This window comes from Oryza sativa, chromosome 12 (assembly GCF_034140825.1).
Source record: "Oryza sativa Japonica Group chromosome 12, ASM3414082v1".
Classification (NCBI taxonomy): domain Eukaryota; kingdom Viridiplantae; phylum Streptophyta; class Magnoliopsida; order Poales; family Poaceae; genus Oryza; species Oryza sativa.
Genome location: NC_089046.1, coordinates 18,209,823 through 18,354,001, shown reverse-complemented (window position 1 = coordinate 18,354,001; position 144,179 = coordinate 18,209,823). Strand labels below are relative to the sequence as shown.

Sequence of the window (144,179 nt, the reverse complement as noted above, 5' to 3'; positions counted from 1 at the left end):
GATGGGAATACTGAAGATAGATGTTTGGGCTGTGCCTTTCATGTGCTGATTGTGCTGCAGCTCTCATTGAGCTCGTGAATGGCTCGCGAGCTAGCTCGAGCTGGCTCGTTATATCTAATGAGCTAAAACCTTGGCTCACCTTGTTTATAATTTTCAACGAGCCGAGTCGAGTCGAGCCGAGCGAGCTAACAAGTGACGAGCTCTTCATCCAGCCCGAGTTAACGAGTGATAAGCTTTTCGTCCATTCGTCCAGCCCTAGTTGGAGTCTTGGAGCAGAAGTGCAGATTCGTTTTCTTTTTACTGAAAATACAGCTTTATTAATGGTTGGTATAACAAGTGGGCCGTTAATGGGCTATTGATGGTTTTGTTGAGACAACCTGTTGGCCCATTCGCATCACCTCTAAGGGAATAAACCGCTCAATGTTTGTTGGTCCTTTTGTTTTTCTTTTTTATTACCGAGTGTGCGCGTTATGGACGTTTGTACTGTATTTTTTTATTTAAAAAAAGAGACAAACGTATAAATACATCTTGCCGATACACTCGCCACCATGCATGCACATCTCATTTACACCTGTGCAAATACGCCTTCTAACACATATAAAAAGACAAATACCTCTTTAGAGCATCTCCGGTAATAGCCCTCATTTTAGAGTCTCTATAAGTGAAATGGGGGCTACCCCCATTTCTTCATGACACAAAAAAAAATGCATCCAACTCTAGCATTAGCCCTCATTTTCTAGCCCCTATTCCTTTCTCTCTTATATTTCATTATACACTCTATGTTTACATCTAATTTAACACCACAATAATTCAAAAATAAATATTTTTGATACATAGAATTTAACCATATTTAAATTTTTATCACAATTTTGTTTTCATACTTTAGATGGCCTGCAAATAATCAATGATATTGTCCTTAAAGTTGTAAAAGTAATTCAAATTTCTAAGTTCAGATAATGCAAACTAAGCAGACTATACTTTGTTAATCAAAATCGATAAATGAACTTTACTTCATTTGATAATTACTAGTGATAATTTCGATGAGAAGATGGGCATCAGAATGGAGAGGGAGGAGCCCGGCAAGGAGGGGCACCGGATAGGGGCACTGGGGAAGAGGGGAGCCCAGAGGAGAGGGAGGGGCACCGTGGAGGATCGTCGTGGAGGAGAAGGGCACCGAGCAGACAAAGATGCAGCCAGATAACGACATACACGAAAAGAAGAAGGGGGAGCGTGCTTGGGATTTCTCGCCCACGCTTCTCCCACCGGGGATGGGGGCCAGCACTAGAGCCCCCAGGACTGGGGGCTTAGGGACACTGGTGGAGAAACCGTTTGTAGTCCCGGTTCGTAATCTCTTTTAGTCTCGGTTTTTAAACCGGGACTACCAATCCAGGACTAATGATCGAGCTGATCTTTTTTTTTTAATTTGCATGGCCCTGTTGCTGCATGGTTTATATATATATATATAACCATGCATGTATATATATATATATATATATGTTTCAATACATATATATATATATGCATAATATATATAGACACGCACACGGTAGCGCTACACGAAACGACTCATAGATCATGGCGTGCTATGCAATATCGTGGCGCTGACTCACAGCGCAGACTTTCTCCGGTTTTTCCCTTTTTTTCTCCCATAGATCGTGTTTTCGTTTTTCCCCGCACCCTCAGCCAGAGCGCTCCCCCTGCTGATCTCCACGTGGCCACCCAAGCCCCATTTTCTTGGTTATTCAGTTCACACTACCAGTAAAACATTTACTCAACGGAAGCAGGTTTTCAGGATCAGTAAAAAATTTCCTGAGTGAAATTAGGCCCTCGTTCTACAGGTAGTAATTTTTTTACTCCCCGCAAGTCATGGGCTCTATAATTAAATAGGGAAAATATGTAGTGCAAACCTTATATGTAGTACAAGCGTGGAAACTACCGTTGGATCGAAAAATGGACGCCCGAGATTTGTCCACGTCTGCATGAGTTAAAATTTTACTCCTAGTGAAATTTTAACTCATGAGTGAATTTGCGAGTTAAATTTTAACTCATGTTACGTGGACGAATATCGGGCGTCCATTTTTCGATCCAATGGTAGTTTCTACGTTTGCATTACATATAGGGTTTGCTACATATTTTTCCCTATAACACTTATTAGGGTTAGTAATGTTTTTACTTCCATATATTTTAAACATCACTCTCAGTATGTTCATAGTAATATATTTACTCAATCTGTCCGTAAAAAGAGTGAGTGAAAATTTTTAAGCCATCAAAATACTAGTATCGTTATCCTTTTATGGGGCATATTTTGACACATACAGTTAAGATTAGATTATGGAGTATTACATTCAATCATATGCATATCAATCGTACAAAAATCGCCCGTGCATAACAAACCAACAAAGAGAAAAAAGGAAACGAAACCCCCGTCCACGGGAGGATAGAAACAGCAGAGATGCGGATGACCCGAGAAGCACGCCGTACATGGTGGTGCTGCATGCGCTGGCCTGGAAGCTAGTCGCCGGGCCTGAAGACCGTCGCCGCCGCACAAGGTGGAAAGCAACCTTCCCCTCCTTTCCGGCTTGAACGTTGTTTCAGGGCCACCACTGCCGCTGGCCGCCTACTCGTGTGCTCCCTGAACCGACCAGGAGGCACGCCATGGACGACGTAGCCAGCCGCTGCCACTCTCACGGGCTCCGAAGAAGAACGACCACCGGCGCCGGCCATCAGATCGGGCACCTTCAAGAGGGAGGCAGCTGGACGCCAACCGCCCTCTCCTACCTGGATGCATGACGACGCCACCCCTCACCGATGGATCTCCTCGTAACCACTCGGAGCTCAGCCTCCACGCCATCGCCCCGACGAGCAGACCGATCACCCGTCGCCGTTCTATCCCCAATTTCTCAGATCCGAAAAAAATGGAAGAGGACGGGAGTATGAATGGGGGTTTGGATACGGTAAGATGATTATGGATGGTATAAATAGAATTATTGGCGTGAGTAAAAAAATTACTATTGTTTGGGCAGGAGTGTTGACAGGGTGGGGTGAGGGTAGCTCTTGGTGGTGCGCGAGTTAAAAATTTACTCGGACTATGAGAGTGGGCGTAGAGGTGCAGGGGTGGGATCGAGATTGGTCGTCGATGAGTTAAATTTTAACTATATATAGAACTACTAAGAAGTTAGATAACATCGAGTAAAAAATTTACTCGGACTATGGGAGTGAGGGGAGGGGGCGCAAGGGTGGGATCGAGATTGGTCCTCGGTGAGTTAAATTTTAACTGCGTACTATGGACCTAGTGGGGAGCAGGGTGGGAGCGTGGAGGGGTGGGGTTGGAGGCTGTATCAGGTGCTGTTTAATACGTAGCACGGTGCTGTATAGTAGTTATATATATATATATATATATATATATATATATATATATATATATATATATATATATATATATATATATATATATATATATATATGTTTCAATACATATACATGCATAATATATATGTATTTATACATATATATGTTATGCAAATGCATATGTGTGTGTGTCTATTTATATATATATATATGAAAGCACTTAACATTTTATGTGCATATATATATGACCAAAATATATATTTACACTAAAGTAAATGTGTACATGCATATAGAAAAATAGACATGTATTAATTACAATTCATTATGATGTCCTAGCTAGCTACGACTTCAACGTAGTAGTAGTCGTTATCTCAGAAGCTAACGACCTATGAATTGTATTTCCGTCGTAGTAGAATTCACCCTTGGGATCAAGGATTTGTTGGTTGATGAATCCCATGAGTTGTTCTTGAACCGCCGCGATAAATTCCTTGTGTGTGAGGTTATTCCTCATGCGAATAACCTATATGAATGTATGAAATTAATTAGTAAACAACAAATCGATACGTACGCAATGAAATTTTGAATTTATTTGTACATACATTGAGCTCTCTTGTGGTGATGATTTGGTCTGCAAGGCAGTGGCAATACTCGCACACGTAGTAGTAGCTGCACAAGTTAGTTCCCTGGGCTTGCTTTGCGCACTATATATACATGACAAACGGTGAGAGATCTAATTAATATACACTTATATGTATTTGAATTGGAGATTCAATATAAATGTAGAGCATGTGTACTCACAGGAAATTTAAACTTCCGCCTAAGTCTTTCTCTCCAATTGCCGCGGACCAAATGATGGAACCGATACCAAGCCCTACATGGAGTTTAAAGCTATGATTCATAGTAGCAATTAATTATAACAAGATTCGTAATTAACATTGGAACTTATGACAGTACCTGTCTATAAGTTCAAAAACCTTGTCAAACGTAGACTCTTTTTTATCCATTGAGTCATATACGTTGACTACGCAGGCCTCCAAGTCGAAGAGTAAAAGGACCCAGTGGAATCTGCAATGTGCGTCGGATGCATTACATATGAAACACATAGCATGTTCGTACGAGAATGAAATTTAGTAGGAAGACAGTAAAAACTAACTCTGTATTGTACGGCAATAGTATGAAGGTCTTGTAATGCTGCGCCTTCAGGAGATGGACGAGATTGACCTCTGTGGCTTGCGGATACTGGTCGAGTATTGCGACGTTTACTTTCCGAGGGTCGATGAATCCAGTATCGAAAATCCCCCGCCGTCGGGCCCTTTGAATCTCCATTCTACAATGATAAAAGGAAGTATATATTATATATGGTGTACTTATATACAAGGACCTAATTAATTAAAGGAAATGTAATAAGAAATCTAACTGAACGATATTTACAAATGAAAGTGTCAATTAGGCCTAGAGGGGGGGTGAATAGGCTAATTCAAAAATTCAATTAAAAGCGGACGCAGTAATTTTCGGATATATCCGAAAATTTTCGGAGTCAGCACAAACAGCAAAGTAAGTCCTAGATCTAGTTGCCTACAACAAGAATATGCTAGCACAAACAGCAACTAGACCTGTAGCGGCTCAAACAAGCAAAGCTAGTGGAGAGGGAGGAAGTAAAGTCACAAAAGATGAAGCTCACGAGGTTGTTCCCAAAGTTCGAATCCTTGATGGGATTCTACTCTCCGTTGAGTAGCTCACTAAAAGCCGGGTCTTAGCTAACCCTTTCCTCAAGAGGTTGCACTAAGCACTCCTCCTTCCATTAAGGGTATCTCTTCCCTTTCGGAGGTGAGATCCGACCTTCACAAACTTCTCCCGGCAACCACAAGTAGATCGGTGGCTCGGGAGTGACACCTAGCCGCCTAGGAGTCCTCAACCTCCAAGAGTAAAAAATGAAGCAAAGAACTCCCGGAGATGATGCAAGTGCTCACAAATCTTCACGAAGTCAACAACAAGCACTCACACAAACTCGAATCCACAACTCTCACACACACACCAAATCCGAATCGAACACGGGTGAGAGGGGAAACAAGAAAGTAAGGCTCAAAAGTGCTAGAGAGAGAGAGCAAGCCAAGGGCACAAATGATTGGAATCGAACCAGCAACCCTCACAAATGAGGGGAGGGGGCTATTTATAGCTATAGCCCAGATTCTGCCCGTTATGCACAATAATTGAGATTTTCGGATATTCCGAAAAATTTTCGGACATGTCCGAAAATTCCAGCCCAGCACCAGCAGCAAAGTCAACGAAGGATTTTTCGGACATTCCGAAAACTTTTCGGACAAGTCCGAAAATTTCCAGTACCAACAACATCGTTCTAGATGTTCTCGGAAAAGTCCGAAAATAACTTTCGGACAAGTCCGAAAATATACAGAAGCGAAATTGACTCTACTGATGATTTTCGGAAAGATCCGAAAATCAGTTTCGAACAAGTCCGAAAATATACAGAACCACTTTTGCCTTCGCAGTCCTTTTCGGAAAGTCCGAAAATCACTTTCGGACATATCCAAAAATTTCCAGAAGCGAAAATCTGGTTCTGTGTGTTTTCGGAAAGTCCGAAAATGAGTTTCAGAAAACTCCGAAAAAATCCAAAACACACCAAACTGAGGAGAAACACTTTTTAAAAATAGATTTTGAGCACTTTGATCACTCCTCGTATGTCAATGCATCATCCCTCTTAATAGTGCGGCTTTCCTATTAACTCAAGGAAACGAAAACGTACAAAATACCATTTGCTCATTTGCCGCATCATATCACATCAACGTATTCGGCGGGATATGCATTACGCTAACTCATTGAGGACATAACAACCTTCACATTTGCTTAAATAAAAAAGTTAGTCCTCTCTAATCGCATTGTAATTAATCACCAAAATCATTAGGGGCCTAGATGCACTTTCAACAAAGTCCAACAACTCATAATAGAGATGTCGAGGGTGTCCAGCTGGTATAGTTCGTAGATACCCTTGAAATTGATCCAGAGAATATCTTCTCCTTACAAGAAGTCCGTGTTCCTGATCCTCGCTCCGATCATCTCTCTACCGATGGCGCTCATCTCCATGTACAGTTGATGGAATTTGTACATTTGTGCGGGTAGGGACTGCAGCTGCTCAGGCTTGACAAACGGTTTACCGAGTTCGTACATGTATTTCACTTCCGCCTTTTCGATTGGTGCGCCTCGTAGCAATTGATCCGTAGTTAGCCCGGTGTCATTAATAAAATCTTGTATTCCAAATTCTTCACCGGTCACCAACGGCTTGATCTCCTGGTTTGGTTGCTCCAAGCTGAGGGACTGGTTTGGACTTTCCAGAAGATGCTTTCTTAAGTGTTCGCTCATAGTCCGATAGCTTTATGGCCTCCTTGGCAGGTGCAGACATACCCCTGAAGAAGTTCCTGACACTCGGGTCTATAGGAATCTTCTTTTCTGGACTTCGAGGCTTCAATTGTTTCCTGACTTCTGATGAAACATAAGATTCAAGCTCCTCTTGCGTGCAATCATACCCCGAGTCCTTGTTTTTGGCGGTGTCAACTTCCGCCTTCTTCATTGCCCTTGTGGGGGTAGGCAGTGGAGCTTGGGGGGCCCTTGACTTGGAAGGTGCCGGACGAGGAGCTTGTGGAGGAGTCGGTGTAGGAGCCTGAGGAGGAGTCGGAGCAGGAGCCTGAGGTGGAGACAGTGCTGGAGCATGAGGAGGAGACAGTGCAGGAGCCTGAGGAGGAGATGGCGGAGCCGGAGGAGATGGTGCACGAGACGCCGGTTGTCGCCCCAGGGAGGATGATGTACCGCTTGCGCCATAGTATAATGGTGTGGCTTGTGTCTCGTAGATGCGTCTCACCGTCTCCTCCAGGGTAGTCCAACTCAAGATCCTCGTACGCGCCTTCCACCAACTCAACTTTGACCTTGGAGTATCCTGCTAGAATCGGCTTGCAGTGGTAAGTCCCTGAAGGGTCCGTTGGGATGGCCATGCCCGACGCCACCTTCACGTGGTGAGAGGTTATTTATTAGTAATCAACATATATAAGCAGCAACTTGTGGAATGGACAAGTCTAAAATCTATAAACTACGAGCTTACCTTTATTGATAAGTTCTTGAAGGGAATATGCAGCTCACATGGTGTCCGCTGAGTGATGTCATCAACGGGACAGGTGGTTTCATCCTGGGTTTGCATGGCGTCCATGTTCTGTGATCCTACCTGCCCCGTTGAGGCGCAGCTGCTATGATTGCCTGAAGGGCTGACCATTGCAGGAGGAATGTACGGCTGGGGATCATGGGACCGATGTGCGGCCATGCGTTCATCAACCTTCCTTGCCACCTCCTCTTGCATGCTGAGCTCGTAGCTCGATACTCTGTACTCAAGATCTGCAATCTTCGCCTCGGTATCTCTCTTGCTCCTCGTCCTTCTCTCTGTCGGGTCGGAACGTGCCCTGAGAAGAGGCTTCCACTGCGTCCGTTAATCGACTCGCAGCCTCGCGTATCTGATCGCTGAAGACAAGGGAGCCATCAACTGGGTTGAGCGTTCCACCGTGAGCATAGGACTAGAATTTCGATCGATCCGGCCATTTAGCGGTGGCCGGTTCGATACCCCTCTCAAGCAAGCTTGCCTCCATCTCCTCCCACTTCGACATCGCGACTCTATAGCCGCCTGACCCCAAGTGGTGATGGTACTTCTTCTTGGCGGCATTTTCTTTGTTTCTTTCCATCATCGCCTGCCCTTGTTGACCTGTCTTATAAGCAACGAACTCGTCCCAGTGATCCCTTAGCTTCGGGAATGTGTCGAAGTTCGGTGTCTGCCCCTTCAGGATGTATTTCTGGTATAGATCTCCCTTGAAGCTCTGAAACTGTTCTACCATTTTCTTTAGAGTCCACCTTTTCACTATGTTCTCTGTACCCGCGGGAAGGGTGGATGTCTCGAGTATTGTGGTCCACAGCATCTCTTTCTCCGAATCTGGGACAAAGCTCTCATGATCTCCGCGTGCCCTTGTTTTGCGCCTGTACACCGTACTAACAGGCACGTTATCCCGCACAACCCAACCGCTGTGTCGTACGTAGTTCTTGGCTGCTTCTGCCGGGGCACTAGGTCGGCCCTCTTCGTCCACTTCCGTTATGATGTGCCAACCCTCTAGCTTCTTCACGGCACCTCGTTGTCCGCGTGCCCTCTTTTGTCCAGCGGAGGGTTGACTTCCACTAGCCTCCTCCTCCTCGTTCCCCTCCGCATCCCTTTCCACGTTCAAGTACTGGTTTGGATCCTCGTTTCCCTCTTCTTCGTTCCAGTACTGGCTGCTTCCCTCTGTGATTGTATCGTACGATATCTGTTCCTCATCGCGATCAGCCATCTGTTCATACAAGAAATATTTGCTAAGTCTATAGGTTATATTTGCTTTAACAATCATATATGTTAAAAATCATATATGCTAAGTTTAAGTGTCGTATATTAGAACCCTATATAATCATTAAAACTGTACTAATCTTGTATTAAAACTCTAACAATCTTATATGCTAAGCCTAAGTGTCGTATATTAGAACCCTAAATAATCATATATGCTAAGTCTAATTACAAATCTAATAATCTTATATTAAAACTCAAATAATCTTGTATTAAAACTCTAATAATCTTATATTAAAAATCTAATAGTCATATATGCTAAGTCTAAGTGTTGTATATTAGAATACTAGATAATCATATATGCTAAGTCTAATTACAAATCTAATAATCTTATATTAAAACTCAAACAATCTTGTATTAAAACTCTAATAATCTTATATTGAAAATCTAATAGTCATATATGCTAAGTCTAAGTGTCGTATATTAGAACCCTAGATAATCATATATGCTAAGTCTAATTACAAATCTAATAATCTTATATTAAAACTCAAATAATCTTGTATTAAAACTCTAATAATCTTATATTAAAAATCTAATAGTCATAGGTGCTAAGTCTAAGTGTCGTATATTAGAACCCTAGATAATCATATATGCTAAGTCAAAGTGTCGTACATTAGAACCCTAGATAATCATATATGCTATGTCTAAGTGTCGTATCTTGAATCTAATAGTCGTATATTATTAGTCCTATATTACAAATCTAAAAATCTTATATTAAAACTCTAACAATCATATATGCTAAGTCTAAGTGTCATATATTAGAACTCAAATAATCATATATGTTAAGTCTAAGTGTCGTACATTAGAACCCTAGAAAATCATATATGCTATGTCTAAGCGTCATATATTAAATCTAATAGTCTTAATTACATTAAAAATCTAACAATCATATCTTTACATCACTTGCCTGTGCGAATTCCTTCGAGGGCTAGCTACAACTCCGGCTTGAGGGACGACGACGACGACGTCTTTTCTGCAACATACAAAAAAATGTATTAGTCTAAACGTAAAGTAACATATATAGTATTTCACGTAGTGTCTTTCGTCCACTTCCGTTCACGTTTCATTCACGTCCGTTCGCGTTTCATTCACGTTCGTTCACGTTCGCGTTCTCGTTACGTTCACGTTTCGTTCACGATCGTTCACGTTTGCGTTCTCGTTAAGTTCACGTTTCGTTCACCAACGTTCGTTCGTTCACGTTAATGTACGTTAAGTTCATCGAGAGAGAGAGGGAGGCGGCGGCGGCTCTCACCCCAGAGATGTGGCGGCGGCGGAGGCGGCGACGACGACGCCCACGAGACGACGGCGAGATACGACGGCGGCGTCGGCGCGGGGATGCCCTAGGCAGTGGTGGCGAAGGAGAAGCCGAGAGAGATCGATCGGGGAAAAAACTTCTAAGTGTTGGTGGAGAAGACGAGGGCGCGCATCGGGAATATATATACCCCTAGATCTTTGGTCCCGGTTCGTAAGAACAACCGGGACTAAAGATATCTTTAGTCCCGGTTGTTCTCATAAACCGGGACTAAAGATATTTTCCCGCTATTTCCAAATTCTTTTTAAACCCGGTTAGGGTTAAGAACCGGGACTACAGATAATTGCACTGAATATTGAATTTCATTACATATGTGTTTCTCTTATATTAAATAATGCATTAAAATTATTTAAAGTTGAAGAATTAATGACAATTACTTTGAAATATTATTGTTTTCTATAGTAAATTAAGTGGATAAAACGTAATAAGCAAATATATGATTTAAACTAGTTAAAAATTGTAATAATCATATATAATTAGCATATGCATGATATTAAATTGTTAAAAATTCTAATTAACATATGTACATACCACATGCATGATTTAGAATTAATAAAAATTCTAATAATCATATATAATTAGCATATGCATGATATTAAATTGTTAAAAATTCTAAATAACATATATACATACCACATGCATGATTTAAAATTAATAAAAATTCTAATAATCATATATAATTAGCGTATGCATGATTTAAAAATGTTAAAATTTCTAATTAACATATGTAAATGCCACATGCATGATTTAAAAATTTTAATTATCGCATATAACTAGCATATGCATGATTTAAAATTGTTAAAAATTCTAATAATCATACATAATTAACATATGCCATACAACAATTGATTTATATGGATATTCAATACATCCAAAATAGTTTACATCGTGTACACAACAATTACGGCAATACATCGGCGGTGATGGTTGACCGCACGTACTTTCTCCTCACTATTATTCCTTCCTTGTGATCGCTACGTGAGTAAGGGGTGTCTTCATTTGATAGGAGGATGCTAGGGTCAATCGTCACCGTGAAAGGGGGTTGCCCATCCAACTGATTGTAATCCTTGTCAGTCTTGTCCTCTACTCCGATGATTTTTCTTTTGCCTGGGAGAATTACGTGGCGCTTCGGCTCGTCAGGCCCTTTGCCCTTCTTTCCTTTGCTAGACATGTCCTTCACGTAAAAGACTTGCGTTACATCATTGGCAAGGACAAAAGGTTCGTCCGAGTATCCAACCTTGTTAAGGTCAACCGTTGTCATCCCATTGTCATCAATCGTTACGCCTCCACCAGTCAACCTAACCCATTAGCACCAGAACAGAGGGACCTTGAGAGGACCATAGTCAAGTTCCCATATGTCCTTGATGGCTCCGTAATACGTGCCAGTTGTTCCTTCGTATCCCATGGCATCGATACGAACAACGCTGTTTTGGTTCGTGCTCTTCATGTCTTGGGCTCTCGTGTAGAATGTGTACCCATTGATCTCATATCCCTGGAATGTCGCGATCGAGCCAGATGGTCCCTTCACCAGGAAGGCCAGTTGTTGGTTGATCGTCTCGTTACCCATGAGATATTGTCGTAGCCACGCGGGGAAAGTATCAATGTGATGCCGTGTAATCCATGCATCGGACTTACCGATGTTTCTGTCGTGAACTAGAGCTAAGTGCTCCTCGATGTAAGGTGCTACCAATGAAGATTGTTGCAGAACCGTGAAATGGGCTTTACGGAATAAATTGTTGTCTACTGTCATTATTGCTTTCCGTCCGAGAGTTCCCTTTTCCCTTAGTCTCCCTTCATGGCGTGATTCAGGTACCCCGATTGGGCGAAGGTCTTCAAAAAATTCTACATAAAATTCGATCACCTCCTTTGTTCCATACCCCTTGGCGATGCTTGCCTCTGGACGAGCACGGTTACGAGCATACTTCTTCAGAACGCCCATGTACCTCTCGAAAGGAAACATGTTGTGTAGGTACACAGGCCCGAGAATACCGATCTCTTTGACAAGGTGACAAGCTGATGCGTCATTATATTGAAAAATGACGGTGGAAATATCAACTCAAAACTAACAAGACATTGCACCACATCATTCTGAAGGGCTTCTAATCTATCCGGATCGATGACCTTCTGTGAAATTGCGTTCATGAAAGCACATAGCTTTGTTATTGTTGCCCGGACATTGTCTGGAAGGATACCCCTTATTACAACTGGTAGCAGTTGTGTCATCAACACGTGACAGTCATGAGACTTTAGGTTTGTGAACTTCTTCTCCTTCGTGCTTATTATTCGCTTTATATTCGTGGAGTATCTAGACGGTACCTTTATGCTCTTCAAGCATTCAAACATACTTTCCTTCTGTGCCTTGCTAAGAGTGTAGCTGGCTGGACTCAAGTAATGGCTTCCTTTCTCCTTTGGTTCCAGGTGAAGGTCGTCGCGTTGTTCCATATGCTTCAGATCACTATGTGCTTCCAGTGTATCTGTCACGTCCTGATAAATTCATCCCGAAATAAAAATCATTCTCTAAAAGGAATAATAGAATTAATTAAAATTCGAAAAGAAATTGGCAAACACTAAAATACGTACAAGAAAAATTCGAATGTGGCCCGGAGAATTTTTGTTAAATTCTCCTTGGTCTAAAATGAGCCCTCAAATTTTACTTGAACTTTCAGAGCACCGGAAATAATTATTAAGCAACAAAAACAATTATCAGAGTTTATTAAAAAGAAAAACTAAAAATAAACCCTCCTTCCTCCTTTGGGCCGAGCCCAGCCCAAAGTCCTCCTTTCCTCCATCTCTTTCTCTCCCCCTCCTTCTCTCCCTCTCTCTCTCGGGCCGTCCCTCCCTCCTCTCCTCCCCGGCCCACGCCCTCCTCTCCTCCTCCCGCCTGGGCCTGCCCTGGCCCAAGCCGAGCTGCAGCCCTCCTGCGCACGCGCGTTGCACGCGTGCTGACCGCGCGACCGCGTGGGCCCTACCCACCCGGTCGTCTTCCTCCTCCCGCATGCCTCCTCTCTCTCTCCCGTGAAAACCCTAGTTCGTTCCTCCCTCAAATCTGTGTGATTCAAACCTTGGATTCCAAAATTGATTGGGGGAATTAATCCCCTTTCCTTTCTCTTCAATTCCCCCTAATTCCCCCCTTGAATTGCGCCCTCAGTCGCCTGGAACGGCCCTGCCATTCCCGGCCACCTTCCTTGGCCGCCGGCCGCCATTCTCGCCTCAGTTCCACCCTCTCCCGTGGCCGGCTCCCTCCCCGCGCCTATAAAATGGAACCCCCTCCTTCCGTTCTCTCGTTTTAGCCTCGTCCCGCATCTCCCCGTGGTCGTACCACCCCTCCCTGCTGTCGTCCGCTCTCCCGTGCCGCCGGCCGCCTCCAGCCGCCTCTCCCTCCTCGCCCGTGCGCCGATAGGCCGTGCCGTCGCCATCCTCGGCATCGCAGCCACCTCCTCTCCTCCGGCCTGCCCTCCGTTTCGCGCGGTGACCATCGGAGGCGTGTTCCCGCCGTCGTCCAGTGGTGTCGCCACCACTCCACCGCTTCCAGCGCCTGTGCCGCCTCGCCGGTGCGGCAGCTATCGTCGTCGCCTCCTTCCTCGGCACCGCGGGGCCATCCTCTTCCCCGGCCAGGCCACGGCGTCGCCCGAATTTCGCCGGAACGCCGTCGCCCGCGCCGCCTCTCCCTCGGTCTCGTCGGCACCCACTACGGCAGCCCCTTCCGCCGTGCCAGTGCGCCGGCCGACGTCGCCATCTCCACCTCCGGCATCGCAGTGACAAGGTCGCCCTCGGACTTGCCTCCCCTCCACCCGAACCCCTCCGCAGTTCATCGTCATCGTCGTCCTCTCGCCGGCCCGGTCATCGTCGTGGCGTTCGTCCCTCCGTCAAGCCGTTCTCGTTTGTCAAGTGAGCCGCTGCAGCCCCATCGTTGTCTTCGTCCTCGGCTCCACGTCGTCAAGCCTCGTGCCGGCCGCGTCTCGCCTTCGTCCAAGGATCGCCGCCGAAGTCGTTCACCTCCGTCGTCCCCGAGACGTCACCGCCGCGCCCGTTCGTCGTCGTCGTGCCGCGCCTTTTCGCGTGGTGGTAAGGGTGCCTCCTCTCGCTGCCCCGTCCTCGTCCTTTCGGTGTCGCCCCGTGCCCGTTGTGCGGTTGTCGACCCCGGTACCCATGTACCGGTGTCGGTAGTCGTTCGTGGGTGCATGTGGTGACCGTGTTTGTGTGCCCGCTCGGTAGCCGCATAGTGTCCACGTGCGCGGTCCGCGTGGTGTCTAGTGGAGTCCGTTTGACAACCACTCGCCTCGGTTGACACACGGGGTCCGCTTCCGTCGACCCGTGGACCGTCTCTGTGTACTCGGTCTACCGTGGTCCCTTAGGTTGACATGTGGGGTCCGCATGTCAACAGCGTAGCCTTCCTGTCTTTTCCAGGCTAGCGCTTACACATGTTTTATAGTTGCAAAGCTTAATTATAATAATCCGCAAATCTCCATATAACAGCATTAAACTTTGGATGACCATATCTTGGTCATACGAACTCCGAATCGACTCGTTCAAGTCTTTTAATGTTTGTTATAACCTAAAGAACCCTGTGCTATCTTTTTATGTATTGTTATTGCTTCTTTATAGGGTTGTAGCTTTGCTTGTGTGCTTCGCGTAGCTTCTGTCGTTCCGGAGGTTCCCGAAGCGTGGTTCACGGTCGTCGCCGAAGGTTTAGAAGGCCGTTCTCTCTGAGCAAGGCAAGTCACATCATCTTTGAGCATATTGAATCCCAGTTTATAAAACTATTTTGGTTTAAATTATTGCATTATCGCTTTATTTAAATTCCCGCGTTATCACTGTTTTATTTAGCCATGCCTATTTACCTTTGTTATGACCTTATTATTATTGCTATTGTTATTATTACCTTGTTCACCCTAGGATAAACAAAACCCCAACTAGTGGGTACTCTATTCATGGTTCCACTAGTATGAATTTAGCTTGATGGTTCGTTGATTAATTAGGCAACATTAGGTGGTTTTATAACTTTAGACTTTGGGAATGCTCATATCATTTGGACAGTATGGAATGGTTGGCTTATGTTGGAATTGGACACACACCTCCCCCTCTATTCAAAACCCCCAAAATGGTTTTAGGCTGGGCTTGAGGTGCATGGTTTTGATAGTAGCACCTCGGCCACTATAAGGACCGGTCTTCGGGCCTCTGTTGCAAAGCACTACCATACTTCCACATGTCTAGTGGGTAAGGCTTAGTCTGTGGCTCAGTCTGGTCATGGGCAAAAGTACACGGATAGGGATGGACGAAGTCGGGGCCTGATGGACATCTCTAGGACAAATGAAGGTTACACGAGCTGCGGCCCGGTAGTTGAGATGTCATGGCACAGGGCCGGTGTCCTGCTGCTATGGGCTCAACCTTGGTTACCTGTCTCGGGAATCCCGGCCGTAGCCAGGGTTGGGTCGGTACTCTTGTCTATGGCTAGGATGGGTTGGGAACTGTGGTTACACATGAGGAAGACGTGTCTTGTGGGTAAAGATGTACACCTCTGATCAGAGTATAATCTATTCGAATAGCCGCGCCCTCGGTTATGGGCAAGCCTAGCAATGTACCCAAGTTAGAGGTTTACTTCTTAAAACTTGCTTAACAACTAAAATGTGGAATGGTTGGCCTGGGTTGGCTTGGGACGAGCTGGGACCCAGGTCGGGTTGCCAGTTCGGTCTGAATCATCGTAGGCCTTGGGTTAAGGCAGGTTCGTGTGGGTCCACGTCCTTGACTAATAATATTGTGTAGCTCTAGAATCGTGTTTACAAAATAGCTTTTGGCAACTAAGTGACTTTTAAATGTTGTTTTCTGCAAAGCTTAACCCCTATACTATTACCCCTTGTACCCCCTTGCATTAATCATGCATCTGCCGATGTGGCTTGCTGAGTACTGTGGTTGTACTCATTCTTGCTCTATCTTCCCCCCTTCAGTAAGAGAAGCTTTGGAGAAGAAGTCCTAGGTGGATTCCTGGCTTATACCCCAGTTGAGCGCCTGTGAAGACGGAGCCGTAGGCCCGCTAGTCCACTGCTGTTTATTTTTGATTGTCAGGCCTGAAGCGCCTTTGTAATAATGTAAATATTATCGATATAATAAAGATGTGTCTTTTGTATTATGTTTGTGTGGTGTACCCCGGCTTTTCCTGGGACGGGGATTAATACACTAGCGTTCTGGAAAAGCTATTTTTCCGGGCGCGACAAGCTGGTATCAGAGCCATCTCGACTGTAGGATAAGCCAACTGGATAAAACGTAAGGACATATTTTATAAATGAAAATATTTGCGAAAGTTCCTTTTTCCTCCTTTCCCTAATGCTATTTGCAAAAGGTTTACTTCCTTCTTCCTTCTTCGAATTTCAACTAGTACTAGATGGTCAGCTTTGCGAAGAAGAAGAGATCGTCAATCGTCTGCCGAAGCTCCAGAAGACTGTTGGATCCGCTCGCGAAGCGAAGGAAGCAATGAAGCCAGCTGTGAAGCAGGAGTGAAGATCTTGGAGAACCTGTCGCAGAACCTAAGCCACCCTCAAGGGTAGAGTCATTAGTTGTGTGTTTCCTTGCTTGTGTGTGTAGTGCGTGGTTTGCATCATTGGGGTGTGATGTGACCATGCTAGGTTGTTTGCTTAATCAACTTGCAGAATAAGCCTAACATACATCATAACAGAAAAAGATTAGATCTGTTAAGGTCCTATCCTTAGTTTCTGATCTCTTTCTTTCCTCCAATTTTCCCTCTCTCCCTCTCCAAACATTGCAACAGATGGCTAAAAATGAGAAAGGCAATAAGGTCAGAAGTCAGGACATGGGCGTGCCAAGCTCCCGAGTGAATGAAACACCAGACACTAGTTGTGTGGCAGTGGTCCAACATCTGATTAACCAGAACCGATTGCTTATAGAGCTACTACAACAGCATCAGACGCCAATTCTGAACTCGAGTCAAATGCAACCTCTGGTGCAGTGGGAGGCAGTCCAAGCACTCACACCACAAGTCAGCGCACCGCCAGCATCCCAACCGGCCCATCGTGCCATGCCACACGTGGACTCAAAAGAAGCAAGAATCATTTGTTTTATCTGTGATGAACATGGGCACTATGCAAGGAAATGTCCTTAGCAGAAAAGAAAAGCACCAATGCGAACCGAAGATGAAGTCCGTAAGATGATCATTACCAGCATAGAATGGCCTCCACTAGGAATGACAAAACGTCAGAGAAGAAATTTCTTCCGAGGTGCACCACAGTTGACAGAGCATCTTTTAGCTAATGGAGGTAGAGTGTCTGATAGTGAAGATTCAGATCAAGTCTCCTCAGATGATGAAGATGAGAAGTATCTCCAATGTTTCAAGCAGAATAAAATGGAACATAAGGCATGCTCTCGTTGTGGAGAAATCGGTCACGTTGCCAGCTCGTGTGCCACTACCTGCGTTCATTGTGAGGAAGACCATCCACCCGACGGGTGTCCAACGAGTAGGATCACTTGTTTCTGGTGTGAAGGAACTGATCATGTACCAAAAGATCGTCAATTCAGTTTTCTGCTGACGAAGAAGATGGCCAACCAACCCGCCAGTTCCAACGGAGAGAAGCATCAAGGCAACACAAATTCTCGACAAGACTACAGTTGCGGCCTAACTCCAGTGCCAGGACAGAGAAATCGACATGGGAAAAGAAAATGCCAAGTCCGGAAAGATATCTGTTGCTTCAATTGTCATGAATTGGGTCACTTTGCTGACCAGTGCCCGAAACTGAGAAACACTGCTGCCAGCATGTCAGTCCATGCAACACCCCACAATCAGAAGCTTGTTCCTCAGTGAATTGTCATCCATGCATCCCAAAGCAGTCCTATAGCCCAAGTTGCAAAAACTCCAACTCCAATGAGTGCACTACCACAAGGTGTCAATGCTCAATTTCAGCCCTAGCCACCAGTTGACAAGACAGAGGCCAGTATCTGCGTTGTACCTTTGGATGTTCTAGTACAGCAACCGAGAAATCAAGTACCTGATGAAGAACCGGATCGTAAGAAAGTTATTGTTTGTTACAACTGCAGTGAAGAAGGACATTACTCGAGGGACTGTCCCCAACCAAGGCAAAATCGGCCTCAACATTTTCGCCAATTTACAGGAAGCAAACATGCCAATCGCCAAGTGGTCACTGGATCAAATGCAGTACATGTTAAGCCTAGTGCTAGTCAGAAGCAACCATAATACTCTTATATCGGTGTTCAAGTACTTTTGTTTTGTAGTTGTTCTCTGCCAACTATGTAATAAGGAAGAAACATGAAATAATGAATGAGTTTGGCAAATTTATGAAGGAATCCATATTAAGATTGCAAGGGTTGTGTGTTGTGTACATTTTGTTGATGATTAAGGAGACCTAGGGTCTCATTTCCGTAAGCTCACAATCTATTATGAATCAAATAACCTAGCGATTGATGGCGAAGAAAATCAAGTGATCAACCAAAGAGACATTAGTTTGGACTAAGAGTTTCAGATGCTTGCCTTTCTTCCGTACCGGGTGGTTTGCAGTAAGGAATCGACGATGACCCATGTACACAACATTCCTACAGTGCTTAAGATACTTACTTTCTGTTTCATCCATATAGTGAGTGCAAGCCTTGTACCCCTTGTTGGACTGCCCGAAAAGGTTGCTAAGTGCAGGCCAATCGTTGATGGTTGCGAACAACAGCGCTCGTAGGTTAAACTCCTCCTGTTTGTCCTCGTCCCACACGGGGACACCTTCGTTTTTCCACAACAGTTTAAGATCTTTGACCAGTTGTCTTAGGTACACATCGATGTCGTTACCAGGTTGCTTGGGGCCTTGAATAATAATCGGCATCATTATGTACTTCCTCTTCATGCATAGCCAAGGGGGGAGGTTGTAAATACACATCGTAACAGGCCAAGTGCTATGGCCTCTGCTCATCTCTCCAAAAGGATTCATGCCATCCGTACTTAAACCAAACCATATGTTTCGAGCGTCCTTTCCAAAGTCTTTAAATTTTCTGTCGATGTTTCGCCACTGCGAACCATCAGCGGGTTGTCTCAGCATCCCATCCTGTTAACGCTCTTCAGCGTGCCATCACATCATTCTAGCATTCCCCTTGTTCCTGAACAAACGCCTTAGCCGTGGTATTATAGGGAAATACCACATCACCTTAGCAGGAATTCTCTTCTTCGTTAGCTGCCCGTCAACTTCTCCTGGATCATCTCGTCTAATTTTATATCGTAGTGCTTTGCAAACAGGACATGCTTCTAGGTTCTCGTACTCCTCACCGCGATATAGGATACAATAATTTGGACATGCGTGAATCTTCTGAACTTCCAGTCCTAGAGTGCCGACTATCTTCTTAGCCTCGTACGTTATCTCGGGCAATTTGTTTCCCTCCGGAAGAATATTCTTGACGAGTTTCAATAAATCGCCAAATGACTTGTCACTAACACCATTTTTTGCCTTCCATTGCAAGAACTCCAGAGTGGTATCCAACTTTTTGTGCCCCTGCTCGCAACCTGGGTACAACGACGTTCTGTGGTCCTCTAACATCTTGTCCAATTTATGGGCCCCTTTTCACTTTCGCAGTCCTCCTTGGCGTCCTGCAACATCTGACCAAGATCATCCGCAACATCGTTACCATCAGCATCTCTTTCCTCCTCGCCTGTTTGATTTCCTTCAAATCCAGCGTACTGAGGAAAGTCCGGAATATTGTCGTCTTCCACTTCATCTTCTTCCGGACTAGAGTTCCAACAATTATAGCTTGGCATGAACCCCGACTCAAATAAGTGGAAATAAATAGTCCTGGATGCAGAATACTCCTTCTGATTCTTACACTTATTGCATGGACAACAAATAAAACCCTTATGCCTGTTAGCTTCGGCCACTCTTAAAAAATAATGCACGCCGTCAATAAACTCTTTGGACCGCCGGTCAGCGTACATCCATTGCCGATCCATGTACATGAAATGAAAAAAAATCGTACACAAATAATTATTCGTACAATAATTACAGTCATACAATAATTATAAAATAATTACAAACTCTTTCAACAGTCATACAATAATGACATATCATTATTCATACAAAAATTATAAAATATTACACCAAATAATTCTTATTTACTATTTCTAAAGTTTTAAACTAATATTAATGTGTTATACTTCTTTTAGTTTTCATTTTAGTTTGTTTTCTATTATTTAAGATTAACTTTCACTATATTTTCCTTCTCAACTATTTTATAAAACCTTCTTTAGCAAATAAACTAAATTTCTATATATTCTTTCTTCCCCACACAAATTTTCTCTCTCATCAACTTACAACAAAATTTTGGAGACAAAAAAGTATGCAAAACATAGCTCCAAATGTAATATGACAAAAAAAACATTGGAGGATGAAGTTGCTAATCTTTTAGGCACCTCCGATTTGTATATAATCACCAAAATAAATTCACTAGAAATTTTGGCATGACCTCCCCTCTTTTTTGAATAAATTTTGAAGCTTGCTCGGGCTGGAGGAGGAAGAAGACACATATATAGGGGTGGGACTTTAGTCCCGGTTGGCGTTATGAACCGAGGCTAATGATCGTCGGGATCTTTAGTCCCGGTTGGTAATACCAACGAGACTAAAGTTACGATCTTTAGTCCCGGTTGGTGTTACAAACCGGGACTAAAGATCTCGGGGGGCCTGACAAGCCCTGACAGCATTTGAACCGGGACTAAAGATCAAATATGCCCGTTACCCTTTTTAACCGGGACTAAAGATGATCTTTAGTCCTGATTTTTATTGCAACCGGGACTATTGTGGAATTTGGCCGACCGACGAAAGATGGTTTCTCCACCAGTGGGAGATGATTTGTGAGCCTTCCTATTGGGGGGTTTTAGTAGGGGTCATGCTGTATCTCAGTTTTTGCCTTAACTCCCAAAAATCGTTTGAGGGTTATATTTAGGGACCTGCTAGAGATGCTCTATTCATATTGATTTTATGCACACAACTTTGTATTATCAATAGGAATGCTTGTTGCTTCTCAACGAATATTTGACTGTATTCGGAACTATCAACTTCAATCTTTTACTCCCCAGTTTTTTGCGCACACACTTTATAAACTGTGAAATAATGTGTTTTTTCAAAAAGAAAAATTAAAGTAAAGTTACTTTAAAAAAGTTATATTAATCCAGTTTTTAAGTTTTTTATGTGATAACTAATCACGCAAGCTAATGAACTATCTCGTTTTCTATACGGGAACTCTCCCAAACACAGCTTAGCTAGCCAGTTTAACAACATGGCGTGTCTCTAGTGTCATTATAATACATCTGTACAGTCATACTCCATGTGTCCCAAAAAGAATCCAATCCTGGATTTAAATATGTCCTAAAAAAGACATACACTATGTCTAGATTCAAACCAGGGTTTGAATTCTTTTTCTAAAGGGAGTATGTACTTAAAGTACCTTTAAGAAATGTATATTGATTTTTTGTTCTTAAGTTACAATATAATCTCTACATCAAAGACCATGCTAGTTAAGCTAAATTAACTACATGCCAGAGAAGAAATACAACATATGACCATATACTTAGGGACGCGGACGGACAGTGTGAGTAATAATAATTTTGATGAGTAAATTGCACTTACGGTACAAGAACTTATCAGGTGGGCGTGTTCTAGTATAAGAACTTGAAATTTAAGCATATCGGGGCATTAACTTAGCTTTATGGTGTGTTTTAGGCAAAGTGAATACCACATTATTATTCTTTTGCCACATCAGCAAGGGACATTGTTGTTGATTGCACATCAGTGCACACGATCGCTTCTCTCGCATTCCAACAAATTTGAAACAAAATCCCTACAACTTTTTATGTTCGATTTGTTCCGCATGATGTATATTTAATGTCGGTTTCCTTCAATTTATCATGAACTCGTGACTCCCAGATTGATCTATAGGTTTTGGTCAACTCTAAAGCTTGTGAACGTAGATCATGCTACCTTTCTTAGACACTATCTGCCTTCATTGTTCAATTCACAGTATAACTATGAATTGATTCATGTATCGATCAAGAGATCACGGTGCCCTATATCAACACTAAATCTAGACTTTCAGTGCTTCTGATTTGATATTGTTAACATACCTTAGGATACTCCGATGACTCATCCTCATCCTTGAGTGCCATGAGGCACGTATTGGTGAAGTCGCCATCATTGGTGTGATGGCAGAAGTCGAGGAAGACCTTGTCCTTTTTGGTCATCGCACAATCATCCTGGCCCTTGGAGTCGATGTCACCTAGGTCCACCTCCAAAGCGGCAAAGCTTGACCACATTCTTCATGATGCCTTTGTTCGTCCTTGTCTTGCTCAGTTTTTGCTGCCAGTTAGAGAGAACCATCTAGCTAGGTTTTTGTCAGTCTCGGATTATGTGATGATGCCGCATTAGGGGTTGATTTTAGAGTAGATAAAGAAAGTAGAAAAAACCAGCTTTGAGACATAAAAACCTTATTGATGGCTTTGATTCCGCCTTGCTGTAAAGAAAACCAACATTGTGTGCATTTCTGTTTAAAAGCCTATAATTGTTGTCATGGTTTAAAAGGCAGAAATGCATCGCGAGCAAAGCTCCGGCCGATGTTGGCGACTCGAGCCCTGGAGGAAGCCCATCAAATTTCCTCAACTTGATCAATGACAACCCTACAGACGTGGCGCAGGACCCTGAGAACCCTCATGGTACCTACATTTGTAACAACAGTAGATTAAATAGTGTTCAATAATAACTCAACATCTGAAATGGAACGTTCGCATTGCTTGAAGCCATCTCCACTGGCAATTCACAAAGGCAGCGAGTTCCAAAAGGACCGAACCGGCTGATACCGAAACACAGATACCGTGTTACGGCATTGGGAGCTACCGGTTTCCCTTCAGAACCGCTTGTCACTGATCTCTCCCTCTCTCCCTCGCCGCTCATCACCGTCCACCTCGCCGGCGCCGGATCCACTCTCCTACGCCCTCTCTCTCCCGTCGCCGTCTCTCTCTCTCTCTCTCCATGGCGAGCGGCGTGCGGGTCATGGTGGCGGACGCTGAGCGGCACCCAAGATGCCCACCCCTCCTCTAGCTCCTTTCTCTCCCTCCAGCCGTCGGCGACGGTGAAGTCCCTCTAGCTGTCACTGACGGAGCTCCTCGTTGTCACTGTCGAAGCTCCTCTTCACTGCCTCTCTCTCCCAGATTTGGCACGCCGCCTCCACCGCCACCCTCCACCAGTCGGGCTTGGGCTGCCGCTCCTGTATACACGATGGCGCGATGGCGTTGCTCTCCTTCATCCACGCGAGAAGGCAACGAGAGAGGGGCAAGAAGGGAAATTGTGGAGAGGCAGAGGAAAGAGAACACGGGGACCTCAGCGAAAAGCACCGAGAGCGCTAGAGTCACGTGTTCTCCTCCTAGGGGTCGCGCCTCCCTCCAGGGGCACGGCTCAGAGACGGTCTTGGGACGGCGTGAGCGAAAGCATGGCTCAAGGCTACGCATTGTATATGCCCTAAGATGCCTCCAAGAAGATAAAGAAGGTGGCTTATGATCAACGATGAAGTCATTCCTTTGCTTCCAAATATTTCAAGCCGCCAAAAGAAACTTCTCCACAAATATCTGTCTTCCCCAAAAGTCACTTCGTGCACTGTCCTACCGCTAAAACCACAAAGTCGCGATGTCATGTAGCAAAATGCGCCTTAATATTTTAATACGCACGGTGTCCATGAACAAATAACCACGTCAAGAGAGTGTTTTTCTCCAAAAGTGAGTTTGAGTGGTGTCCTACAGCTAAAACCACGAAGTTGTGATGTCCTATAGCAAAATTTGCCTATAGAATTTGTCCTAATACTTTAACAGGAGAGCTTGGTTCTAAATAGAAAGGTTAATGACCCCAAACCTCCTTTAACTTGGGGCTTGCAAAATTTATCCCAGACTGATATGGACTTTTTTTATTTGAATTAGTAATTTGCCCGTGCTAGCGCTACGGAGAATGCAAACCAAACAACCAAAAGACAATATATTATTTGTGATCAATGGTTTACAACTAAATTATACATCGATACAAAGGTCTGTAAATTAAACAAAAAAAAAACCTGTCAATTCCCATAAAATATTTTCCAACTACTTGAAATCCTTGAATCTGTCCATAAATTTGTACATATTGAAGCATCAACCATCAGCTTGCTGATCTTCACATGATTATGTAGATTTTTCCACATCGTTATACATATTTTCTTTACAGGCTTTCATCACCCTGATTCCTAGAGGATTTTTTTTTTAAGATTCAAACAACTTTGCATAAGAAAACAATTCAAAATTGTATAGTTATCATTCTCCATTCTTATTAATCTGGAATTAAACATGTACACGCTGCAACATGTTCTGCTCATTCAGGTATTACTTAGGTAGTAGAAACAATTAATTCACATGACTTATCAGATTATTTCCAGAACAATTGCAAGCAGCAGCATCCCTGCAGCCCCACTTGTCTTGAAAGTAAAATATGATATCATCAGAATTAGCAAAAGCACATTCTTTAGAATGATATGTTTAATATTTAAGACTGATATGTCCGGAGCGGCAAGGACATGATATATGCAAGGACATAATATATAGGAATAATTTGTTGTTGTGTGAAATAAGCTTCCTTGCTAGAGAAACAACAGAGTTTTTTTTGAAGGAAAGGCAAAAAGCATTGCCTTGTATATATTAATAGAGCAGGAGAAAATTATAACGAGCTATATACAGAGTTAGACGAAAAAAGAATAACCCGTAAAAGAAGAGGCAAAAAGCAGGGATTAGGTGATATCTCCCAAGATTCCAAACTCTTGTAAGGTTGCAGCCCCTGCTTTGACTCATGCTCCGCTTTCTTCCTTGATTTTTGCTAGAATTGAGGACGGCGCAGACGCATTGTTGCGGAAGATTCTTACGTTTCGTTCACACCAGATTTCCCACGAGATTAGAATCACCAGAGTCCTGAGAGGCTTGCGTGGGGTGCTTGTGGACTCCGCTACAAGAGTCCACCATTGCTCAACCGAGTGACAATTTTTCCAATTGTCCATTTGGAGGTCAGTCCCAGTCCATCTTTGAATTTCCGTCCATATCCTCTTTGTGAGTCTGCATTTGGCCAGGAGATGTAAGGCCGATTCGTCGACGGTGTAGCAGAGTAGGCAAGTCTTTTAGTTTTGCCATCCTCTTTTTTCCAGTCTATCCGCCGTCCATACTCTGTTTTGAGTGACCAGCCAGGAGAAGAATTTGCATTTCGGAGGCGCCCAGGCCTTCCAAATTGACTGATAGAAGATGGATTTCGCAGCCAAGAGGAACTGCAGCCGATAGGCCGATTTTGCGGAGTACTGTCCATTTGAGTTGTATGTCAAAGTTGCAGACCTGGTTTTTATAACATATATGTACAGTGCTATAATAGCTGAAGCAAAGAATAGGCATTACTCAGCAATACAATCGATAGGTCTCTTGACGGCCCTGCGTACTCTTCCATAATATAAGAAAGAAAAAGATTTATGTGCAACAGCTTTTAGTACTTAAGGAAAAAATTGATGAAATAAATGTGCAGTGAATAATATGAACAATCTTTTTAATTTCATGTACTCGCTAGGCTTCATTGAAGGAAATAATAGAACAGTCATATCACACATATGAGTTCCTAAACCATTTAGAGTGAAATATGAGCTCAATAGGTTCAATAAAAAAAAAAGAGCTCAACAGCTACATATGCAAATCAAAGGCTCCAGGTTTCTTTAACAGCACAGTGTGCACATCACTGACATATCATTTTGAGCTTAAACGCTTCTTTGGAACATAAGATTTTACAAAAAAAAAAAAGAAGTTCAAATCTAGTAAAATTCCTCCTTTCCAAAGGAGGCCTATCTGGGGCGATTGAAATGGAATTGTAAGTTAGCTATATTGAATCACCTATTGTTATCAATCATTATTGATCAGGAAGGCCTTGTAATCAATGATTGTTTTGCGATGCCCACGAGCCTACATATGATGGTGCTCACGAGTGTATCAGAGAGGTGGTCCTGAAAGCATGGCGGTCACTGTGGCCCGTGGGTGGCCAACTGCAGCACCAACAGCCCATACCCTGATGAGAAAGGACCAACATGCTATAAACACGGTAATAAACATCCAAACAATTATTCAATTAACTTTAGAAAATCCATTTGGAGCTTCCTTAAGAGTTAAGACATGTATAACCACTGCAGCACCAACCGTTCGTGAAACAGGCAAATAACAATTAAGCAGTACATGTAATACATGGAGATATCATTGAAGCAAATTTAGAACTGGGTATACGGAAGAAATATTTTTGTTCTAATAAGATAGATGATGCCATCTTCCTCATTTTGCACAAGGCACTGAAATTCATAAAGGTGCCAAATTCAGGTTAACTACCACTACTAGCTTATTACCAGGCCAATGCATCTGATATTTTTCACTTCACACTTAAAACTCATAAAGCGGTCTAAACAGTGGTTTTTATTTTCTACATACCCAGATTTTTCCTTTTAATGTGAAAAATTGTCTAATACATTCTTGAGGTCAGCAACCTCATATAAATACATTAGGAACCCAAACAAGTATGTAAGAGCATTTCCCTGAGGCACTGCATCAACCCAAACCAGTATTTTTATGAACTCGGTACTTAAATTCCATTCAGCGGTGAATTTATGTAAATTTGAGAATGGAGAAATGCATAGCACTTGTCCCTATAATGCACAGGTAACAAAAATCACCTCAGAAATGTAGAACCAGCCTCTGTCGTGAAGGCTTTAGCCAAGTAGGGTGCTCGTCCCCAGGGGCCTTTACTGAAGGATGGTTCCCCACAGCCTCACTATCCTGCAAAATTGAGCATTTTGGTATTGATCAATCGCCTAGCTAGCTACTGCAATTCAGAAACCCAATCCATTTTTAGGTACCTATTATACTTGCCAAATTTCATAAATCAGTACAACAAACAGCCACGGACAAAAAACAAATGCAAATAGACATGGTACATACCATTTACCACATAAACATACTGGAGCGAAGCTACTATACATCGCAATAACTACATGTATCTCGACCTCATGATACGACCACTGATCAACACCTTTAACCTTGGAACGCCACGAATTTGAGTACAAGTGTATGTGAACCTATATAATTGATCGAGAATAGATAAGTCTCTCAGTCTGCCATAAAAAAAAGACGTCTTCGCAGAAGTTGTTTAGTAAGTACTTAACCTAGAATTACATGGCCAACAAATTGCAGTTTTTCCTGCCACGCCATAAGAATTTCACACTCATCAACTTCTATAGAAACAAAAGCCTACGAGTGTCATAACCAATAATAAAGAATATATATGTAGAGTAGCACTGTAGCTGGAAATTTATTTACTGCTTGTGCGGTCGGTATGAAATGTGATACCGCAAAGACATCTGGTCTGCAACAAAATCCCTGACCTACAGATCCACAGGAAATGAGAAAACACAAGCAATGAGGCACTTTCAGTAGAAAAAAGAAACAAAATTATTTTTATAGTGGATAGCTCACCTCATCAAAGCCTCTTAGCAAATTCTTCTGCCAAGGGGAAAAAAAACTGAACATCACTTTTTAAGCCATTGAAAATGCCAGCAAACTCCAACCAATATACCCTCATCCTACTATCGCAATCTTCTCAGGTCTGAAGGCATGTTTAATAATGCTACATCTGAATCATTGACATGCTCTATTCCTAGAATATTTGACATGGATGACCGACCACCAACTGCTGTGAAGTAAGGTGCTCCCGTGGTGAAGTGCAACATACGTGTATACAAACTTTATATATAGCGTATACAAACTTTGTATACGTTTATATAAAAGTTTGTATATGTATATGTTATGAAAAACCGAAAAGGAATAAAAAGGAAAGAAAAAAAAGAGAAATGAAAACCGCAAAAATCAGAAAGAAAAAACGAAACAGGAAAAAAACGAAAAAAAAATCCCGTGGGTCCCACCCTGCGCGCTGCCGCTGCCGCGGCCCTCTCCGCGCGCTCCACGTGCCTCGCCGCGTGGGAGGGCGCGCACGCGGTCAGTCGCACAGTAGCATTTTTGACAATGATGAGGGTATTGGGGGGCCACCGTTTTTATTTGGAGAGCGCTATGCGTCGGATGTACGGCGCGAGACGAAAAATCGGACGCATCCGTGAGCCGTCCGATCCACACACACACCATCAGCTGTCCGACGTCATCAAGCATTCAAGAATGCAAAACTGTTTAAACTATTTTTTTCTCTTGAATTATTTATCCAAATCATGATCCGATCGCACCATTAAATTCGTTACAATTAAATCTTTAAAACAAGACCACACATGGATATATTCTGATAAAAAAAAATTTAGCTTATTATTGAATTATTTTTAAATGTTGCACGCTGTTCCACCAAGTATATCGGAATTGTTTCACTAGGTAAATCGAAAATGTTTCAATCATTTAAATCGGGCGTTGTTTCACCTTATATAAAAACAATGTTTCAACAAATAGCGAAAGAATGTTTCAAGTCACTGCAACATTTGATCCATATAAAATAAAACATTATAAGTACACTAGGTGAAACATTTTTTTGTGAAACAAAAAATAAAACGAATTATCTTAATAGAGGGTTTTCATAATATGTGTGTGATTTGTTGCAAAAGAATTTTTCAATTCACTGCAGTATTAGATCTATACACATTGTGAGTACACTAGGTGAAACATTTTTAGCGGAACATTGTGAATACTTATTGAAACACTCAACCAACACATATACAACATTTGCAAATAAACCAGTGAAACACAATAAACTACTTACTAAAACATACAAATAGCACCATGAGATACATTAAAGAAAGTTATATATATCGCGACACTAAATAAATGTGCAACATAATAGAATTTCAGCTGAAACATCTGATTCTCACATGTGAAATATTAAGTTTAATTGGTTGAAACATATGCGTGTTTTTTATTATAATATAGTTACGTGAGATCTGGTTACAAAGATTTAATTGTAACGAATATAATAGTGTAATCGGATCGTAGATTAAATGAGTAATCTAGAAGAAAATTATTTTCAAGTTTGCTAAAAGGGTGTTATGTACATGCAAATAACCTCGTGTCATCTCTTCTTCATGCATATTAATGCTCAGAAAGGAACCATATGTAACAGAGAGAGGATCTGACAAATGCTGCTGTAGCAAAGTCATAGTAAGAGATGTTCGATTTTTTTCTCCAAGATCGGACGACCGGATTGAATCATTTTCCTTTTTCTCGTCGACTGCGCATCACGATGGGATCCCGAGAAGCGTCCAGTCACGTGTCTACATTGTTTTTCTTTCCGTTGTAGCATGTGCCATTATTTTTTTCAGAGGAGGCGGAGAGGAGCATGCGCCTTTTTTTTCCGTCGCTACGTGTCGATGTACTTTTCTATGTTGGATCGCGTGTCTACGCTGGCTTCACCATCACCACTACGTATTTTTTAAGCAGTAGAGATTAATGTTAGATTGTTATCAATATTATCGATCACTATTTTTTGGCAGCTTGAAGAATAAATTAACTTCGTCACCAACTTTGACCTTTTTTTTTTAAGAGCAAGGGCTAAAAGCCTCCATTTCTATCTATATCTATATATACCAACTAGGAAGGTAGCCCGCGCATTCGCGCGGGCAAGTATTGTACATTCTGTTTGAAAAATATATATTATATTATATTATATTATATTATATATATATATATATATATATATATATATATATATATAGACACACACAAATATTATTTTTAAGACACATCAGGTGAGGCCTCCGCTGTTCATCGGTATTTTGCTTTGATAATTTTTCCTATATATTTGTTATGTTTTAAAATATATATTATTTAATACATATGTATAAATAATCATCTATGATCTTATTATTATATAGAAAGATGATCGATTCAGTTTGTTTGGAAAACGTGTCTAACAAATCAAGTGTAAATTAGAAATAAGGTGTTTTGTCATTTTTTTAATTGAATGTCTACTTGCTTTCTTAACAAATTCTAAAGAACTATTATTGTTAATAAATATGTTTTATCGGTACCATCAAGTAGTTCTCCTTCTAGTTGGTTTAAGATGATGCAAGTTGTTACATACTTATATATAAATTAATAAAGGCATGTCATATACCTCGCTTCCTCGTGATTTGTGTGACCTATACTATATTTTTCAAAAGAAAATACTTAGTTAATATGAATCCAAAATTTTAAATCTAATAGTAACAAATATAAGTTTTCAATGAACTATATATTGTGAACCTTTGTGTGGTTTATATGTGTAATAATATGTGGAGAAACTCATAATGCTATGATATAGGATAGATGTAAGGCCATTAATGTCTAAGCATTTTAAAATTATTATGAAAATGGAACATGCAATGGTTGGTCTAATTTTAGTGAATGGAAGAACCAATTTTTTACGAACTTATTACGTTTTCTCTAAATAGTTCAATTGACTCCCTATTGACATATTCTATTGCTTGCTTTATTTTATATTTTATACCAGTTCAAAATATAGGTTTTATGGATCTTTAAATCATTGGTTTAATTATAAATACAACAATATTTAGATTAGAAATAAGATGTGTAGCTTTAAATTTATGCATGTTTTAATATTTTTGATTATTTCTCGCTGTATAAACAGGAAGGGATAGAGTGGAGAGCTCAAGCCGAGAAGGGATGGGACGAGTAGTGTCGTGTTGTGAGTATGTGTAGGGGAGGGCGAAGTGGAGGGGTGGTTTTTTCTATTTTATCTAATGATTAAGACGTAACACATGGCAGCTTAAGATTTTCCTAAAAGTATATCTGATGGATCTACCTATTTGAGTGGAAACTGATGGTCAGATGGTTTTTCTTCCCATTCGTAAAGTTTTATTTTTATTTAAGGCGTAACACGTGACGTCTTAAGTGCGCTCAGAGGATGTACAATTATTTATGGTAATATAATACTTATTTTCATTTTGTATTATGTTGTCTTTTTTCTATTTGGCTACGATGCAAAGGAACAGTGTCTATGTTAAATGATGTATTTTCATTTTTATAGAGTGAAATATGGGTAACATGGATCTTAAATTATCTATTTAATTATAAATAAAACAAAAATTCAAATAAGTGAAAATTATTATTGAACTTAATAATTATAATCATTTAGCTTTCTAATTATTGATCTTTTTTTACTTAGTTAAAAATTAGGAGATAAAGGAATTAAATGAGAGATGAGAGGAAGAGAGAGTTTAAGGGAAGAGATTACGCGTGCATATAATTGTAATATTTCCTTTTATGGGGTTGTAGTGTCTTAGTTTCTATTGATTGATTAAAATATATCTTTTTTGCTTGTCTTTTCCAGTATATTCACAGTAGATATTAAAAATACGAACACTACAATCTAATAATGTTATATTGTAATAATGTTTTTTTGACTTATTCTAATGTTATACTGGGGGAGTAGTTTTTAAAACATACTTTTTTCCATATAGATCAAATTTAATTATTCCGAAGTCATATATGGTGATAAATTCTATGTAATTATCTTTCTATAATTTTATAATTGTTCGAAAAGCACACAAAAATTAGAAAATATAGCCCCAAAGTGACATATTTCTTCTCAAAGTTGATATTACAGTGGATATGGGTCTTTAAATGTAAAACAATCTAAAGACATAAGTTAATCAAATACTAGTTGTTTGATTTAGATGTTATAGTTGCTTATTTTTTACATAAGTTTTACTACCTAACTAACATACTTTGGAGACATTACTCATAATATATTCATTTTACTTTTACGATTGTCGACCTATTTTAATTATTACGAAGTTATGTATGATGAAAAAATCTGTATTATTATTATTATATTTTTTTTAGTTGCTTGAATGGTACGCAAAAGTCAGAAAATATAAACCAAAATGATATTTTTTAAGCTAAATAATAGTGAAATATGGTCTTCAACCATAAATTTAGTTATAAATAATCTAGAGATTTACGCGGATCATTAGTTGTATGATTTAGAAGATTAATTGTTTAACACAAAATTATTACTTATCTAACTAATAAAGCATGAAAAAAGGAGAAGGAATAGGTAAAAATGTGGAGATATGAATTGAAGGAAGAGGAGGCGTACATACGTCTGCTTGTTTTTTTCTAAAAAAAATTAACTTATACATACAGGCTTAGGTGGGCCTGGGTATAGGAGAGAAATGTTTTCTTGAAAATTAATCTAATGGTTGTAAATAATGTGTTCACCAAATTGTTTTAGAAATTTTAAAAAAATCACTAATTTATTAGAGTATCACGTGCCAACTTAGGAACGTTTGTAGGATGTCATATGGAGGATTATTTTTAAAAAGTTTAATGAACTTTTAGTTTATAATGGGTACATCTAATCTAGTATTCTAAAACATCGATAGGGTCTGCCAATTTAAATGAAAATCAATGGTGATATTTATGTAAATTTATAGAGTAAAATGTTTTATATCTTTAAATAATAGAAAATCCTATTTTAAATATCATCAATTTTTTCGCATGGTACTAACTACGTATGTTTTTTTTTCTTATTGATTTTATAGTAATTTTGTGCGTAGTTTTTTTTCTTCTGACACCAACAATTGGTAAGCTTCATTGGTTCCCTCGTTGTACGTACGTATGATGTTTCTCCTGTATACGTACGTATTAGAGTAAGGAATTAGTTTCTTTAAAATAAAATACATCTAATCTAATGGCCTAAAATATCGGGTCCACCGATTTAAGTGAAAATATAATCTAATGGTCTAAAATATTGGGTCCACCAATTTAAGTGAAAATCGACGGTTAGATTAGATAGAGCCACGTGGCGGCCTATGAGCGTTTCTAGGAGTCTCACGTGGCGGCTTGAGAGCGTTTATAGGAAGTTTAATGAACTTTATCTTTAAATAATAGAAAATCTTATTTTAAATATCATCAATTTTTTCGCATGGTACTAAGTACGTATGTTTTTTTTCTTATTGATTTTATAGTAATTTTGTGCGTAGTTTTTTTTTCTTCTGACGCCAACAATTGGTAAGCTTCATTGGTTCCCTCGTTGTACGTAGGTATGATGTTTCTCCTGTATACGTACGTATTAGAGTAAGGAATTAGTTTCTTTAAAATAAAATACATCTAATCTAATAGCCTAAAATATCGGGTCCACCGATTTAAGTGAAAATATAATCTAATGGTCTAAAATATTGGGTCCACCAATTTAAGTGAAAATCGACGGTTAGATTAGATAGAGCCACGTGGCGGCCTAGGAGCGTTTGTAGGAGTCTCACGTGGCGGCTTGAGAGCGTTTATAGGAAGTTTAATGGACTTTTAGTATATAATAGAAGATAGATAGATAGATAGATAGAAGATAATAGAAGATAGATAATAGAAGATAGATAGAAGATAGATAGATAGATAATAGATAGAAGATAGTAGAAGATAGATAGATAGATAATAGATAGATAGATAATAGATAGATAGAAGATAGATAGATAGAAGATAGATAGATAGATAGATAGATATAAAAAGTACCAGTTCATCCAACAACTCTCTCTCTCCTGACCCTTAGATCTGTTCATCCAACGGTTTATATCAAAAGTTGGATCAACCCCTGCAATTAGCGATTCTCACGTGGTACACAGCGCGGTTAGCGAAAAAAAAAGTGAAAAGAACCCACCGCCGCCGAAAAAAAAAAGGGAAAACCTATCCTCCTGCGCGGCGCCGCCCGCCGCTCGCCTCCTGCGCGCCCGCCGGCGCCGCTCCGCTCGCGTGGCTGCGCTCCCGATTTCCCTACCCCGCCGCTGCCTCGGATCGCCTGTGGCCGCCACCTCCCGTCGGAGCCGTCGTCGTTGCCGAGGAAGCGGGCCGCATCGCCGCCGCCGCCGCCTCCTACGCGCGTAACGCGCCCCCGCCCCACCGCCCCGCATCCCCCCTTCCCTTGCTGACGGGTGCTGCACCGCGCCGGCGCCGGAACGGCGAGGTTCACATCCGTCCTGCTGCCTCCCCTCCCTTCTAGCCCTCCGCAGCCGCCGTCATCAACGTCCTCCGCGGCAACCGCACGTCGCCGGGTCCGCCGCCACCACTGGAACACCGCCCTTCCTCCAACCGCCCCTTCCAACCCCATCGCCCCCTCCTCAGCTGATCACCCCGCCGCCGCAGAAGGTTGTCAGGACGGCCGCCGGCGAGGCTTCCCGCTCCTCCATCCTGTTCAGGTCAGCGGGCAGGCCGTGCTACACGTTCTTCGCTTCGCCGACGATGGTGGTCAAGCAGGTAATCATCCATTGCTTCCCCCTTCCTCTTCTTCAACAATCGCCGCACGGTTCTGGAACCAACCCAAATGCAGGGCAGACTTGATTCCTGCTGCTGTTGTGATTTGTGAATAATGATAATACATCTGACTATCTGAGAATAGCGAAGTGACCTTGGTAGAACTGTTGTTTTCCGTACCGATCATCTCCCTGGGATGAATCGCAGCATAGAAAGCTTGCCAGGCATCGTCATATCATCTGTGCTCATTTGCTTTGCTTCAGTTTACTGCAGCTAAGTTGTTTCTACATATTGTGACATCGATCTCGTTCTTGGCTCTGAGAATGGTACACCACTCATGAGTCATGATTGGCATATTCAGGAACTTAAATTGTCCATAAGGAAGCTTTACTAAGAAATAAAGAAAATCGCTCCATGATCTGATGATTGTTGAGGCTTGATAGGTCTGCTCTCTTTCTCACACTGAAACTAAAAAAAACCGCGTTGTTCCTATTTTCTGAATGTATGTGTCCACTATATTATCGACAAAGTAGACTATTTGATTACCTGGAACCCAAATCACAAATACTGGTATGCAATCTACATTTGGCCATAGGTTCAGTTCTTGCAGTTACTAATTTACTCCGTTGCAACTGAAACACTCACAGATTTTTAGTTGATTAGCATTTAGTCGTAAACTTAGAGGTATAATTGCTCAGCTGCTAAGATCTGTTTTATAGATCAGTTAATAATTAATTTCTTTTGGATTCAGCAGTAGTGCCAGACCGATTGGCATGACATGTTTGCCTCCATTCAGTAAAATTCATCTGAATTCAAAGTGTTCCAACTGTGGCGTTTTGCTTCTGAACAGCTCCCCAACTTGCACTTGATGCGATGGTTCTGTTTTGCTGCTAAAAGTCAGGTTCAATTGAATATCTTTTAATTTCAGAGCTGCAAGTACATCTTCAATTAAATAACTTTTCTTTTCCTTTTCATTTTCTGCTAAAAAGCTAGGTTCAATTGAATACCCTCTCCAACCTAATTTTCTATTTTCTCAGATGTATGTATCTATTAACTCAGAAATGAAGATGGCAGGATAGCCTAGGTTTGGAGACTATTTTTAGTTCACGACTTCATATATCACTCGCTTAGATTTTACTAATCTTAATTTGTTGATATGTGCAACCTAATTTTCTATTTTTTTTCAGATTTTTGTTCCTATTAACTCTGAAATGAACATGGCAGGATGACTTAGGTTCGGAGATTTTTTTTAGTTCAGTTCAGGGCTTCATGTAGCACTAGCTTAGATTTTACTAATCTCTATCGATATGTCCAACCTAATTTTCTTGTTCAGATTTTGCACCTATTAACTCTGAGATGAAACTGGTATGATGGCTTAGATTTGGAGATGTTTTTAATTCTGGACTTCATATACCAATCACTTAGATTTTACTAAATTTGGTTTATATTGTTACTAAAATATGTTGATACAGTGAGTCCTGAAGACTAAGCTGAAGATCACAAATCATCTACTGCCATAGGAGTAAAATAAACTATATTGCTCCATATTGCTCTATATTTGATTATATCAAGGTAGGTTTCCAAAAGGAAAACAATGGGTACTGTTTCTTTAGGGAATAAAAAAGCAGTGCTTTCTGCAGTTCCTATAGAAATAGCTCAATATATCTTATTGCCTCTGTCAGGCATTTCAATTCAGCTAAGATATAATATGTAGCATCCACAACAGGTTGAAACGAGCTGATTACTGACGGATGATCAGTGTCAAGTGAGCTATACAAAATATAATTTTCAATTCCAACAAATTGTGAAACTTTACCATTTAAATTTGCAGACAAACAAGTTACATATGTTATACATATACAGCTATGGCAATGTTATATGTTTGGATTAATTATTTTTTCCCATGTAAATCTAATAATGGCCTGGTATATATGGATGGTTGACAGCAGGGGAGAGCAGCAAAGCTGCTGCACCTGACCACTGCACATCTTTGGCTCTTCCTTTCTGACCACTCTAGGAGATGGATTACAAGCGAGGCAAGGGCTCCAGATCAATATCATCCAGAAGAAAGTAGTACTAATTTTAAAAAAAACTTGTTATTTTATATATTGCACTACTTATAATTTATAATTTACAGATGCCTAAATATATAGGATGTTGATTTATTAATGTTTTTATCACCGAACTACTCCCGAGCTAAATGCCAGAGAGGATGGATTTCTCAGCAATTGTCTCCACAATTCTGAAGCAGCGACCATACTTATAAAATAGTTCATGTATTGATAAATTGGATATATGTCAAAATGTTCACTGAGTTAAATGCTAGGAGCAAGTTGAATATATTAAAGTTTTCAAGGGAATCACATGGAACTATCTCTTGACAAAGCTTAATGTCAAGTTCATGTCATAATGCAAGCACTTATTATTTGAGTTCCTTGGGATGATCATGCCAACGGGTAGACTAAGCTGGCAGTTGTGGTTGGTCACAATAGGTTTTACTTTTTATTTTTAGTCTAAATTCAGTCTTCTAATGATTTATCATTTGCCCATCATTTTCTGATATTGCGTCCACAAAAACTGATATTCAGGTAGCTTTCTATGCCAAAGCAATTTCTAAAATTGATGTGCTTTTTACTATGTTTTTTTAGTTGGATATATTTTAGAAGTTGGATTTTACTGATATTTCATAAATATTTGTAGGTTTGATTTGAATTTAATTTTAATTTGACTACTGCAACAGGTTAAACTGAATAAATTGGATAAAAGGAGTGCCTTAGTCATCCGGAACTGTAAGTAAACCAAGTTTTCAAAATTTTCAGCTAGATGCGTTGTGTATTGTTGGCGATTCTGAATGTCTCTTCGATTTCCACTGCCCATTCAAGATATAATATAATGGATGGATTGAATCGCTTTGCTTATACTGTGTCCAATTGAAATGTGGTTTAATCCTTGGCCTTAATATGAAAGCTTGGCTTGGTACTATTGCTATACTATGAAATACTACTTTATAAAATAAGTTGCTTTTAGTATTCGTCCTCTTATCGGGCTGCAGTTTTCTTTTAAATTGAAGCTGGAGGACAACTCTGTTGATGACAATGCCATATTTTCTTTTTTTGTAATTTTCTCTATTATTTGGTTTTCATACATTCACACATATTTTTCTTGTGATCCATTCCTTCCAGAAAAACGAGGGATATAATAATATAGCACCTTCCAAACAGTATAAATAATCTCATCCATCTTTATTTTTCTTCATATTAGCTGAAATAGGGTGTACTCAATTCTTAGTGTAAAACCATGAATGTTTAACGTGCACACTTACTAGTCACCAGAAATGAAACAGAGTCTCTTACAGAAGTTTAGAAAGAAAAGAGAAGAGAAGAGCAGCTTACAGACTAAAAGACAGACAAGAGATATGGAACAGGACCAGTTTTTAAAGGCTACAGGAGAGCTTCAAACATCAAAGAGACAAAATGGCCTTCCATTAATCCGAAGCAAAAGAGCACTAAACAAACTAATCAGTAATCAGCAGATCATGCAGCACCACCAAAAAAAAAAAACAGCTCTTCCGAAGCCAGAGGTCTTCATCATTTCGGTCTTCTCGTCCCAGTGTACCATCCAAACTTTGAGTTGAAAATCTCACTTGCAACTTGTCTTATTATTCTGGCTCCCAGAAGCAACCCTTCTTGATTTGCCTCCGATTTCTGCAACACAGCCCACGTTTCAATCCAGTGACATGTCAAGAACACAACATCAATGGGATCGCAAGGGAGTTTATTTTCGAAGCATGCTCTATTTCTAGTTTTCCAGATTGCCCAGAACACAGCATCAATCCCCACCACTAACATTATTTTCATCTGTTTACCATAATTGTTTAACCAGGCCCCAAACATATGCTGCCTACTAAGAGTAGGCTTCAGATTGAGAGCACAAATCACAATGTTCCAGATTAATCTTGCAAGAAGGCAGTCAAAAAACAGGTGTTGGATAGTTTCTCCCCTATCACAAAATTGACACTTTGTGTTTCCTTTCCTCCACCCCTTTTGTGTAGGTTATCCTTAGTGAGGATTTTATTTTTGATGACCAACCAAATGAAAATTCTAATCTTCAAAGGCACTTTAAAATTCCAATGTTTTTTATGAGGGAAATCAACATTCTGTAAACTCAAAGCTCTGTGAAAAGATTTGACAGTGAAGTTTCCATGTTTAGTCAGAGTCCACCTAATTGTGTCTTCATTTCTGTCATCTGACTTCAGGGCCTCACAAGATTTTTTAATGTCACCCCAGGTTTTCAGTCTATCACCATACAAGGTCCTTTTGAATTTTATACAGTCCCAACCCAGATTTTTTACCTTAGCTAGAGTTATCTTTTTGGAAAAAGTCAGGTCATACAGATCTGGAAACTGTAGGTTCAGAGGCTTGCTGCCCAGCCAGCAATCTTCCCAAAACAAAATGTTTTTACCATTGCCCACAGTCTTTTTGCAGAAACTTAAAAAGAGATCTTTAATCTCCATAAGACCATGCAGAAGTGTGAATCCCCATTTTTTAAAGTAACCTTGACCTATATAATTTTTCACGAATCACACTCGTATTTTTCAAGGCACAACAATTGTACCCCGATCGGTCTTAAAATTGAACTTTAACTAGGTGAAACCTCGCGCATTACTGCGGGAATTTAGTATGATAACAATAAAAAAAATAACATGTAAGATAGCTAGATAACATCAGATTAAGTAAATTAATGTGATTTATGATAATTTAGATTTAAATAGTATGTAGAATGGTGATTCAAACGTAAAAAGTAAGGTGGTATGACTTTATGGAAGAAGAAAAGTAGAGAGATAGTTTGGACCGTAGATTAATAATCTAAAGGCTAAAAATAATTGATGTGATATGACTTAATTAGAGGAAAAAAGGAGAAAGATAATTTGGACCATAGATTAATCATTTAAGCACTAACTAAGTGATGATGAACTATATAAGTATATAGGATATCATAAAACAATAAAGATATATATTGAAACATTATGTGAATTATGTTGGATGATAATTTAACATGTTTGTATTTGAAAAACTATAAAAATATATCATGTTTGCATAATGTTTAAATGTGATGATTGTTAGTGAATGATGATGTGGCATCTTGTTAATTAGTGGATGATGATGTGGCATCTTTGCATATTAAGCTTAAGGAGTTAGTGGGGGATAACTTTATAGTAAGATTGAATTATGTTGGATGATAATTTAACATGTTTATATTTGAAAAACTATAAAGATATAGTATATTTGCATGATGTTTAAATGTGATGATTGTTAGTGGATGATGATGTGGCATCTTTGTATGTTAAGTTTAAGGAGTTAGTGGGGGATAACTCTATAGTAAGATAGGATTATAACATTAGTTCACCACTTGGACTAGCTTTGATAATTAATGTCCATCCTGCTTGCATGATTTTCCATTAGTTTACACAGAGAAAGGCAGGCAGCACCATGATAATTGCAGCCAAGCCCTCGCCTTTCAGACTTTCAGTGGAGCACTCTTGAGTCATGAATAGTTATCACCGACAGCTCTATTTAAATTAAGAAGGGCACCCATCATATAACAGGAAGATCAAGGGTCTCCGTTGGAGAGAAGATGTTTGAATGTTTGTCAACAAAAATTTTCTCAGTCTACCATGTTGACAGCGAATAATTCCGCTCATTCATTCTGCTCTCATGGACAGCAAACACTATCCATCCTTCTATGGTCAAATTCAAACTTTTACAAAGACCACAGGCCTACCAATCATGTGAACTCCTTTTCGTTGGGATGAGGCCAGAGTGCTCTAATTTAAATAAGGGAAAAAAATTTGTTCGACCCTACCTATATGAAACGTAAAATAATTAAATTCATAAAATCAAATATACGTATACATTTGTTCATTTAAAGCAATGAAATATATATTAAACATGCAATTTTATATATTTTTGTGCAAGTTTAGTGTATGCACCGTAATCTAGAGGACTTACAAATAAAAACACTTTTTTCTTTTTTTTTACGCATCATGTCTGTGTAAATTTTTGAAGAAATAACTAGAAGCTCTAGCACCCACTATAAAGTACTACTAGTAGGTAAGTGGAGTAGATTCATTGTACTAGTACTAGTTGTGCACATCAATGTCATTCTTAGGATTTCAATGCAAATATTCTAGCGTGCAAACCCCGCTGTTGAATTGGTTGGATTCTTTTACAATATTAATTCTTTAAAATCTTATTTTACAAATACACATCTTAGGAAAATTATTATAGAAATAGACCTCAAACACAATTCCTGAGTACATGGTGCTGAGATGGAAATTTTAAATATAATAGAATGAAACATATATGTAAACATACGTTGATTTAAAACTATGGATATATCTTACATATCGCGCCTTTTTGGTATCCCCCTTTTTGGTTTGCGTTGCCCCCTCCGTTCCCCACCTTTCTTAAGGCCAAGTAAACCAATTACTTGATCCCCACCTTTAACAAGGCCAACTGGCCAAGTAAAAAACAATTACTCACCGATTTGATTAATTGGGTGAAAAACCACGCTATTCTGTTTGGTGACAAAAATACACCTACAAATTATATATATACGGATCAAAAAATTATGACAAATACAAATTATACACGGTTCCATCCACAGTAACTCTTTTACTAAACCCATAAATATAACAAAGCTCATATTAGTACTTGTTTTACTAAATGGGATTTGTAATAAATTTTTTTTACTATCGCTAATTTATCAGTGTAATGTTTCGAGTTGCATGGACAAAGAAATTTTATTTTCATGACAACATGTGAAATTCAAATGATGGTGACTACTTTCTCCGTTTTATAATATATAAGTTATATATAAGTTGTTTTGACATTTTTTTAGTCTTTAACCAAATTTATAGAAAAATATAGTAGTATTTTTAACACAAAACAAACTTATTATTAAAATATATTCTATGCTAGATTTAATGAAAGTAATTTGATGTTTTAGATCTTGTTAAATTTTTTCATAAATTTAATCAAATTTAATAAAGTTTGAATAGGAAAAAAATTTCAAACGACCTATATTATGAAATGGTGGGAGTAGTTTACTCCATATGGGTAATATTACAGGACAATTAGAAAACAACTCCGGCGATCGAGCAGCCCAGGCTTCTCTTCTTTTTCCTTTTTTTTAACACTCCATTTCCGTGCAAATTAACTTTTGAAGAAAGCACTAGCTCTGGCAGCACTAGCGTCTACTGAGAAGTGAGAATTACTGTACTCACGGCCTCTTTAGATCCATCCCAAAATTTTTTACCCTGTCACATCGAACATTTGAACACCTGCATGAAATATTACATATATGTTAAAAATAAGTAATTGCACAGATTGTGACTAATTTGTGAGGCGAATTTTTCAAACCTAATTGCTCCATGATTTGACAATATGGTGCTACAGTAAATATTTGCTAATGACAGGTTAATTAGGCTTAATAAATTTGTCTCGTGGTTTACTAAATTCTCGTCTCGTAGTTTACTGACGAATTCTGTAATTAGTTTTTTTATTAGTGTCCGAACACCCATACGACACCCTATATAATACTCGATGTAACACGCTAAAACTTTACACCCTGGTCTAAACCAAGGTTGTCCGTATCCCAATTCGTATCTTGGTATCTTACGATACTACGATCCTTCCAAGCCGAAACGATACCGATCCCACCTAGTATCCTAATTTTTATAGTATCTCGATCCTACTATTCATTACTACACGATCCTACGAAATCTTAGGTGGTATTCCGATTCTACGAACCCTACGATACTACAAAATATTATTTAAAATAACATGGTTTGAAAATAATGTAACTAAATATGCTCAAATTTATATGAAAATCAATTAAATATATCAAAACCAATGTGGTTTCTCTTGATAAATGTCTCTATTTGCATGATATATATCATTACTACATTTTTTTATATAGAATAGCTATATATAATTAATATAAATTTTAATTAAACTTAATAAAAGAAAATTTCATAGTATCCCGATACTACGATCCAATATTACTTTGAGCAAAACGATAATACCTAGTATCCCGATACTGATAACCTTTGTCTAAACACCCCCTCCGTAGTGCACATCAGCGCCAGTCCTAGGAATATCATAGGATGATCCTAGCATGCATGCAAGCCCCGGTACCCACGGCAGCCGAGCCACAATGGACGCGCGTCCAATAATTTTTTTTATGTATAACTATTTAATTGGTTGGGTAATTAGCCTAAGTAATAATACTCCCTTCGTTGTTTTTTTGTTTGACGTCCAACGTACTGTAGAGAGATGTCGGTAGTGGACCCCCTCCAACACTCTTTTGAGCCTCCCCATATCTAAACGCAGACACCCTCATAAACGCTGATGTGACTACATAATTACTCCGGTCTATACTCTATAGCATTCCCCCGTAAACACGCCGTGCAAAGCTAACTAGCTAGTGCCAAGATCTACCCCCTCACTTGCATATCTACCATCCCATAATATTAGATTTGCTACAATGCCATCACTAAAATTGGCCTCGCTAGAATCCCACCCTTAACCAGAACTTCTTTGTCAAAATACCATCAGGAACGAAAATGCCCCTCCTTTCTTCATCCTCCAACGGCTCAAAATCTCGCCAGCACCAACCGCCAACTCCACCGCCGCACCACTAGTGCTGTCTCGCCGGTGATGATGGGGGATGATGCCCTCCCGGCCCTCCCCGCTTCCCATGCCATTCGCCGCGTTGGAGCTCCGTCGCTGTCTCCACCTTTGCGGACTTCGAGCCTCTTCCATAGCCCCGTCGAGCCGCACGCGGTGATGACAAACAAGCCGAGAAGTGGGTTGACAGGGATGAACTCATCGACGGTGGGAGCGCACTACTGCAAACAAGATTTTTCTAAACGGGCATTTTGATTTTTCCGTACGGTTGTCCGGCCCGCACGCAGCCCATCGTCTAGGAAAATAGGCATTTTCGCATGCGGGTGGTCCAATCGCATAGGATAATCGATTATCCGTGCGGTTGTGTTATACCACTCGCACGGAACAAAAAAGGCCAAAAATAATTAAAAAAAGCAAAAAATGCCGCCGGCCGCCAGATCGCTGCCTTGACCGCCGCACGCGAAGACCAGGAGGAGGACGACGAGCGGACGACGAAGCCTTGCCTCGCTGCTCGCCGCCGCCACGCCCGACCGCCGCCACCCGTCAGTGAAGAGGCGGCGTAGGTGGTTGCGGACGGTGACGGTGCGGCCCTCGGCGAGGATGTGGGGGAGGTAGGCGTTCTTGACGAGCGCGTGGTGGCGGTGGTGGAAGGTGGCGCCGCGGAAGTCGTCGGCGACAGCCTCGTGGTCGTCGACGGCGAGGGCCATGCGGTCGGCGCCCTCGGCGAGGTCTTGACGCCCGCCAAGCTGCTCGCCGCCCCTCGGCCCGGCCGCCGCCTCGCCCAGGTCGGCGCCGCACCCGACCGCCGCCTCGCCCAGCCGCCCCTCGGGCCGGCCGCTGCCGCGCCCAGGCCGCCGCCGCGCCGGACTGCCGCCTCGTCCCGGTGGCCGCCTCGCCCAGCCGCCGCCTCGTCCCGGTGGCCGCCGCCGCGCCCGGTCACCCCTCGGCCCGGCCGCCGCCGCGCCCTTCAGCCACCTCGCCCTGGCTGGTTGAGGGAGAAGAGATAAAAGAAGAGATAAGGTAGAGAGAGGGTTGAGGGAGAAGAGATAAAAGAATAAAAGAAGAGGGGAGTGGTTGGGAGGGAATAATGGGGAAAAGGAAAAGAGAGATAGAAAAAATTTGAAGTGGGTGGGAGGGAAAGGAGGGAAGAATATCCCGTGTGGTTGGATTAGGACGCCCACACAGAAAAATCGATTTTTCCGTGCAGGGGACACCCAGCGCCGCTCCCTCAATTTTTTCGTACGGTTCTACTTATGGACCACATGGAAACAAAGAGTCTAGGAAAATCAATCGCGTAGTAGTGGCGGCGCGTCGAGGCGTCAATGCCGACAGAGACGATGGCATCACAGGGGCCAAAGCCCTCGAAAAGCAGGCAGGATGGGTGACGGGGATGACAGGGAGGGCAGTGCTTATGTCTTAGTCGGCGAGATGACACCGGTGGCTGTCGGCGAACTCTTGAGGATGGAGGGAGAAAGCAGAAGAGCTAGGGGCATTTTCTTCTCGGATGGTATTTTGGCAAATAAGTTCTGGTTGAGAGTCTAACAAAGCCGAGTTTAGTGATGGTATTGCAGCGAATCCAATCTTATGCGATGGTAGATATAAAATTTTTGTCATACAATAAATTTTTCAGGGGATTTGGTTCGTGAAATAAAAAGTAGAAAATGGGTTAAATGTAAAAACTCTCGGTAGGTTAGACTCTCATGATTTGACCAGCAGTATATAAATTAACTCCTCCCTGACGAGTCTCCTCCGGCAGATAGATTTTCACTCAGTAATTAACTTGATCGCCGATAGAAGACAGTTACATCAAGGCAGTATGGCGGCAGAGATGATCAGCTCCGCTGTCGTGGGAGAAACGCTGAACAGGGTCGTGTCGAGGCTGGTCTCCGGCGGCAGCCACAACGACGACGGGATGAGGGGTAATAGCATGGAGAGGCTGGAGATGGCGCACAGCAGGATGGAAGCCGTCCTCGACCTCTCGACGCGGTGGCCGGTCACCGACGTGTCCCTGCTCCGGTGGCGACGCAGGCTGAAGCGCGCCACGGAGGAGTGCGACGGCGCGCTCCGGCGCCGGCGCCGCAAGCAGCGCGCCGTCGAGGACGAGGCGGCGGCGGTGAGCCGGTCCTCGTTCCCGCGACGCGTCGCCCACGCGGCTAGGTCGTACGTCGTCTCGGCGCTCATCGGCGGCTACGACTCGTCGTCGAGCTCAGACGTCCGGAGATTCGAGAGGGTCGCGGACGGAGCGAGCGAGTTCCTGAAGCTAGTCGAGCTTGGCGGGACAACACGGCCACGGCTTGCGTTCTTCGACGACCCTCTCATCGGCCGTATCATGGCCGGCGAGACGCTGAGGTACCTGGCTCTCCGGGGCAGCAGGTTATACTACGTGGGCGCGCGGCCGATGAGCTTCGAGGAGCGCGGGGTGGAAGCCATGGTGGGGTTCGTCGTGCAGGATTTTGAGGCGCCGTCGAGGAGTTTCAGCGTGGGGCTCATGATGCGCCTCTCCGAGAGTACCGACGTGCTTGGCACCATGATCGATTGTATGCAGTCAGTTGTCACGTCCCACTTCAGGTCAGCAATTCTTTAATCTTCTACTCCCTCCGTTAAAAAAAAAAGCCAAACCGTGGGTTCCCGTGTCAACGTTTGACTGTTCGTCTTATATGAAATTTTTTTATAATTAGTATTTTTATTGTTGTTAGATGATAAAACATGATTAATACTTTATGTGTGGCTTATCTTTTTAATTTTTTTCATAATTTTTTCAAATAAGACGGACGGTCAAACGTTGGACACGGAAACTAGGGTTTGTCTTTTTTTTTTTTGGGACGGAGGGAGTACATATCTTAACCGCCAGTTAATATTTTGTAACGTCATTTGCCCAACGTATTTACGGCGACAAACTTTTTCCCTAATGAATATAGTTAGATATGACTTATTTTAATATTTTTTTAAACAGTAAAATGGTAAATAAATTGCCTGTGCATATTTGAGTGGGCTTCTTTTCTAGTTGAATCAAAAGCAGTATTATCCAAGCTAAGTGAGGCCTCAGAAATAAAAGCATAGGCTTCTTTAATTATTTATTTATCTATTTTTTTATTGCTTAATTGAAAATTTTCAGGGTTGCAGCTGAAGAGGTAAGGAAAGAGCTCATTCAGCTGCCAACCCAGGATTTGACGTGGGTGGCACGCTCTCCTTACGGTCACAATAAATACTGGATCGACGTCCACACCACCCTCACCCAGTGGTATCGTCCAAACCCGCTCTGTTGTACCGAACACCAACACAGCCACCTGGACGACATGGGCACGTCGCCGTCGCCGGCGACGCCGCTGTCCACCACGTACCCGGAGCATGTCATCGCGCTGCAGCTGCAGTGCTACGTTCCGGCGCCGACAACTGATCAATCCCCTAATGACGACCATGGGCGTGAAGAACAGCTGCTGCCACCGCCCCTGAACATGAAGCTGAGCATGCTGTTCATCCCCCATGACACCCCGGATCCGGAGGAGGAGGACGACGACGGCGAGAAGCACGGCGGCTCATATGGTCACCACCACCAGAGCCGCGCTTTGGAGGTGATCGACGAGGAGGAGCGAGACGGCGGCGCGTGCCAGCTGCAAGACGTCGACGAGCGGCTGCTGCCCAGGGCGATGGATCGCCTGCGCAGGAACGCGGCGTCGAGGACGTACCAGGTGTGCCTGACGTCCGGCCACGGCGCCGCGCACATCTGCGTCGAGAAGACGTCGCCGTCGACGGCGAGTGCCAGCGGAAGAAGAAGAAGAAGAATAAGAAGGAGCAGTACAGGCGGGGCTGCCGCCGCCGCCAGATCGGCGGCGCGGTCGTCGGTTGGGACGCGCCAAGGCGAGACGGCGGAGAAGAGACGGGAGAGGTACAGTATAGAGGGGTGGCGTGAGTCGGCGAGACAGCTGCTTAAGCTGTGGGTGGTGCGCTCGTCGGAGAAGCTGCGTGGCTCCGTCAGCTCGTGGACTACTGAACACTACTACAAAAATACCCCTCAGTGTCAGTTCTTAAGTTCTAATAGGTATCGGTTTCAGGCCCAACACCTTTAGATCGGCACCAATGACTAGTTCCAGAACCGGCGCCTATAATATTATAGGTGACGATTCTATCATCAGAATCGACACCTATATGGTACTATAGGTGCCGGTTCCTTTAAATAACCGGCACCTATAAAGTGTAAAGGCTGACACTTGTACTCACCACATAGGTGTCGGTTCTTATAAAGAACCGGCACCTATAATAATAAGGGTTAAGTCCGATTTACCCCCTAAACTCTTGCGAAAGTACGCTGTACCCCCCTAAACTATAATACCAGACATAATACCCCCTTAAACTATTTAATCCGGACACTTAACCCACCCTCCCCCCCCCCCACGACCAATTTCGGCTGGTTTTACCGTTTGATCCGACGTGGCACATCCACGTGGCAAATGATGTGGCATTAACATAAAAATACCCCTCCCCTCCCCCACCCACACACTCTCTCTCCCTTTCTCCCGTGAAAAATTCCCCAACCCAAACCCCTAACAATAGCGGTGGAGGCGGAGCTTGGCGGCGCGGCGGCGTGGTGAACGGCGGCGCAGGCGAGGCTCTGCGGCGCGGCACGATGCTCGCACGGCAGCGCGGCGCTGCGCAGGCACGATGATCGCGCGGCTGCGCGGCACACACGCGGCTGTGCAGCAAACAGCGCTCGCACGGCGGCGAGGCGCACGCGCGGCAGCGCAGCGGCGCGGCGCTCGCATGGTGGAGCGGCACTTGCAGGGCGGTGTGCACACACGCGGCAGCGAGGCGCACTCGCAAAGCTTCGATCTGCACTTACGGATGCAAAGGTGCAGATGGAGGCCAACACTGCTAGGTACAAGGAACATATGGGAGTAATGGGGAAGCAAAAGGATACTGGAAATGCTAATCTAGTTAATACATTAGAGAATGAAAGATGTGTGGTTATGTATGCATTAGTAGCATGCGTATTTGTAATTCTGGGGTTATATGTTAAGCTGTGATCTTCCTATATATGCAGTGTACTAGCATGTAATCAGTACTGATATATGTCATGGAGGCTATCTGAACCAGCATGTTTCTCAATTTGTGATGGTCATGTTTTGTGCAATAAAGTTTGTGTGCAGTTAGTATAAATCAATCACAAAGGCTATTTGGAATAGCACAAGGCAGCATATGCTTCAGTGAACATTTTCAACCAGTGAATATTTTTCAACTTAATTAAATCACTTAGCCATAACTTTGGCATTACCACCAAAATAAGCATCACTAGCCAATAGCCATAAGTCTGGCTTTACAACCAAAAGAAACTTGTCATCAGAGTCACAAATCTGACATTACAACCAAAATATCTATATATGTCATCAGGCCACAGTCAGCCTCCTAACTTGAAGTAGGCCTCCTAACTTGAAGTTTTTTCCTTGGTGGTCCTTGAGTTGCTGCTGCTACTGTAATAGCATGGCCAGACTTAGGAGAATGCTACAAGAAGAGATGTGTTAGCAATCAAGAAAGCATAGGAGGCTATTTTAGTAGTAATTACATGGTAAAAACTTACAATCTTGTGTGCAACAGCAGGTTGAACTTGAACTAAGTGGTTTGTGGTAGATGCCCTTTTCTTCACTTTTGAGGAGCTCTTCTTGTTAATAGGCCTAGATTGTGCACTAGACGAAGCCTGAGCAGTGCCTGCATTTCTCTTGCACAAGTTGTCTTGTTGTGTCCAATTCCCTTGCATCTTCTACACCTAATGATAGTGCCCACTTTTGACACCCTGGTTGCTTTGGGTTTTTCATGTGGCTCCCTTCTCCTCTCCTTCTTTGGTCTACCTGGCATTTTAACATAGGGAGGTGCAGCAGGCTTGGGTCTCTTAGATACTGGCCAGCTATGAATGCCTTCCACTGGCTCAAGGCAATGTTCATATGTTGACATGAATGCTTTCACTGAGTAGCAGGAGGCAATATATTCATCAAGGCTATTGGTTTTGTAGTGGATGCAAGCAATAGCATGACAGCAAGGGAGCTCTGCTAACTGCCAATATCTACAAGAGCAAGTTCTGCTTTGAAGATTGACTGTGAACCTTTGTTCATGATGTTTCACTTCAAATTTGTCATTTCCATTTGAAATTGCATGGCAAAATCCATATTCTGTAACATAAGCATTGAGTTTCTTAAGTATGTTTGGACATATTGGTCCTATCCACTTCTCCATTTTGGTCCTATGCTCATGTATCCTAACCATGACTTTTCTTCTGATAGCTTCAAGCATACTGATTATAGGCAGAAACCTAGCCTCAACAATCCATTTGTTGAAGGATTCACACATATTGTTGTCAACCGAGTCACAATTTGATCCTAACTTGAACCATGCCCGGCTCCAGTGATGAGGATCGGTTTTCATGATAGCCTCGGCTCCTTCCCTTGTGCACTATGCTAGCTTTGCTTTTCCTAACATAAACAGAGGCCTACATGGAGCTTTGGCACACCTCCAAAATTTTTTTTGCCATTCCCTATTCTTGAACTTCTTCCTCCAATTGGCATAAATGTGCCTAGCACAATTTCTATGCTCAGCTTTAGGTATCCAGGTCTCAACAGCATTAATAATTCCCTTTTGTTGATCTGATATGACCACCCAACCATCACCATCACCAGCAACAAGATCTTTAAATAGCAAAGCACAAAACCAGTCCCATGAGTCATTGGTCTCTTTCTCCACTATTGCCCAAGCAATTGGGTACATCTGGTTATTTGCATCCCTCCCTAATGCACATAGTAACTCACCATTGGTTGATCCCTTGAAAAAGCAACCATCTAGTCCAACAACTCTTCTACAACCAGCAAGGAATCTTTTCTTACAAGCATTAAGGCATACGTAGATTCTATGGAACACAGGAGTTGGACTATCACTATCAAGAGTGACTACTACTATACTGCCTGGGTTACTTCTTAGTAGCTCAAGTTGGTAGTCAAATATCCTTGAATACTCACACCTTGTTGCATCATAAAGTTTCTTCAGAACATGTGCCTTTGCTCTCTTACACTGAGGAACGCTGGCATTTGCAAACATTTCTTCAGAAACAGTAGAAATCATATTCTTGATACTCCATGTTGGGTTATCTCTAATCATCTTCTCATACTTCTCTGCAATTCTTGTTGATGTTACCATTGGATTATCTTTCCTCTGAGGGCATGTGTGTCCATCAGTAAAGCTTGTGATTTGCCAACTATTGGTCCTACTTGTCTTTTTAAGAAGACAGACCCAAGGACACAATTTCCACTCACATTTTGCTCTGACTCTATCACCCTCATCCTTTACAAACTTCACATACCTTCTGTTGGCTAATGCATGTTTTATAACTGCATCCTTGAACTCTTTCTTACAATCAAATAGCTGGCCTAGAGTAAAAGTCGGAGTGCTGCTACTACTACCTCTGAACCTTGGATACTTACTCCTTTTAGTGATCAACTGACCATCACTGTCCTCTTCAAATGAATCATCTGCACTACTGTCATCATAAGGTGTTGCATTTCCATCATCCTCAATCTATACTAGTGCTTTCTCACTCCTCTGACTAGCTCTTTCTCCACAAAACACATCATCGAGATCAGCAACTTGACCATCCTTCAGCTTCTTCTAAAACTCCTTAAATGATTTCATGATCTCATTTGCTTCCTCATCCTCCTCTGAAGAGCAGCTGTCCCCACCTAAATAATCACTATCAGAATTAGAATCACTTTCAGCACTATAAGGAACCAACTGATCATTATGTGCTACCACTTGTGCCTCTTCCTTGTCCTTCTTAGCAAGATTATGGCATTGTCTCAGTGACTCAATTTGTCCCTGAGTCTTATCTGGTATTGATGTTACTATCATAACAGGCTTCTTCCCTTTAGTATCCGCTTCAAAAATTTTAGCAGCCTCCTCATCTGAAGAAATTTCTTCAATTTCATCTTCAAAATCACTGTCATTATCACTTCCTACATCTTCTGCATCTGAACTGTCTTCTTGTGCAACTTGTGTCTCAACATATATATCTGCAACCTCTGCTTCACTAGTACAGTCTGACATCAGTTGGCAAACCTTGTCATCCAACAAAACACGAAGACCATCCTTCAGTTCTTTCATTGGGAACAACCAATGCAAAAGCATTGGTTCCTCAACTGCACAATGGTCCTTTAGATGACCCTTAACCTCTGGCAACGAAACTTTGTCACGGTCAATGCGTGGTATTGCTTCAGATCCACCACAGTAATGCTTTTGCCTACCATCGTATATGAACTCTCCATTATAGTGGAACTGTACAACCAAAAAGTTCTGAACATCCATCGCAAAGACTCTACAACCAGAAAAAGCAAACCACTAATAATCCATCCACAATTAAATACTCATAAATCGATAAAGTAAGCTCAACATCCCACTGGGCAGCCATAAACAAATCAACAAATGAGAGAATCATACGAGCATCCCAATCTCACTGTCCTAAATTGACAAATAAATAAGCAGCTCACAACTGAAGGCCGTGCCACGCCGCCGCATGAGCGCTGTTTGCTGCACAGTCGCGTGTGTGCCGCGCAGCCGTGCGAGAGTCGTGAGTGCGCAGCGCCGCGCTGCCGTGCGAGCGTCGTGCCGCGCTGTAGAGCCTCGCCTGCGCTGCCGTTCACCACGCCGCCGCGCCGCCAAGATCCGCCTCCACCGCTAGGGTTAGGGGTTTGGGTTGGGGAATTTTTCACGGAAGAAAGGGAGAGAGAGTGTGTGTGTGTGGGAGGGGAGGGGTATTTTTATGTTAATGCCACATCATTTGCCACGTGGATGTGCCACATCGGATCAAACGGGTAAAACCAGCCGAAATTGGTCGTGGGGGGTTAAGTGTTCGGATTAAATAGTTTAAGGGGGTATTATGTCTGGTATTATAGTTTAGGGGGGTACAACGTACTTTCGCAAGAGTTTAGGGGGGTAAATCGGACTTAACCCTAATAATAAAAGCCAAAGAAAAATAAATGGCGCAATAGAAATATATCCTGAAATACAAAAATGACACAATATTATATTTGCATCTTCCACATCCACATCCTCCACACAAATCATGGAATATTACATTCACATCTTGAACATCCACATCCTCCACATTTTTCAGATTTCAGATTACATCACAAAATAAATATGGGGCAGCTGTCCAACTGTCATTCAGCAAAAACATAACCTATTCTATGATTCTAAAAACTGCAATCAAAGTAATATCTTCTATCTATTATATACTAAAAGTCCATAAAACTTCCTATAAACGCTCTTAAACCGCCACGTGTCACTTCTACAAGCTTGGCCGCCATGTGGCATTCTACGATCCTACCATCGATTTTTATTTAAATTGGTGGACCCGCTATTTTACACCGTTGGATTAGATCTATTTAAGAAAGTTTATGCTTTCTATATCTAAGATAATCTGTTTACCAGAAATATTTACATACGTAAATGGAAATAGTTACGTTCGTTCGTTACGTTGGATGGAAAAAAACAAAGAACATACACGTACGATAAAAAAACTATAAAGACAAAAAAAAAAAGAACATACACGTACGATAAAAAAACTATAAAGACAAAAAAAAATACAGTTCACCTGGGATAAAACGAAGGCCAGGTACCATGTACACACGATTAAAACCTAAAGAAAAATATATGTACAATGTTATAACCATCGAAGCCTTTTTAAAATAGGATCTTCTATACGATAAAAATAAAATTTATTACTCTACAAATATGATCATTTGGTGTTTCTACCAGCACTCTTAGACCGCTACTTAACACTACGTAATTTCACCGTCGGTTTTTATTTAAATTAATGGACCCATTATTTTATACCATTACGTCCCATTATTTTATACCATTACGTTAGCCCACTTCCTCTTAATCTCGTATCTATACGAGAGAAACTTTTTACCAGATATTAGATTTAAAAAACCAAAGAAACATACGTACATACCAATATAAAAAAGCTATAAAGTCCAAAAAAAAAAACATATGTACGTTGGTACAACCATCGAACAATAATATAGACAATTGTTAAAATAGGATTTTCTATACTATAAAACAAAATTTATTACTCCAAAAATATGCAAGTTAAACAAGATCAATATAAATATCAAATCAAAGGTATTTAAACACCCATTTTTAAATTATTTTTAAATCATAAGCTCAAATTATAATCCGTTGCATTTAAATGTTGATGACTTATCATAGTTATATTACGAAGCTAAATACATTACAACACAATAGTAGAGCTGACATATAATAATTAATATAATAATAATTTTCAAATAATTTAGGCGACATATAATAATTAATTTCATCATAATCTTTGAAATTATTTCACCTCATATTTTTTGGTGTCAAATACCACTTGACAAAGATATAACACTAACTAAAATCTACATGCGTGAAAACGAAACAACGTTATGTTTTGTCAGTTATATATGATTTTATTTCAATTTATGGAGACTAATATTCTCAAATGTTTTTTTTTAGAATTTTCAGAACTATTTGATTGGTATTTCTAGGCATTGATCTTGCTATAATATGACCCCTTAATCCAAACGTTTTTCCATTTACCAAATTGGTTTGGTAACAAACGAACAACCATATAACACGTGCATTAAACTCATGATACTTTTTTTATAGTCGAGGAATTATAATATGTCAGGCATAATTGATAGTTGATAGTTGATGAATGTATGCTATAAGTGCACTCCAACAAATTAGTTGTTGTAATTAATTTTGGAAAATAAATATATTTTAAAATTAGTAAAGGTGTCTGATGAAAACAAAGCAGACGCTAAAATATAAATCTTTATCAAAATATAAACAATGATATAATGATATGATACTCTGAAGATGGTTACAGTCATATATCTGTTTAGCGATATATTTTTTAAAGATCAACCTCACTCATTTCAAAACTCATTTCAAAAGAGAATATTGCATCTATACCATAAAACTTTGGGTAGTACTAAGTAGTAGTACAAACAAATTATGTCTACACAAAATGTAAAACCAACTATTTTTTATTGGCAGAATTATTTTCTCATTACATCCATCTTTTCTTGCTTTCTATAAAGGGCATTGAGAAGCTTTTACAAGTATAGTAGGGGCATATATATGGTTTAGTTGAGGTAGGCCCAGTGGAGACCAGCGTTGACAATAGTGCTCAACTTTCTGCTTATTGATTGTTGATGCAATCATCTTTGAGAGTGCTGATAGTGAATTAAACCTTAAAATTGCACTAAATGATGGCCTTGAGAGGCACGAGGTATGTCCATACGAAACCCATGTTTAAAGACAATAGAGAAATAAAGATTTGGTACTTCCACCTCTTAAAAGGGGACATTCATGACTAATTTTTAATATTGATATTCCATTAACCAATAGAAGTAGCATTTTAGTGATGTATTAGGCTTATTTTGGTGCTACAGATTCAATTTTATTTATTAAAAAGGAATCTAGAGACAATAATAATAAATAATGGTGACAAAAGACGAGTTTACATAATCAGGACAAAAGTGATTTTTTTAATAAGAAACATTTTTATCGTTTATATTAAAGTATACAGTATATTGCACGACATAGATTTTTGTTATTATGATGTAAAATATACAATTTCTTCTATGCTTAGGGTGAGATATGACTTAATTCTCTTAACATTATTTTATAAACACAATGAATAAGATCCCCGCATATCTGCGCGGGCTTCCTTCCTAGTTGCTATTTGTAACAGGTCTACATTATGAAAAGAAAATTTCCAGATTTACTGCATTCAAGCATCCTTTCAGATTCATGGAATATACAGGTTCGTGGCATATACAGAAATGCACCATCAAGTTCAGATTTCAGATTGCATCAAGTTCTATATAGGCAATTTAAATCCATTCAGGGAGATAAGATACCTCAATTTTATCCATGGAATGAAGAATGTCTTGCTCGTCAAACAGGCATATCCTCCACGAACTGCATATCCATGGAACTTTGCTGACTTTGACATAATCGGAAAGGAGTAGCCTGTAGATGGCCTTTGTGGCATGGGTCATGAACACGCGCCCCTTGATGTCGTCTGCAAATTAATAAAACCAGAGCAACTTGAGGACACTGAAAAATGGCCGAATAGGTTACTCCGCGAACATTCGCCGCTAATCTATTGCGCGAATGGATCAGGATGGGGAGGATCACAGTGGCGATGTGATATTGGGGCGTCGCGTTTGTTGCGGTATCTTTCTTCCGTTTTTAATTTCCCATTGTTCCTTTTTTACGTGATTCTTTTCTATTTTCCGTTATTTTCCTTGTACGTGATTCTCCAGCACTTATCTGTCTTTTTGTTTTCTCACTCTTTTTTTTCCGAATTTAATTTTTTTCGTTATAGTCTTTTTCTATAGCCTTTTTAGTGGAAACATTCCTAGATGAATTAATTTTTTGGAAACTTTCTATATATATTATTTTTAATATAAACTTTCTATAGGACCGTCTATGCATAGACTTTATATAAACTTTACATATATATAGATTTTCTATTTATAAACTATATAGTATGAGTTATATTTGCGGTTAGAAATTTTAGTTTATAATTCAAATAAAAAAATCTAATCATTATCAGATTCCGGATATTTTTTTTAGGAAATAGAATCCAATCCAAACAACTTAATAATAGGAAAAATAAGCATTCAGCGATTTGGTTTTGTAACTAGAAAAAGCAAAATACTAGGAGATAAAGCACGTTATCAGAAACAATATCGATCAATCCTATCTTGACTGTTTGCGATAAGCGAACGTTCGTGGGTCAGAACAAGCACTCACTGTCGAAGAAGAAAACAGTGAAAACATTACCTTTTCCAAGTAGGGCAGAGAGGCAGCATGGTCCAAGTAAAAGCTGCACATTTGAAGGGCAAAGTTAATCACAGAAGGGGTAAATAAAAGAAGAAGGGTGAAAAGGGAATGTGGGGGGGGGGGGGGTGATTAGGAGTTATGAGGACATCAATGGTGGAGGGATCGATCTCATCGAAGTAGGGGAGCACCGCCATGCCGGAGTAAGCCGGGTGGATGCCACAATCGAACTATCCGGCCAAACAAAACAAAAGCAGAAACTGATATGAAATGCAATGAATCGAAGACGGAAGTTCTATATTACAATTGGCTACAACACGGGACATCTCACTAACTTGAAGATGATTTTTGTCCACTTTTCTTCGAGATCAACGCGTGGGGTACCCATCTAGTACTAATAGGATATTCACTGCTCATCTTCTGCTACTCCTATCCATCAACACAACAACTCATAATTTACAATTAATCTTTCCTGAAAAGATCAAGTTCAGCATACATTTCAGAACAAAATTTTACCAAAATTTCCCCATTTCAAAACACACACATATCAAATGATCAAAGAGCGGCTCCCCAATTAATCTGGACCTCAAAGATCGATCAGCCAGGCAAGCATATGTTATAATACATAATTACAGCATAAGGCAAGATCGATCACCTTGTGTTGGTGACCGGAGTCGACGCAGATGAACATGACGGTTAGCATGGATGGTGCACCATATCTGAGGACGGTGGACCTCAAAACTTACAAGAACTACAAGGACATGTCTTTGGGTCTCGAGAAAATGTTCATTGGCTTCAGCACCGGTGAGGTTTCTTGGGTGCTATTTTGTTTAAGCTGCAACAGAATTTAAATATAATTTTGGTTTCGCCGAAACTCACCTCCAAACATGATGTTAGATGGAAGAAACAGTGGGGCTTTGGTTAGTATATTTCGAGTAAATTTCAGGTTTATTAGAGCACATGAGGATTGTTTTCAGTGGCATGCCAAACATTTGACTGAACCTGATTTTGTTTATTAAAGCAACCAGCCAACCATTATGTAGGGAATCCCTCCAAATTTTGACCTTGCTAGTTGTCTACCAATGTTTGATTTGCATGCCAATTGTGCTAAGAAAGAAGATATTTGTAGCATATTACATATAATGTGGCTATTTTAGGATCTTTTCTAGTGATCAGGTGGTGCAAACTAACCACCGGAGTACTAATTCTGCATATTTTGTAGGCGAAATACTTACGCAGATATGCTTCCATTCTAGTTTTCATGAGTTATTTTGTTTTTCTGTGATATTATAGACTAGAGTTAGATTTGCAAAATTATTCTTAAATTGCATCAACATTTCATCCTAAATGACCAAATGCTAATTTATAAGAATCCATCATTTCACAACACAGACATCACAATGATCAGAATCTTGGGGCAATCAAATATTTGCTCATAATTTGAGACATTTCAAAGCTTGTAGGGGAGGGGAGAGGAGAGGGGAACCTCTTGGCAGCGGGTCCAACGGCGTCGGCGCTGGCTGGCGGGCGGGCGGGAAAACTCTATTTTTTCGGAGTTACGCGCCGATGTGGGCTGGCAGGCTGGCTGAGGGGAGAGATGGTTACACGTCGATGTGGAAGAAAAACTCTATTTTTTAGGATTTACCCTATTGGGAAATCTTGGATGTCCGCCATGCAATCGACGTGATGCACCTCACTAAGAACCTTTGCGTAAACCTACTGGGCTTCCTAGGTGTATATGGGAAGTCAAAAGATACACTGGAAGCACATAATCTGAAGCATATGGAACAACGCGGCGACCTTCACCCGGAACCAAAGGAGAAAGGAAGCCATTACTTGAGTCCAGCCAACTACACTCTTAGCAAGGCAGAGAAGGAAAGTATGTTTGAATGCTTAGAGAGCATCAAGGTACCGCCTGTATACTCCTCGAGAGCATCATGACTGTCACGCGTTGATGACATAGCTGCTACCTGTTATAATTCGGGGTATCCTTCCTGACAATGTCCGGGCAACAATAACAAAGCTATGTGATTTCATGAACGCAATTTCGCAGAAGATCATCGATCCGGATAGATTAGAAGCCCTTCAAAATGATGTGGTGTAATGTCTTGTCAGCTTTGAGTTGATATTTCCACCTTCATTTTTCAATATAATGACGCATCTGCTTTGTCACCTTGTCAAAGAGATCGGTATTTTCAGGCCTGTGTACCTACACAACATGTTTCCTTTCGAGAGGTACATGGGCGTTCTAAAGAAGTATGTTCATATCCGTGCTCGTCCGGAGGCAAGCATCGCCAAGAGGTTTGGAACAGAGGAGGTCATTGAATTATGTGTAGAATTTATTTAAGACCTTCGCCCAATCGGGGTGCCTGAATCACACTATGAAGGGAAACTACGGGGAAAGGGGACTCTCGGAAGGAAAGCAATAATGACCGTAGACAACAATTTATTCCGTCAAGCACAATTCATATTCAAACATTTTGAGTGATCTAGAGAATCATTTGAGGAACTTGGCTATCTTTTGCAAAAATCATTTGAAAACCTCCGGAATAAAAGTTGAATAAAGATTAGGTAATTAGCACTCTAATTGCTGTTCTGTCTCTCAACCGCTCAAGACAAGGAGAGGCAGTGTCTCGTGGGAATCAGGGGTAAGGGTAAGCCACCGTGCCAAACTTATTTGATTTGAGAGAGAGTACACATACCTTGCATCTATATCTTTGAGATATACAGCATTGCAGCAACTCCTGATCAACAGCCAAGTCTTTGTTCCTTTCGTCCTTTACTCGGGACGAGCAAAGGTTCAAGCTTGGGGAGTTTTGTTGACAGTTGTTATCGACCAGTTTCGACCATCAATATTATCCAATATATGAAGACTAGCTATGCTTGCAATGCATAATTTCCAAATAAAATATTCTATTCCACTATATACTATGCTACTAACATGTATGCAGGAGAAGTACATATAAATGGAGGAGAATCGACATAAAATAGACGAACAATCAATCAGATGCTGTCAAGGATCAGACTTATGGATATATGGGCTGAGAACTCAGAAAAGACACGATCAATTAAGCCCAAAATTCCATGTTTTGGATTAAGAAGCAAATAAGGAGTCGGCCTGCCAAAAATTGGGCCGTTTGGGCCAGATCATGGTTCGGCTAAACCCCTTGGTTCGGCCAAACCCCCATCACAGCCGTTCAGGCTGGGGTTTGGCGTGGACGCTCCGGATGAACTCCTGACGGCGGATTCGGGGCATTTCCGATAATTCCCATGCTCTACAACCATCATACCTGCCTATATAAGGAGGGGCACACTCTCTTCTCCAACACACACTCAAGCAAGGATCAAAGCTCTGTACAAAGTTAGTAGTAGTGTTAGTGGAGTAGAATTAGAATAGTTCCAAGTCTGTGGAGGCTTCGGGGAGTTCGGTAAAGTTTCTATAGCTTTTCCTTTCTTCTTTGTAAGACTTCCATTTATCAATATAATATTTTTCTTTATACAAGTTCGGTACTTTATTCCAATCATAGAGTATGAGTACCAGTCTTAGTTTATTCATAATTAGTATAATCTGTGTAGTTAAACCTTCTGGGATTTGCATTGATGCTGGTATAATGTCTGATTACCGGGTTATAAGTGTGCTCTGGCTAGGCCAAGAGCTATGGCCCGGGGACTCAGATGTTCTGCACCGATTGCAAGGCTGCAGAGTAATAAGTAGTAACTTAAGCATGGGGTTTAGGTTATCGCTTATCATTATTTGGGGGGTATATTCTCTGGGTGATTTGCAGGCCGCTGATGGTGACAGCTCAATACAGGTGTCTCCCCCACAGTTTATATTTCTACATACAATTTCCTGGGGTTAGATACACCTCCGTATCCTACTTCGGTTGGAGGGTTATGACAGGTTGTCGTAAGAAACTCGGCAACCCGGTGTAACTTTGCGATGCATCGGGAGGGCATAGCTATGCTTAGGCTTAGCTATGCTGCATTGTTAAAGGGGTTATACTACATAGTGTATACTAGTTAGAATATACTAAGATGTTGTATACTAGAAGTACAGGAATGGAACATACCTAAACTACTACCACTTAGCTATAATTAGGAGAATGTAGGAGTTACCTAAATCTTTAGATGTGTGTCACTCTACCCTTAAGCTTAACTTACCCCTGTATAGACCTTGATGTACAAAAGTAATATATAAACTATTAGCATAGTACTTTCTTATCATATATTCCCTTGGGATTAAATAAATACGATACCTTGGAATACTCCCGGATGAAATGCTACAATGGTATATCCATGCGCTTGCGGATCACATCTGTAACCATAATATACCAGGACTATTTCTAGTGCTATTGCTGGGAATTATATTTCCAGTAGTGTCACCAAGAAATACCAACACTAATGTCTAATGTTGATATTGATGTTTGGCGGCGTATTGGCTTCTATTATGTCTTGTGGCTTTGTGGCATGTCCCCTCTCCTCCTAGGGGATCTTGTATTTATACCCATAGATGTCCCCTTCTCCAAGCAGAACTAGGGAGATTAATATGGATACGATCCAAGTAGTCCTTGTAGTTTTCATATAAAACTATATTCGTCCTTCCTTATCCGGAACTCCTTGTATATACGAGGTTTGTTTCCGTATAAGACATAGTATGTGGTGGGCCCTACCGAGCTTAGTCGATTAGTATTGGGTACGTGGTATCCATAACCCTGACAGTAGCCCCCGATTTCAATGCAAATGAACGAGTTCATGTTTTTGACCGAAGACACTGAAAAACTATTGTTGTGCTCACTTGGCCGTTCTCGGTGAGATCAAATATAGCGCTAGATTCCCCTTATCGGCCTCCGCAGGCACTATATTGGGTTTGTCTAGGTCCCGATGTCGACCGAGAAGGTATGGAGCATGCAACTAAGTCTTTCATCTTGCTGTAATTGAGAATTTGGATTGAAGTCAAGAAATTTCATCTCGGCGGGTACACCATCGCTTCATTCCATATTCCTTGTCGAGCCCCTGTTGATGGTCGTTATCGATCAGTTGCGACCGTCAATATTACCAAAATAGAGGAGAACTAGTGATGCTAGCAATGAATATATCTGTTAGAATAATAATATTCCACTAGTATTAGGTATACTAACCTTTTGCAGAGAATGATAATAAAGTGGAGGAGAATCGACATCAACTCAGACGATAAATTAACCGGACGGTGTCGATGTCACGCCCGGAATTTCTATCCAAAATTCCAAACGCTTACATGTGTGTGAACCCTCGTCCAGGAATCAGCCGAGGCACACAATAACAAATTGATAATAGAGTACAATTATTACTCTAATTAATAAGCGAATAAAATGTCATTACAGAGGTAGATAGTTCCTCTCAATCAATAAAGATCTAAGCAGCGGAAAAATAAGATAAACGGCGCAGACGACTCCACTCCACAGGCAGCTTGACCAGGGTTACACCTAATCCTCCACACCATCAGCATCACTGTAGAACTCTTCCTCTGATGAATGATTGCAAGGTGAGTATATGACATACTCAGCAAGCCACGCAACAAATATGCAAGTGCACAAGGATACCAAAGAATGGCATAATATAGGGCTCATTTGCAAAAGCAGCATTTAGCAAACATTTGATAATTATAAAATAGTAGAGTAATTAATCATCAATTTTAATCAACACTAAACAACACACCCATGCTGCTCAGGCCCAACCATCCTGAACAACCATACCCGGCTGTACAGATCTATCTCCAAACCAGGAATATACCATTCCAAACCAGGAGCTAAACAAATTATTACCAGTTATAGCATCTTTTATTATGGTGAGAAGTGTGAAACTAATCACGAAAGACATTGTTAGACCCGCCCATAACCGCGGGCACGGCTATTCGAATAGTTTTACTCTGGCCAGAGGTGTACCACTGTACCCACAAGACACAGCCCCACAACATGTCACCATGTGCCTCAATACCACCACGGTACCTCGGAAAGGAGCTGTGACAGTACCCCTCGCACAACACAATCCACCACAGCGCACCATTCCTGGATCATAATCACCCCCTTATAAACAAGGCATGGACTCCCCAGCGACCCCCGTGGACTTATCTCCGCCACTTCTCAGTCTGGTGCTCCGCAATGAACCATGCTATACAAAAGGTAAAGCCGTTGCCCACGCTGGCTTGTGGTTGGCACGGTTAATGTTTCACAACCGAAACTCGTGAACCGGTCCTTAATTGTCATGAGCACGACTCTCAAAACCATGTGCTCACAACCCACCATTATCAAGTTTTAGTTGGCAAGTAATTAATTAACCAATCACGATTGACCATCGTGAACTATGATTAAGCCATCATTAAATAATAGTGAGTCATAAGTTATCCCAATAGTGTGCTAATGTTTCTAAGCATGGCTAAGCAATCGTATTTAATATCTAGCTGAACCAATATATAAAGCCCATCTAGTCAAGTTATAATAACCCAAGGTATCAAGGAATAAAGTAATCAAGAACAAAAGGGCTATAACAAACAATAGGTTAATTCCACCCAATGACATTCGAAAATAAATGCAATAGTTGAATAGAAATAATAGCTTTAAACGGGATCAACATGCTCAAAGGGTTGTTTGGGATCTGTGTGACTTGCCTTGCTGGCCTTGGAACTCTTCAAAATCTTCTCCTGCAAACTCAGACTCTCCGAAAACGTCGGAACCTAAACAGAAAAGAGCAAAATCACCAAAACAGCACACAAACCAGCATGAACAGTACATGTGGATATTTTTAACATGTAGATCTCAATTTTAGAAAAAATTAGAGACTTGAACCAACTAAATCCGAGCTAAGATGAATTAGTTATGAATTTTTAAAGATTAAATCGGATTAAAACACTTATATGGGTTTTAATTGAATTATGACGCAATAATGAATTATTTTTGAAAAGGAAAAGGGAATTATTGTGTCAGCGGCTAGGGTTCGCGGTGGACCGGGTGCACGGCGGCGGCTCACGGAAACGAACGGCTGAGATCGATCCTATCCAAAACGGACGGCCAAGATCCATCGGTCCAAGACCGGGCCATGGGGAACGACGACGATGACGTCGGCGGTGACGTCACCACCGGCGGCGGCTCAGGCGTGCATGCTCGCCGGCGAACGATGGCACGACAGCGCGAACGGAGGGCACCTACGGGTAGCGGACGGCACGGCGAACTCACCGGTGACCAAAGTAGCGGCGGAGGGGCAACGGACGGCGCCGGCGATGAGGAAAAGGCGGCGGAGACGATCGGGTCGACGGCGGCGACAGTGCTCCGACGGTTGACAACGACGGTGAAGGGGCGGACGAGGACGGCGACAAGACGGCGACCACGACGGTGACCTTCCCGAGTGACGGCGACGACTGGAGCAACGGCGGCGCACGGCTGGAGCGGCGGCGACGACGGCGGCGCGAGGCTACACGGTGCTAGGGTTCTACCGGCGACGAGAGACGAAGGCGAGAGTGGCGACGGGTAGCAGAGGACCTGGGGGTGCTTATATAGGGACTAGGGCGCGGCGGCGAAGGCCCACGGCGACCGGTGACGCGATGGAAAGATTAGGGTTCGGGAGAGAGAGACGAATCCGATTCGAGATCGAATCCGCGAATTTCCAAAGTGATTTAGACGATGTTTCCAAAAGGGAAAAGGTAGAGTGGATCACGGGGATCCTTTCCCCTCAATTGATTTCACCGGAAACGGAAAGGGACGGTCGGATTTAGAATGGCGGCGGCGGCGCGGCTAGGGTTCCGGCCGGGCGACGGCGTGAGGAGGACGACGAGTCCGACAGGTGGGACCCACCTGTCAGCGGCCGAGCGCGCGCGCGGGCGGGCGGCTGCGGGCGGACTGGGCCGGCTTGGGCCGGGGAGAGGGAGAGAGAAGGTTTTGGGCCGACTTTCGGCCCAAAGCCAAAAGAGGATTTTAAAAACCTTTTTCAATTTAAATTATTCATTAAATGCAATTCCATTTATTAAAAATACTTCCTTAGCTCAAATAAATCCTAGAAAAATCTAGGAATTATAGAGTTAAGCAAAGTATTTAATGAAATTTTATCTGGCCCCATTTTATATTGGAATTTATTAATTAGAATTAGATCTTCTCTTCTAGGCTTTTAAAATAAATTCTAATAATTCCAATTAAACAACAATTTATATATTTAGGATTTTTAGGGTGTGACAGTCGAGAACCAGATTTATGTATGAATGGACCAAGAACTCAGAAATAACACAGCACATTGGGCCAAAATTCACAAGTCTACGAAGGAGGACAACAAAGGAGGCCGCCAGCCGAAGATGGGCTGGGTTGGGCTAGCCCATGGTTCGACCGAACCATAGGGTTCGGCCGAACCTCCCGTGGCGCTGATGGAAGTATGGTTTGGATGGATGGCTGGGATTGATCCGCAATGGCGGTTGGAGGGTATTACCGACCATTCTAACCATCACAACCGTCATTACCTGCCTATAAAAGGAGCTCCTCTTCTCACTTCACACACACACCTCAAGCAATAGCTCTCTCATTTCTCTTAAGTTTAGTTTAGTAGTATCTAGCTGGTGGAATAGAAATAGAGTAGGAATCAGGAGACTGGAAGCCTTCGGGAGAGTCGGGTATGGCTCTAGCAGCTTTCCTTTTCTCTTTTGTAAGTTTTGTACTTTTGTTAGAATACTCTTGTAAATACATTTATGGTATTGAAATACTTTCCAAGTATGTGAGTACCTATTTTACATTATGTTCATGTTATACTGAATATACGGCTAGCTTATCTGGGAGATGCTTTGGTGCGGGTATAATGTTTGCTTATGCAATTACTCTATGTCATGACGAAGATATTAGAGTAGTATCTGGTAGTTTAGACGTGGTGTCTAGATTTTGGGATATCATTATTTGGGGTTATATATTGAGGATGAGAGGTGGGCCGCTGATGGTGACAGCTCAATACGGGTATTCCTCCGTGCCGGTATATAATCCTAAGTTAATTTCCTGGGGAGGGTATTCCTCCATATTTAGCCCCGGTTGTATGGTCATGACGGACTGTCGTAAGGAACTCGGCAGTCAGGGGTGGCTTCTCGAAGTACCAGGAGGGCATCGGATAGAGGGTATTAGCTAGTACATTAGCTAACTAGAATGTATGTATACTATGTATATTAGAAGTATAGGAATAGATTCTCTTTCTCTTTTCTTTTCACCTAGCTTAGATGATTTATCATGAGAATGAATAGTTCATGCTTGTGTGTCACTCTACCCTTAGATTATCTTAACCCCTGCCTAGAATATGATTATCATAAGTAATATATAAACTGTTAGTCAATCTCTCTCTACATGATCTTCCCACGGGATAAAATAAATACGATACCATTGGAATACTCTCGGGTGAAATGCTACAATGGTATATCCGTGTGCTTGCAGATAAACTCTGTAACCATAATATACTAGAAGTATTTCTGCGCCATTGCTGGCAATTATATTTCTAGTAATGTCGTTAAGAAACACAAACAGCCCCATCAACCGTTCTCGAGTAATCGAGTAGGCGTAGAGTCTGCGACAAAGCCTTGAAATCTGACTTGATTGTTCTGATGTCTGATCTTCCTGAAATCAAAGTAATCGAGTAGGCGGAGAGTCCGCGACAAAGTCTTGAAATCTGACTTGATTGTTCTGATGTCTGATCTTCCTAAAATCAATACTCAGAACATTTGTCGTACTCGCTTAGTCGATCCCGGTGTACAACCGTAGAGACACAGGGTCTTCGACAATGTTGAATAGAACTTTCCTGAAATCAATACTCATACCAGAATATTAAATAGAAATAGCCCCCGAGCAAACGCTCAAGGGTAACATGCTATAACATGTATGAAAAAATTGAAAATAAATTGAATTTGCATGTGACAATAAAAGAGTACTCTCGCTAGAGTTGCCCTCAGCAAACGGAGTTTGGTACTCTTCCTAGCCCCAAGCTGTTTTTATGGAAAAATCATTTTCCACAAAGACAGCTCGAATCTTATAACAAACCATGTTGAAGCTGACAAATCCTATCCCCCAGCCGTGAAGTTGGAAAAATTAATTTCCGCTTACACGGCTTGGTTAATACGCATCTATTGAGCACTCTTACATGACCAGGTTTTACATGGTTCGTTCGGCTCTTATAATCCAACAAGATCTTATCTGCTCTGGGCGTCCTCAGCCGAAATTCCCTTAGGTTTCTCGGAGGCTTGTTAGAACAGCGTAAAGGGACAATAGGACTGCCTTAAAGACGAGGTGATATAAGAAAAGGAGATCAACGGATAAATATTGCACATATAAACACTTACAGCAGTTGATGTATATTTAGTGATGAGACAACTTCCACACCGGGTAAAGACCATGTATATAGTTGTACTCAACAAATTGCATAAGTAGTGGGAGAATCGCTACATCACTGGTTGAAGACCAGTTGTAGTCATAACTCGACCATTAGAAATCGAGATGCGAGAACCGCTACGCTGCTAGTCGAGGACCATTCGTAGTCATAACTCGACCATTGGAAGTCGTGGTGTGAGGATCACTACGTTGCTGGTTGAAGACCAGTCGTAGTCGTACCTCGACCACTTGAAGGGAATCCAGAGTAATAGATGGACGACATTCTCGTGACTTGCGAGAACTGCCTCCTGATGATGACGAAGGCAATGAGGAATTATCATAGTCGGAGGTTCCGCTCCTAGACCTACTACCTCATCCTCGGGCCCTCTAGAAGTCTGGGGATCTCGAGTTTCGTCGACATCGTGTGATGTCGTGATGTCGTTAACCTTGTCCGTTGTCGTCCTGATGTCTTTAGTCCTAGACGTTGTCGTCCTGGTGACAATGGCGATCTAGTTGGTCTTGGTTGTTGCTATCACGACGATGTTGATTGTCGCGTTTTATGTGGAGAGATTGCTGTAACCGGCTGGTCAAGGACCAGGAGTACGCGTATCTCGATTACCTGAAGATGAATTTTTAGGTGGTGAGAGATCGCTACAATCTACTAGTCAAGAACCAGGTGTAGGCGTATCTCGATCACCTGAAGAAGAAGTTTTATGTGGTGAGAGATTGCTACTATCTACTGGTCGAGAACCATGCGTGGGCGTATCTCGATCACCTGAAGAAGAACTTTTAGGTGGTGAGAGATCGCTACTATCTATTGGTCGAGAACCTGGTGTAGGCGTATCTCAATCACCTGAAAAAGGACTTTTAGGTGGTGAGCGATCGCTACTATCTACTGGTCGAGAATCAGGTGTAGGCGTATCTCGATCACCTATAGGCAACTGACAGGCATACGGAAACACACCGTATTCGCGAAAGTATCTTTGTTATCCGCAACTCCCCTTATCAATATTTGTCGTACTCACTTGATTGATCCCAGTGTAAGACCGTAGAGACATAGAGTCTTCGACAACGATATATGCAGTTCAACGGTCCACAACTGAATTTGTGGCGTGTCCCCTCTCCTCCTAGGGGGTCTTGTATTTATACCCATAGATGTCCCCTTCTCCAAGCAGAACTAGGGAGATAAAAATGAATACGATTCGAGTAGTCCTTGTAGTTTCCATTTAAAGCTCTATTCGTCATTCCTTATCCGTAACTCCTTCTATATACAAGGTTTGTTTCCATATAAGACATAGTATATGGTGGGCCCTACCGAGCTTAGTCGATTAATATTGGGTATGTGATATCCATAACCCTGACTATTAGTTATATATGATTATTAGAATTTTTAATGCATTATATATCTAGCATTTGTTAATTATATGTCATCCACATAATTTACTACAGATTTTAATCTATTTTAAATGTTTTGTCATTAATTTTATGATTTTAAATCATTTTAATGCATTATTTACTATTGTATTAAACCAATATGTAAAGAAATTAAATAAGCACTGTTATCTTTAGTTCCGGTTGTCAACCCTAACCGGTTCAAAAAAGAATTTAAAAATAGCTGGAAAAGATCTTTTGTCCCGGTTGGTGGCTAAAGATCGTATGATTAGTCCCGGTTTGTGAGGACAACCGGGACTAAAGATATCTTTAGACCCGGTTGTGGCCACCAAGCGGAACTAAAGATCCAGGGGTATAAATAGGCCCGAGGCGGCATCGTCTTCTCCCCCAATACTTAGACGATTTCTCCATCCCAATCTTCGCTTTTTCATCGGCGCCTAGCGCAACCGCGCGCCGTCGCCGCCACTTCCGTTGTCTCGCCGTCACTTCGATCGTCTCGCCGTCCTTGTCGCCGTCGCCGCCTCCTCTCTCCACGGCCAAGAAGAGGCTGGGTGAGCATCGATCCGATCCCCTTCTTCTCGATCTCATCTACTCTACCACCTCCTCCCCCTCGTCGTCCTTCGCCGAGCCGCATCGTCGTCTTCGCCGCCGCATCGTGGACGAACGATGCCGCCGCCTCCACCGCCACTGCCATCGCGACGCGGGGCTGATATGGCACCGACGCCACGCGCGCACGCTGCCCGCCTGATGGTGGCGGCGGTGGCAGCGGCTTTCGTAACAACGGCTTGGCAGCAGCTGTCGATGCCGAGCAGCAGGCCTCCTCCCGCCCGGATATGGCGGTGGCAGCGACCGTCCCCCATCCGCCCGTATCCGGCAGCGGGAGAGGCCGGTGCGATTATTTTTTTGTGTGATTCATTTTTTTGGATTTTTTATTTTTACATGCGGCCCACGTAAGCATCCGCATGCAAAAATCGCTATTTTCACAGACCTTCTCATGCAGATGGGCACGGCCATCCGCATGCAAAAAAATCAGATCTGACAATCTGCAAAAATTCTTTTTTTTAGTAGTGTAAACCCCATCACTGATAGATTTGACCGAGCAAAGGGGGTCAAATTAGGACCCGTCATCGATGAGTCAATTTGAAACCGACAAAGATGACTAGGTTTCCTTCGTCGGTATGGTATGATGACCATCACGGATGACGCATCGGTGACGGTCTCTACGCTACACCCGACGTCCCCGACGTCTTTGATGTGCATCGGTATTGGTTTTTATTCTAACCCGTCACCGATGAGTATTATACCAAAAAAATATTTTTTTTTTGCTAGCCTCACGACTTTGCTAGCTTTGTCCATTGCAAAATTAATAACATAAACATGGATATATATTTTCAGCATCCCTAACATTTTCCAACATTTCAAAAATTCATTCACATGCCATCCGTACATTCACGAGCCATCCGTACATTCACAACAACGTATACATGGCATTTCACAATTACATTCATTTGACCAAGCCAGCCGATATGCGTGCGTGGAGTAGGAAGACGAAGGACGACGGAATCTGGCGGCAGCCATAGCGACCCCTCCACCGCGCCGGCGAATGGATCTGGCAAACACTGCTGGCGGCTTGTTCTTGTGACTGGCAACACATTAAACCGGGGATATACCTTCAGTCTGTCTGTTCATCCAAGGAAGCAGCAGAACATGTAACAAAAATGACGTGTCTTGCTAACCTGGAAAAATAATTCCATGTGGCATTCGCTATTTCACTTTTACCAAAAGCACACCATCTAACCTGGTTGGTGTATCAATTTGCTTAGTTTTCGAGTTCTTGCACTAAAATATATTCCCTCCGTCCTATTTTAAGTACAACCATAAGTTTTCGTGTCTAACTTTGATCATCCATCTTATTTGAAATTTTTTATAATTAGTATTTTTTTTTGTTGTTATGAGATGATAAAAGATGAATAGTATTTTACTCGTGACTTATGTTTTTAATTTTTTTAAAAAAACTTTCAAATAAAACGGACGATCAAAGTTAGGCGCGAAAAACCATGGATGCACTTAAAATGGGATGGAGGGAGTACCCACCTATCAAGTTCTAGTACCTTACATGCAAAATAAGATGATGTAAGTGGACTGTACATATTGCCACATCATATTTGTGCTTATGTGGAGGAGAGAGGAGATGAGAGTTGAGAGAGGAAAATTGGGCTATAGATTTGTAGCTAGTTGCAGCACGAGCTCCAAATAAACCATGTGAGAGAGAGATATGAGGAATACATTAATGGTGTAGTAGGTATTTATATATAGTTAACTATAATATTAATAGGCTATTAAGTTAACTGTAGATGATGTGTTAATTTTTGAAGCTGGTAGTTGACTATATTATTAAACTTGCTTACAGGAGGTTTCGAGCTGGTAGTCTGTCTTAACCCATATAACCATAATTCTAGTCTTGATCCATAATTCTAGCAATTAAGACAGAGGTTTCAACTCTGTGGTAATCCATAATTCTAGTCTATTTTTAACTTCCTAGAAAAAAAAACATAACCTTTCATATATAGTAGTCATGAACAATTTATATAAAACATGGGTGATATCTGAACCTGGGTCGAGTTTGCAAACCATAATGTTTGTCTGGTGCGAAAGGGCCTGTAGCTTAGTGGTTACAAAAGCCTCAGTAGCACCTAAGGTCCTGGGTTCGACTCTCCATGAGAGCGAATTTTTCAGGATTTAATAACGTTGTGCTTTCAGTGATAGGAGCAAATTTTCCAGGATTTAATGGCGGTGTGCTTTCAGTGGTAGGCAACAACGAGGTGCCTATGGTGACTTCGTCAATTTCAAGGATTTGCCGGCCTACTCTTCGAATGTGATCATAGGGGTAGGGTTTGCGTGCATGCGTTTATAGGGGTAAGTGCGCATGCATTATGAGTATCTGCATCGTACTGTGTAATTATCAAAAAAAAGTTTAATGTTTCTCTGGTTGGTAGGCTCTGCCTTTTGAATTTATTTAACGAATTATTCGTGCTACGCTTAAGAAAAACGTTTTCGTAAATAACTTTCTAACCGGATAACGGGTTTGCATGCGTGCACTGTGAGTATCTGCATCGTACTGTGTAATTCTAAAAAAAAAATAATGTTTGTCTGGTTGGTAGGCTCTGCCTTTTGAATTTATTTAACGAATTATTCGTGCTACGCTTAAGAAAAACATTTTCGTAAATAACTTTTCTAACCGGATAACCTAAGACTCACTTGATTTAAACTAGTTGCTAAATTATTTTTTGAAAATATCTAATTTTCTCTATAATTAAATAAATTAAATATAAAATTATGATTTTTTCCCTAACTTCTTGAAACGAGATTCTATTTGATTCAGCTAAGATAAAGATTAAGTGCAGGCACGTAAAACGAAAAGTTCATTAGCATTTTAATTACTTTAAACTTGAAAAATATATTTATTTAGCATTTAAAATCAACTTCTATATAAAAAGTTTTCACACAAAACACACCATTTAATTAGCAGTTTAAAACGTGTGTCAATAGTAATCGAGATAAAATATGTATCTTAATGAAAAACCACCACCTAAATCTAATGGTTTAATATTATATGAAATGTGCCATTAGTATTTGTTACGAACACATAACAATATGCAAGTGCACAAATATCATTGTAACTTTCATCCAAGAGTATTACAGGTATCGTATCCATAGGGAAGATATGTGTATAATCTAAGAATATAATTCTTTCAAGGACAACAACTAATGGTAGTCTTGGAATAGATAGAACTCCTATGGCTAGGTTAGTTATCTTAATTAAGTTATGGTAAAACTTTATCGATTGCTTGGGCATCGATTTACCCCTAATCTGCTAAGGAGACTCCAGCCTACAACTCTATGATATACCCGAATATGGATGATTACAAAAGATAGACATGGCTATTACCACCTGTCGCCTACTCCTACAAGATAACCTCCAGCCTAGACACCACGTCTATGCTAATGATTACAACCCCTAATCTCAACGTCGTACTAGAATATTAAGGTACTCTGCCTAAGCAAAGCGATAAACCCACAACGATGAGAATATCTATAGCTAATATAAATATTCGTATTTTTTCGATCGTCACCTCATCGGTGCGGTGATTTTTTCGTCCCCCTCGCCTCCACCCAAATCCCAGTCGGATTCCATCACCCCCACCAAAAAAAATTCCCAATCGGAATTCAATCAATCACACAAAATAAAATTGGAGGAAGCATTATACACACAAATATATCCAAAAAAAAAAGATCAAAGGGGAGGTCGCCGTCGAGCCGCCACCGCCACCGCCGCCATCGCAGGGACGCCAGGCCGCCGCAGCTCCCCTCCCGTTGGATCCGGCGGAGGGGAGGGGCGCCGCCGCCGCTAGGACACCGGCGGGCCGCCGACGCCTCCTCGGGCGCCGCCGGTGGTGGGGGAGAACGCCGCCGCGCTGCCGGTGGTGGGGGAGGACGCGGCCACGCCGCCGGTGGTGGGGGCGACGCCATCGCCTCTCGTGGGGGGAGGGCGCCACCGCCGCCGCCGCCGCCGCTTGGGCTCGGCAATAGAGGCGCCGCCCACGCCGCCGCTGCTCAGGGAGAGGGAGCCGCCACCACCGTCACTCGGGGGGAGGGCGCCGCCACCGTTGGTTGTATGGGAGGGCGCCGCCGCCGCCGCCGCTCGCGGAGTCGCGGGAGGAGGGGCGCCGTCGCCTCTCGGGGGCGCGAGGGGAGGGTGGCGAAGTGAGATGGGAGGGAGGGAAATGAGCTAGGGTTTCGGCGGTTGATGAGAGGGAGGGGGTTTTGTTTCCTCGATATTGACGCTCGGCCGTCCGATCAAAACCCTAGAGATCGGACGGCCGGTGTAGTCTGGGCCAAAATTGGCCCAAGAGGGATCGAGAGTGAGGCCACTTTTCCGGCCCAAGCCCAGGTTGTGGCCTGGGGAGGGAAAGTGCGCCCGCGCGTGCACAAAAGGCCGTGGGCCGACCGGCAAGGGCCAGAAATAAGTCTATTTTTGGTCCCTCGGGCGAAAAAAAGAGAATAAGTTCATTTTTAGTGCTCATTTTTTCAGAAGATTTACATATATAAGTAATTGAATGTGTTTATTTGGAAGCAAACCTAAATGGAAGTATTTTCTTTCTTTTTCCAATTAAATAGTTGTTAAATGATGTCTATATTAATAAAATTAGCAATTAAGCTCTAAAAATTCCAATATAATTTCAAAGAGCGTAACTAATCATGGAGAATTTTTAAAAAAATAAATTTAACCATATCATTTTATTTCTCACACTTGCTTTACTTGTAAATTTATTTAATTATATGCATACCTACTTTAAAATACCAAATATTTCAGCGAATTTGTATTTTAATTAAATGCTTATTTTTTTGATCTGTACACTTCCCATTGCAACACACGGGCACTTTTGCTAAACCAAACAATACTTTTGATCAATATACACACTCCGTAATCACCCGGTGCAACGCACGGGCACTTTTGCTAGTATATTACTTAAATACGAAAAGTAAATATCAAAGAAAGTCACGAATACTTACTTAAATAAAAGAAGCATCTGTCGAGGTACAAGATCAGAGAGAGTGTTGTCCGCACTCCTCCGGAACTCCCCTAGAAGACTGCCGACATGAACTCCGACATTTCCGACACTCCTTTTGAAGCTTCCCCTCACTCTCTTCCTATTCTACTAGAGCAATATGTAAGTATGAAAGTGAGTTGTACTCCACTTTGCTGTGTCAATTGAGAGTGAGAGCTTTTCCTCCTTATATAACATTGTATTGATGGTTTGGAGGTCAGTTAAGCCCATAAACCACGCATAACTGCTATTAGCACTTCAGGATCTTGCTCCACGTGCCGGTAGATGGTGAGAGTACGCAAAGGCTATTCGGCTGAACTTTTGGATAACCTCCCGACCACTCCTTCAGCTAGGAGCCTGCCTAGTGGGCCCCCCAACATGTAGTACTTTGGATCGGCTCAATTGTAGGTGATTTTGATTGACATGGGTGACCACAAATCTGTGAAATCTCGTTCAATTGTCTGGAGGAATATTTTGTTACATGATAGGTGGTCTTCGTCCATATTTCACATACATACAAATATTCACTAAGACTAATGAAAATAATTAGTACTCCCTCCGTTTCACAATGTAAGTCATTCTAGCATTTTCCACATTCATATTAATGTTAAATCTAGATAGATATATATGTCTAGATTCATTAACATCAATATGAATGTGGGAAATGCTAGAATGATTTACATTGTGAAACGGAGGAAGTAATAACTACTACCTCAGTAACTCTAAGTTTGATATTCTATTTTATATTCTTTCATTTGCTTTTACGCAAAATTTGACGGTTGAATTTGGTACTTAAGGACTGTCAATACATACATACAAATTATACTGTATAGTTAGGTAATCCTATCTTACTATAAAGTTGATGTCCACGAACTTTTAAAGCTGAATATGTAAGTGTGCTACATCATAACCCACTAATCATTATTATCTAAAGCTGAATATGTAAGTGTGCTATATATCTTTTACAACTTTTTTCTATTTTTAGAAATCAATATGCAATCAATGTCAAATCATTATATCCACATTATTTAAACATGTACATATATCATTTTTGTAATATATAGCATGCATTCATTCACATATCCCGCGGCAAAGCGCGGGGTATCAACTAGTTTTACTATCCTTGAGTACCTCAATGTACTAAGTAAGTTTCTCAACGTACCTCGAAGTACTTTTTCAAGGATTATGAAATTTCTCTATATAGGTACTGTAAGTAATTAAATATACTCTAACTAGTTGGGTGCCTGTACGCTGCAACGGGAAATGATATATATCAATTTCAAATTATATCAAGTGAAAAGATGTTAAGTAATCATTGAATGAAAATTTGTTAAACATGGAAAAAAAATCTGGCAAATCAAAAAGACTACAAATCACAATTGTTCTATAGATTAATTCAGATTAATTCCAATACAAGAAACCTATTACCAACTACACAACCAGAGTGCAAGCTTTCTGACGTATAAAACAATCTCATGGTGTTAATGACATCATAATAAGACTAGATAGAAGACTGTTATGGAAATTTAATGATGCCATACTAATTAAAACACAAACAAAAAATCTAGAACATCAAACATACTCATATATGGCATTTGTCATGGACGAGCTGCATATCTCCCTATCACATATCTCTCATACAAATACATTTGCATTGTCATAAACCATCACCAATTCACTCCAAACAACACGACATTTCCTTTTTTTTTTCTATTCACATGTAACAATCTTCTGGACATCATAAAAAAAATCATGATCTATATGCAGAGAACAAACTATTATATATTACAAAATGAAAATTATCTCCAGAGATTACAGATGAATGCTATATTTTTAAATCAAAGGATAGAGACTAAATTAAAATGATCAAATACAGTCCATTAAAGACATGTATCAAACATCTGTCGATTTTTGCCACATCTATGATGAAAAATGAATTTAACTAACCATGGGACAAAAGATTGAATTTACTCAACTACCAAATACACGGTAAACGGAGAAAATATCTACTTCTAGTATATGGTATTCCTCAAGCACTATCATCCTGAAACCAATGTAATCCTGGAGTCCATGGTTGCAATAGCCACACTACATTTTTGGGCTACAAATAAACAATATATCCACAACACGATGATGATGAGAAGGGTTAAAAACATCGATGGCACTATGGCAGTAAGCTCGGAACAAAGAAACAGTGACCATAAGAGTATGATGCTTTACCACTATAATTGGTGGAAACCTTCTGGATTGCGAGCAAATTTAGAGGCTCAACTGACCTAATTAATTAGTTCAATGCAGCAGGGCCTAATCTGAAAGCTCCGGAAGACATTAGCATGAGGCATGTTTGCATGGCTCCAACTCCTGGCCTCAGAAACCAAACAGGGCCTTAGAAATTTTCTCCTTTAGCCACATCAAATCATTCAAGCAAATTACGTCCAAATAAAAAGAAATAAAAGAACTGGCCATAGAATGCCAGAGAAAACACATTTTTACGGATTCAACCGATAGAGTTTTTTCATGGATATGAAGCCATGGTTTCATTTTCTAGAGCTCCAAAGTTGAACAATACCTCAGCTCAAAGGAAAAGTGAAATAATTATTGGCAATGAAATATAAATTGACATATTCATAGAATGATTTTCATTGATAAAAAAAACCAAAGTCGTAAGCTTGTAACTTCATGGTTTTTTAGGAACAATTGAAGTTCTTACGAAAAAAAAACAAGGTGCATCTTGATTTGATTATGCAGTACCTTTAGCAAGAGGGCTTCATCAACCGAGTTGTGCAATGTCTCATGACCTGCACAGGAAAAATATAACGAAGAGAGTGTCAATTGTCACGATGGTGTGGAGGGGTCGTTTCTCTTTTCTTTTCTTTTTTTCCGTTGCGGAGGAATCGCGTGCATCGTTTTATTTTTCCGTTTAGCAGGAGGAGTGCGTCGCTCTCAACGTGTCCATCTACGTTTCTATGTTAGATTGCGTATCTACGTTAGCTTCACTATCAGCACTATAAATTTTTAAAATATTTATATTGTGTCGTACTGTATTTATATTTAAATATTTTTTAAAATAAATGAACGATAAATATATAAAAAATCATTAATCAAATATGGTCTGTGATAGTAATCGGCTTTATCATTAAGGGTCCGTTTGGTAGATCTTAAACTTCTAAATTTAACTATAGGAGTTAAATATAAAATAATAATAAAGTTGTGAAGCTGTTTAAACCATCTCAGCTCTTTATTTCATTTCGTATCTAGTTCTGGTAAAGGCACTTCATCAATCTCCTTTCTTTTTCTTTTTCTTTTTTTTTCGTGAGATGTGCCAAACAGGTCTAAACCAATTTTCACAAGGACAACCGGCCAAGACCAACCGCACGCGCAAGCGCAAGCGCGCAGGCGCAGACACACTCGCCTCTAACAAATGTTACCTCTCACGTCTCACCCACCCAATCTCCCGGTGCGCGGCGGCGAGCAAGATGGAGCTCTGAGACCTCGGCGCCACATTTAGATGGTCGTCTAAAAAGATTTTCGCTCCATATTTTTTTTTACTCCAACAGATTAGCCATACTACATCCTTCATATATATTTTACTATATCTTTCAACTACCACATATTTACATTTTTACATTTACATTTATATTCCCCATCCTCTCTTCTGTTCTACCAACGGAGAGGACGACGAGGGGCGACGGGCGGTCATCGGGCGGGGAGCGGCAAGGTCACCAGGCGTATAGCCGCGGCGCGGGCGGCAGCATCGTGGGCCGGGAGCTGCATGGCGGTCGCCAGGGAGAGGAGCCGCGGCACGGGCGGCGGGGTCATGACGCGGGCGGAGGAGCCCAGCACAGGCGGCGGCGGCGCGGGTGGGGAGCGGCGCGGTGGTCGCCGGGTGGAGCAGCGGCGCGATCGGAGGGGCAACGCGGTCGTCGGAGGAGCTCCGAGCAGCTGGAATGGTGGGGATCTCCACCTTCAGCACCTTCCTCGCTGCCAGATCCGCTGCCTCTCCGCGCTCTACTCCAGTGATCTCCACCTTCAGATCCGGTATGCACCTCATCTCTACAGCTACTATCTGCCAGTATACGGTTAAGGCGGTGGCACGAGTTCGATTGGGAGGTGGGTAGTTGGAGGATAGCATGAGGAAAGAGAACATCTATATTTGGCTTAGGAAGGGCTTGGTTTGGAGGTCCTCCAAAAATAGCGTGTGTGATGGAAGATCTGCTGGAGCTTTGTTTTTACCTCTATGCGCCAAAAACATGATGGAGGACCAGATAGAGGAGCTGCTGGGATGCTCTAAACCAATTTTCACGCGCAGGCGCGCACACACTCTCGTCCCCCGCCGCACTAACGACTACTACTAGGGGTGTAAGTGGCTAACCCGTGAAACCCACTTATAGACTAAAATAAGTGGGTTCGCGGTTGACACGCTTACAGTCCTAACTGCTACCTCTCACGTCTCACCCACACCTACCCAATCTCCCGGTGCGCAGCGGCGAGCGACATGGAGCTCCGCGAGCTCGGCGCCACGGGCCTCCGCGTCAGCCCCGTCGGCTTCGGCGCCTCCCCTCTCGGCCATGTCTTCGGCGACGTCCCCCGCGACGTCGCCCGCGCCGCCGTCCGCCGCGCCCTCGACCTCGGCATCAACTTCTTCGACACCTCCCCGTACGTACCACCACCTCCTCCTCCCCCCCGGCTCTCGGCGGATCTGAGAGTGCGACCGCCGCGCCCCCCCTTGTCGCAAATCGCAGGTACTACGGCGGCACGGTGTCGGAGTCGGTGCTCGGGGACTGCCTCCGCGCCGCGGGCGTGCCGCGGGACCGGTTCGTGGTCGCCACCAAGTGCGGGCGCTACAGGGAAGGGTTCGACTTCAGCGCCGCCCGCGTCACCCGCAGCGTCGACGAGAGCCTCGCACGCCTCGGCCTCGACTACGTCGACATCCTCCACTGCCACGACATCGAGTTCACCGACCTCGACCAGGTCCCCCGCGCGCCCACCACCTGTTCGACGAATTGCTCCCAACTCCCAATTGCGCCCTACAGCTTTAGCCCAAGCTTCTGTAACCCTTTTATTGCTGGATGTGCCCTCAGATTGTGAATGAGACGATTCCGGTGCTCCAGAAGATCAAGGAGAGCGGGAAGGCGCGGTTCATCGGGATAACCGGGCTGCCATTGAGCATCTACACTTATGTGCTCGACCAGGTGCCGCCAGGTTCTGTGGATGTGATTCTGTCTTACTGCCACTATGGGATCAATGATACCGCGCTTGTGGATTTGCTTCCCTACCTGAAGAGCAAAGGTGTTGGCGTGATCAGTGCTTCACCTCTTGCAATGGGGCTTCTTACAGATAACGGGCCACCCGAATGGCACCCTGCACCGAAAGAACTAAAGGTATTGCTGTGATGTGAATTGTATTTGTTTGCGCCTGGTTACTGTGTGGAAAGCTAATTCTTAGCAAATTATCTGTATTGGAAGAATAACCACATATAGAATGCCACAAGGGGATTCAAATTTATTTGCGAATTATACAATTATTATGCAGGAATAGTGTTGGGGAGTGGTTAGGAGTTTTGAGGGGAAAACGAGGCAAATAAGTATGGTAGATTGTGTACAAAAACATACTCATAACTATAATGTGCTTGATCCTTAAATTAATCTAGAAATTGTCAAATTGACTTGCTCATGGTTTTAAAGGCTTAGGTTAGATTTCCCAATCAATATAAAAAAAATCAACTGTAATACATCCTATTATCAGTTGGCATGCAGGGCAGCAGCAGATCACTGTAAGAAGAAGGGGAAAAACATTACAAAGCTAGCTATGCAGTACAGCTTGATGAACAATGAGATTTCCACGGTTCTTGTTGGAATGAACTCTCCAGAACAGGTATTCAGTTCACTATTGGTTTTCTACCTTGTACCTCCTACACAACATATTGAATACCATTTCCACGAAAGTCCTCGTTCTCCAGAACTGGTAGTAACATGCCAGAAATGAGCAGGTCCATGATTATCTTTACCTGTACATGTTGTAACCAGCCTTAATCTTATTAGATAGAATCACCTGTCAACTCTTAATGAAGGATATTTGGTTAAATCTAGTCACATCATAAGGCAAAAAGATCTAATCTCTGCTTGTAATTGAAAATAATGTTGTTCTTAGGATAATCTAATCATGGAGGTATTTTTTGGATGGTGGTACTAGTGACTATTTTTGTCTGGCTGTCTATATATGAAAAGAAATAGAATGTTTATTTAACTTGTTAACAAATGGTTTTGAGACTAAATGATATGAACCAGAATGTTAGCTCAGATAAAACTGCTTTCTTCCATCTGTCCACCTAACTACAACTTGAGTCAGTCTTTACTGATTTTTTTCAGTCCAAGTAACAGAACATATAATGACCTCTGTTCCCTGATTATAGGTAGAGGAGAATGTGGCTGCTGCAATTGAATTGTCTACTTCCGGTATTGATAAAGAACTTCTGCACGAAGTTGAAGCAATTCTTGAGCCTGTCAAGAACATGACCTGGTCCAGTGGCATTGAGCAAGCCTGATATCTGGCAGCAGCCTGGCTCATTATAATTCATTCATGTATTCATTGAGTCAATTGTTTGCATTGCAATATTTCAATGGTGAGCAAAGGAAAGTCATCATCGGAAATTCGTTGGTATGTTGTCTGTATCAATTTAGAAGTCTGTGAATAGACAAACAGCCAAACATGGATGCTGATAATAATGGAATAAGTTGTGCCCATGCACCTTGCTGTAATGAGGCTTGTATATTGCTTCAACTACAAACTGTACCAAAAAACAAATTGCAAACCAATAATTTGCCGATGCAAAAGGAAATATCACAAATTCTGTATACAAGCTTAATGCTGTCTCACAGTGGATCAAATTTTATGCTTGCATAATTCCATCCTACCAATGCTGGAAACCTCCTCTCTATAACTAATCATCTAATCATACAGAAGCTCAAAATTATACCGAGTGTGAAGTTGACAACTTGACACCATTCTCCATACTCCATAGCCTAAGGAGACTTCACCGGCCGGCCATGGCCGCCGAGCCCGACGACCCCCTCCACCGCCGAGATGATCTGCGGCACCGACATCCCGCCGGAGAGGACGATCTCTGCAGCAAAATTGCCCCAAAAACCAAAACCAAATCAAGAACCAAACTGTTCAGCAAAATTCCCCAAAAACCAAAACCAAATCAAGAACCAAACTGTTCTACAAATTCAGGAATAAGAAGGGCTCAATTTTCAGTTTACCGATGGCCTCGCGGACGGAGAGGTCGGGGACGATGACGTCGGCGCGGCTCATGAGGAAGATGTCGCCGAGGTAGAGGTTGTTCGTCGGCACGTACACGCAGGCGAGCTCCCGGCCGCCGCCGGCGCCACTGCCTCCGCCGCGGCGGCCGTCGGCGACGCCGCGCAGCGTCAGCGTCGACGTGATGAATCCCAGCGCGTACTCGCCTATCCTCGGGTGACGTATGATCACCACCTCCTTGAACGCCCGTGAGCTCTGGTCTGAATTGAGCACGAAATCAATCTAGAAATCTCATGAAAATTTGAACACATTTTAGAACTGAATTCTTGCAGATAGTTTTGTTTGGAATTAATTGACAAACCTGGTGAGATTGCAGCGCTGATTTGCTTCGAAGAAGAGTAGATGTGCCGAACCAGCGGCGTCTTCTTGATGAAGAGCTCGCCGAGGCCGAGAAGAGATGCTCCCAGCCACGACGACATGAACACGCCGGCGAGGAAGATGAAGGTGATCGACGTCGCAAACCCCAAACCTTATGCTCGAGAATGCAAACGATCATCATCAAATTCCAAAATCAACACGAAATATCATCAGACTAAATGCTCGATCGATCTTTTAGTCTATTAAATTAACTGACCTTTAGAGTTGCAGTGCTCGCTGTACATGTGTGCAGTGGATGAATGAGTTTGAGCGAAATTTGTGTGTTGGTTATTGGACAGTGGTAATAATGGTAATGAATTACGTACCGAAGACATTGATGCCGAGATGGATGTAGATCGGGGAGAAGAAGCCGTCGACGACGCGGATGAACCACCAGGTGGTGTAGAATGTGATGGCAATGGGGAGCAAGATGACACTGCACATGTGCCAAGATCATACATGAACAGAACAAGTTGTTCAGCACACAAGTTCAGTCTAAAAAGTCTCTGAATTTGCTTAATATGTATGTATAGTAGCTGTGAGGCCTATGAAACTGATGAAAAAGAACGGACGAAAAGTACAAAATATGCAATCCCAATTCCTAACGGCAATACTTGCAATTGCGATAGGAAGTAAGGAAAGTAAAGGAGCTGGTATTGTGCAGTAGTACCATCCAGTCATGAACTTCTTCCATGCCCAGCTGCGTATCACCCTTGAAAATGCCTGCCACGAGGCTAGAATTGTTAATGTTATATAGCACATTATTACAACTACGTTAAGTTACGACATATCGTTTTATTTTTTTCTTTTCCACAAGTTGAAATACCTGTATGTTCTCTATATTATGTCACCATGTAATGGTTCAACAAACTAATATTCCTTTTTGCCAGAACAATAGTTCAAATGTCAATACCCGAGAAAGGAGTAGGGGATTACATATACTCCCTTCGTACTCATAAAGTAAGTCGTTTTGGACAGCAATACGGTCTCCAAAATATAACTTTGACTTCTTGTTTATATAAAAATATTTATTAAAAAGTGATATATGTATACTTTTATGAAAGTATTCTTCAAGACAAATCTATTCATTTAATTTTTACATTTTCAAACTCAACAACTTAAGAGTTATTCATGATTTATATTCCTAAGATTTGATTTAAACATTATCCTAAACAACTTCCTTTACGAGTACAGAGGGAGTATAAAGTTAGAAGAACAAATTACTACAGTCTACACGTCCCCTCCATTTCAAAATATATGATGTCGATAACTTTTCACATAACGTTTGATCATTCATCTTATTAAAAAAATATAATTATATAATTAATTTTGTTGTGACTTGTTTTATCATCAAATAAAATATAATCTCACATTACATTTTTTTTCATATTTATATTAAACTTTTAATAACACGAATGATCAAACGTACAACAAAAGTTAACGGCATCATACATCTTTTTGGGTAATACGCAAAAGGATTACGCACTTTTATATTAAGAGGAATAAAATTTACACAGATGGTAAAACAAAGAAAAGAAGGGGGGTTTGGGAAGAAAAGGAGAAAGAAAGAGGAAAACATTAACATTGAATTTGAACGAAAGAATCACCTCACCTCGATGCCGGTACGGTGGCGGTGGATATGGTGGCCGCGCGCCGACGACGGCAGCGGCGGCGGCGAGCCGGCCGCCACGATCCCTACCGGCAGCAGCGACGACGTCTCCTCCTCGTGGCCTCCGGCGGCAACAGCGGCGGCGGCGCGGTCGGCTGCCACCGGGATGAGCAGCAGCTGATCCTTGTCCCGGTCCCTCTCCCTCTCCCTCTCCCTCCCGGCCATATCTGGATCTCTTCTCTCACGTCAACATCTCTCGATCTCTTAAGGCGAGCGGCAATGGCGGATCAGCTGCTCGCATGCTTCATTCATCAGTTGCTCTCACTGCATGCACGCATGCACAAAACACGTCGGTCAGAGACTGGTAGTGGATTGAAACTCCTGTGGATCGATCGAATTCGAAATGGGCTGGAATTTGAAGTTGGGAAAATTACAAAAACCCCACCGAATGTTAGTCCTTGAGTTTGAGATTTTCTCTTATAAGACGATTTGTTGCAAATATACCTTCCTTTTAATTCACCTTGATTGGAGATTCCTCTCCAATTGCTGCTGCTTGCATTTTTTTTTCACTTTTCACACATGTTATATGACTTGCTGTATGTATTGATTAGATGGCCTCAAACATATTTTCTTTCTCAGTGACACGATGTTACACCGAGCTCACTTCCTCATATTAAATTTGGCAAAGGAACCTTCCGCGTCGAACCAAATGAGGCAAGCATAACAACTCATCTTATGATGACCTCAATATCTATATTTTAGTAAGCAGGATTGAAAAAAAGGGACATATGTTATACGAAATGAAAAACAACTCCTCGACGAGGGGAACCTCCTTGAACATGTGGCTAGCTAGACAAGCATGTAGAGCTATAGATGGCCAAAAGGCCCGCCCGGCCCAGGCACGGCCCACCAGCCATCGGGCCGGCACGGCCCGATCGGCACCATGGGCTGCGCCTCCCGCCCAGGCATGGCCCACCAGCCGTTGGGCCGTGCCGTGCTGGCCTGGTCCGAAGGCGCGGGTGGCCCATCGTGCTTTTTTAAATAAGTCTATTTTCCGTCCCTCCTCTATAGGCTGCGACATATATATATATAGCGAAAATAAGTCTATTTTCCATCCCTCCTCTTTGGGCTGTGACATATATATAGTGAAAATAAGTCTATTTCCCATCCCTCCTCTTTGGGCTGACATATATATAGCTAAATAAGTCTATTTTACGTCCCTATTCTTTCGATCGTGGCATATAATATGTCTATTTTTACTCCCTATTGTTTATGTGTCGGGCCTAGCCTGCGGCCCATCGTGCCATGCCGGCCCGGCCCAACGTGCCGGTGGAGAGGCCCAGGCATGGCCCGGTGGTCGGGCCGGGCCGGCCCGGGCCCGACCCCTGACGGGTCGTGCTGTGCTTGGGCCAGGCCGTCGGGCCTCGGGCCTTTTGGCCATCTATACGTAGCGCGCACACGAACATCCCTACATTAGCTCACGATACAACTAATAACGACAAAGCCGAAACGCCGAAAGACCTCGTTGCCAAGCTTACAACATAAGCATTACGGCAGACTTCGTAAAAGACGTGACATTGTTGTCGAGCTTGTTACCTCCAGCAACACAGCAACTCCGAATTTATAAGAAAAGTTTCATTTGCCAAGCCAGTCCCAAAGTGACCGACCAGCAACTTCGATTTCCCACAATGGTCATCAGCCAAAACCACTAACATGCCAATTTGTACACACGAATAGCAGTTACAAGCACCCCTACAAGTGAGACCATAATGTGTGACCATTCCCTAGCATCGTACATTCGTACTACCCCCAACAATTAGCAACTTCTGACACCATCCAATGAAATCCAATGAAGAGAGTAGACCTTCGATCTACCATACTTCCTCCCATAAAAAACCAACCTAGTACTAGATATAACACATCGTGTCACATCGTAGTACTATCCAAATTCATTGTACTAGAAATGTGTCACATCTAATTCTAGATTTGTTTTTTTCTTTTGGGACAGAGGTACTCTCTTCGGCAAAAAAAAAAAGAAATTTAGAATTAGATGTGACATATTCTAGTACTATGAATCCAGACATACATATGTTCAGATTCATAGTAATAGAATGTGTTATATCCGATACTAGGTTGATTTTTATGGGACGGAGAAAGTACCAGGCGAGAACTGAAATGAAGACGACAAAAGTCTAGTTGAACAACATGGGCAGGTGGGGGTTGGCCGTATTCATTTTTCTTAGCCTTAATTTTACCCTAATTTTTATGCTCTTGAAACTACGAATTATATAAGTTAGAATTACCCAGTTCTTAATAAATGTTAGTGGAACTAGGTGCTCTGTTTCATGATTGTTGCCGAAATTAATTAAACCTCTGCATTACGTTAGCACTACTACTTGAGAGGGCGCCACCTAGGAGTAGTCAGTAGCCACTTTCTACAAGGTGCACGCATGCATTTTGGCTCCATCTACTAAAAAAGGTCACAAGTTTATCCAGTTCATCGGAAGAGCATTAACCCTGTATAATCGAAATCGTCAGCCTTAACAAAACCTGCATCACGCATATATATTGTGGCCCTTGATGAGTCCATGTGTCATCGTCGTTTGCACAAACATCAATCAGACAATCAATAATATCCCCTTCGCACAAAAACCAGCTAAGCTTGAGTGAACTTATCCGTCAGTAACGAGTCAGAAACTTTGGAACGGCACGACTCCTATGTAATTGTTCACCTTTTTACCATAAAGAATAAGCCACGTCATCATCCACAGTGACTTCATGCCTATTCTATCCTGGAAAAGTTAGCTGATGTATAATATTATAAAAGCCTTTTTAGGCATCACACTAATATCAAATCCATATGTTACTAGCATTCTTTTTAGTGAAAATTGACGTAATTCAGCTATTTATATTTAGGGCATTATTCACACCAAAAGAATGGAGTAGTGTCTAACCGCATAGTATAACACAAACATAGGGGGCTAGATACTTTCTAGTCGTTGTCTAAAAGGCAAAATAGAATGCTGCCATCCTTTAGTTGTCTCTGGCGAGGACATGGATCCTACGTAGTACTGCAACATACCAAATTACCAATACCATGTATAGTTTTATTGTCTCCGAAGTTTCAACTACTTGTGTTCTTGAATCATCATATGCTCGTAGCCAGAGCGGAACCAGAAAACCACTGAGAATATGGCTCAAGCTGTTTAGAGACCTTATATCTTCAAAAGTTTCAGTAAAATTTGAATGAATCTTATAGAAATTTAGGAGACAAGCCTAGGGCTCCCTTCGACCCGCCTACCGCCCTTCTCCAAAACTGCCACCATCCACCCAGAACTGGGTCATCATCACCTTAAATTACAAATTTCCAAAAAAAAAAATAATAAACAGAAGAAAAAACAAAAATAAAAAACTTTGAGTAGAGTTAGTAGTACAACCCTGGCCCATGACGTCACCTACTCTTTCTCCTTTCTCAAAAGTGGCTGGCCCAACCAATTCTATCATACACACTATTCATTTCATTCTTTTTTTTTTCTCTTCTTCTTCTTGTGCTGTTTAGTGGTGCTCCATTTGCAATGTTTGACACTTGATCATCCCAATGATCACCTCCTCCACCCACCTACCCCCAAATTCCTCATGCTCCTCCTCGATCCTTAATTCCATCTCCTCTCCGTTTTCTTGATTAAATCCTACGAAATCCTGGCAAATTTCCAGCCTTTCTTTCTGCTGAATTTCGCTTGATCCTGAGCTGAGCTGAGCTCCGGCCACATGGTGCGGGAGCTCATCGCCGTGGTGGCGCGCGCGGCGCTGCAGTGGGCGCTGTCGTCGCTGCTGCTCGCCAACGGCGCCGCCTTCTGCCTCATCGCCGCCGCGGCGTCGTGGCTCCGCCTCGGCCCGCCGCTGTGCCTACTCTGCGCCGGCGTCCACCGGCTTCTCTGCTCCGCCCCCGCCGCGGCCGACGCCGACGACGCGCGCGGCCAAGAACGCGCGGCGTTCCGACGACTCCTCTGCGACGCCCACGTCGCCGCCATGGCCGCCTCGGAGCCGGAGAAGAAGAAGCAGCAGCAGCAGCCGGATCAGCAGAAGATGATCTCTGCTTCTGATGGAGAAGAGAAGAGAGATGCAGCAGAGGTTGAAATTGCAGACAAACCTGGAGGTAATCAATCTATGAATATCCTTCAATTTTCCAATTCGAAACTACTACTGGTGTGAAATTGCAAAACAATCGTGTTATGCGTGTCGCTTTGGAGAAAAAAATGTTGAATTCGGTCAGGTTCAGGTCATTGCTGATGCAATAACCAAGAATTAGAGTGAAGCTTTGCTAGTAGTAGGTTTGATTGGTTGGTCACTTTGTAGAATGGCATTGGTATCATTTCATCTTTTGGTTGGTGCAACCTTTACTAGTTGAGCTTTCACAACATGACATTGGTAGGAATTTTTAGGGATAAAAAGTTGGGGCCTTGGAAAACAAACATTTCATAGTAGACTGATCCTGAAAGGCTGAAAGTGATTCAATGATCAACCACATAAAAATGCATTGCCACATTTTTAAATAGATGGTGTAGTTAGATATCAAAATCTTCAACATTAATAGACGCGCTAGGATTTTAGATTTGAAAATGATATTAGTACATTTTTCATGGAACACACTTTTATATATTTATGTTTAATATTTGTATAGCAATTCTGTCCAGATTCGTAGTAATAGGATATATCACATGTAAGCAAAAGTTGCTATATTTTGGGACGGAGGGAGTAGTTAACTTCAAAGGTACTTTTTAATTTTTTAAAGTACCGTAAAATTTCTCAATAATGAAACGTGTGTGCACAGTAGATTATGTTGATATCCAAAATGTCAACAGAGATATTAATTACTATTCCCTCCAATTTATAATATAAGACACAACTAGTTTTTTTCTAGATATTTCATAATATAAGGCGTGTATACATACATGTAATTAATTAACACATCTTCTCCACTAAATTATTTGTATTATTTTAAATCCTCTACTCTCAAGATTTCTAGTTTTATTGGGTGATCCAAAATAGTAGATAATAATAATTGTTTTTTTCCTTCAGGTTAAGAATGGTTGTACCTTATATTATTATGGAAAAGAGGGTGTAGAAGGGAGTAAGAATGAAGTGAACACAACATTTGCATCTGTCAACTTCAATATCTGGAACTTTCTGTAATTACACGCTAAAAGGCGTGTTCGTTTTGAATGTAGGAATTTCACATGAAATGTGAACTTTTAAATCTCCCATAGGTATCGTGAACAGATCAGTGTTCTGAATGGTTCTGAATGGGCTTAAATTCTACTCCATCCATCCTAAAATATAATTATTTTTAGCGTAGTGTCAAGTCAAGCATTTTTAACTTTGACTATTAATAGAAAAAAAATCACGTAAAATTGATGTTATTAGATTTATCATTAAACAAACTATCATAATATATAATTATTTTTATTTAAAACATTTTACTTTTAAAAATATTGTTGGTCAAAGTAGCGTCTCAAATATTATTAAAAAATATTTATATTTTAGGACGGAGGGAGTAGTAGTAAAGATTATCAAACTGATACCAACACTTATCATGGCATTCGAGTTATTAGAGAGTTTATTACGTTATTCTCTTGGAGCAGTTACGTTTTACTATCAAAATTCGACCAAATTTGAAGGTGTGCGGAATTTTAGTCTGGTTAAAAGAATCACATGACTGGAATGTCTAGAGACGCGGCGAGATCTCTCACCAAGAAACTGATCCATGAGTTTAAGCAAAATTGGTCATTACAAATTTATAATCAAGAAAATCTACAAAATTACTGTTGTTAATTCCCTTGAACTACTGTCATCAAGAAAGATTGGTTTGTTGATGATGGACATGTGTTCGCAGGTATGGAGGGTCACCGCGTCGTCTCCATCGGCAGCGAGATCTGCGAGCAGGACCACGCCGGCGGCGACCAGCGCTCCACCGCCGGCGAAGAAGGCTACGGCGACGGCCCTTACGTCTCCCTCTTCGAGCTCGCGCCCATTGCGGCGCGCGCCCCGCAGGACGAGGACGGACACGGCAATGCCCACGAGGTGTTCGACGACCTGCCGGCCGAGCTGCGGCGCGACGGCGACGGCGCGCTGACCGTGGGCAGGCTCGCGGCGGCGCTCCGGGCGCAGCGGAGGGAGCTGGACGCCGTTCGCGCGGAGCTCGACGGCGAGCGGCGCGCGTGCGCGGAGGCGGCGGAGTACCAGCGGCAGCTGGAGGAGCAGGGGGAGTTCGACCGGGAGGCGGTGCGCCTCGCCATGCAGCTCGTCCACGAGGCCGAGACGGAGAAGCACGCGCTGCAGCGCCAGCTCGACGCGTTCCGGGTCAAGGCCCATCTCTACGACTACGAGGCCGCCGCCACCGCCGCCGCCGCCACGGACCACGACGCGGCCGGCGACGGCGGCGGCGGCAACAACTACCAGTCGCTGGTGGACTTCTTGCCGGGGTCGGTGTTCTCCTCCTCGCCGGACCTGGCCAACCTGCTCAAGCTCTACACCGAGGGCAATGGCGGCGGCCGTCGACTGACCGACGCGCCGGTGCCGGTGGTCACCGAGGTGGTTGAGGAAGAAGAGGAGGAGGAGGAGGAGGAGGAGGAGGAGGAGGAGGAGGAAGTCGCCGTCGCGGCCATCGGTGGCGTGGATTCGAACGGGAACGGTGATGCTGCCGCCACCATCGCCATCGCCGGCGATTCTTTGCAGGAAGGAAGCAGTGATCACCTCGAACCCACAAACGGTGAATTGTGAATCTTGGGATTAATACAACCTTGTCAATATATACATATCATGTAATTATATTTGACTAGCAAAAGTGCCCGTGCGTTGCACCGGGTGATTACAGAGTGTGTATATTGACCAAAAGTGTTGTTTGGTTTAGCAAAAGTGCCCGTGCGTTGCACCGGGAAGTTTACAGATCAGAAAAATATGCAATTAATTAAAATACAAATTCGCTGAAATATTTGGTATTTTTAAGTAGGTATGTGTATAATTAAATAAATTTACAAGTAAAATTCTCCATTCTCCATGGTTAAATAAAATGACATGGTTAAATTTAATTTTATTAAATTCTCCATAATTAGTTACGCTCTTTGGAATTTTATTGGAATTTTCAGAGCTTAATTGCTAATTTTATTAATACAAACATCATTTAACAATTATTTAATTGGAAAAAGAAAGAAAATACTTTCTTATAGGTTTGCTTCGAAATAAACATATTCAATAGAACTATAATTGTAATGCTTCTGAAAAAATGAGCACTAAAAATGTACTTATTCTCTTTTTTTCGGCTCGAGGGACCAACAATAGACTTATTTCCGACCTATGCCGGTCGGCCCACGGCCTTTTGCGCATGCGCGGGCGCACTTTTCCTCCCCCAGGCCGCAACCTGGGCTTGGGCCGGAAAAGAGGCCTCACTCTCGATCCCTCTTGCGCCGATTTCGGCCCGGACGACACCGGCCGTCCGATCTCTAGGGTTTTGATCGGACGACCGAGCGTCAATAGTGGGGAAACAAAACCCACTCCCTCTCAGCCGCGGAACCCTAGCCCATTTCCCCCCCTCCCATCTCACTTCGCCGCCCTCTCCTCCGCGCCCCCGAGCGGCGGCGGCGACGACGGCGCCCCTCCCCCACCACCGATGGCGGCGGCGGCGGCACCCCCACCACCCACGGCGGCGTCGGCGGCATCCTCCCCCACCACCGGCGGCGGATCTAGCGGGAGGGGAGGCGCCCCGCGAGCGGCGGCGACGGCGACGGTGCCCCTCCTCCCGCGAGCGGCGGCGGCAGCACCCTCCCCCACCACCGGCGGCGGATCTAGCGGGTGGGGAGGCGCCCCGCGAGCGGCGGCGACGGCGCCCCTCCTCCCGCGAGCGGCGGCGGCGGTGGAGTCCTCCCCCACCACCGACGGTGGCGGCGGCGCTCTCCCCCACCACCGGAGAGTGCCCTCTGCCGCCGCCGCCGGCGGATCTAGCGGGAGGGGAGGCGGCGGCGGCGGTGCTCTCCCCTCCACCGGATCCACAGCGACGGCGACGGCGGCGGTTCGGCAACGACGGCGACGGCGACGGCGGCAGCGGCGGCGACCCCCTTCGATCTAATTTTTTGTTTTTATTTGGATATATGTGTGCTGGCGGCGACCCCCTTCGATCTAATTTTTTGTTTTTTTGCAAAGTGCTATAAGGCTGCATGTGATTCTTTGTTATGTGCTATGATTTTTTATACTATGTATGTATATATGCACTTGTTCTCCTGGTGATGCTAACCGAATAGGACTTGGTATAATTCAAACCAAGTCCTATTCGCCCAAACAGAAACAAAGTCCTAATCAGCTCAAACGAAAACAGATGGGAGTTTGTTTCCTATTTTTGTGGAATCGGACATATTCTTTTACCGCGTTGATGAATCGGATTCGTTCCGGTTTTTTTTCACCCGGTTTTTTTGACGGACGATGGAAGCACCTCTTATTTTTTAAGTAGTAGTAGATTTGTTCACTCTAAATAGAAGTTGTTTACTTTTATCCTTCATATATTTAGAGCTTGAAAGTATGACAGGAAGAAACATTTGTATATACTAGAAAAAAGCCAGTGTGTTACAACGGAGAGAAAAAACAAGAAAACTGAATTAAAACATATTAAATTCTAATTAATTGAAATACATTTTTTTGGAATATTTGGGTATTTTCTAAGTAGGTAGGTATATAATTAAATTATTTTATAAGTAAAGAAAGTGTGAGAAATAAAATGATATGGTTGGATTTAATTTTTATTAAATTCTTCGTATTAATTACTCTCTTTAAAATTTTCTTGGAATTTATAGAGCTTAATTGCTAATTATGATAATACGTCATCATTTCAATATTTGTGTAAATGAAAATCGTTCTTCCTCTATCGGTTTCTCTATCGGCCGGGTACAAAGTGCCTTTTTTTTTCCTTTTTTTAACTTTCTTTATTTTTTAGGAATATATTTTCTTAAATTCTCATATCATGGTAAACTAAACCCTAATCATTATCTAATATTTTTATATTTGTTATAATTTTTTGTTAACTCGTTGTAACGCATGAGTATTTTTTCTAGTAAGAACATACAAATAGTAAGCTTCCTAGAGTGATACTTTTATAAGATGCAGTGCACCATTTTAATTACCAGTGAAGAAGCAAGCCTTCACTGAAAAATCGAAGATACTGGTGCTCCAAGACTGTGGACCTAATTCCAAATAATTCATTCATGTCAGGAATAATTTGAATTGACATCTTTAGTTGCAGCGCGGTCGTTATCTTAACACATTCTGGTCTTTTTATACTCAATGTAAAATACTTTCATAATTCCTGAAATCTGAACAATATAAGAGATTATAAAAAAGCAGCACTTTGTTGTACCTGAAGCCTTTGGAGTATAAAAAAATTACATTGTACAGTCCGCAATCATAGGCTGAGCATTTATAATGAAGTGATTTTGTTTATGTGAAAAGAACTATTGTGTGAAGATGTTAAAACATTGATAGTTGAAAAAAGTTCTCGAAAGATTGGTTGTCTAAAATTATATCACTGAAAATCATGGGTACATTGTGATAGTATAGTAAGTTTTTAAAATTTAGCTATGCCACACTATTGTCTTCCCTGTTAATTATTTTTTGTTTTTATTTATTTCCCTGATAATAGGAGAACAGACATATGTGATCATCAGGGTGGATCGATTACTTGACTAGGCCGAAAATAAAACAATGCAGGCCCACACATGCACGGGCCATCTCCATCTGACCTTCCAGGCGCATGGTGCACCTGATGTGCCCCAACCCCTGTCACATGATGATGAGCACATCCCAGCTACACTTGAAGTAAACAAGGGTGATGGTTTACGTCATACGTCACATGGAGAAAATGAAGATGACGTAAACCAAGTTGATGGATTACGTCTCACCAAGAATGATCAAGCATATTATGGTCCAATTACGTGCAGCCATACTAGGAAAATACAACAAGAGGTGAACTCGCTCTTTGCTCAACTTAATCCAAATTTTAGTGAGAATTTTATACTACCTAAATGCTCTACATTTGTATTGCTCAGGTTTACGCCCGAGGACATCATCACTACGCCAAGAAGGATGGGTTACGTTGAGGGCGATAAGGGTTACGTCGAGGAGGAACCAGCCCATGCCCAACCAGTAGCTGTCTACGCCAACAAGAAGATGGTTTACGCTGTAAAAGACTCATCTTCCAAGGCTTGTGCGACCCAACCAGTCAATTTTCTCCATGCTTAATATATATGGTTAGAAAGATAATCAAGTCTAGTTTCATCACCAACAAACGGCTCATCATTTCGACTTCCCAATAAGGAGTTATGGACAAATCATTGAAGACTGCTCAGAAGCTAAACAGACACGCGAGTCTTCTCGGAAATTCACTTATTATGACCTTTGAGCTAGCCTATGTCCAGTAAACTCCGAAGACTTTTCATTACCATCTAGGAGGGTTGTTCCTAGTATAAATATCCCCTATGTTTTATCATTAAAAAGACTTTTGATAATGAGAATATGAACCCCTTTTGTTTAGCTGTGTGCTAGCAAATTCACAGAGAGATCTCTATCCCTTTGCTCTTGTAATTTCCTTGTGAGATTACAGAAGCGACGTTCGACACCCCCCAATTGGTGCTTCTGGTCCCTTCGAGGAATTTCTTTGATTGAGTCCAGGTTGTGTTGGTCGGTAAACTTAGAGTGTGGTTGGGCGAACCCTCGATTCAGGTTGCCGTAACAGAGACAGTGGTTGGCTTCGAGTACGATCGTCAGGTTGCACTGTTATCTTGGCTGCTTGCAGTTAGTTATCTTGGTCTCTTTAAGGCTAATTATCGGTTCGTAATCCTACGCCGTGAAGATCGGGACATCAGCTCTACCGGGGTCATATCAGCACCTCTCCTTGTATTTTTACCTGATAACAATTTTCAGGATGTTATATCTGCGCATGGTTGGTAGGGAGGATGAGTATCACCCCTAGGCTTAAAACAAGGGTGATTGTCAATGTTTTCACTATGTGACATCCTGGTTGGCAAATTAGCTCGCAAATCAAACATAAAAGGAAACAATAGATGTTACACTGGACATGGAGGTGAGGATGACATGTGAGTGACATTATCACTCTTTACCAACTAGGAAGGTGGCCCGCATGATGCGCGGGCATTTATATTGTTGAAAGATAAGATTATAGTTTATTTAGAAATTGTCTCATAGGTAATAAACTTGGGATCGAACAATATCCTTTTAAAATGATTCAGGGGTTCTATTTTCTTAATGTAACTCAAAAAACATTCAGACTCTTGAATACAAGATGGATTAAGTTAGTACAACTTTACTACCGCTAGCTTAATTATCAACCATATCACTTGTATACATACCATGCAAATATGGGTACAAGCGAAAATTGCAAAATCAAGGAACTCAAAATGGATCATCTTATGAAGGCATATAACGAACAAATTAATGGTAAATTAAAACTTGGATTTCCCCCCTGTATATAAGTTCAACAATTTCATATTTTCTCCATAGTTTTGAAGAACTTTAAAAGGTTTTGGTGCATACAAATCACCTACACCATCGCTTTGCTTGGTATTGCAAAATATCAACATTGTTTGAAGCTAATTTCTTTAGTTTTTGCAAGTTTCATTATTTTCTTGAAACAATAATTGTTTAAAATAAGACTATAATTATATAAATTTAATTAGTATGGGTAGTTTACTTATAAATTTTGAAGTGTTTTGAAGTAAAGTTTTTCTATCATGTAGTCTGGTTATATCAATAATATAGTTTTGTTCAATAAATTCAATATTATTTACATCACCAGAATTAATAAAAATTTATGAAACCATCCATGACTACTTAAAATTTTGGTTTGTCTGATTTGTTTATTTCAAATTTAGATAATCACATATTCTCCTTCTAATCGGTGTGTTTGTCATTATTCATAATAAAAAAAACACTCCTTGTACAGCTGACACATCATATTGTCACTCAATCACATACAAATGTAAAATATTTGTCATTATTCTCGGACCGCTCATTCCTCATTGGTATCTTCCACTCATCCATCATCTTATAATAGAAGTATACACCATATTTTGTCTAACTATTTAGTTTACATAAGGGACAACACCACGCTCCTCCTCCCTCATGCATGGGACACAGTGTCCAATTTTTTTCCAAAGCAAGTTTTTAATTAACACATGTAATTAGAATATTACATGTGTAATATATGTGTATGTGACACATGGTAATTTTTATTCTAGCTTCGCCCTGCTTATATACTGTATAGAGAGATTAATTATATTCAACCTGCAGTGCTTGATTCTTCTTCTTTCTACATTGCATCTTCGCGATTTGTTTTCATGTTATTAAAAAAACCAATCGTTGCCCATTGATGATTTGACACGTTTTCATTTTAGCGAAGCAGTAGCGCTATAACATCATGATCACCTTAGCTACCTTAGGTATACGATGCTTCGTCATGCGTGTAGAAGGTAAAGACGTCACATGTGTTGTATAGAGAGACAAAGAGGACTTCCGAGGCTAGATCTCATGGTCTAAATAATATGTCCACCGGTTTAACTAAAAATCGATAAACAAATATTTTTATTAGGAAATAGTCTAAAATAATTGGTACATAATATCATATAATGGTGTTAACTCTATTTTTAAATATTGTAGATCTAATTTATTTACATCTAATTGTAAAGAGTTATATGTTGACATTCAATGTTAGTAAAGCAACTATTATGTAAAGTTTATTATCATGAATAATAATAATTATAGTGGCTCAACTAAATACATGGAAAAATGGAAAGGGAAAAAGAGGAAGGTCCTCCTGAGTGGAAGGAAAGGCGGGTACGTAGGGAGAGAAGAGGTGGAATAGTAGTTTAATCTAACGGCTTATAATATTGGACACACCAATTTATGTGGAAATTAAGGGATATATGTTTTGTTTTTTTTCTCAAATTTTGTAGCATTTGGTAACTTGAGAGCGTTTTGAGGAACTTTAATGGACATAAGTCGTATCGTTTGGTTGAGACACTTATATAAGGACAATATTAACCGGAGAACATCCAGCACGTTTTGTCCCTAAATTGTTTTCGTCAGTTTTGCTTTTTATAATTTTGTAACATAATAGTTATCTTTATACTATATTGTATTTATGTAATACATAGAAGCAATTATTTATAATGTTATTCATCAACTGTAAAGAATGGTAGGCTTATTTTCTTTAAAAAAGCATGCATACTAAATTAAGTGTTAAATGAAAATTAAGACTTTTTTAATTGGATATAGGTTATTGTTTTCTATTAATGGATGAATTGGGTGGACATGAAAGTCCACTAAATGCATTGGTTATATAGTCTAATATGATTTGGTGTAGTTCGAGATGCGGCCTAGGAATCCAAGAATTGAGAATTTTTTTACGGTGGATTAATTGTTTTTTGGATTTTAATATTTGTATGTTAAAATTCAGCAGCTATCAGTGAGATGGAGTAACCTCAGTTTTGTATTTTTCTTCAGAACAGAAGAATTAAACATTGGTGCTAATTACGTCTAAATAGAAAAAAGTACATTTAGTTCTAATAACAATGATTAAAAGAAGCAATATTAAACACATACCTCATAACTGTTGATCTTCGTTCTTTCTGCCCCATAATGTTTTCTTGTCTGTAAACTCAAAGTAGTAGTCCGAGAAACATTCTTTTTTGCTTTGACCTATTTTATTATTGTATCGTGATAAAAAAAGATTTTGAGATATCTTTCGGTACACAGTACATATCATGTTCCATAACTTTGATTATTTTTAAAAAATGTATAATGAGTTTATCTTAATTTTTGGCCTAAAGTGGTTTGCCAATTGCTTTGGGATTGAGGCATGTATTGAGTTGCCTCGAAGAAAATAGTATTTACATAATAGAACAATATATTAAATGACATGTTTGCAACAATCATACCTTGCATCTAGTAGACTCATCTGTATACCATAGAACTCACAGCCATTGTAAGATTAACCGCATCCTATAGCCTAATCACTCTTACTTTAATTATACACAATACTTATCATGTTCCATAACTTTGGAACTTTTAAAAATATATAATGAGTTTATCTTAATTTTTGGCCTAAAGTGGTTTGCCAATTGCTTTGGGATTGCGGCATGTATTGAGTTGCCCCGAAGAAAATAGTATTTACATAATAGAACAATATATTAAATGATATGTTTGCAACAATGATACCTTGCGTCAAGTAGAATCATCTGTATACCATAGAACTCATCAGCCATTGTAGGATTAATCGCATCCCATTGCCTAATCACTCTTAATTTAATTGTCCACCTATCATTTTTTCTGTGTTAACGCAGTAATCAAATTGTAAAGTACCATGTTATCTGCAAATGTTCATATGCAATATAATATAAACATTTATGTTATTCAATAGATGCAATATAGTGTAGCCTTAATTAATACAGGATAGCATTATTGTGTTCTTCTATAGGTGCACGATTACCTTCTTTTGCCAAATATGAGCAGCCTGAATTGAGTAATGTCACCAAACACCTCTTATGCCAAGATGAGTCGCCAGATAGAGTCGTGTATTGTAGAGATTAAAATACCATCTGGTCGTGGTGTTGCTGAAGGAGATAATAATCTTGCCTGCTTGATCGATTTAAAATTTGCTAATCTACTGACCGGTGTATATATGTATATGTAGAGATAATGTGATATTAAGTTGACCGGTGTATATATGTATATGTAGAGATAATGTGATATTAAGTTGACGTAGGATAGCTAATCTTGCCAGCTTCATTGATTCAAAGTAGGAAACTAATCTTGAGATAAATACGCTCCATGTTATGATCATGGCAAAAGCGCACGTGTGGGTCCTCAACTTCTAGGCGCGGGTTCACGTTGTGCCATGTGGCATGTTGAGAGCGTTTTGAGATAATGTGATATTAAGTTGACGTAGGATAGCTAATCTTGCCAGCTTCATTGATTCAAAGTAGGAAACTAATCTTGAGATAAATACGCTCCATGTTATGATCATGGCAAAAGCGCACGTGTGGGTCCTCAACTTCTAGGCGCGGGTTCACGTTGTGCCATTTGGCATGTTGAGAGCGTTTTGAGGAAGCCACATGGTAGTTCGAGAACGTTTGTAGGAAGTTTAATGGATTTTTAATATATAATAGATAGATAGATAGATAGATAATAGATAGATAGATAGATAGATAGATAGATAGATATAGGATGGACATAGACACCACGTCATTAAAAAAAAACACTTTCATTAATTTTAGACAAGGGATAAATATGAACGAATTTAAGAGTTAGGGAACCGACATTCATACTTGAGCGACTATAATCAGGCAAAAGCAAAGTTGAGAGACAAATGCGGACTTCTTCCGTTCTAAAATTAAGTACGAGTACAGCTGGCACGATTTAATTTTTGTTTCGTATAAGAGGCTACTTTTTTTTGCCATGCTATTCTTCAATGAGATATGGAGTTTACTGGAGACAAGAGCATGTCTAAGTTATATTATTATACATACTTATTAGTGGTACAAGATTTTAAACCAAATCTGGTTTTCTAGTACATGAAGACAGTACCACTCCTAAGAGCAGGTATAATTACTAACTATCACTGCTACAGAAAAATAGATAGAGGTCGACACTACAGGTGCTGGAAGTGGTATAATCGGCACGTATAGTGTTTTTCACGCCCACACGCCCGCCAGCCCACCAAAGTACCATAAGCAATAGAAAGAGATCGTGAAGGAATAAGCGATATGAAGTCCTCGTGGGCCATGACAGGTTATCTTCTCGTGGGCGCGGTGAATATGACCATCGCCTCGAGCGGATTGGGTTATCAAACGTGAGGGAAGCAGCCAAGCACGTGGGTCATGGAGCATAAGCAAGCTGGTAGGGTGTGCGCAAAAGGAGGTCACAAGCGCGGACTAGGGGATAGGGAGGAGAGCCTGGTGAGAGGAAAGTGCTGAAAATGGCTGAGTAGGACGGTGGGGAGAGAGAATTTTGGTCCGGAAACGGCCGATTGATATAGGATTTTATATTTTAGGTTTTTATTTTTTTATGAAAACTCTAAAATTGGTTTTGGTTTATTAAAATTATTCTCTTTTTGTGCTCTAAAAATTCAAGTAAAAATGTTTGAGTATGGGTAATATATGAAAAATACTGCAAGGCAAATTAGAATTTTTACTGGACTTATCATTTGAGACTTATTTTTAGGTTTTCAACTATTTATATAAAACATTAAAAATTCCTGTCCAGGCTTACACACGCAGATTTTTGTTGGTCTCATGGCTCATGCAGGACATGCAAAATTTAGTTGCAGTAAGATGCAGATCTTTTAAAATTTTAGTTGCAGTAAAAAAATGCAGATCTTTCAAATATGGATGCAGGTTTTTGTCGTTTGCCATATGGAACAACCCTAGTGTATCCTCATCATGCCTTCTCTGAATTTTTTGATACGACCACCTGCTTAATTGTATAAAAAAGATGTTATACATTTTGTTGTGTAAGTTTAAGATTTTAGAAATTCTTTAAAGCTATAATTCAGTAACTTTATCATGAAATTATTAAAGGTGAGATAACAAAAGCAGTCAGGTGCAGATATGTTGAAGCATCTAGTTACACAAGCTTCACCGCATCCAGTCACACGATTTTGATATCGCGAGAGTTAAAACAAATTCACAACAAAGTATATATAATATCCTGGTTAAGCAACAATGTCTTCATTATCTATTTGCTGCCAGCCTACTGAAGAAATTGCTCCGCTTCCACCATTGAACAGACCTGATACTACATGGGGAACCACTCAAGGTTTGCGAGCTTATTATATATTGATGAAAGGAGGGGGAAGTAACTCCCTACACAAATTAAGTTGGATTGATGTCAACACTGATGATTATTCAGTTTACTAATCTGAATAAATTTATCAGTTTCACTCCATCACCTGACACCTGTGATCACAGTGATTAGGTCTGATTAACTCCAAGGGGAACCGCAAAAGGTTTGCCAGCTAAAAGTGATAAGACCTGATAGTACACTATGAGGAACCAACTCACGGTTTGCAAGCTAAACTGAGAAAATTGTCTCCAGCGTACTGCCTCGTTTGAGGTGTTGATCCTACTTGCATTGGCATTTGGAGAATCTGGTGGCAGCAGAGTGGCATTCTCATATGACAATGTCAAATCAAAAGGTTCTAACTTCTCAGTCGATCGGAATAGTTATAATCTGACTCAGGAGAGCAAAAGAATGTCAACAGAGGAAAGCTTGTGCAACCCACAAAACTAGTCTGAAAAAAAAATTCTAGATTGGATCGACACCTCCAAATTGTAACCATTTGCTAGTAACAACAATTTCTAAGTTGGCTTGAGGAATCCAAATTGTGAAGCCATCAGTACCTAGCATTTTCAAGTGTGCCTCTATGAGAGTGCTCAACAAAACTAGTCTAAACAAAAGACTCTTGGGTGTGTCTATTTGAGTTTCTGAACAACATGATGGGTCAATGCTGAATAAGATCAAACCATACTAGAAATATAAATCAAAGCATAGCACGAATTGAAAAAACAAAAAATCATAGCCAGACCACAAGTAGTAACATTATTATATTGATGAAAGAAGTGGGGAAGTAAAAATTCCCCACACTTAGCTAAATTATTCATCATATCTTTCTAACGCTACCTCCTCCTCCCGACTGGTTCTTCTTCACGGTAACCCCGTTCCGGAACCTTCTCCGGCCAGGGGGAGCAACAATTCGAGGAGGAACTTTACTGTCTTCTTCTCCATCGTCGTCGACAACGACCTCGTACTCGGCGTAGCCTTTGGTGTAGTACTGGTTGAGGATCCCATCCCGTTCCCCGCGGATATGGTTCTGAATCTCGATGAAGCTGGCCTTCTCCGCTTCCCTCTCATCCTCATACGCCTTGAGCTTATCGATGAGGTCCTGGGGAAAATTGGCGAGGGTTTCCTCGCCCAGGGCCTCCAAGAGGCTGGGCATGTTGTCGTTGAATGGTATCTCCACGTCCTTGTACGCGATGCAGTTGTTGATCTGCTCTTGGGTAAACCGCATCGTCTTCGTCTTCTTCTTCGTCGTCGTCGTCTTCTTCTTCTTCTTCTCCTCCATCACCGGCGCCTCGCCTTCGCCGGAGGGATTCACCGCAGGTTGTATCACCAAAGCCTTACCTTGGCCCGAAGGATCCATGCCCAGAGCTTTGCCTTCCTCGGATGGATTCATTGCCGAAGGATCCATCACCGGAGGAGGGAAGGTTCGTCGGCGCTGGAGTTATGCCCCTTTGCACTCGTCGATCCCGAATTCTTGACTAGAACGAAATAGACTGCTTCAACATATATACCTACCCAACTGAGTCGGGATCGGAATCGCTTCTCAAGTAGTCGGGCTCGATATTACGTACTACTACTGTATATCGGAATTTGAATACGCATCCGAGGCCGCCATCTTCCTTCGGCTTCCTGTTCCGGGTAGTGGATCGCGTTTGGGCGGCCATCTGGCCCATTAACACGTTTGTGAAGCCTGTTTTCTGATTTCTCCTTTGGTCGGACCCTCCGTTTTTTAATATAATATAAAATGGTGACGTTGACTTTTGGATGCTTAATGTTATTCAAAAGTTTTGTGTAAATGCATGAGATATAAATCAAACGTGATAAAACAACTCAAAACAAAACTAAATTATAATTACGTTTTATTTAATAAGACGATATAATCAAATGTGTATAAAAAATCAGTGACGTCTCCCGGTCAAAAAAAAATCAGTGACGTCATTCTACTAAAGATTGAAAGTAATACTCCCTCCATTCCAAATTGATCTACATATAGTTTTTTTGGAGGTTATTCATAAATGATCTACATATTTGTGTTCATTCATTAAGTCTATTCGTTATTTGTGCATTGGAGTAAATGGACATTGATGTATGCATTCATGCACACAAGTATTTATAACCCACATGCAATAACTTGATTTGCTATTGGCTAAGAGATAGTGGGGATGGTGCATGCATCGAGTTTGTTGCTAGAGTAAATATAGTATGAGAGAGTTATTAGTTTTTCTTGATCTTGGTGTACCTATGAAATATGTAGATCAATTTGGAATGGAGGGAGTATATTTTAAGCCTAAATTTATTTTGGGCTGTTGAAATTTAAAAGAAAATATTACAATCCATAGAATATACAATGTTATATAACATTGACCTGTGTAAACATTTCTTCCGACACAAAATTAAGGGTTAATTACATCCATATGCTATTGTAAATTTCAAATTTTAAAATATGACATCTCTATTTATTTATTTGGCATCATGCCATTACGATGCATATAAAACGAAAAAGTACGAATTACCCTCTGAACTATCACGATCGACCGAATTACCCCCTGAACCCGAAAATCAGACATTGCTCACCCTGAACTTTCAATACTGAACGAATTACCCCCCTCGACCCAATCCAGAGCAGTTTTGTCCTACGTGGCTTACGCGTGACAATCCAGTCAGCATTTTCTTTTTTTAAAAAATTATGGGACCCACCTGTCATACCTCCCCTTCCTCTCTTCCTCCCTCTCTTCACTCACTCACTCTCTCTCTCTCTCTCTCACACGGGGCGGCGTAGGGGCGGGAGGTGGGTGGTGGGCGCAGCTGGGTCATGAGCAGCTGGCGGCGAGCAGCGGCGGGCGTAACCCACGCGCACGGCACGGTGATGCCGATGACGGAGGCAAAGGTGAAGTAGTGGAAGCCACAGACGGCGTAGCAGAACTCTTCCACCTGTCATACCTCTCATCAACCCATTCCATCTCTCTCACGCACGTGCTCAGGCTAGGCAGCGGGTGACCTGCGGCGGAGGCGGAGCTCCCCAGGCAGCGGGTGGCTGAGGTGGAGCCAGCGGACGGCGGTGGAGATGGACCTCCCGGGGCAGTGGGCGGTGCTGGCGGAGGCAGTGCGGGCGGCTGAGGCAGAGGCGAAGGCAGAGATCCCCGGGCGGCTGAGGTGGAGGCAGAGCGGGCGGCCAGCGGACGGCTGATGCGAAGGCAAAGGCGGAGATCCCCGGGCGGCATATGTGGAGACAGAGCGGGCGGCTGAGGCGGAGTCGGAGTGGGCGGCTGAGGTGGAGGCGGAGGCGGAGCTCCCCGAGCGGTGAGCGTAGGTTGGGCGGGCGTGGAGGGACGCCTACGACCGACGCACCACGCTCCGGGCACTTGGGTGTTAGCAGACCATAGCCGTGGTGGCGGTGGCGATGGCGCGAGAGAGACCGCCGCCTCCATGTCCTGTGTCGTTGCCTCCGTGTCCCGCACGTGCCGCCGCCTGCTGCCGCCCACCGCCTGCATGCTACCGTGCACAAGAAAGGAAGAGTGAGAGAGAGAGGAAGAGAAGAAAGAGGAGGTGAGAGAGAGTGACAGGTGGGCCCCACCATTTAAAAAAATGTAAATGCTGATTAGATTGCCATGCGTACGCCACGTAGGAAAAATCGCTTTGGATTGGGTCGAGGGGGTAATTTGTCCGATATTGTAAGTTCAAGGTGAACGATGACTGGTTTTTGAGTTTAGGGGGTAATTCGATGGACTGCAGGTAGTTCAGGGGGTGGGGGGTAATTCGTACTTTTTTCCATATAAAATCGATACAAGTACGTCCGAGACAAAGTATTGAATCTTTTTGATAGGAAACATATGGGCCTGAGCCCATGAAGCCCATCCTATATACACTTATTAGGCCTACACCTAAACCTACCATATATAAAATTTAGTTATATAAGGCGGAGGGGTGCTACTCATTGTACTAGTGAACATGAAGAAATGATTGAGAAATAGGCATACCCTCATATCTCCGTGTCTCCAATTCTTGTTGAATTATACAACCACTCTGGACTACACATCTAGCACACGACGTTCTACCAGAGACCGAGAAAAGAAGAATGGTAAGAACTCGCAGATTCATTTTGCATCTCGTTGATTCAATTGCAAAAAATGAATTCCTCTCCCCGTTCTCGTTCTGCTTTTGCCATTCCCAACGAAATTCACCACAGCTGACTAGGAGTCGCCAGCACATGCCGATTGGTCGAAACCGCACGTGGTCAGCAAACACTGCGTTGGTGTGCCGGCGACGCACCATGGCAGTGAACCCGCACCATGGCTGCAAGCTCGCGCATGCTACAGCACAGCCACAAGTCTGCGCCGGCAACGCACACTGGCTGTGCCCCGCGCTGGCGTGCACTCGGCAGCAATCCGCGCCACGGCCATGCCCGAGGCCGCGTGTTGATGGTCGTTATTGACCAATTTCGACCGTCAATATATCCAGAATAAAGGAGAACTAGCAATGCTTGCAATATATATTTCATTAGAAATAATCTATCTCCACCGAGATCTTCACATAAATGAAGGAAAATCGATGGAAAATAACCAAACAATCAATCGAACCCCGTCAAGAGGCAGACCTATGGTTGGATGGGCCCATAAACTCTATTAAACATCTATACCACTGGGTTAAGGAGTCATGAGAGGAGGCCCAAGAGGAAGCAGCAGGCTGGGGAGCCAGCCAAGGTTCGGCCGAACCTCCGCTGAGGCCTCTCATCCTAGTCTTCCATGTGGATGCTCCTAATCACTCCCCAATAACGGTTGCAGGACATTTCAGACATTTTCAACCGCCATAACCATCATTGGCAGCCTATTGAAGGACCTCATCACCTCCATTCCAAAGTGCACCAAGAAGGATCATTTCAAGAGCAATATTTTTAGTACAGCACCAAAACACTACTTTGTGCAATATTTTTAGTACAGCACCATTTCTCCTTTATGTTTGTCGTTCTTTTTGTTGAGCATACATTTTTAGAGGTGCCATCTGCCAGCTTTGAAGCTAATTTTTTATGAAAGCTTTAGCTCATATCCATATTCGTGACGGAAAAATGGTTTGTTCGCATTGGTTTAGGCAAATGGCATTCTCATTTTTACCATTCTACTGCCTCTAGACCCCAGTTGCAAGAACAAAATTCAAATCATAAAAATTAAATATTGAGATTTGGAGCACTACAAACAATATTCTTTCTAAAAATAGATGCAATTCTTCTGAGTCCATATGATGCATCTTTTGGAGTGATTAGGATCTGATCATGAGAATTATCCAGTTATGCACCTATTTAAATAATCTCTCAAAATGTGTATGATTAATGCAACGAGTTCAATAATTTATCATGATGCCTAATCTAATCCTTTTTACTCAATTATCTTGCAGGCAATCTTGATAAATTAATTGCTCTACTTTAGAGAGTTTTTTAACTACAGGCAGGTGAGATGACCACCAGCACAGTAGCTCATTACAAGAGCAGAAATTAACCGGAGTGAAGATTGTTTGGCAGCTGAAACTGCACTGTGTAGACAGTAGCCCTTGCTTGAGAAGTGATGGCCATGACTTTGAGCCTTTGATCATCTGGAACAGCAGCACTTCAGTATGCAATGCAAGCTCTTGGAACTTGGAAGTGGCCATATACATTGTGTAAAATATACATCAATTACTACTATCCTTTTCATCCATCAGAATTGTGTTACTTGCCGTCTACGGTTTAACATGGCACTCTACCACCAAAATTTGTTGTAAACATGGTATCTAAGCACTGCTTGAGCGATCCAACTATTTAGCACTCAGAAAATCCACCACTAAGTTATGTGGACAATTTTTTTTTCTTATTTACATTCTAAGCTTCTAGCAACGACACAAAATAGGAATCAAATTGAACAATACGCAGGGGGCGCGCCCCATCATCTAGTTATGCTAATTACGCGCGTCTTCCCACCTTCGCATGGTGGGCAAGGCCGAAACCGCGCGTGAGGTCGTAGGCAAAAAAACATGCGCAACTTCGCTCGCCAAGGCATCGGCGCGGAATAGGAAAAACGCATATAGATATATAGGGCGCGCATACTAAAACTTGTGTTACTCATTTAAATGAGAAAGGGTTATCGACCTACGCCTGCTGGCCCTTTTCGGCTTTTCGCGGTATGCCTTCTCTTTCCGTTTATGCTCTTGCTCTTGCTCTCGATCGCTTGTACATGGTAGAGGTAGTAGCTAACTGCTGAATATGCACAACTGATGTGCGCAACAATAGGATATGGAGTTCACCGTCAGCGCAGCACGGTGGGTGGTGGGCAGGGCGCTGGGCCCCGTCACCGGCGAGCTGATGGAGGCATGGGCGGCGAGCAAGAAGCTTGGCCCCAACATCCGCGAGCTCAAGCTCCTGCTCCTCCATGCGCAGGCGATGCTCGAAAATGCCGAGGGCCGGGACATCCGTAACGGTGCACTGGATCAGCTGCTGTCTCAGCTCCGGGACCTGGCGTACGACGCCGACGACGTGCTGGACGAGCTCGACTACTTCCGCATCCAGGATGAGCTCGATGGCACGTACGAGGCGGTCGACGACGCCGAGGAGGAGAGGGGCCTTGTCCGTGGCCTCGCCCTGCACGCTCGCCACACCGCGAGAGCCATCGCCAGAAAGCTGAAGTGCACGTGCAGTGCCAGCGCCAGGAGCCACGCTGATGCAGAAGAAGGGCGATGCCTCCCTGCCACTGCTGTCGGTAAACTCCTCCCTTGCTGCTCTCCCCCAACTGTGCACAACGATGATGCCGCTGGTGCTAAGACAAATGAACAGCATCTCCAAGCCCCTAAATTGAAGTTTGTTAGGGTTGAAATGTCCAAAAAAATGTCAGAGATAGTAGAGCAGCTTAAGCCTGTTTGTGACGCTGTTGACAGAATTCTTGGGCCACTACAGCCTTCAGGCCACTCCAAAAATGCTAAAACCCAATGCATTGATTTAGAAAAACGACCTAAAACCACCCCAACGATTATTGAGCATGAATTATTTGGAAGGAAAGACCTTAAAAGGATCGTGGCAGATGAAATTATGATTGGCAAATACCGTGATAATGACATTACCGTGCTTCCCATTGTTGGTCCAGGTGGTATCGGGAAGACAACTTTCACACAACACATATATGAAGAAGTGAAGAACCACTTTCAGATCTCCGTCTGGATATGTGTTTCTCAAAATTTCAATGCAAATGTATTAGCAAAGGAGATTGTAGAAAAAATGCCTAAGGGAAACAACGAAAAGGAAAATGAAAGTGACCAAGAGAAAATCGAGAAAAGAATACAATCACAGCAATTCTTGCTTGTCTTGGATGATGTGTGGGAATATCATGAGGATGAGTGGAAAACCTTACTAGCTCCATTTAGAAAAAGTGGAACAAAAGGAAATATGGTAATAGTTACAACTCGAAAGCAAAAGATAGCAAAAATGGTCGAATCAACCGATTGCTCAATAAAATTGGACCGCTTGGATCATGAAGATTCTATGCGGTTATTCCAGGCATGTGTGTTTGATAACAACAAGACATGGGAAGATTATCCATCGGGTTTACAGAAAGTTGGGGTAGACATAGTGGACAGATTGAAGGGTTTCCCTCTTGCTATAAAAACCGTAGGTCGGTTATTAAGGAATAAACTTACTTTGGACCGATGGACTAGAGTATATGAAAGTAAAGAATGGGAACTTCAGCCCAATGATGATGATATTATGCCGGTATTAAAGTTAAGCTATAACTATCTTCCTTTTCATCTACAACAGTGTTTCTCCTATTGTGCTTTGTTTCCTGAAGATTATAGATTTTGTGGACAAGAATTGATTAACTTGTGGATTGGACTGGGGTTACTTGGCACCGATGATCAAAACAAGACAATGGAGTATTTAGGACTAGAGTATTTAGACCAATTGGTTGACAATGGGTTTTTCGAACAGGTTGGAAAAGAGCATGACAGTCCTTATGTAATGCATGACCTGTTGCATGAGTTGGCAACAAATATTTCGTCACACGAAATTCGTTGTCTAAATAGTTCAACTTTGAGTTCTATCAACGAAATTCCCAAATCTATACGTCACATGTCTATCATAGTAGATAACAGACATGTTGAGAATAGAATCGCCTTTGAAAATCATAAGAAAGACCTGAGTACACTGGGAAACAAATTGAAAGCTGGGAACCTACGCACAATTATGCTTTTTGGAGAATATCATGGATGCTTTTACAAGATTTTTGGTGACGTTTTGATAGATGCAAAATCCCTTCGGGTTATTTTTTTGTCAGGGGCATCCTATGATGTTGGAGATGTGTTGTGTAACTTTTCAGAACTTGTACATCTTCGGTACTTAAGGATTAAAGATTCTAGGATGTGTGGAGCAAGTCTACCCAATAGTATCACAAGATTTTACCACTTATTGGTCCTTGATTTACAAGAGCACTATGGTGAATTGGGTTTTCCAAGGGACATGGGAAACCTTCTAAAACTACGCCATTTTCTTGTCCATGATGATAATATTCACTCTAGCATTTTTGAGGTGGGAAAACTAAATTTTTTACATGAGTTACGGAAGTTTGAGGTCAAAAGAGAAATGAAAGGTTTTGACTTGGAGCAAATTGGGCGACTACTAGTACTCCGTGGGTCACTGGGCATTTATAACCTTGAAAAGGTTGAAGGGATCAAGGAAGCAAATGATGCAAAACTAGCATATCTAAACCATTTGGATAGTTTAGTATTGGATTGGGATAATGAGCGATGTAATAGGGATCCTATCAGAGAAGGAAATGTTCTTGAAAATCTTAAACCACATGACAACATTCGAGAGCTGCACATTGCAGGGCATGGAGGCGTATCTTGCCCGAATTGGCTAAGTGGAGACCTCTCCATTAGAAATTTGGAATCACTTCTGATAAAATATGTAAATTGGGACACATTTCCACTTCCAGGAAAGTTGTACATGACTGAGGGTCAAGAGCGTCAGGGTTCTGTCACAAGCCACGACTTTCATAATCTGAAAAGGTTGGAGCTAGTTAACATACAAAAGCTGAAAAGATGGCATGGGGATGGTACCATTAATTTGCTCCCTCATTTGCAAAGTTTAACTATAAGTGATTGCCCTGAATTAACAGAGTTGCCACTATCAGATTCCACATCCTGTCAGTTTCAACAGAGCACGATTTGTTTTCCTAAACTACAGAAAATCAAGATTTCAGAATGTCCGAAATTGTTGTCATTCCCCCCTATACCTTGGACTAATTCTCTGTTGTATGTATCTATTCAAGGTGTGGATTCAGGTTTGGAGATGTTGAATTACAGTAAAGACGAATCAAGTCTGTATATCACAGGAAAAGATGCTCCAGGTAGCATGTTTTGGAACATGCTTGATTTCAATAATCTAACAGAACTGCAAGAGATGAATATCACAAAATGTCCCCCTATATCGTTGGATCACCTTAAAATGCTGACATGTCTCAAGACCCTTCAGATAACTGATTCAGGTAGCATATTGTTGCCAGTTGATTGTGAAAACTATGTCCAGTACAATCTTCCAGTTGAGAAACTGATAATCCGTTCATGTGGTACTAGAGGGAGGGAATTGACACATGTGCTCTCTCACTTGCCCAAACTATCAACTTTGCTGATATGGAAATGTCAGAACGTAGCAAGGCTCGGTGTGGCGGAGCAGCGAACAATAACAACTCCTGAATCATCACTATCACCATCAGCTAACAAAGCAGCCAAGACACTAACCACAATACCGCAGCAGCAGACAGGAGAAGCGGAGGAGATGGAAACAGCAACAGCAGACGATGGACTACTTCTCCTGCATCCCCAAATAAAGGTGTTTGAAATCAGTGAGTGCAGAGAGCTAAGCCTCGACAGCGGTGGAATCCAAGGTCTGCTCTCCCTCCAAACGTTGGGGATATATGATTGCCCCAAGCTCCTCTGCTCCTCTTCCTCCTCGTATTCCCCTTTCCCAACCTCCCTGCAAACGCTCCAACTCTGGAACGTGGAGGGCATGGAGACCCTGCCTTCTCCTCTCCCAAACCTCACCTTTTTGTACATTTCCCATTGTGGCAATCTCAGAGGGGGCGAGGTCTTGTGCAATCTCCTTGCCCAAGGTAACCTCACCTCTCTATATGTCCACAAAACTCCCAATTTCTTCCTTGGTTTAGAGCACTCCTGCTCCCAGGTGGACAAACAAGAAGACGTGCATCGTTCCTGGAGGTTGCAGGAACTCTCCACAGATGACTTTGCAAGGGTTCTTGCTACACCTGTTTGCCATCTCCTCTCTTCCTCCCTAACCAAATTAGACCTTCGTTGGAACGATGAGGTGGAGTGCTTCACAAAGGAGCAAGAGAAGGCCCTTCACATTCTCACCTCCATTGAGGACCTAGAATTTTCGAGGTGCAAAAAACTGCAGTCCCTCCCTACTGGGCTTAGTGAAATCCCCAACATCAAGACATTAGGGATCTATGGATGTCTAGCCATCAGCTCGCTTGGAAACCTCCCCAATTCACTGCAACAACTAGAGATTTCTTCCTGTCCAGCCATCAGCTCGCTTGGAAACCTCCCCAATTCACTGCAACGACTAGGGATTTCTTACTGTCCAGCCATCAGCTCGCTTGGAAACCTCCCCAATTCACTGCAACAACTAGAGATTTCTTCCTGTCCAGCCATCAGCTCGCTTGATGGCACAACCATCCGCTCACTGGCCAAAGACCGCCTACCAACTACACTCCGAGAAATAGACGTCCGTTACTGTGGCAACGAGGAGCTAAAAAGGCAGTGCCGCAAGCTTCAAGGAACTATCCCAATTGTAAAGGCCTAGCCTGCACCAAGGTAACAAGCACTTCAATCTCTCTACTACTCTCTCTTCTTCCCCATATTTCACTATCCAGTTGCTGCTCTTTCCATTTTCTTCCTAGCACATCAACATCAGTTCATTCTTTTTTTTTTTTACAGGTACCATGTAGGGTTCTTATAGTCCCGCTCTATCTGCATTTGTTACTGCGACTTGGTACATACATACAAGTGTACAACTGGTTAGTCATCACTCATCATCCCAATAGAACCTACAAATGTGGAATTCATGCCTATTGTTTTTGTTACTTGGATGCTTCCAACTTTCTTATATTCAGTTGGTCAGAACATCACTATCTTTTACACAATTTTAGAATTTGTTGTTGATAATGACATAATCAAGCTTCTGTACGTGTTAACCCTTTGCTGTTTTCTGAATAAATAACATAACTTGTTATAATCTCTGATATTCAGAATAGGATTCCATCAGTTGCTTATAGTGCCTTTGAATCAAATTAGAATATAGTAAAGGAAATATATGTACAGTTTTCTACTTAGAAAGGAAACATGATTTATTATTCAGGTACAACATACTAACCTTTACAATGAACTGCAGATCCCTTTTTTTCCTTTGTCTGGCAACAGAGGTAGCATATTGACGACATATGTAAACATGGGTTTCTTGAATGAATAAGTGCCTTGGTGGCTTTATGTTACATATAAGATCTATTATTTTTTTTAGTACTGGTATATATTATCAGTGATGCAAGAAATGGATTTACCCTGCGAAGAGCAAGAATGGGCATGGGATCTGTGTCATATAGTGCCACTATAATAGTGGGACGAAATCCTACAGAATGATGGGAAAAACATCTGCTTGGCTGGGTTAAGGCAAATTCTGATGGAACTTTTCTGGTGGCAAACTCAAAGGGCGCGTTAGGAGTGGTCTTGAGAAATGAAAGTGGCGATTTCCTTGGGCCAGCTGCCCACTTCTACCCTTCAATGTGTGATGCTACAATGGCAGAAGCGTTGGCGTGTCTTCAGGCAGTGCAGCTAGCGAGTGAATTGGGTGTTTCAAAGGTAATCCTTGAGACTGATAGTCTAGAGGTTCAGAAGATGGTGGCTGATGAGGAAGTTAACAGATCGATGTATGAGGCAATAGTCCAAGGTTTTAAGCATTGGCTAAGTTTGTTTCAAGATTTTAGGATCAAATGGACCGTCGGTTGGCCAATATGGCTGCCCATACTTTAGCCAAGGAATGTTATATGCAAGCGAATATTTGTCGACCTGGTTCTTTGTCCCGCCAGAGTTTTTAAGGTCCTGATTAGTTAAGGACTGTAATCAAGTCAATACTATTGAATGAAGTGCTAGTAGATTCCCCTAAAAAAAGTTCAGTGGGATGAAGTGTGTAGTAGTGTGGCATGCTGCATGCACACAAGAACTGGACAAAAGGAGAAGAAAAATGAAAAGGAAATGCAGCATCAACCTACTGTAAGAGCCCTGCAAAATCTTTATCAAGTTTACTTCACCTTTGGAGTACTTATTTTTATTGGATCAATTTCATACTAGGTCAGTATATTCTTGACTAGTCCAACTCTCCGAGGTAACAGGCACTTTCCACTCTCTGGAGCCATTATGAATTTCCACATTCTCAACTCACCAACATGAGGTCATTCTGTATTATGAAAGGATAGCTTTCTCTAATTTTGTGCGACAAAAATATTATATGATAGATGCTCTTCTATGTATAATTAATACAAGAAGTTCGATCGTTTCAAACATACAAAATTGGATATTGTCAATTGTAAAAATTTTAAGAAAATACAGCAACAGCAAGCTCATTGCTGTTCATCGTTTCTCCAGGCTGCACATGCTGAGGATGGATGACTTTGCAGGGGTCCTTGCTGCATTAATTTGTCACATAGTCCTCTCTTCCTTCCTCACCACTTGGAACGATAAGGAGGAGACATATGGTAACAAGCACTTCCATGTCTATAATTTTCCCATTTTCTACCAACCAATTGTTGTTCTTTCCATTTTTCCTATCTCGTCGACATGAGCTCTTATTCTTTTTTTTCTGTGTGCAGAGTCCTTGCTGGACATGACCTTGCTTTTAGCATCTCTTATAATTCTACTCTACACTGCATCTGTTAACTCAGAGATTTCCAACCATCAAGACTCCAACCTGTACTTTCGGTTGTGTACATAGAATTGGTTAGTATGCGCAAAATCCCTCCCATATAAACTACAGTATGAAGACCTATTGTTTATTGCTTCGATGTTTCTACTTTTATGATGCTCTTTATAGGCTAGGAGAATACAATTTCTACTATATAAATAAATAGTTGTTGATCGTGACTTCATTTTTCCAAAAAGAAAAGTAGGTTGCTTGGTTTGAACTGAAAGCATAACAACATCTTGCAATAGGTGCTGGAGTTTACAGTTTACAGTCCAAAACCACCTAAATTAGTAAGACTAGACCAATTCACTGAACAGAGTGAAATCATTCTTTAGGAGCCCTTTTTCAATGGAGCAAGCAGCATTGATCTCTTTCGTATCGTCTACTTGATGAAGTGGCATCACCCTCAAAAGCCAGTGAACGCGTTGATGAAGCCTAGAGGGGGGGGGGGTGAATAGGCTGTCCCTGAAAACTTAAAAACAAATCGCAGCGGTAAAATTCAAACAGACCCGGAACTTCCTGGTAAGGAACTCCGGAACTTCCGGCCTTTCAGGCCCGGAACTTCTGGTGTTCTAGGACAGGAACTTCAGGGTAACAGAACAGAGAAGAAATTCAAATTTCGAAACAGGAGACTAAGCCAATCTTCACAAGAAGGTGCACAGGTATTCTAAGCAGAGGATAGATCACAGAATCATCCACAGAAACATCACAGAAAGAGACAAGAGCGATTTTTTTCCCGAAGTTCGGATCTTGCGATCCTACTCTCCGTTGAGGAGCTCCAAAGAGCTAGGTCTCGATTAACCCCTTGCCTCACTTGTGCAAAAACCCCAGAGGAAATCCACAGCCTTCAACCCCAAACACTCCTAGGCAAATTTCTAGAATTGAGTGACCACCAAGATCCAACTCAACCTACTTCTAGAAATCCGCCACAAGTGTAGGTTGTTCTACTTGGAAAACCTCTAGAATCTCAGCATAAGAACTTCATTCACTTACCTCGTTCCCTTTCGGAGGAGAGGAGATCCTTCACAAACTTACCCGGGACATTCACAATATGCAACGGATTCTCGCGGGCGACACCTAACCGTCTAGGAGATCATCTCCAAGAGTAATAAGCACCGAGATGACAGGCCACGAGATATTCCAAGAGCTCACCCAAGATCCTAGTCTTCACACCTCTCCAAATTTTCTTCTCTCCCTCTCAATCTCTCTTTCTCACAAGAATTAGGCTCTAGATTGAGTGGAGAAGGCAAGAAACACTTGGGAGAGGCTAGCAACAGCTCTAGGTTCGAAAAGTGAAAGTGGAATAGCTAAAGAACGAGCTGGAAACGAGCTGTATATGTATAACGGCTAGGTGACGTCATCTAGCCATTACTCACAATTTTGAACTGGAGACTAGACAGGAAGTTCCGGACCTGTAGGACAGGAACTTCCGGACTACACTTAGAAAAATCTTTTTCACAAGACCGGAACTTCCGGACCTGGAAGACAGGAAGTTCCGGACTTGCACTTCTGGACAGATGGAGTATTTGCAAAAATGACTCCTAGGGAAACTTGACACTTGGTTCACACTAAGAGCACTTGAGATATCTCAGAGCATCACCTGGAACCCCTCTTAATAGTACGGTTTTTCCTAAAAACTCGATTGCAATAAATAAACTATGCTATGCACTTCTCGAGTTCCGGTCCGCTTTGATTTTATACTTTTGGGGGGTCTCCAAGCATCCATCTTCCACGCCTTGGACTAATGCACCTGAAAGTAGCTCAATGAACTCATTAGTCCCTTAACCACATTTTTCATTAATCACCAAAACCCACTAGGGGGATTAATGCGTTTTCAGCCAGAACCCGACATAGGTAAAGCATCTGAAAGTTGTCTACCGCCTCTGCCAATCTCGCTCGAACGAAAAGACTCCACTGCTTCAAAAGCAACAAAACCTTGTAAGCTAGCTACAACAAAACCAAAAGCATCTTTGATTTGAGGTTAGCAATTCAATAGATTTTTCTGTTACTACTCTAAGTTTGTGGGACCACAATCTTTCTTAATCAACTCTTCTTCAAGTGCTCTTGTTTGTTTTTTTCCCTCAAAACAAATTTACTAATGCAAAATGCATTGTTCTTTCAGACATACAGACCTGGATGTTCTAGTTGCATTTAGTTCATCTGCATTAAATTTAGCAGTAACAACAAAGATATTTGCAGCCTTGAAGCATCTAGGCCCCCGGTGTTAATTTTGGTAATTAATGACAAGCGCTAATTGTGGACTAACCGTTGTCTTTGAGCTATACATTTTAAGTTAGGTCCACGTCATATGTGCGCATGGATGATTATCGATGGATTAAAATTTGACGGCGCAAAGCAAAGGGAAAGAAGACGGTAAAACTAGCGTTTTAATTTAGAATTGATCGAGGTGTAGGGCGATCAAATTTGCTAGTTTATTTTTACTTTCGCCGTACTATTAAGAGGGGTAATGACCTAGCAAAGAGATGATTTTAATTGCCACATTAGGTCATTATGCATTTAGACTTGTGCTCACATTTCACACACACACACTTCACTGGGTTCGGCCTGACCAGGGGCGGTCAAACCGGCCACATAGTGGCGGTCTGACCGGCGTGCCCTGGCCGGTCTGACCGGCCGCAAGAAGGCGGTCTGACAGGAGCATAAGGCCGGTCTAATTGGCGGCACATGCGCGGTCAGACCGGCCCCCTGGAGGCCGGGATGGTGCTGCTCGGGATGGCCGATACAGAGCCGACGGAGCCGTATTCGGTCAGACCGAGCCGATGGCGGTCTGACCGAGCCGAGGCCGGTCTGACTGGCCATCCCATGTCGGTCTGACCGGCCAGGCCGATGGGGCCCTCTGACAGGGCTACAACGGCTAGTTTTCTAGCCGTTGCAGAGTAGCACGGTCTGACCGGCCACATACCTCCGGTCAGACCGGCAGAGCACAGAGTTGGGGGATTTCGCCCCCAACGGCTAGTTTTGGTGGGTGGGAGTATAATACTCCCCCACCAGCAGCAAGGTGGCTCTCTTGGCACCCAATTCAATTGCATACACCCCTTGCACCTCTCTCACACTCATTTGAGCTTTGTGTTCATCCATCTAGTGTGTTAGAGGGTTGTTTAGCCAAGAGTCAAGTGCATTTGCTTTCATTGTAGAGCTAGTGTGGCACTTGATCATCTCCACACCAGGTCATTGCTTGTTACTCTTGGAGGTTGCCGCCTCCTAGACGGCTTGTGGAGGAGTTGCCTGGTGACCTCTCCGAGAAGATTGTGGAGGAGGCCCGGCGCCAGTTTGTGAGTGGTTTGGAGTTCACCACCTTCGGAGTGAAGGAAGAACTACCCCGAGTGATCGAGGCTTGGGTAGTCCTCTCCGTGGGCCGGCTCCCGCCTTGCCCACCCCTTGACGAAGGGGGCGTGCGGTGGCTTCGTGGGTGAGCGGTGGAGTTGGGCTCGCCTCAACGGGGAGTAGGAAACCGGGGAGTTTCCGAACCTCGGTGAAAAATCTCTTGTCTCATTGTCTCATTTGATTGTCGCATTTACATTTGTGCAATTTACATTTCTAGAGACATACTTGAGATTATATCACCCTAGGATTGCAAAACATTGACATAGGAGCGTGATTTACTTTCCTAGAGATATAATTGAGCCACTATCACCCTAGGTTTGCAAAACACAACTTAGTTGCTTAGTTAGAGTTCACCCTCACCAAGCCTAGCAACTTAGGTTAGATTTGATTATGTGTTATTTAGTTTTAAATCGCCTATTCACCCCCCCTCTAGTCGACATCTCGATCCTACAAGCCTACCTTCTCACAAATGGAGGTATGATTTTCTTGTTTCTTCTTATTCTTTTCTTTTTGCTATTAATTGTCGAAACTGGTTGCTCTTATCTGTACTACGTTACTTTTTTATCAGGACAGTACAATACCGCATGAATTACACAACTACTTTCTTGTTCACTGTCTGCTTTAAGAGTTAAAGAGGTATAGCCCAAAACCTTTAAAAAACAAGACTAATAGTAAAATCCATGTATACTTTTCCTAAGTCATAAGCATGAATTTGTTGTGTTTTTTGTTTTGCTGCATGGTTTGTTTTAAAATCTACTTTGTTGTACCTTAATATAAAATTCTATTCTATATGCATTTACCCAAAGTCATATGCTCTGGAAAATGACTATTTTCCGCCTGGTTAAAAGAGAAACTGGTCAGTGCATGCAAAATAACCATAGCAGACTAACAAGAAAATTAAGTTACTAACCTCGCAAAAAAAAAAAACCTACAGTAGGAGATCTGTTACATTTTTGTAGTTATTTTGGTGCCATTAAAAAATCCAATATTTCAGGATTCCACTTCTGTTTTACTTAATCGCAGATTTGTTTTACTTCCAGTTTCTTTGCTTATGAATTGTGATACATAAGTACTATCGCTTGAAAGTTTCTGACAAAAAATATCTATTGTATATTCTCTTCTGTCAATAAATAACACAAGAATTTGTATCATTTCAGACATCCAGAATTTGATTCCATCAGTTGGCTGTACTATCTGTAAATCAAATTTGAAGATAACAAAAGAAACAGGTTGTTTATTACTTCACGAAATGAGAAGGGTGGTTTCATGGTATGTGTGTGTGTGTGTGTGTGTATAGTGCAGTTTGTTCTTTCCCTTTTGTTGCAACAAAATCAATTTTTATGATCTATGTGAACTGTTTTGCAGTCAGCATGGGCTTCTTTAATGGACTTAGTCTTGGATAATTTTTGTTTCACTTGGGTAAGTCTTGATAATTTGATGGTATATAGATCTCTTCTCGAATTTTATACTGGTGTGTTCTTAGCCGTACATGCTCTTTGCCTCCTTGTACCAGGATATTTGTAATGCTACCAAGAAGTGCATTCATTGTAAGCCAAGGGCAAGAGCGAAGCTACTTCAGTTTTGGTTCTGTGAATACCAAGTAGAGGAGAAGCAGCACTAGACTAGTTCGCAAATATCCATGCATGCACCCTCAGACAAAAAGCAGTGCACAGATCACGTGGGCTATAGCCTCATACATTTTGCATTATGTACACTTGTAATATGATAGGTCATTGTCAAGCACTAGTACATGCTGCATTCTAGTGCATGCATTCCAGTGGGATATGCATTCCAGTGCATGCATAGTCTGGCAAATTGCATTCGAACCGTGTATGACATATCGAACGATAGAAACAAATTGCACTGACGTGGACATAGAAGGAGGCCTTGGCAGACGGCGCGGCCTCATATTCCTGATTTGTTCACTCTAAATAGAAGTTGTTTACTTTTATCCTTCATATATTTAGAGCTTGAAAGTGTGACAGGAAGAAACATTTGTATATACCAGAAAAAAGCCCGTTACAATGGAGAGAAAAAACAAGAAAACTGAATTAAAACATATTAAATTCTAATTAATTGAAATACATTTTTTGGAATATTTGGGTATTTTCTAAGTAGGTAGGTATATTTATAAGTAAAGAAAGTGTGAGAAATAAAATGAAATGGTTGGATTTAATTTTTATTAAATTCTTCATATTAATTACTCTCTTTAAAATTTTCTTGGAATTTATAGGGCTTAATTGCTAATTCTGATTATACGACATCATTTCAATATTTGTTTAAATGAAAATCATTCTTTCTCTATCGGTTTCTCTATCGGCCGGGTACAAAGTGCCTTTTTTTCCTTTTTTAAACTTTCTTTATTTTTTAGGAATATATTTTCTTAAATTCTCATATCATGGGAAACTAAACCCTAATCATTATCTAATATTTTTATATTTGTTATAATTTTTGTTAACCCGTTGTAACGTATGGGTATTTTTTCTAGTAAGAACATACAAATAGTAAGCTTCCTAGAGTGATACTTCTATAAGATGCAGTGCACCATTTTAATTACCAGTGAAGAAGCAAGCCTCCACTGAAAGATCGAAGATACTGGTGCTCCAAGACTGTGGACCTAATTCCAAATAATTCATTCATGTCAGGAATAATTTGAATTGACATCTTTAGTTGCAGCGCGGTCGTTATCTTAACACATTCTGGTCTTTTTATACTCAATGTAAAATACTTTCATAATTCCTGAAATCTGAACAATATAAGAGATTATAAAAAAGCAGCACTTTGTTGTACCTGAAGCCTTTGGAGTATAAAAAAATTACATTGTACAGTCCGCAATCATAGGCTGAGCATTTATAATGAAGTGATTTTGTTTATGTGAAAAGAACTATTGTGTGAAGATGTTAAAACATTGATAGTTGAAAAAAGTTCTCGAAAGATTGGTTGTCTAAAATTATATCACTGAAAATCATGGGTACATTGTGATAGTATAGTAAGTTTTTAAAATTTAGCTATGCCACACTATTGTCTTCCCTGTTAATTATTTTTTGTTTTTATTTATTTCCCTGATAATAGGAGAACAGACATATTTGATCATCAGGATGGATCGATTACTTGACTAGGCCGAAAATAAAACAATGCAGGCCCACACATGCACGGGCCATCTCCATCTGACCTTCCAGGCGCATGGTGCACCTGATGTGCCCCAACCCCTGTCACATGATGATGAGCATATCCCAGCTACACTTGAAGTAAACAAGGGTGATGGTTTACGTCATACGTCACATGGAGAAAATGAAGATGACGTAAACCAAGTTGATGGATTACGTCTCACCAAGAATGATCAAGCATATTATGGTCCAATTACGTGCAGCCATACTAGGAAAATACAACAAGAGGTGAACTCGCTCTTTGCTCAACTTAATCCAAATTTTAGTGAGAATTTTATACTACCTAAATGCTCTACATTTGTATTGCTCAGGTTTACGCCCGAGGACATCATCACTACACCAAGAAGGATGGGTTACGTTGAGGGCGATAAGGGTTACGTTGAGGAGGAACCAGCCCATGCCCAACCAGTAGCTGTCTACGCCAACAAGAAGATGGTTTACGCTGCAAAAGACTCAACTTCCAAGGCTTGTGCGACCCAACCAGTCAATTTTCTCCATGCTTAATATATATGGTTAGAAAGATAATCAAGTCTAGTTTCATCTCCAATAAACGGCTCGTCATTTCGACTTCCCAATAAGGAGTTATGGACAAATCATTGAAGACTGCTCAGAAGCTAAACAGACACGCAAGTCTTCTCGGAAATTCACTTATTATGACCTTTGAGCTAGCCTATGTCCAGTAAACTCCGAAGACTTTTCATTACCATCTAGGAGGGTTGTTCCTAGTATAAATATCCCCTATGTTTTATCATTAAAAAGACTTTTGATAATGAGAATATGAACCCCTTTTGTTTAGCTGTGTGCTAGCAAATTCACAGAGAGATCTCTACCCCTTTGCTCTTGTAATTTCCTTGTGAGATTACAGAAGCGGCGTTCGACGCCCCCCAATTGGTGCTTCTGGTCCCTTCGAGGAATTTCTTTGATTGAGTCCAGGTTGTGTTGGTCGGTAAACTTAGAGTGTGGTTGGGCGAACCCTCGATTCAGGTTGCCGTAACAGAGACGGTGGTTGGCTTCGAGTACGATCGTCAGGTTGCACTGTTATCTTGGCTGCTTGCAGCTAGTTATCTTGGTCTCTTTAAGGCTAGTTATCGGTTCGTAATCCTACGCCGTGAAGATCGGGACATCAGCTCTACCGGGGTCATATCAGCACCTCTCCTTGTATTTTTACCTGATAACAATTTTCAGGATGTTATATCTGCGCATGGTTGGTAGGGAGGATGAGTATCACCCCTAGGCTTAAAACAAGGGTGATTGTCAATGTTTTCACTATGTGACATCCTGGTTGGCAAATTAGCTCGCAAATCAAACATAAAAGGAAACAATAGATGTTACACTGGACATGGAGGTGAGGATGACATGTGAGTGACATTATCACTCTTTACCAATATAGGATGGACATAGACACCACGTCATTAAAAAAAAACACTTTCATTAATTTTAGACAAGCGATAAATGTGAACGAATTTAAGAGTTAGGGAACCGACATTCATACTTGAGCGACTATAATCAGGCAAAAGCAAAGTTGAGAGACAAATGCGGACTTCTTCCGTTCTAAAATTAAGTACGAGTACAGCTGGCACGATTTAATTTTTGTTTCGTATAAGAGGCTACTTTTTTTTGCCATGCTATTCTTCAATGAGATATGGAGTTTATTGGAGACAAGAGCATGTCTAAGTTATATTATTATACATACTTATTAGTGGTACAAGATTTTAAACCAAATCTGGTTTTCTAGTACATGAAGACAGTACCACTCCTAAGGGCAGGTATAATTACTAACTATCACTGCTACAGAAAAATAGATAGAGGTCGACACTACAGGTGCTGGAAGTGGTATAATCGGCACGTATAGTGTTTTTCACGCCCACACGCCCGCCAGCCCACCAAAGTACCATAAGCAATAGAAAGAGATAGGAGCTCGAGATGGCGAAGGAATAAGCGATATGAAGTCCTCGTGGGCCATGACAGGTTATCTTCTCGCGGGCGCGGTGAATATGACCATCGCCTCGAGCGGATTGGGTTATCAAACGTGAGGGAAGCAGCCAAGCACGTGGGTCATGGAGCATAAGCAAGCTGGTAGGGTGTGCGCAAAAGGAGGTCACAAGCGTGGACTAGGGGATAGGGAGGAGAGCCTGGTGAGAGGAATGTGCTGAAAATGGCTGAGTAGGACGGTGGGGAGAGAGAATTTTGGTCCGGAAACGGCCGATTGATATAGGATTTTATATTTTAGGTTTTTATTTTTTTATGAAAACTCTAAAATTGGTTTTGGTTTATTAAAATTATTCTCTTTTTGTGCTCTAAAAATTCAAGTAAAAATGTTTGAGTATGGGTAATATATGAAAAATACTGCAAGGCAAATTAGAATTTTTACTGGACTTATCATTTGAGACTTATTTTTAGGTTTTCAACTATTTATATAAAACATTAAAAATTCCTGTCCAGGCTTACACACGCAGATTTTTGTTGGTCTCATGGCTCATGCAGGACATGCAAAATTTAGTTGCAGTAAGATGCAGATCTTTTAAAATTTTAGTTGCAGTAAAAAAATGCAGATCTTTCAAATATGGATGCAGGTTTTTGTCGTTTGCCATATGGAACAACCCTAGTGTATCCTCATCATGCCTTCTCTGAATTTTTTGATACGACCACCTGCTTAATTGTATAAAAAAGATGTTATACATTTTGTTGTGTAAGTTTAAGATTTTAGAAATTCTTTAAAGCTATAATTCAGTAACTTTATCATGAAATTATTAAAGGTGAGATAACAAAAGCAGTCAGGTGCAGATATGTTGAAGCATCTAGTTACACAAGCTTCACCGCATCCAGTCACACGATTTTGATATCGCGAGAGTTAAAACAAATTCACAACAAAGTATATATAATATCCTGGTTAAGCAACAATGTCTTCATTATCTATTTGCTGCCAGCCTACTGAAGAAATTGCTCCGCTTCCACCATTGAACAGACCTGATACTACATGGGGAACCACTCAAGGTTTGCGAGCTTATTATATATTGATGAAAGGAGGGGGAAGTAACTCCCTACACAAATTAAGTTGGATTGATGTCAACACTGATGATTATTCAGTTTACTAATCTGAATAAATTTATCAGTTTCACTCCATCACCTGACACCTGTGATCACAGTGATTAGGTCTGATTAACTCCAAGGGGAACCGCAAAAGGTTTGCCAGCTAAAAGTGATAAGACCTGATAGTACACTATGAGGAACCAACTCACGGTTTGCAAGCTAAACTGAGAAAATTGTCTCCAGCGTACTGCCTCGTTTGAGGTGTTGATCCTACTTGCATTGGCATTTGGAGAATCTGGTGGCAGCAGAGTGGCATTCTCATATGACAATGTCAAATCAAAAGGTTCTAACTTCTCAGTCGATCGGAATAGTTATAATCTGACTCAGGAGAGCAAAAGAATGTCAACAGAGGAAAGCTTGTGCAACCCACAAAACTAGTCTGAAAAAAAAATTCTAGATTGGATCGACACCTCCAAATTGTAACCATTTGCTAGTAACAACAATTTCTAAGTTGGCTTGAGGAATCCAAATTGTGAAGCCATCAGTACCTAGCATTTTCAAGTGTGCCTCTATGAGAGTGCTCAACAAAACTAGTCTAAACAAAAGACTCTTGGGTGTGTCTATTTGAGTTTCTGAACAACATGATGGGTCAATGCTGAATAAGATCAAACCATACTAGAAATATAAATCAAAGCATAGCACGAATTGAAAAAACAAAAAATCATAGCCAGACCACAAGTAGTAACATTATTATATTGATGAAAGAAGTGGGGAAGTAAAAATTCCCCACACTTAGCTAAATTATTCATCATATCTTTCTAACGCTACCTCCTCCTCCCGACTGGTTCTTCTTCACGGTAACCCCGTTCCGGAACCTTCTCCGGCCAGGGGGAGCAACAATTCGAGGAGGAACTTTACTGTCTTCTTCTCCATCGTCGTCGACAACGACCTCGTACTCGGCGTAGCCTTTGGTGTAGTACTGGTTGAGGATCCCATCCCGTTCCCCGCGGATATGGTTCTGAATCTCGATGAAGCTGGCCTTCTCCGCTTCCCTCTCATCCTCATACGCCTTGAGCTTATCGATGAGGTCCTGGGGAAAATTGGCGAGGGTTTCCTCGCCCAGGGCCTCCAAGAGGCTGGGCATGTTGTCGTTGAATGGTATCTCCACGTCCTTGTACGCGATGCAGTTGTTGATCTGCTCTTGGGTAAACCGCATCGTCTTCGTCTTCTTCTTCGTCGTCGTCGTCTTCTTCTTCTTCTTCTCCTCCATCACCGGCGCCTCGCCTTCGCCGGAGGGATTCACCGCAGGTTGTATCACCAAAGCCTTACCTTGGCCCGAAGGATCCATGCCCAGAGCTTTGCCTTCCTCGGATGGATTCATTGCCGAAGGATCCATCACCGGAGGAGGGAAGGTTCGTCGGCGCTGGAGTTATGCCCCTTTGCACTCGTCGATCCCGAATTCTTGACTAGAACGAAATAGACTGCTTCAACATATATACCTACCCAACTGAGTCGGGATCGGAATCGCTTCTCAAGTAGTCGGGCTCGATATTACGTACTACTACTGTATATCGGAATTTGAATACGCATCCGAGGCCGCCATCTTCCTTCGGCTTCCTGTTCCGGGTAGTGGATCGCGTTTGGGCGGCCATCTGGCCCATTAACACGTTTGTGAAGCCTGTTTTCTGATTTCTCCTTTGGTCGGACCCTCCGTTTTTTAATATAATATAAAATGGTGACGTTGACTTTTGGATGCTTAATGTTATTCAAAAGTTTTGTGTAAATGCATGAGATATAAATCAAACGTGATAAAACAACTCAAAACAAAACTAAATTATAATTACGTTTTATTTAATAAGACGATATAATCAAATGTGTATAAAAAATCAGTGACGTCTCCCGGTCAAAAAAAAATCAGTGACGTCATTCTACTAAAGATTGAAAGTAATACTCCCTCCATTCCAAATTGATCTACATATAGTTTTTTTGGAGGTTATTCATAAATGATCTACATATTTGTGTTCATTCATTAAGTCTATTCGTTATTTGTGCATTGGAGTAAATGGACATTGATGTATGCATTCATGCACACAAGTATTTATAACCCACATGCAATAACTTGATTTGCTATTGGCTAAGAGATAGTGGGGATGGTGCATGCATCGAGTTTGTTGCTAGAGTAAATATAGTATGAGAGAGTTATTAGTTTTTCTTGATCTTGGTGTACCTATGAAATATGTAGATCAATTTGGAATGGAGGGAGTATATTTTAAGCCTAAATTTATTTTGGGCTGTTGAAATTTAAAAGAAAATATTACAATCCATAGAATATACAATGTTATATAACATTGACCTGTGTAAACATTTCTTCCGACACAAAATTAAGGGTTAATTACATCCATATGCTATTGTAAATTTCAAATTTTAAAATATGACATCTCTATTTATTTATTTGGCATCATGCCATTACGATGCATATAAAACGAAAAAGTACGAATTACCCTCTGAACTATCACGATCGACCGAATTACCCCCTGAACCCGAAAATCAGACATTGCTCACCCTGAACTTTCAATACTGAACGAATTACCCCCCTCGACCCAATCCAGAGCAGTTTTGTCCTACGTGGCTTACGCGTGACAATCCAGTCAGCATTTTCTTTTTTTAAAAAATTATGGGACCCACCTGTCATACCTCCCCTTCCTCTCTTCCTCCCTCTCTTCACTCACTCACTCTCTCTCTCTCTCTCTCACACGGGGCGGCGTAGGGGCGGGAGGTGGGTGGTGGGCGCAGCTGGGTCATGAGCAGCTGGCGGCGAGCAGCGGCGGGCGTAACCCACGCGCACGGCACGGTGATGCCGATGACGGAGGCAAAGGTGAAGTAGTGGAAGCCACAGACGGCGTAGCAGAACTCTTCCACCTGTCATACCTCTCATCAACCCATTCCATCTCTCTCACGCACGTGCTCAGGCTAGGCAGCGGGTGACCTGCGGCGGAGGCGGAGCTCCCCAGGCAGCGGGTGGCTGAGGTGGAGCCAGCGGACGGCGGTGGAGATGGACCTCCCGGGGCAGTGGGCGGTGCTGGCGGAGGCAGTGCGGGCGGCTGAGGCAGAGGCGAAGGCAGAGATCCCCGGGCGGCTGAGGTGGAGGCAGAGCGGGCGGCCAGCGGACGGCTGATGCGAAGGCAAAGGCGGAGATCCCCGGGCGGCATATGTGGAGACAGAGCGGGCGGCTGAGGCGGAGTCGGAGTGGGCGGCTGAGGTGGAGGCGGAGGCGGAGCTCCCCGAGCGGTGAGCGTAGGTTGGGCGGGCGTGGAGGGACGCCTACGACCGACGCACCACGCTCCGGGCACTTGGGTGTTAGCAGACCATAGCCGTGGTGGCGGTGGCGATGGCGCGAGAGAGACCGCCGCCTCCATGTCCTGTGCCGTTGCCTCCGTGTCCCGCACGTGCCGCCGCCTGCTGCCGCCCACCGCCTGCATGCTACCGTGCACAAGAAAGGAAGAGTGAGAGAGAGAGGAAGAGAAGAAAGAGGAGGTGAGAGAGAGTGACAGGTGGGCCCCACCATTTAAAAAAATGTAAATGCTGATTAGATTGCCATGCGTACGCCACGTAGGAAAAATCGCTTTGGATTGGGTCGAGGGGGTAATTTGTCCGATATTGTAAGTTCAAGGTGAACGATGACTGGTTTTTGAGTTTAGGGGGTAATTCGATGGACTGCAGGTAGTTCAGGGGGTGGGGGGTAATTCGTACTTTTTTCCATATAAAATCGATACAAGTACGTCCGAGACAAAGTATTGAATCTTTTTGATAGGAAACATATGGGCCTGAGCCCATGAAGCCCATCCTATATACACTTATTAGGCCTACACCTAAACCTACCATATATAAAATTTAGTTATATAAGGCGGAGGGGTGCTACTCATTGTACTAGTGAACATGAAGAAATGATTGAGAAATAGGCATACCCTCATATCTCCGTGTCTCCAATTCTTGTTGAATTATACAACCACTCTGGACTACACATCTAGCACACGACGTTCTACCAGAGACCGAGAAAAGAAGAATGGTAAGAACTCGCAGATTCATTTTGCATCTCGTTGATTCAATTGCAAAAAATGAATTCCTCTCCCCGTTCTCGTTCTGCTTTTGCCATTCCCAACGAAATTCACCACAGCTGACTAGGAGTCGCCAGCACATGCCGATTGGTCGAAACCGCACGTGGTCAGCAAACACTGCGTTGGTGTGCCGGCGACGCACCATGGCAGTGAACCCGCACCATGGCTGCAAGCTCGCGCATGCTACAGCACAGCCACAAGTCTGCGCCGGCAACGCACACTGGCTGTGCCCCGCGCTGGCGTGCACTCGGCAGCAATCCGCGCCACGGCCATGCCCGAGGCCGCGTGTTGATGGTCGTTATTGACCAATTTCGACCGTCAATATATCCAGAATAAAGGAGAACTAGCAATGCTTGCAATATATATTTCATTAGAAATAATCTATCTCCACCGAGATCTTCACATAAATGAAGGAAAATCGATGGAAAATAACCAAACAATCAATCGAACCCCGTCAAGAGGCAGACCTATGGTTGGATGGGCCCATAAACTCTATTAAACATCTATACCACTGGGTTAAGGAGTCATGAGAGGAGGCCCAAGAGGAAGCAGCAGGCTGGGGAGCCAGCCAAGGTTCGGCCGAACCTCCGCTGAGGCCTCTCATCCTAGTCTTCCATGTGGATGCTCCTAATCACTCCCCAATAACGGTTGCAGGACATTTCAGACATTTTCAACCGCCATAACCATCATTGGCAGCCTATTGAAGGACCTCATCACCTCCATTCCAAAGTGCACCAAGAAGGATCATTTCAAGAGCAATATTTTTAGTACAGCACCAAAACACTACTTTGTGCAATATTTTTAGTACAGCACCATTTCTCCTTTATGTTTGTCGTTCTTTTTGTTGAGCATACATTTTTAGAGGTGCCATCTGCCAGCTTTGAAGCTAATTTTTTATGAAAGCTTTAGCTCATATCCATATTCGTGACGGAAAAATGGTTTGTTCGCATTGGTTTAGGCAAATGGCATTCTCATTTTTACCATTCTACTGCCTCTAGACCCCAGTTGCAAGAACAAAATTCAAATCATAAAAATTAAATATTGAGATTTGGAGCACTACAAACAATATTCTTTCTAAAAATAGATGCAATTCTTCTGAGTCCATATGATGCATCTTTTGGAGTGATTAGGATCTGATCATGAGAATTATCCAGTTATGCACCTATTTAAATAATCTCTCAAAATGTGTATGATTAATGCAACGAGTTCAATAATTTATCATGATGCCTAATCTAATCCTTTTTACTCAATTATCTTGCAGGCAATCTTGATAAATTAATTGCTCTACTTTAGAGAGTTTTTTAACTACAGGCAGGTGAGATGACCACCAGCACAGTAGCTCATTACAAGAGCAGAAATTAACCGGAGTGAAGATTGTTTGGCAGCTGAAACTGCACTGTGTAGACAGTAGCCCTTGCTTGAGAAGTGATGGCCATGACTTTGAGCCTTTGATCATCTGGAACAGCAGCACTTCAGTATGCAATGCAAGCTCTTGGAACTTGGAAGTGGCCATATACATTGTGTAAAATATACATCAATTACTACTATCCTTTTCATCCATCAGAATTGTGTTACTTGCCGTCTACGGTTTAACATGGCACTCTACCACCAAAATTTGTTGTAAACATGGTATCTAAGCACTGCTTGAGCGATCCAACTATTTAGCACTCAGAAAATCCACCACTAAGTTATGTGGACAATTTTTTTTTCTTATTTACATTCTAAGCTTCTAGCAACGACACAAAATAGGAATCAAATTGAACAATACGCAGGGGGCGCGCCCCATCATCTAGTTATGCTAATTACGCGCGTCTTCCCACCTTCGCATGGTGGGCAAGGCCGAAACCGCGCGTGAGGTCGTAGGCAAAAAAACATGCGCAACTTCGCTCGCCAAGGCATCGGCGCGGAATAGGAAAAACGCATATAGATATATAGGGCGCGCATACTAAAACTTGTGTTACTCATTTAAATGAGAAAGGGTTATCGACCTACGCCTGCTGGCCCTTTTCGGCTTTTCGCGGTATGCCTTCTCTTTCCGTTTATGCTCTTGCTCTTGCTCTCGATCGCTTGTACATGGTAGAGGTAGTAGCTAACTGCTGAATATGCACAACTGATGTGCGCAACAATAGGATATGGAGTTCACCGTCAGCGCAGCACGGTGGGTGGTGGGCAGGGCGCTGGGCCCCGTCACCGGCGAGCTGATGGAGGCATGGGCGGCGAGCAAGAAGCTTGGCCCCAACATCCGCGAGCTCAAGCTCCTGCTCCTCCATGCGCAGGCGATGCTCGAAAATGCCGAGGGCCGGGACATCCGTAACGGTGCACTGGATCAGCTGCTGTCTCAGCTCCGGGACCTGGCGTACGACGCCGACGACGTGCTGGACGAGCTCGACTACTTCCGCATCCAGGATGAGCTCGATGGCACGTACGAGGCGGTCGACGACGCCGAGGAGGAGAGGGGCCTTGTCCGTGGCCTCGCCCTGCACGCTCGCCACACCGCGAGAGCCATCGCCAGAAAGCTGAAGTGCACGTGCAGTGCCAGCGCCAGGAGCCACGCTGATGCAGAAGAAGGGCGATGCCTCCCTGCCACTGCTGTCGGTAAACTCCTCCCTTGCTGCTCTCCCCCAACTGTGCACAACGATGATGCCGCTGGTGCTAAGACAAATGAACAGCATCTCCAAGCCCCTAAATTGAAGTTTGTTAGGGTTGAAATGTCCAAAAAAATGTCAGAGATAGTAGAGCAGCTTAAGCCTGTTTGTGACGCTGTTGACAGAATTCTTGGGCCACTACAGCCTTCAGGCCACTCCAAAAATGCTAAAACCCAATGCATTGATTTAGAAAAACGACCTAAAACCACCCCAACGATTATTGAGCATGAATTATTTGGAAGGAAAGACCTTAAAAGGATCGTGGCAGATGAAATTATGATTGGCAAATACCGTGATAATGACATTACCGTGCTTCCCATTGTTGGTCCAGGTGGTATCGGGAAGACAACTTTCACACAACACATATATGAAGAAGTGAAGAACCACTTTCAGATCTCCGTCTGGATATGTGTTTCTCAAAATTTCAATGCAAATGTATTAGCAAAGGAGATTGTAGAAAAAATGCCTAAGGGAAACAACGAAAAGGAAAATGAAAGTGACCAAGAGAAAATCGAGAAAAGAATACAATCACAGCAATTCTTGCTTGTCTTGGATGATGTGTGGGAATATCATGAGGATGAGTGGAAAACCTTACTAGCTCCATTTAGAAAAAGTGGAACAAAAGGAAATATGGTAATAGTTACAACTCGAAAGCAAAAGATAGCAAAAATGGTCGAATCAACCGATTGCTCAATAAAATTGGACCGCTTGGATCATGAAGATTCTATGCGGTTATTCCAGGCATGTGTGTTTGATAACAACAAGACATGGGAAGATTATCCATCGGGTTTACAGAAAGTTGGGGTAGACATAGTGGACAGATTGAAGGGTTTCCCTCTTGCTATAAAAACCGTAGGTCGGTTATTAAGGAATAAACTTACTTTGGACCGATGGACTAGAGTATATGAAAGTAAAGAATGGGAACTTCAGCCCAATGATGATGATATTATGCCGGTATTAAAGTTAAGCTATAACTATCTTCCTTTTCATCTACAACAGTGTTTCTCCTATTGTGCTTTGTTTCCTGAAGATTATAGATTTTGTGGACAAGAATTGATTAACTTGTGGATTGGACTGGGGTTACTTGGCACCGATGATCAAAACAAGACAATGGAGTATTTAGGACTAGAGTATTTAGACCAATTGGTTGACAATGGGTTTTTCGAACAGGTTGGAAAAGAGCATGACAGTCCTTATGTAATGCATGACCTGTTGCATGAGTTGGCAACAAATATTTCGTCACACGAAATTCGTTGTCTAAATAGTTCAACTTTGAGTTCTATCAACGAAATTCCCAAATCTATACGTCACATGTCTATCATAGTAGATAACAGACATGTTGAGAATAGAATCGCCTTTGAAAATCATAAGAAAGACCTGAGTACACTGGGAAACAAATTGAAAGCTGGGAACCTACGCACAATTATGCTTTTTGGAGAATATCATGGATGCTTTTACAAGATTTTTGGTGACGTTTTGATAGATGCAAAATCCCTTCGGGTTATTTTTTTGTCAGGGGCATCCTATGATGTTGGAGATGTGTTGTGTAACTTTTCAGAACTTGTACATCTTCGGTACTTAAGGATTAAAGATTCTAGGATGTGTGGAGCAAGTCTACCCAATAGTATCACAAGATTTTACCACTTATTGGTCCTTGATTTACAAGAGCACTATGGTGAATTGGGTTTTCCAAGGGACATGGGAAACCTTCTAAAACTACGCCATTTTCTTGTCCATGATGATAATATTCACTCTAGCATTTTTGAGGTGGGAAAACTAAATTTTTTACATGAGTTACGGAAGTTTGAGGTCAAAAGAGAAATGAAAGGTTTTGACTTGGAGCAAATTGGGCGACTACTAGTACTCCGTGGGTCACTGGGCATTTATAACCTTGAAAAGGTTGAAGGGATCAAGGAAGCAAATGATGCAAAACTAGCATATCTAAACCATTTGGATAGTTTAGTATTGGATTGGGATAATGAGCGATGTAATAGGGATCCTATCAGAGAAGGAAATGTTCTTGAAAATCTTAAACCACATGACAACATTCGAGAGCTGCACATTGCAGGGCATGGAGGCGTATCTTGCCCGAATTGGCTAAGTGGAGACCTCTCCATTAGAAATTTGGAATCACTTCTGATAAAATATGTAAATTGGGACACATTTCCACTTCCAGGAAAGTTGTACATGACTGAGGGTCAAGAGCGTCAGGGTTCTGTCACAAGCCACGACTTTCATAATCTGAAAAGGTTGGAGCTAGTTAACATACAAAAGCTGAAAAGATGGCATGGGGATGGTACCATTAATTTGCTCCCTCATTTGCAAAGTTTAACTATAAGTGATTGCCCTGAATTAACAGAGTTGCCACTATCAGATTCCACATCCTGTCAGTTTCAACAGAGCACGATTTGTTTTCCTAAACTACAGAAAATCAAGATTTCAGAATGTCCGAAATTGTTGTCATTCCCCCCTATACCTTGGACTAATTCTCTGTTGTATGTATCTATTCAAGGTGTGGATTCAGGTTTGGAGATGTTGAATTACAGTAAAGACGAATCAAGTCTGTATATCACAGGAAAAGATGCTCCAGGTAGCATGTTTTGGAACATGCTTGATTTCAATAATCTAACAGAACTGCAAGAGATGAATATCACAAAATGTCCCCCTATATCGTTGGATCACCTTAAAATGCTGACATGTCTCAAGACCCTTCAGATAACTGATTCAGGTAGCATATTGTTGCCAGTTGATTGTGAAAACTATGTCCAGTACAATCTTCCAGTTGAGAAACTGATAATCCGTTCATGTGGTACTAGAGGGAGGGAATTGACACATGTGCTCTCTCACTTGCCCAAACTATCAACTTTGCTGATATGGAAATGTCAGAACGTAGCAAGGCTCGGTGTGGCGGAGCAGCGAACAATAACAACTCCTGAATCATCACTATCACCATCAGCTAACAAAGCAGCCAAGACACTAACCACAATACCGCAGCAGCAGACAGGAGAAGCGGAGGAGATGGAAACAGCAACAGCAGACGATGGACTACTTCTCCTGCATCCCCAAATAAAGGTGTTTGAAATCAGTGAGTGCAGAGAGCTAAGCCTCGACAGCGGTGGAATCCAAGGTCTGCTCTCCCTCCAAACGTTGGGGATATATGATTGCCCCAAGCTCCTCTGCTCCTCTTCCTCCTCGTATTCCCCTTTCCCAACCTCCCTGCAAACGCTCCAACTCTGGAACGTGGAGGGCATGGAGACCCTGCCTTCTCCTCTCCCAAACCTCACCTTTTTGTACATTTCCCATTGTGGCAATCTCAGAGGGGGCGAGGTCTTGTGCAATCTCCTTGCCCAAGGTAACCTCACCTCTCTATATGTCCACAAAACTCCCAATTTCTTCCTTGGTTTAGAGCACTCCTGCTCCCAGGTGGACAAACAAGAAGACGTGCATCGTTCCTGGAGGTTGCAGGAACTCTCCACAGATGACTTTGCAAGGGTTCTTGCTACACCTGTTTGCCATCTCCTCTCTTCCTCCCTAACCAAATTAGACCTTCGTTGGAACGATGAGGTGGAGTGCTTCACAAAGGAGCAAGAGAAGGCCCTTCACATTCTCACCTCCATTGAGGACCTAGAATTTTCGAGGTGCAAAAAACTGCAGTCCCTCCCTACTGGGCTTAGTGAAATCCCCAACATCAAGACATTAGGGATCTATGGATGTCTAGCCATCAGCTCGCTTGGAAACCTCCCCAATTCACTGCAACAACTAGAGATTTCTTCCTGTCCAGCCATCAGCTCGCTTGGAAACCTCCCCAATTCACTGCAACGACTAGGGATTTCTTACTGTCCAGCCATCAGCTCGCTTGGAAACCTCCCCAATTCACTGCAACAACTAGAGATTTCTTCCTGTCCAGCCATCAGCTCGCTTGATGGCACAACCATCCGCTCACTGGCCAAAGACCGCCTACCAACTACACTCCGAGAAATAGACGTCCGTTACTGTGGCAACGAGGAGCTAAAAAGGCAGTGCCGCAAGCTTCAAGGAACTATCCCAATTGTAAAGGCCTAGCCTGCACCAAGGTAACAAGCACTTCAATCTCTCTACTACTCTCTCTTCTTCCCCATATTTCACTATCCAGTTGCTGCTCTTTCCATTTTCTTCCTAGCACATCAACATCAGTTCATTCTTTTTTTTTTTTACAGGTACCATGTAGGGTTCTTATAGTCCCGCTCTATCTGCATTTGTTACTGCGACTTGGTACATACATACAAGTGTACAACTGGTTAGTCATCACTCATCATCCCAATAGAACCTACAAATGTGGAATTCATGCCTATTGTTTTTGTTACTTGGATGCTTCCAACTTTCTTATATTCAGTTGGTCAGAACATCACTATCTTTTACACAATTTTAGAATTTGTTGTTGATAATGACATAATCAAGCTTCTGTACGTGTTAACCCTTTGCTGTTTTCTGAATAAATAACATAACTTGTTATAATCTCTGATATTCAGAATAGGATTCCATCAGTTGCTTATAGTGCCTTTGAATCAAATTAGAATATAGTAAAGGAAATATATGTACAGTTTTCTACTTAGAAAGGAAACATGATTTATTATTCAGGTACAACATACTAACCTTTACAATGAACTGCAGATCCCTTTTTTTCCTTTGTCTGGCAACAGAGGTAGCATATTGACGACATATGTAAACATGGGTTTCTTGAATGAATAAGTGCCTTGGTGGCTTTATGTTACATATAAGATCTATTATTTTTTTTAGTACTGGTATATATTATCAGTGATGCAAGAAATGGATTTACCCTGCGAAGAGCAAGAATGGGCATGGGATCTGTGTCATATAGTGCCACTATAATAGTGGGACGAAATCCTACAGAATGATGGGAAAAACATCTGCTTGGCTGGGTTAAGGCAAATTCTGATGGAACTTTTCTGGTGGCAAACTCAAAGGGCGCGTTAGGAGTGGTCTTGAGAAATGAAAGTGGCGATTTCCTTGGGCCAGCTGCCCACTTCTACCCTTCAATGTGTGATGCTACAATGGCAGAAGCGTTGGCGTGTCTTCAGGCAGTGCAGCTAGCGAGTGAATTGGGTGTTTCAAAGGTAATCCTTGAGACTGATAGTCTAGAGGTTCAGAAGATGGTGGCTGATGAGGAAGTTAACAGATCGATGTATGAGGCAATAGTCCAAGGTTTTAAGCATTGGCTAAGTTTGTTTCAAGATTTTAGGATCAAATGGACCGTCGGTTGGCCAATATGGCTGCCCATACTTTAGCCAAGGAATGTTATATGCAAGCGAATATTTGTCGACCTGGTTCTTTGTCCCGCCAGAGTTTTTAAGGTCCTGATTAGTTAAGGACTGTAATCAAGTCAATACTATTGAATGAAGTGCTAGTAGATTCCCCTAAAAAAAGTTCAGTGGGATGAAGTGTGTAGTAGTGTGGCATGCTGCATGCACACAAGAACTGGACAAAAGGAGAAGAAAAATGAAAAGGAAATGCAGCATCAACCTACTGTAAGAGCCCTGCAAAATCTTTATCAAGTTTACTTCACCTTTGGAGTACTTATTTTTATTGGATCAATTTCATACTAGGTCAGTATATTCTTGACTAGTCCAACTCTCCGAGGTAACAGGCACTTTCCACTCTCTGGAGCCATTATGAATTTCCACATTCTCAACTCACCAACATGAGGTCATTCTGTATTATGAAAGGATAGCTTTCTCTAATTTTGTGCGACAAAAATATTATATGATAGATGCTCTTCTATGTATAATTAATACAAGAAGTTCGATCGTTTCAAACATACAAAATTGGATATTGTCAATTGTAAAAATTTTAAGAAAATACAGCAACAGCAAGCTCATTGCTGTTCATCGTTTCTCCAGGCTGCACATGCTGAGGATGGATGACTTTGCAGGGGTCCTTGCTGCATTAATTTGTCACATAGTCCTCTCTTCCTTCCTCACCACTTGGAACGATAAGGAGGAGACATATGGTAACAAGCACTTCCATGTCTATAATTTTCCCATTTTCTACCAACCAATTGTTGTTCTTTCCATTTTTCCTATCTCGTCGACATGAGCTCTTATTCTTTTTTTTCTGTGTGCAGAGTCCTTGCTGGACATGACCTTGCTTTTAGCATCTCTTATAATTCTACTCTACACTGCATCTGTTAACTCAGAGATTTCCAACCATCAAGACTCCAACCTGTACTTTCGGTTGTGTACATAGAATTGGTTAGTATGCGCAAAATCCCTCCCATATAAACTACAGTATGAAGACCTATTGTTTATTGCTTCGATGTTTCTACTTTTATGATGCTCTTTATAGGCTAGGAGAATACAATTTCTACTATATAAATAAATAGTTGTTGATCGTGACTTCATTTTTCCAAAAAGAAAAGTAGGTTGCTTGGTTTGAACTGAAAGCATAACAACATCTTGCAATAGGTGCTGGAGTTTACAGTTTACAGTCCAAAACCACCTAAATTAGTAAGACTAGACCAATTCACTGAACAGAGTGAAATCATTCTTTAGGAGCCCTTTTTCAATGGAGCAAGCAGCATTGATCTCTTTCGTATCGTCTACTTGATGAAGTGGCATCACCCTCAAAAGCCAGTGAACGCGTTGATGAAGCCTAGAGGGGGGGGGGGTGAATAGGCTGTCCCTGAAAACTTAAAAACAAATCGCAGCGGTAAAATTCAAACAGACCCGGAACTTCCTGGTAAGGAACTCCGGAACTTCCGGCCTTTCAGGCCCGGAACTTCTGGTGTTCTAGGACAGGAACTTCAGGGTAACAGAACAGAGAAGAAATTCAAATTTCGAAACAGGAGACTAAGCCAATCTTCACAAGAAGGTGCACAGGTATTCTAAGCAGAGGATAGATCACAGAATCATCCACAGAAACATCACAGAAAGAGACAAGAGCGATTTTTTTCCCGAAGTTCGGATCTTGCGATCCTACTCTCCGTTGAGGAGCTCCAAAGAGCTAGGTCTCGATTAACCCCTTGCCTCACTTGTGCAAAAACCCCAGAGGAAATCCACAGCCTTCAACCCCAAACACTCCTAGGCAAATTTCTAGAATTGAGTGACCACCAAGATCCAACTCAACCTACTTCTAGAAATCCGCCACAAGTGTAGGTTGTTCTACTTGGAAAACCTCTAGAATCTCAGCATAAGAACTTCATTCACTTACCTCGTTCCCTTTCGGAGGAGAGGAGATCCTTCACAAACTTACCCGGGACATTCACAATATGCAACGGATTCTCGCGGGCGACACCTAACCGTCTAGGAGATCATCTCCAAGAGTAATAAGCACCGAGATGACAGGCCACGAGATATTCCAAGAGCTCACCCAAGATCCTAGTCTTCACACCTCTCCAAATTTTCTTCTCTCCCTCTCAATCTCTCTTTCTCACAAGAATTAGGCTCTAGATTGAGTGGAGAAGGCAAGAAACACTTGGGAGAGGCTAGCAACAGCTCTAGGTTCGAAAAGTGAAAGTGGAATAGCTAAAGAACGAGCTGGAAACGAGCTGTATATGTATAACGGCTAGGTGACGTCATCTAGCCATTACTCACAATTTTGAACTGGAGACTAGACAGGAAGTTCCGGACCTGTAGGACAGGAACTTCCGGACTACACTTAGAAAAATCTTTTTCACAAGACCGGAACTTCCGGACCTGGAAGACAGGAAGTTCCGGACTTGCACTTCTGGACAGATGGAGTATTTGCAAAAATGACTCCTAGGGAAACTTGACACTTGGTTCACACTAAGAGCACTTGAGATATCTCAGAGCATCACCTGGAACCCCTCTTAATAGTACGGTTTTTCCTAAAAACTCGATTGCAATAAATAAACTATGCTATGCACTTCTCGAGTTCCGGTCCGCTTTGATTTTATACTTTTGGGGGGTCTCCAAGCATCCATCTTCCACGCCTTGGACTAATGCACCTGAAAGTAGCTCAATGAACTCATTAGTCCCTTAACCACATTTTTCATTAATCACCAAAACCCACTAGGGGGATTAATGCGTTTTCAGCCAGAACCCGACATAGGTAAAGCATCTGAAAGTTGTCTACCGCCTCTGCCAATCTCGCTCGAACGAAAAGACTCCACTGCTTCAAAAGCAACAAAACCTTGTAAGCTAGCTACAACAAAACCAAAAGCATCTTTGATTTGAGGTTAGCAATTCAATAGATTTTTCTGTTACTACTCTAAGTTTGTGGGACCACAATCTTTCTTAATCAACTCTTCTTCAAGTGCTCTTGTTTGTTTTTTTCCCTCAAAACAAATTTACTAATGCAAAATGCATTGTTCTTTCAGACATACAGACCTGGATGTTCTAGTTGCATTTAGTTCATCTGCATTAAATTTAGCAGTAACAACAAAGATATTTGCAGCCTTGAAGCATCTAGGCCCCCGGTGTTAATTTTGGTAATTAATGACAAGCGCTAATTGTGGACTAACCGTTGTCTTTGAGCTATACATTTTAAGTTAGGTCCACGTCATATGTGCGCATGGATGATTATCGATGGATTAAAATTTGACGGCGCAAAGCAAAGGGAAAGAAGACGGTAAAACTAGCGTTTTAATTTAGAATTGATCGAGGTGTAGGGCGATCAAATTTGCTAGTTTATTTTTACTTTCGCCGTACTATTAAGAGGGGTAATGACCTAGCAAAGAGATGATTTTAATTGCCACATTAGGTCATTATGCATTTAGACTTGTGCTCACATTTCACACACACACACTTCACTGGGTTCGGCCTGACCAGGGGCGGTCAAACCGGCCACATAGTGGCGGTCTGACCGGCGTGCCCTGGCCGGTCTGACCGGCCGCAAGAAGGCGGTCTGACAGGAGCATAAGGCCGGTCTAATTGGCGGCACATGCGCGGTCAGACCGGCCCCCTGGAGGCCGGGATGGTGCTGCTCGGGATGGCCGATACAGAGCCGACGGAGCCGTATTCGGTCAGACCGAGCCGATGGCGGTCTGACCGAGCCGAGGCCGGTCTGACTGGCCATCCCATGTCGGTCTGACCGGCCAGGCCGATGGGGCCCTCTGACAGGGCTACAACGGCTAGTTTTCTAGCCGTTGCAGAGTAGCACGGTCTGACCGGCCACATACCTCCGGTCAGACCGGCAGAGCACAGAGTTGGGGGATTTCGCCCCCAACGGCTAGTTTTGGTGGGTGGGAGTATAATACTCCCCCACCAGCAGCAAGGTGGCTCTCTTGGCACCCAATTCAATTGCATACACCCCTTGCACCTCTCTCACACTCATTTGAGCTTTGTGTTCATCCATCTAGTGTGTTAGAGGGTTGTTTAGCCAAGAGTCAAGTGCATTTGCTTTCATTGTAGAGCTAGTGTGGCACTTGATCATCTCCACACCAGGTCATTGCTTGTTACTCTTGGAGGTTGCCGCCTCCTAGACGGCTTGTGGAGGAGTTGCCTGGTGACCTCTCCGAGAAGATTGTGGAGGAGGCCCGGCGCCAGTTTGTGAGTGGTTTGGAGTTCACCACCTTCGGAGTGAAGGAAGAACTACCCCGAGTGATCGAGGCTTGGGTAGTCCTCTCCGTGGGCCGGCTCCCGCCTTGCCCACCCCTTGACGAAGGGGGCGTGCGGTGGCTTCGTGGGTGAGCGGTGGAGTTGGGCTCGCCTCAACGGGGAGTAGGAAACCGGGGAGTTTCCGAACCTCGGTGAAAAATCTCTTGTCTCATTGTCTCATTTGATTGTCGCATTTACATTTGTGCAATTTACATTTCTAGAGACATACTTGAGATTATATCACCCTAGGATTGCAAAACATTGACATAGGAGCGTGATTTACTTTCCTAGAGATATAATTGAGCCACTATCACCCTAGGTTTGCAAAACACAACTTAGTTGCTTAGTTAGAGTTCACCCTCACCAAGCCTAGCAACTTAGGTTAGATTTGATTATGTGTTATTTAGTTTTAAATCGCCTATTCACCCCCCCTCTAGTCGACATCTCGATCCTACAAGCCTACCTTCTCACAAATGGAGGTATGATTTTCTTGTTTCTTCTTATTCTTTTCTTTTTGCTATTAATTGTCGAAACTGGTTGCTCTTATCTGTACTACGTTACTTTTTTATCAGGACAGTACAATACCGCATGAATTACACAACTACTTTCTTGTTCACTGTCTGCTTTAAGAGTTAAAGAGGTATAGCCCAAAACCTTTAAAAAACAAGACTAATAGTAAAATCCATGTATACTTTTCCTAAGTCATAAGCATGAATTTGTTGTGTTTTTTGTTTTGCTGCATGGTTTGTTTTAAAATCTACTTTGTTGTACCTTAATATAAAATTCTATTCTATATGCATTTACCCAAAGTCATATGCTCTGGAAAATGACTATTTTCCGCCTGGTTAAAAGAGAAACTGGTCAGTGCATGCAAAATAACCATAGCAGACTAACAAGAAAATTAAGTTACTAACCTCGCAAAAAAAAAAAACCTACAGTAGGAGATCTGTTACATTTTTGTAGTTATTTTGGTGCCATTAAAAAATCCAATATTTCAGGATTCCACTTCTGTTTTACTTAATCGCAGATTTGTTTTACTTCCAGTTTCTTTGCTTATGAATTGTGATACATAAGTACTATCGCTTGAAAGTTTCTGACAAAAAATATCTATTGTATATTCTCTTCTGTCAATAAATAACACAAGAATTTGTATCATTTCAGACATCCAGAATTTGATTCCATCAGTTGGCTGTACTATCTGTAAATCAAATTTGAAGATAACAAAAGAAACAGGTTGTTTATTACTTCACGAAATGAGAAGGGTGGTTTCATGGTATGTGTGTGTGTGTGTGTGTGTATAGTGCAGTTTGTTCTTTCCCTTTTGTTGCAACAAAATCAATTTTTATGATCTATGTGAACTGTTTTGCAGTCAGCATGGGCTTCTTTAATGGACTTAGTCTTGGATAATTTTTGTTTCACTTGGGTAAGTCTTGATAATTTGATGGTATATAGATCTCTTCTCGAATTTTATACTGGTGTGTTCTTAGCCGTACATGCTCTTTGCCTCCTTGTACCAGGATATTTGTAATGCTACCAAGAAGTGCATTCATTGTAAGCCAAGGGCAAGAGCGAAGCTACTTCAGTTTTGGTTCTGTGAATACCAAGTAGAGGAGAAGCAGCACTAGACTAGTTCGCAAATATCCATGCATGCACCCTCAGACAAAAAGCAGTGCACAGATCACGTGGGCTATAGCCTCATACATTTTGCATTATGTACACTTGTAATATGATAGGTCATTGTCAAGCACTAGTACATGCTGCATTCTAGTGCATGCATTCCAGTGGGATATGCATTCCAGTGCATGCATAGTCTGGCAAATTGCATTCGAACCGTGTATGACATATCGAACGATAGAAACAAATTGCACTGACGTGGACATAGAAGGAGGCCTTGGCAGACGGCGCGGCCTCATATTCCTGATTTGTTCACTCTAAATAGAAGTTGTTTACTTTTATCCTTCATATATTTAGAGCTTGAAAGTGTGACAGGAAGAAACATTTGTATATACCAGAAAAAAGCCCGTTACAATGGAGAGAAAAAACAAGAAAACTGAATTAAAACATATTAAATTCTAATTAATTGAAATACATTTTTTGGAATATTTGGGTATTTTCTAAGTAGGTAGGTATATTTATAAGTAAAGAAAGTGTGAGAAATAAAATGAAATGGTTGGATTTAATTTTTATTAAATTCTTCATATTAATTACTCTCTTTAAAATTTTCTTGGAATTTATAGGGCTTAATTGCTAATTCTGATTATACGACATCATTTCAATATTTGTTTAAATGAAAATCATTCTTTCTCTATCGGTTTCTCTATCGGCCGGGTACAAAGTGCCTTTTTTTCCTTTTTTAAACTTTCTTTATTTTTTAGGAATATATTTTCTTAAATTCTCATATCATGGGAAACTAAACCCTAATCATTATCTAATATTTTTATATTTGTTATAATTTTTGTTAACCCGTTGTAACGTATGGGTATTTTTTCTAGTAAGAACATACAAATAGTAAGCTTCCTAGAGTGATACTTCTATAAGATGCAGTGCACCATTTTAATTACCAGTGAAGAAGCAAGCCTCCACTGAAAGATCGAAGATACTGGTGCTCCAAGACTGTGGACCTAATTCCAAATAATTCATTCATGTCAGGAATAATTTGAATTGACATCTTTAGTTGCAGCGCGGTCGTTATCTTAACACATTCTGGTCTTTTTATACTCAATGTAAAATACTTTCATAATTCCTGAAATCTGAACAATATAAGAGATTATAAAAAAGCAGCACTTTGTTGTACCTGAAGCCTTTGGAGTATAAAAAAATTACATTGTACAGTCCGCAATCATAGGCTGAGCATTTATAATGAAGTGATTTTGTTTATGTGAAAAGAACTATTGTGTGAAGATGTTAAAACATTGATAGTTGAAAAAAGTTCTCGAAAGATTGGTTGTCTAAAATTATATCACTGAAAATCATGGGTACATTGTGATAGTATAGTAAGTTTTTAAAATTTAGCTATGCCACACTATTGTCTTCCCTGTTAATTATTTTTTGTTTTTATTTATTTCCCTGATAATAGGAGAACAGACATATTTGATCATCAGGATGGATCGATTACTTGACTAGGCCGAAAATAAAACAATGCAGGCCCACACATGCACGGGCCATCTCCATCTGACCTTCCAGGCGCATGGTGCACCTGATGTGCCCCAACCCCTGTCACATGATGATGAGCATATCCCAGCTACACTTGAAGTAAACAAGGGTGATGGTTTACGTCATACGTCACATGGAGAAAATGAAGATGACGTAAACCAAGTTGATGGATTACGTCTCACCAAGAATGATCAAGCATATTATGGTCCAATTACGTGCAGCCATACTAGGAAAATACAACAAGAGGTGAACTCGCTCTTTGCTCAACTTAATCCAAATTTTAGTGAGAATTTTATACTACCTAAATGCTCTACATTTGTATTGCTCAGGTTTACGCCCGAGGACATCATCACTACACCAAGAAGGATGGGTTACGTTGAGGGCGATAAGGGTTACGTTGAGGAGGAACCAGCCCATGCCCAACCAGTAGCTGTCTACGCCAACAAGAAGATGGTTTACGCTGCAAAAGACTCAACTTCCAAGGCTTGTGCGACCCAACCAGTCAATTTTCTCCATGCTTAATATATATGGTTAGAAAGATAATCAAGTCTAGTTTCATCTCCAATAAACGGCTCGTCATTTCGACTTCCCAATAAGGAGTTATGGACAAATCATTGAAGACTGCTCAGAAGCTAAACAGACACGCAAGTCTTCTCGGAAATTCACTTATTATGACCTTTGAGCTAGCCTATGTCCAGTAAACTCCGAAGACTTTTCATTACCATCTAGGAGGGTTGTTCCTAGTATAAATATCCCCTATGTTTTATCATTAAAAAGACTTTTGATAATGAGAATATGAACCCCTTTTGTTTAGCTGTGTGCTAGCAAATTCACAGAGAGATCTCTACCCCTTTGCTCTTGTAATTTCCTTGTGAGATTACAGAAGCGGCGTTCGACGCCCCCCAATTGGTGCTTCTGGTCCCTTCGAGGAATTTCTTTGATTGAGTCCAGGTTGTGTTGGTCGGTAAACTTAGAGTGTGGTTGGGCGAACCCTCGATTCAGGTTGCCGTAACAGAGACGGTGGTTGGCTTCGAGTACGATCGTCAGGTTGCACTGTTATCTTGGCTGCTTGCAGCTAGTTATCTTGGTCTCTTTAAGGCTAGTTATCGGTTCGTAATCCTACGCCGTGAAGATCGGGACATCAGCTCTACCGGGGTCATATCAGCACCTCTCCTTGTATTTTTACCTGATAACAATTTTCAGGATGTTATATCTGCGCATGGTTGGTAGGGAGGATGAGTATCACCCCTAGGCTTAAAACAAGGGTGATTGTCAATGTTTTCACTATGTGACATCCTGGTTGGCAAATTAGCTCGCAAATCAAACATAAAAGGAAACAATAGATGTTACACTGGACATGGAGGTGAGGATGACATGTGAGTGACATTATCACTCTTTACCAATATAGGATGGACATAGACACCACGTCATTAAAAAAAAACACTTTCATTAATTTTAGACAAGCGATAAATGTGAACGAATTTAAGAGTTAGGGAACCGACATTCATACTTGAGCGACTATAATCAGGCAAAAGCAAAGTTGAGAGACAAATGCGGACTTCTTCCGTTCTAAAATTAAGTACGAGTACAGCTGGCACGATTTAATTTTTGTTTCGTATAAGAGGCTACTTTTTTTTGCCATGCTATTCTTCAATGAGATATGGAGTTTATTGGAGACAAGAGCATGTCTAAGTTATATTATTATACATACTTATTAGTGGTACAAGATTTTAAACCAAATCTGGTTTTCTAGTACATGAAGACAGTACCACTCCTAAGGGCAGGTATAATTACTAACTATCACTGCTACAGAAAAATAGATAGAGGTCGACACTACAGGTGCTGGAAGTGGTATAATCGGCACGTATAGTGTTTTTCACGCCCACACGCCCGCCAGCCCACCAAAGTACCATAAGCAATAGAAAGAGATAGGAGCTCGAGATGGCGAAGGAATAAGCGATATGAAGTCCTCGTGGGCCATGACAGGTTATCTTCTCGCGGGCGCGGTGAATATGACCATCGCCTCGAGCGGATTGGGTTATCAAACGTGAGGGAAGCAGCCAAGCACGTGGGTCATGGAGCATAAGCAAGCTGGTAGGGTGTGCGCAAAAGGAGGTCACAAGCGTGGACTAGGGGATAGGGAGGAGAGCCTGGTGAGAGGAATGTGCTGAAAATGGCTGAGTAGGACGGTGGGGAGAGAGAATTTTGGTCCGGAAACGGCCGATTGATATAGGATTTTATATTTTAGGTTTTTATTTTTTTATGAAAACTCTAAAATTGGTTTTGGTTTATTAAAATTATTCTCTTTTTGTGCTCTAAAAATTCAAGTAAAAATGTTTGAGTATGGGTAATATATGAAAAATACTGCAAGGCAAATTAGAATTTTTACTGGACTTATCATTTGAGACTTATTTTTAGGTTTTCAACTATTTATATAAAACATTAAAAATTCCTGTCCAGGCTTACACACGCAGATTTTTGTTGGTCTCATGGCTCATGCAGGACACGCAAAATTTAGTTGCAGTAAGATGCAGATCTTTTAAAATTTTAGTTGCAGTAAAAAAATGCAGATCTTTCAAATATGGATGCAGGTTTTTGTCGTTTGCCATATGGAACAACCCTAGTGTATCCTCATCATGCCTTCTCTGAATTTTTTGATACGACCACCTGCTTAATTGTATAAAAAAGATGTTATACATTTTGTTGTGTA

General features: G+C 41.9%; 6 protein-coding genes, 4 long non-coding RNA genes and 1 pseudogene across 12 annotated transcripts; 9 read left to right on the top strand and 2 right to left on the bottom strand.

Annotated features, from left to right (window-relative positions):
* The first annotated feature begins 33,837 nt into the window (after positions 1–33,837).
* On the top strand, positions 33,838–35,479 carry LOC112936147 (uncharacterized). Of its 2 annotated transcripts, none has more exons than XR_003240068.2 (2): positions 33,838–34,380; positions 35,132–35,479. It is a non-coding gene; the product is annotated as an uncharacterized lncRNA (long non-coding RNA). The 2 variants fall into 2 exon arrangements; XR_003240067.2 differs by having other exon boundaries at positions 35,129–35,479.
* Positions 35,480–36,273: 794 nt separating this feature from the next.
* Positions 36,274–37,295, top strand: LOC136354871 (uncharacterized). Its single transcript, XR_010738741.1, has 2 exons — positions 36,274–36,413; positions 37,118–37,295. It is a non-coding gene; the product is annotated as an uncharacterized lncRNA (long non-coding RNA).
* A 7,524-nt stretch (positions 37,296–44,819) lies between these two features.
* LOC9268519 (uncharacterized) lies at positions 44,820–47,357 on the top strand. Its single transcript, XM_026021976.2, has 2 exons — positions 44,820–45,635; positions 46,183–47,357. Exons 1-2 carry the CDS (start codon positions 44,884–44,886, stop codon positions 47,132–47,134), a joined length of 1,704 nt encoding a protein of 567 aa, XP_025877761.1. The 5' UTR covers positions 44,820–44,883; the 3' UTR covers positions 47,135–47,357.
* Positions 47,358–48,701: 1,344 nt separating this feature from the next.
* LOC136354577 (uncharacterized) lies at positions 48,702–51,404 on the bottom strand (annotated as a pseudogene).
* A 26,304-nt stretch (positions 51,405–77,708) lies between these two features.
* On the top strand, positions 77,709–80,051 carry LOC4352223 (L-galactose dehydrogenase). Its single transcript, XM_015763028.3, has 5 exons — positions 77,709–77,949; positions 78,036–78,264; positions 78,375–78,674; positions 79,039–79,167; positions 79,706–80,051. The coding sequence occupies exons 1-5, from the start codon at positions 77,789–77,791 to the stop codon at positions 79,835–79,837; spliced, it is 951 nt and encodes a 316-aa protein (XP_015618514.1). The 5' UTR covers positions 77,709–77,788; the 3' UTR covers positions 79,838–80,051.
* LOC4352222 (protein LIKE COV 1) lies at positions 80,019–82,894 on the bottom strand. The gene is made up of 6 exons (XM_015763761.2): positions 82,583–82,894; positions 81,641–81,693; positions 81,297–81,406; positions 80,915–81,082; positions 80,556–80,813; positions 80,019–80,416 (listed from the first exon to the last, which is right to left on the bottom strand). The coding sequence occupies exons 1-6, from the start codon at positions 82,802–82,804 to the stop codon at positions 80,316–80,318; spliced, it is 912 nt and encodes a 303-aa protein (XP_015619247.1). The 5' UTR covers positions 82,805–82,894; the 3' UTR covers positions 80,019–80,315.
* A 3,163-nt stretch (positions 82,895–86,057) lies between these two features.
* Positions 86,058–89,629, top strand: LOC4352221 (uncharacterized). The gene is made up of 2 exons (XM_015763126.3): positions 86,058–86,735; positions 88,473–89,629. The coding sequence occupies exons 1-2, from the start codon at positions 86,348–86,350 to the stop codon at positions 89,357–89,359; spliced, it is 1,275 nt and encodes a 424-aa protein (XP_015618612.1). The 5' UTR covers positions 86,058–86,347; the 3' UTR covers positions 89,360–89,629.
* A 16,105-nt stretch (positions 89,630–105,734) lies between these two features.
* Positions 105,735–109,183, top strand: LOC112937324 (disease resistance protein RGA2). The gene is made up of 5 exons (XM_026021797.1): positions 105,735–107,099; positions 107,764–107,821; positions 107,914–108,543; positions 108,760–109,056; positions 109,134–109,183. Exons 1-5 carry the CDS (start codon positions 105,735–105,737, stop codon positions 109,181–109,183), a joined length of 2,400 nt encoding a protein of 799 aa, XP_025877582.1.
* A 258-nt stretch (positions 109,184–109,441) lies between these two features.
* Positions 109,442–117,700, top strand: LOC112937400 (uncharacterized). 2 transcript variants are annotated; one of them, XR_003239955.2, is made up of 8 exons: positions 109,442–110,320; positions 110,444–110,523; positions 110,898–111,772; positions 112,145–112,254; positions 112,369–112,495; positions 116,963–117,074; positions 117,171–117,224; positions 117,319–117,700. It is a non-coding gene; the product is annotated as an uncharacterized lncRNA (long non-coding RNA). The 2 variants fall into 2 exon arrangements; XR_003239954.2 differs by having other exon boundaries at positions 110,898–112,254.
* A 10,549-nt stretch (positions 117,701–128,249) lies between these two features.
* On the top strand, positions 128,250–131,698 carry LOC112937323 (disease resistance protein RGA2). The gene is made up of 5 exons (XM_026021796.1): positions 128,250–129,614; positions 130,279–130,336; positions 130,429–131,058; positions 131,275–131,571; positions 131,649–131,698. Exons 1-5 carry the CDS (start codon positions 128,250–128,252, stop codon positions 131,696–131,698), a joined length of 2,400 nt encoding a protein of 799 aa, XP_025877581.1.
* A 258-nt stretch (positions 131,699–131,956) lies between these two features.
* LOC112937398 (uncharacterized) lies at positions 131,957–140,215 on the top strand. The gene is made up of 8 exons (XR_003239952.2): positions 131,957–132,835; positions 132,959–133,038; positions 133,413–134,287; positions 134,660–134,769; positions 134,884–135,010; positions 139,478–139,589; positions 139,686–139,739; positions 139,834–140,215. It is a non-coding gene; the product is annotated as an uncharacterized lncRNA (long non-coding RNA).
* The last annotated feature ends 3,964 nt before the right edge of the window (positions 140,216–144,179 follow it).

Bases quoted from the DNA above. Each gene is read 5' to 3' on its own strand.
- LOC9268519 (XM_026021976.2), top strand. From the start codon at position 44,884: ATGGCGGCAGAGATGATCAGCTCCGCTGTCGTGGGAGAAACGCTGAAC. The intron at 45,636-46,182 runs GTCAGCAATTCT...GAAAATTTTCAG, and splicing joins GTTGTCACGTCCCACTTCAG to GGTTGCAGCTGAAGAGGTAA.
- LOC4352223 (XM_015763028.3), top strand. From the start codon at position 77,789: ATGGAGCTCCGCGAGCTCGGCGCCACGGGCCTCCGCGTCAGCCCCGTC. The intron at 78,675-79,038 runs GTATTGCTGTGA...TCCTATTATCAG, and splicing joins CTGCACCGAAAGAACTAAAG to TTGGCATGCAGGGCAGCAGC. The intron at 79,168-79,705 runs GTATTCAGTTCA...CCCTGATTATAG, and splicing joins GAATGAACTCTCCAGAACAG to GTAGAGGAGAATGTGGCTGC.
- LOC4352222 (XM_015763761.2), bottom strand. From the start codon at position 82,804: ATGGCCGGGAGGGAGAGGGAGAGGGAGAGGGACCGGGACAAGGATCAG. The intron at 81,694-82,582 runs GTGAGGTGATTC...GCCTCGTGGCAG, and splicing joins GCCACCGTACCGGCATCGAG to GCATTTTCAAGGGTGATACG. The intron at 80,814-80,914 runs GTTTGTCAATTA...TGCTCAATTCAG, and splicing joins CAGCGCTGCAATCTCACCAG to ACCAGAGCTCACGGGCGTTC.
- LOC4352221 (XM_015763126.3), top strand. From the start codon at position 86,348: ATGGTGCGGGAGCTCATCGCCGTGGTGGCGCGCGCGGCGCTGCAGTGG. The intron at 86,736-88,472 runs GTAATCAATCTA...ATGTGTTCGCAG, and splicing joins AATTGCAGACAAACCTGGAG to GTATGGAGGGTCACCGCGTC.
- LOC112937324 (XM_026021797.1), top strand. From the start codon at position 105,735: ATGGAGTTCACCGTCAGCGCAGCACGGTGGGTGGTGGGCAGGGCGCTG. The intron at 107,822-107,913 runs GTACTTAAGGAT...TTGATTTACAAG, and splicing joins TCAGAACTTGTACATCTTCG to AGCACTATGGTGAATTGGGT. The intron at 109,057-109,133 runs GTACTAGAGGGA...TGGAAATGTCAG, and splicing joins ACTGATAATCCGTTCATGTG to AACGTAGCAAGGCTCGGTGT.
- LOC112937323 (XM_026021796.1), top strand. From the start codon at position 128,250: ATGGAGTTCACCGTCAGCGCAGCACGGTGGGTGGTGGGCAGGGCGCTG. The intron at 130,337-130,428 runs GTACTTAAGGAT...TTGATTTACAAG, and splicing joins TCAGAACTTGTACATCTTCG to AGCACTATGGTGAATTGGGT. The intron at 131,572-131,648 runs GTACTAGAGGGA...TGGAAATGTCAG, and splicing joins ACTGATAATCCGTTCATGTG to AACGTAGCAAGGCTCGGTGT.